Below are 143,418 nucleotides of genomic sequence, written 5' to 3' on the forward strand. Positions count from 1 at the left end.
ACAAGTGACATCAACTACCTACTGAATTTGCAAATGCCTTTGGCTGCTCTGTAAGCTCTACCTTCCATACCACCACTAATGACTGATAGGCAGATTTTTATTTGAATACACTGTGACTCCTTAATTTCCTGAGCTCTGCTCTATTCAGGGCTGCGGGCATCACTTTGAGCCTTCATTTTCATAAGCCTGCATTGGAGGGGCTGGACTCATGACACACAGAAACTTGGCATGGAAAAGGCTTCAAAAACATCAGATCAAGCTGATTTAATTGGAAGGGAAAGGGGGCACCACTAAGTTGAGAAAATTTAGGCGCAGAAGCTCAGTGGTTGGCAACACAATAAGGATAAAGCAAACAGAATGATATAACTGATGTTTGACAGGAATCAAGGAAAGTGCCATTATCTTGTAAGTCATGCCCTGGGATAGCCCTTTCACAGCCCTGTTTTATGCATATCTGTGGGATTTAGCATGTATATTTGACTGTTTTAAGAAGAGATTTGGGATCTCCTCGGAAGGTTTCATGCAACCAAAAGTCATTAAAAGTACTACACATCACAGGATTGCACAGCAAAATGCCCATTTTAACTACAGGTAAGGAAAGAAATCTCAGTATATTTTTTCATCACCATGGGTGCATGAATACCACGTAACTTTACATGCAGACTTGGACACTGTCTATTCCAGTTATACTATCTGAGTTTAAGAGAACTATCATGTTGTCCATTTGACAAGTCTGTACTTTGCTTGTAACCCAAGGTGTGTTTGTGATGTGCCTATGATTGAAAAGCAAAAACATAAACCCCCTCCACTGATCAACTCAGCTGAGATGAAAATTGAACGAAGCCAAAATACAAGCACTCCACAGAGCACCACAAGGCTAAGGACAGTATTTACCTGCATACAAAGAATTAATACTGAAACAAATAAAGAAGTCTATTTTAGCTATGTAATGTTGAAATATTAATACTGTTGGCAGAGAGTACAGGAACCTATTATTTTGCAAAGTGTGGCTAAATATATTGAAGGCAAACATTGAATAAGTAGCTAGAAAATCCAGTTCTTTAACTGGATTTTCTGATGCCTGTAGCCAGACACACAGATAGTTTATTCTGTTTTGCTTCTATAGCTGGAACAGATTTTCCATAAACAACCTGTTAGGCAGTTTTTAAGTGTGGGGAAAATGTATTTTAAAAACCTAGATAATTTCATTTCTAAATATGAAGGCATATCTACTGAGCTGAGAACTAGGGGACATGGTTGATTTCATCAGTGGAAGAGGTTTGACTCTAGGATCTATGGAGAGTACAATATGGCATAATTGTTCTGAATTAACTTCTTAAAACAGTAATGTCAAGACAGTTTGAATAGAGACTCCCAATCTAAACCAGTATAAAACAGAGTAGCTCCACATAACTACCGCCACTGGTACCATTTTCTGTGTCTATCTTCCTGCCTGTATTGACTGCACATAAAATCTTGCATGAGGGATCTCTGCGGAGTAGCCAAGAAATAAGACATATTTGTCATTCCCTTCCCATGTTTATTGTTAATCTAAATTCCTTTCAGGGAGAGTAAATACCAGTTGCAGAAAAAGGAAAAGTAGAAAGTCAAATCTCATTATGCAATGAGTGAAAAATGCCTTGATGAATGCAACAGAGCCTTAACAATTGCATAGAGTTAAATACGTCTCTGACACCTCAGCAAGTGCAAATACTGAATTCATTGGGTGTGCCCTTGAATTTAAAAAGAATTCATGAAATATGAGAACTAACACAAGAGTGGACACAGCCTATCAGGTTATCAGTGATTCAAACCATATGCTTTAGGTAGCCATTAAAGACTGCATACATCAGACAATAAGATAACAACATTGTTTTCTTTCATGTCCTAGCCTGCAGACAAAGGACTGGGATTCAATTCCCTCTTCTACCAATGATATTTGAATTCACATTTCTCAAGAACACTCAAACCACCAAGCGAGTCACAAATTCCCCAGGGTTCTTGCTTGTGGGCTGCTTGGAATATGCAGGACTGCCCTACACAGGGTGGAGACATGTTCTTTCCCTTGATGAACATTTAAGTATTGTACGTGAGGTACAACTACTGAAGCAGAAGTTCTTGCTTTCATTCACACACACAAAAGCCCTGGGGCAATCTCATTGGTAGGGAAGTCTTCTGTCAAACAATTAAAGCAGGTTTGAAGCAGTTTCATATACTTTTTTTTTTTTTTTAATTGCTGCTGACCACAGACAATACCCTGCGTGGACGGACCTGCAGACTCTCTCCGTATAGCCATTTTGATGTTCTTACATCAGCAGCAAACATGATGGGTTGGGAAGTACCAGGAAATTGGTATTCACTTTAGCTGGAGGATGGAGTTCATCCTGCAACACAGCTGTAGGGTCATTTCTGCTGCTCACCCTTAATCAGGCTAGAAGTACACAAAGCAGTGTGGGCTAGTTTTAAGTCTCAGTAAGCAACATAAAATGGCGACACGCAATTTTGAGAGCTACAAAAAGGATCTGTGGCTGCTGCTGTTTGAATGCAAGCCACCTACATCCCTCATTTTCACTGTGACAGAGGTAAATGGAGTTCCTCCCTCCCTCAGATGGGGAAATATAAGGCAGAAGATTACAGTTATTACAAACACCTCTTGTTTGAAACAAAAGTTCAAAGGCTTGTCGTCTTTAATCAATCTTCCAGCGGACTAACAGGGCTGTAAATTTCACTTTCATGAAACCAAAGCACTAGGGCTAAATCAGAGTTTTTCCCTCTGTTCCCTTTCTCAAAGCAAAGCACAAGTGAAGGAGCTCAGATGAGAAAGTTAACTGAACTGACGATATAAGCCACACCACTTTCTCTGAGGAAAGCAAAGCGCAAGAGGTAATAAAACATCTTGGCTCCAATACCATATGCTGGCAAAGCACTTTCGGCAGTCAGATATAATGAATATTCAGCAATCTCTGGGTATTGTGGCATAGCAAAGTGCCTCTGTCAGGGGACCCATTTCTGTGGCTGAGGTGAGGAAATAATAGATGTCCACTTGGCAGAGGTAGCCACAGACATGTTAACTCAGAGCACATAGATCTCCCTGGGTAGTGTCCGGCTAGAGATTATTAATGAGTCCATTAATGAGTCTGTTTCCACTGCAACAGAGTGAGGAAGGAGCCTTTAGCATATGTGTTGCAAGTAACCCTTGGAATTAAAACGTTCAAGAAAAAAAAAAAAAAAGATGAAAAAAGAAAAGGAATATTCACAAACAAGAGCAGACTCACCTAAATATATTGTGCTATTGAATAGCACCCAAAACCATGCAGAGAAATGCTTTTTTTCCCCCCACAGAGCCTTTCACAGGCAGTAAAGTGCTCACAAATGCACAAACAGATAGTTTCAGAAGCATTGCGAGTATTAAGCCATCCGAAATGTCCATTTTCTTTCACTATCTTCATAATTGTCCAGACACAATTTTGTCTGGATTTCTTCCAGTCCAGATTTACTAATGATACCATGGACTTTAAATGGCCCCTCAAACAACAAGAATAATGGATAGCACAAGACCTGGTCAAAGGGAACAGTTTGCAAACAGTTTGGGGATCTGTGTCAAATTTAAGGATATATTGTAACAATTTTGTACATACACTAAAGCTTTTTTTTTAAAAAAAAGTGCTTATCTCAACAAATTGTAAGAACTAAATTTATTCTTTAGGTTGTCATGATTTAACCTTACACACCTGTTTTATCCCTACTTTTATTATGTACAAGTGTCCCCCTCCCACAAAAAGCACTTATCTAGCTGTTGAATTCCAAGAAATACAAGATAATGGTTCATATGTGAATGGAGACTGAAGAGAATCTGTGTTCCTTAGTCTCTGATGGGCTGCAGTAGGAACTTGAGTAGAAAATAACAACTGTCACACAATATCTGGCAGAAGTTTCTAACTCGGGGTCCTGTCTCTGGCAGCCAAAACAGACAAGACATACATGATTCTACAGAAAACCAAAACATTCAGAACTCAAACACCTTCTCCCCCTCTACAGTGTCACCTTATCGCTATAAATTTCCTGCCATCCCCCTCTATCCCTTACAACTCCTTCGCATGGTGGCTGCATGGCAGCCTTGCCTGTACTATTGCAAGACTCCAGGTGTTGGTTCACCCTCTCTCATTTCTGGCGTGCTGTCTTGAGCTGCAAAACCTGTGCTTTCCAGAGGGTGAACAAGCTCCTTGATGACTGTAACATGTCCTCTCTGGATGCTTGGCCCAGCAGGTGCAAGAGCAAAAATTACAGTTGCCTGATAGACATTCTGCTCTACAGAAGTTCAGCACCCAATTTCTTCTGTCCTCTGCCCCAGTAGTTTGTGCAACCATCTCATAACGTGAGGACTTTAGCCTTGTTTGTATTGCACTGGTGCTTTTTTTCTTCCTCTTCTTTTCTTTTTCTATAAATCAGCTCTTAACCCCATTTTCCCTGAAGGAAACATAAGAAAGCACAGAGTCATGCTCTGCTTTCCTAGAGAAGAAAGACATTTTTTGCATTACTCTCCTGTCAATTTTCAATCGCTGCACAGGAACTGGACCAACATAAACCATTCTTCCATCAGCTCAGGCACATCCCCAGAGGTTGGGATATTTGTAGAGTTAGAGATAGCTATTATCAATAACAAACTGATCTCCCTTCCCCCTCACTGTACTCTCAGAGCACCTCTGGAAACAGCTCAGTGCTGCAGAGAGACATGACTTTGGAAAGCAAAATTGATTAGGAGTTTTGTGTTAAATCAAGGATGGAGAGGAGGGACAGGGGGAGGCTGGAGGCAACTGCAAGATGCTCCTAGGACCACACAGGGGGACATCTGAGCTCGTGCTGCACCCAGCCCCTGCAGCGGTGCCTCTGCAAAGTGCCAGGTGAGTTCCACAATGCAGCAATCCACCCTGCCAAGCCTCCTGCCCGGCAGCTCCCTGCGGCACAGACACATCTCCAAACAGAAAGAGGATTCTACCACCATGCAGACTAGATCTCACCAAGTCCTCTTACCGTTAAATGGCTGAGAGGCAGAGACAGAAAGCTTTTCCTTGCTTATACATTCACTGAGCTGCAAGACACCCTGAGAAAGAAGACGACTGAACTGCAAGCTCAAGGTGCTGGACTAACACTAGAGTTAACCAATGCACTGAGGAAGGGTTCCCATCTCTCAAGCCTGGAAGTACCAGGGATGTGCAAGGTGAGAGACTTTCTCCACTCCATCACCACCTGGTTAGCACAGCGACTGTTCCACAGATGTGTCCTGCAGCGTGACATACTTCATCACTGGCAACTGCCAGGCTGTAGGTACAACATTTTCTGTCCTACACACCAGAGGGTTAAACCCATATGAGGACTGTGAGAGGACAGTTTCAAGCATGTGCAGGGGAATTCTGAAAGGACCCTGGTATACCTTCACACTGCTTGAGAGGTCTTCATTGCTACCGTTACCTGTGCTAGCTATGTAGACCCACAAGAACTCAGGTGACATCTGCACAGTTTTGTCACACAGTCCTACCTACCACGAGGCTTGTGCTCTGGCAGCCAGAGAACCTGTGCTACAGTCCCATCATCTGCCATAGGGCAGAGGCACTTAGAAAGGCACCAAAACCCCCAAGCTGGCACACAGCAGCCCTGTTAATGCAGCAGCAAGGAGACTAGCGCCAAACTTCTGCAAAATGTCTGACAGTTACTTCTGCAAAATGTCTGACAGCTACAAAGATCCAAGCAAGTTAATTTAAAGCTGTCTATGCTGCAGCACGGACATATCCAGAGAAACAGCACCATGGGGAAATGTATGCAGCATTGACACCATCCAGGAGGACAGTGAAGGGTGAAGTAGCTGTCTCATTTCTGTGCAGGACTGAGCCTCAAACACAGAATTCACACACTCAGTAAATAACTAAAAGGAGGGCAACAAAGTATGAGACTGCATGTTGCTGATTGATCTGCTGTCTGCACTTTAACAGCACCTTCTCCGGAGCCATTTTGGCCTACCAAACGGTTCTGGCTCAAACGTAACCTCTCCTTTCCTCCCAATGGAGGAGGAAGAAGGAGCAAGAGGAAGCATCTGTGGCCAAGGCAGGTTTTTACATGTGCAACTAGAACAGGGAAATAAGGCAAATAAGAGCAACCAGTGCTGGCAGAGTGTCAGAGGCAACATCAAATCTTTGGTGGAGACTCTTTTGTAGTGGACAAAAAGGGAACATGCCAGTGAGAAACTGTCAGGTCAACACCCTACAACCCTGTTTTAGAGTTATGAGGAATATTATGCACCCTCAAGCCATACCAAAAACAGGTGTGCAACAGGGTAACAGACCTGAACAAGAGTCCTCTCAATTCACTCGCTAAGACTCTGTTGCTTGTGAAATCCAACACTGTAGAACTAGGATGATGAAGGACTAAACAGAGCAGACAGTGACACAAATCCTCTATAAAGGTATCCGAGTACTCAGATGCCACGAATGTGCTTCTTCATCATGGTGGAAAAAGCATGCCTTCCAACAAGCAAGGTTACTATAGGAAATTCCACTCTTCCATATGCACACCCCTACTGCTACCTGAAACAGCTCAGAGACATAAGATCAGAAGACTGCAATGAGATATACAAGAAATGTTTCTGTAAACCATTTGCTTCTTACCAGTGCTGCTAAGAGGCCACATCTACAGCAGTTTTCAGTTTACACTTGAGGTTCAAATGACAGAGCAACCTCCTCCAAATTCAATTCCATGGAGACAGGCCGATGTCTGCAAGTGCAATAGGTGATAGAAGCAGCACTGAGCTGTATGTGCTGCTTCATACAGTCAGGTTCAGTGGATGTGAGACGAAGAAGCCAACTTCATTAGAAAGAGCAACAAGGTTTATGAACTCTTTATTTCCCTGTTACCCATATTGCCTGGTTAAAGGAGATTTTTTGTCAATCACTTCGAAGCTGTGCCACTCTCTTTAGCAGAATTTTGTTCAAATACTAGCATTTATCTGCTGAGAAAATCTAGTATTTCAGTAGTGCTGAGGGAGCCCAGCTGCATACCAACATCTCTGCTGAAGCTGACACCTGCCACCATGACGTTTCTTTACCTCTGAAGAACATCTCCATCACATGGAGCAGTCAAAGGCATTCTTTCAATTACCAGGTTGGGCTTTGGGAGGCTTGATGCTCTTGAAGTGAGGTAGAAGACAGTACATCTTTTATGCCACTAGCATATTCCCTATCCCTAGAAAAATACTGTGTGAAAGAGACAGTTTCTGCCAAACTCTACTGCACCTCTGGTAGTACCAGCCACTCTCTTACCCACAGGCTCCAGGCCCCTGTGGGGCTCCTCCAAATGCTGTGAGTAAAGTAGGGGCTGTGTCAGATGCTGCTGTGAGATGCTGTGGAAGACACTCAGCTATGACAGCAATGGGAGCTGTACAAGTGGAAGACACAGAGCTAATTGAGTAGCCTTACGGATATTTATGTTATCCATAAAGGCCCACAAGCCTTAGTGATGGTGTCAAATCAGGTCATAGTGCCAGGGAGAGCAGCATGAGGGCTTTGTTCCTTTCCAGTCATCTAACATGAGTGAGTGATTGAATGAATGCATATATGTGTCTGGCACTTCATGGGAAACCGAGCTTTAATGGGTTGGGAGAGAACTCTGTTCATCTTGCTGAACAGAGAAATTCCCTTCCCTCCCCTCCATGCAGATCAGTGTGACACCTGGACAGAAGTTATCCCTATTCCTTCTGACTACTCCATCAGGGCTGGTTACTGCCACACAAGCTCTCTGCAGCTCAGCCAGCAGCTGCCTCCTGGTGAGGGTGCCCAAGAAGAGAAGGAAACACAAGAAAATAAAACTCCCATCCAGCCTGTACAGCACTGTATATGCTGGCTCCAGCCAAACCTTGTTTTCCAACCCACTTTCTGCAATCTTACTAAGTCCCTGGAGCCTTTGCACAAGAAATATATAAACAGCCTAGCACTAAAGAGCAGAAAAGAGACAGCTGAGCAGGAGCATTAAATTTATAATATTGAACAATGTAAAGAGGGAAATTGTTCACCATCTCTCCCAGCATACAAAGTGGCATCAAAAGGGCTAACAAGGGACAGGTTCAAAGCAGACCAAAGGAGCAGCTTCGCATAGCACTTCATTAAGCTATGAAACTGCTTGCCACAGGCAGCTCAGGATGCCAAATGCTCACCAGGATTCAGAAAGTAACTGGACAAGTTTGGGGGAACAGAGTCCTATCAAGACAAAGATATTTTGTCTGGTTTAAGCAGCTGCTGAGTTGCAAACTGCTGGAAACCCTTTCCCTGTTCTTCCAACTCTCCCACAAGCATCCATTTCTGATACTGTTGGAGACCAGCATTTCATAGCTGGACCTTTCTCCAGCTCAGAACAACTACTGTAGGATCAGCCAAGGAACAGAAAGCACCAGAGCTCTGCAGGGGATTTCAAACCAGTCTCAGGACAGCTACTGATGTTCAATAAGGCCAGGGACAGCTTGCAGAGCTTTCAAACTGCCGTACCCATGGCTGGTCATTGGGTGGAGGCTCTGTGGAGAAGTAAACATGCTAGAAGTAAGCATGTAAGTGATGGTTAGAAATTTCCACAGAAGGACAGTGTGAGCTAGATTTGCAAGATGAAGAGTACAATGCATACTGATGGAAGGCATAGGAGAAGAGGAATGATACCAGCTTAAGTTTTTATTACCTTATGTGCTTTAAATACATTTTAAAGACACTACTAAACTCAAGAAGACTTAAACTAAACTAAGCTGATTATATCATGATCAATATCTTACATTAAAAAAACCTGCCACTTTTAAAGCCAGCTGTGAGTCTCCACAGAGAAGCTTACAGTTCTTCGAGGAAAGCAGTTTAAATTTGCACTATGGTTTCAAAGTCGGGGACACATCCTGGCACAGATAAACCTTAAATGTCTCTGATATTTCCTCTCTACTCGGAGTTTCATATTACCCAGCCCCTACAAACACGCTCTGCTCAGACTCCAGGCAGGCCACCTGCAGCTCAAACACACAACTCCTGCCACTTGAAAGAAACACACCAAAAAGCTTCTTTCAAAGAAAACCCTCCGGGTGGTTGTGTTTGAAGAGGCAGAGACAAAAGCTTTTGCAACTACTGCAGTCTTCAGAGACACTCCTGGTCACACGACTAAATGGCAGTTTTCTCTGTGGAACCCATTTTTCCCTCCCTTCTGCATCAGTTTCTGCAAAGGACAGCTTTGTTGGCAGCTCCACCAGGACTCCTCAACTGGGGCAGATGAAGCCCATACACATGTTTCCTGCTCCAGGAGGTTCTGCTCCTCTCCTTGCTGCTCCATACCAGGCTGTTAGCGCAGGGCACTAAGCACTCAACTGAAGTCCAACAGAGAAGGGCCTCCCTGGAAAGCGATGTGATATCCAACAGTAGCTGCAGCTGAGGCTTGGGATCCAAAGAGGGTGTCCAGCTCTGACCTCTACCAGCCTGTCAATGGTTCTCAGAGCTAGTGTTGCTGCTTAGGGCCATATGACTCAACGAACATGTATGTGCACCTCACCGGTGTGGGTCCAGATGCAATCCAAGTGTCAGTGTACAAAAGTGTCCAGGCATCCTACCTGCCATCTGTCATGCTCAAATCCCTTGAAACCTCCTCCCCTCCAATGTTTCTGATCTATAGACAGCCTGCAAGCAAAGCCCAGACTCTCTAGGTGAGGTAATAGCATTGTGATCTTATTCACTCTTCGGTGCAAATGTCACTTCTCAACTTGAGTAATTAGGCTTTGAATAGACCACTTCTTCTCTCTCAGCCCCTGCTTGTACCACACTCCATCCTGGTTTGGCCCTAATTACAGAGAATAATAAATCCAGCTAGACAGTGCTTTTCTGAAGAGCAATTTGGTTTGACTTTTCCCAGCACTAATGAGTTCGCTAATAGAGGGATTTTCCCTCTCCCGCCCTGCTTCTAATCTGTGTTTCCTTAAATAGCATCACACACATCAGTAGCTTTCCCATGCCACAGCAGGTGATGCCTCTCTCTGACCCATCTCCTCCACTCCTCCGAGGGAAAGAGAAGCACAGTACTGCACCTCCCAACCTTTTCCTTCTGTCAGAGGAGATGGAAAGCAAGCATGATTAATAACTGTTTGTTAACTAGCACCAGGAGGATCACTCATCAGTTCACAAGCGTGGCAGACAGAAATGCTGGGCTACTATGAGTCTGCCTGGTCAGAACCAGCACTGGGGCTGGAGAAAGCATTTGAGTGCTGGGGAACCAGTTTAGCTGCTGGCCCAAACAGGAAAAAGACAGCACACAAATCTTACCAAAACTTAGCTTTTTTGTTCACCAAAACAAAATTTTAAAGCATGTCATTTATATGTCAAATGAAATCTTTCAAGTGGTCTACAGGAAAAATGTTCTACCTCAGTCTCTCCTGAGAGAAGCAAAGGACTTGAAGAGGTAAATGTTCTGCCTGTCCCTTGTTCAGTGAAAGCCCTACCAGAAAAGGGGAAATGCAGATTCATCCTTTTTCCCCTCTATTTGGAGAAATAAGAACTGTATCTTCACACCTAAGCAAAATTTCCTAACAACAAGGACTTTGTCAGTGACTCTGAAAATTTCACCCCCGATTTTTGTCCCCAACAAATTTAATCAGCATTTATTTGCAGGGACAGATGTTAAACTTGACAAGTCACTACTAACATGAATCTAAGAAGAATCCCACTTCAAGGTACCGGAGGGAAATCACTACATGGATAACTTTGCCTGCAGTGTCTCTACAAAGTGGAGACCAGACTCTGGAATTCCAGATCCCATTTTCCATATGAAAAATTAAGTATTTTGTATTTTTCAACTCATAGCTGGAAGTTTTGTCAGACACAATTCCATAAATTCAACCCAAATTCATAGATGGTTTTAGTTCCCCTCAAAATATTCTCATGCCTGTTCTGTATCTGGAGAAACGTCCACTGACCTGAAGAGTGTACAGAGAATCTCTAGGTATTTCTCTACTTGAATCATTTACAGTATAAATCTAACCTAAAGTAACAAGTCTGAGACAAAGGAGAAAAGGTCCTTGTGGTGATGGGTGGGGTACAGAAAGATAACAATAATTCTGAAGATTTCAGTTCTGACTTCACACTCTGCATTTTTTCCCCTAAGCCTCTTATTTGACAAAACTATTTTCTCATATCTCTCTGCAGCTCATTTATTATCCTCTCTATTAATAAACCCTCCTTCCCTGATGAATCACTGCAATTTATCATTAAATTAGAAGATTAAATGAGTCTATTTTTTAAAACAAGGAGATTAACTACTATCAACAGGATATTTCTCCATTATAAAACTCCATCTTCCTCACCAAATGCAGGAGTAACATTGTTGAAAGCAGCCCTAAGGTGATCCAAGGTGGGAGGGACAACCAGAGAGGTGACATCCTGCTATATAAATATATGGATCAATCTGAAAATTACTGTGAAAGAAAACACATGGCACTATGACCACAATTCACTCTGGAGTTTTCTAATAGCACAACTAAAAAAAAAAAAAAGTAGTTTAACTTGCACATAGATGAGGCTGCCAGGAATTGATATGACGAAGCACAGAGCACAGTGTAGATAACAAAAACCATCTCTCCATGTATACACCAGTGATTAATCACACAACAAAAGGTCAGTCAGGAAAAGCATTCAACTAAATATGAAACAGCTTTCTGCTGGAAACCCATACCAGCCTCTCATATCCTTTTTGTATCATACAGGTCTCATATCAGACCACTGAAATTTAACATTGACACAAGCACAGGATGTATCCTCCGCTCCACTGTGGCCCCCATATGCAGGTTTGATCCTCACAAGCTCCTCTGCATCATTTCATCCCCTGGATGCAATCTCGCTGTGAAATTAGAACTGCATTTACCACTATGACTTGAATCTGATCTGCAGTATGAGGGCAGTGGCAAAGTCTCAATGTTTCCTGGGGTCTTTATATGCCCCAGAAATGGTGCCAACTAGAGGTAAATCAAAGCTTGAGAGGGACAAAGCCCCTCTACGCCCCATGCTCCTCTCCCAGGACACCAGTTCACTGCAAGGGCTACACTTGGCTGCTTGCCTTTCCTCCCACATCCAACCACCTTTACTGCAAAAGTCAGCCTTGGTAAGGGGTAACATAAGTCAGTCAGCACTAGGCACCACAGAAAACAAAAATCTCCAGCATCATTCCCTACCAATCCCCAGATCCAAACTCTTCACACACCTAGTTATTTGATTTCTATCTCCAGAATTTAGGAAGTTATTTTATTTCATTCTTGGATGCTAAGAAGATAGTCTATCTTCTGCCCACACAGGTCTGCAGTACAGAGAGGAAAGAAAGAGTTAGGATTTTTTGCCACTGTCACTGTCTGTAACGAACTTTCTTCTAGGAAACACAAACAAACCAGGGCAAAACAACCCTACTAAGCACCCTTCCTACACGTCAGTGTACTCCGCTGCTCCAGATGTGATCTCTTTTGTAAAAACACACTCTGGCTGGGCTATTCACAGGCCTATGTCAGATTCCTGCAATGAAGGAATCTATTAATTCCAAGTAGGTGCTCATTCTCTAAAGAGCTGCTGATAAAATGGAACTGATAAAATGGAGGTAATTTAAAGGTCAGATGAAATCCAGCTCACGTTCATCCTGCTTATAATGGAACATCACCAAGATGCTTCATCGGCAAAGGGGCATTTATATGTATTTTTATTTTTTTAAGAAAAATTGCTTATCTGTAACAGAGACTCTAAATGTCTGATAGAAAACCTTCCCACATTAATCTACCCAACAACTGGCGTCCTGCTGCCTGTCTGGGTGTCCCTTCCTGGAAATTAAATCTCCTATCATCTTTTTATCGCACTTTGGAGAAAAGAAATGGGAACAAAATGCAGTGTTCACATGAGCAGCAGAAGAAAGAGCTGAAACTGATAGGGCTGCATTAATTCAAACATGCAAGAGATGAGCATGAGACAAGTTACTGCTACAGACACATTCTTCTCACTTTGCTCTGTGCCAGCCCAATTCAGCTGCCCACACCATACCTTTGCTTGACATTGGGTCCACAAGCCACACAAATTGGCCTTTGACCCACATATTAGTCCTCTTTTACACCTGTGTTGTATTAAGTTACTAAATGAAAAAAAAAATTTCTTCTCCCTTTTCACAGTGGGATAAGCTGTATTAAAGAAGAGCATGTTTGCACTGCAGCAGAAACAAGCTTTTTATGGTAGGCGTGAGCTGATGCTACCAAGGGATCCAAACTCAAAGGAGAAACTCCAGGATATTGAATATGTTGGACCAGAGTGTTTTCTCCCCTCAGTAAACCATTTTCAGATCACAACTGAAAGACACAACTGTTGGGAAAAAACCACTTCCAGGGTGTTTAGCTAAGATTGTAAAATAGCCCATTGAAACCCTGAGGTAGGAACGTGCTGAAGAAGGCTGTTTCCACACAGAAGAACATGGCAGCGTAGCCACATCTAGGTAGCCTAAACTCCACATGCACTGTTAAACATAGTTTTGTTCCCACCTTTTACACTTTTTTGAGCATCTAGAGACAGTCAGTGCGTAACGTCCAAGTTGATCATCTGGACAAGCCAGTTGATTCACTTGCTTCATTCTACCTTTTCTTTTTTCATCTAGAGGTCAGTGAGATTCTGTGTGCTCATCTTGCCCCAGGGCATCCTAATCGAATGTCACTTGTTGACCATAACCTGAGAAAATCCTCAACTGTTGTGCAAAGTCTTGAATGGCTGACAGTAATTAAATCCACCTTGATGTGTTTGTGTGGGAATTGGGCCTAAATGCAATTAGGGTTTTTAGAAGCATTCAAACACACAGAGCACTCAGACTAAGAATAAACATGAAGACAAAGAGAAGCAGTAGTAGCTGCAAATTGATGCCTCAGTTCAGAGTGTCCTGATGCCAATGAAAAGCAGCAGCAAGCAGTGGGAAGCAGCACAACAAAAGGGGCCAAGGGACAACAGGGAGTATCCTTTTGAGCACTGGGATCATTGATATTTCTGCCTTACACCTTTTGATTTGTCACACATGTTTCACCAGAAATCTTGCAGGAGATTTCAGGCAGTACCTTGAATTCCTTGCAGTCGCCATACTCCCCTGCCTTGGCATCCAATATTCTCACCAGTTTGAGACAGAAGTCTAGGCTAAAATGGATTTACCACAGTGCTTCCAATGTACTAAGGTTGTATGTGTTGAGATACTCTAGAGCCCAAGTAAACAGGGACTTCCATACCATGAAATCCAATCCACATACTTTTTCTCATCTTTACACACCCTATTATTTGCTGACTGAACTCAGCAATCTCCGACAACCCCATAAGGAATACACAGAGAAGCTGGGTCTGTCTGCAACACATGAAGCTTCTCTGCTACCAGAATTCAGCTGGTGTGAGGTCCAGATCAACTCCCCTCCCTGATCAAAGAGACAGGCTGCTCTATTTCCTACTGCAACAAAAGACTGTTGGAATCGCATCTCTCTTTCCCTCCAATCCATTCTCTGCCTCCACCCTTCACATGCTCCTCCCCAAATCCCTATAATTAGTAGTAAACGTTACAGTTTTGTCCTGTTAACACAAATTGCCCTTTCCAGAGGCAAATTAAAGAGTTACCACTGGGGATTTCTTCTCTCCTTTACAATTTTGCTTCTGTGATCAGTGCTGTCTGTGCATCTCACTAGCTCCTAGGGGAAAGGAGTGGGAGGGAAAGAGAAGACAAACACTTATTAGCAACTCCTTTGAAGAGCCGGAGGTGGCGAATTAAACTGGTTCTTAACTCCCATTTTACCAACAAGGCAGGTTACCCTTTTCTCCCTCCTTCTGCTCCTCCTATGGGAATGATAATTGTGAATCACACAAATCACATGCATAAAGTTTCACCTAAGTACTTTCCTGGGCAGCATAAATCAACAGACTTTCTCTCCATCTCTTTGGTGTGATTTTGTTGTTCAGTGACAAACACATGCACATAAAATACCAGAGCATATAGACATGTAAGTGTGGGGGTGCACCTGCATTCCCATTTGCATGACCCTTCCAGTTTAGTTCTTGGAACAGGAAAGAAACACACGTTGGACCTGAGGCAGCTCTAGTTCCCTTCCCAGATAGACTCTGTGATATTTTAGCCCTGAATTCTTAAGGGACATTTAGGGACAGACCTGATTCATCAGACACATCACCTGCCTTCAGCATCACAAGGGCTGGCATAAAGTACCCATACTACCATCACCAGCACACATACCACCACGCAAAAACCCATGAACCACCACAGGCAAACTTCTCCAAGTCCCCAGTCTGACACCTCGTTAAGAGTAGTGTCCAGATGTACAAGTTCAAAAGAGCAAGTAGTGCTGGTCCCTATGTAAAACCCCCATTCACCGCCAAAATCTTTGGCCACCTACAAATTTGGTAATCTGACAAATATACTCCACCCTCCATCACTTGCACTTTCCCAGAGACAGCTGGGAGACAGCTGAGAGTCTCCTTCCTGAAAGCACCAGCCCCAGGGGAGAATCTGACCAGCTGATGTCATTGAGGGCCTTGGATAAAAAGTAAAATAATTTTGAGCCTGTCAAGCCAAGTGAAAAGGAGCATGTACATCGTCTTGTTTATTAAAACACTCCGTAAGTAAATGACTATTTCTGGGGCTGTGATGGTAAATGGATAATTGAATTTAGACACTCACAACATCACCAAGAAAATCTGGCCCATAACAATTCTCTATGACAGCTTATCATACTAATTAAAAAACAATATTATCATAGAATTTAAAATCTGTGAAATAAGATGCATGCTTACAGTGAATAAGTTATTTATAAACAAGATGCACTTATTTAGTGTACAGCAAGCCTCTTATAAAATCTGAATTAAATGCAGAACTACCTGTAGACACATGGCATTTATTTAAAATGTTTCGGGATGCAGCAGCTTTTTCAGCAAAGAGAACTTAATCAGTCCCTTGAGCTTTCCCTTCTTCTGCTAGGACAAGGAAAGTGCAGCTGTATTGATTTCTAACATACAGCACTGCCACGTGAGCCATTTTATTGGGCCAACAAACTGTTTAACAGACAAGGTCCCAGAGGTCTCAGGTTTTATACAGGAGCATAGACACACCCTCTATAGATAGCTGATGTAATGTTAACTGGAATTTACAAGACAATACATCATATTACCCAGTGCCAGGAGCAGAGCCTATACTTCAGACTGCCTAAAGTCCATTGTAACACCCCGTTTCATTTGTTTATTACTTTGTCCACCTTCTGTTGTTATGGCAATTTCTATACTGGATTTCTCCTTAGCTTTCCACCAGAAGAGTGCAGACTTCTGAGGGAAATATGTTGTTTTACCAATGCTAAAAGAGCATTCCTCTGTATAAATTATATATACATTAACCTCTTCCCAGTAATTCTGAGGGAAGATTTAGATTCAGTAGGGCTGGGAGATGTGCCTCTTACACTTCCCAGGGAGACCTGTCCAACTTCAGCCAAGTTATGAGTCCTTGGAAAGCATCAGTTTCCATAAACTCATAGAAGCTCTCACAAATTTCTACTCAATTGGAATTAGGCAGCTGCTTGGGCACATCCCTAGGACAGCAAAGCTACACCCAGATGTAGTCATTCCTGCACAGTCTTCAGGTTCTCAGATTCAAGACTTTTGGAGCTTTCTGGAATGCTGAAATCTTCAAGAGACTTCTAGGATTCCCTGGATATGCCAGGAATGTCGGTTAAATGAGAAGCAGCCCACGTCCAGGATCTGAAGACTATTTGCAAGTGGGATAAAGATAAAGTACAGAGACACCTCTGGAAGCCATGAAGTGGTTCAAATCTGAATGTCAGTTCTTTACTCCAGTAGTTGCCCAGAGGATTTCAACAAGCCAGACAGTTGCAATCAGGCAGCTTCAGACTTTAGAAAAGAAGTATTTTCTGGTTTAAAAGTCCAGAAGTGATAAGGTCTTCTGAAGAGGTGGATGGCACTTTTATGTGGGAGAAAGAGGTTTTGGATGTTCTTGAATATTTCTGAGAATGAATATGCATATCCTTGAGGTAGGACACACAACACAGCCCAGATTTGCAAGCACTTTCCCTGTGAGAGACTCCAACAGACAGCTTGGAGGTACACCTTTCTGGAAAGAAAGAAGTGTCCGTCCATTTTTGGTGGAGGATTAGAAAGGGGAAACTTCTACCAAACCTGCAGAAATGTTTCTACATACAGAACTACTCTCTGAGTTCCATAGCACACTACCTGTAGTGTGATGATATACATAGATTACATACCGTGCTACCAAGGATTTGGGAGCTATGATGTTATGCTGGGTTTCCACAACACATGACAGTAAAACAAAAGATGTTATGGTTTCAACTTATATTTTCTATCCAGAAAGCCCATGCAGGTGTTATTGGTTATTTTATATATATACACACACAAAAAAACATAATAATGTAATATATTTGAGTGTGTATATATATATAAATATATGTTATAATATTTTAGTTATTCCTTCACAGATAATTCAGTCAGCTCTCAAATACCAAGAAAAGTGCATTAGAGTAGCTAGTGTCTATACAATAAAGCTCTCAAAAATTTAATTCAGTAACTAAGCTGCGGCTCTTTGACAGAGTTCTTCCAATTCAGATAATGTGAATACAAAGAATGCAATATCAGATATGTCTCCAATGTTTTTGGTCCACATGTAAGTCAGGCGATAGTCACCACAGTTCTGTTTCTCCCTAATACTGAATTAGACTGCTTCAAACCAGCACTACAGACAGAAAAAAAAAAAAATAAAGGTTACTGTCAAATAAAATTCTCCACCAGTTGAAGGGGTTCTCCCATGGATAAGTTATCTGGGAGAGGAGAAACAGATAGCCTTTCATGATGATGAGTGTCTCCTAGACCATGACTCATTACATAAAGAGTTAAAAAGTTGAGATATATTTACACTGCCATGTACAAGCAGAACTGTGCATGGACAGGTTTTAGCATCTGCCACTTTCGGACAATGAGCCAAAGGAGAATACGACAGCACAAGCTTCTTCAGTTCCCATTGAAAGATGCCCATTGATTTGATTTACTGCCTTTTGTTTCCAGACAACAGCTTCATAGATTCTGTAATCAAGCAGCAAATGCAAAGTGAGGCCACGTCTGGTCATAGGCATGGAGATTTAATGAGAGGATTGTGATTCCCCATGTCTCAGCCAAGCTGTTTCTCACCCTCAGTGTTCCATGTCTACCCTGAAATCTAACAAAGCCTTTTCTCTCTGCACAGCCTACATAAATCACTTTTGTCCGATTCAATTGCCTTGGGTAGAGAACTATTTTCATGGGGAGGGAAAGCTATATAAAAGAAAAATGCTGGCATGGTGCAACATCATGAATGGGCTGCAATTTCTTTTCTCTGACTTGACCAAAGGAAATGCATAACAACACTCCAATTTTTTACCATAAAGAATTGTATTGGTGCGTGGAAGAAAAATCAGAGCTAGCATATTTTTACCAAAAAAATCTATTCTGTTTACATCCTGGGTTTTACGCTTCCATTCCTTTCAATAAATACAGGACACTGATGCTTAGCAGGAATTTGCACAGGCTTTGCAACTTTCGTCTTTGTCAAGCATGCAGCAGATAAAGGTGGCAACAGAACAATACTGCAAAACTTGTAACCAGCAGCATTTTAGTGCCTTTGCATGAGCTGAACTGTAGACACAGAAGCTATCTGCCTTAAGACTCATTAGACCCACCATTATTTAAATATTTTGAAGAGGGAAGATAATTTTGATTCTGGAAGAAAAAGCAATCTCGCAGTTAAGGCAAAAAGAGTTGTGGTCAGTGTCCTTCTCCAACATATGCCTTTAGGAATGCTCACTGTGCTAAAGGTCGTTAATCATTAGTATTTTAGGAAAACCAAGGGATTCCATTCATTAATGGTGTCAGTCATTTAGAGAAGGAGCCTCGTCAAGTGCTATGATCAAGTAGAGCATGGACAAGCTTGCTTCAGAGAGGAATGCTCCTTCCATCCAGATTTGACAGAGGACAAGTCAGTGAGGATGACTGCCAAATTCCCTCTCCTGAATCCGTTGAGCAGTCCACACTGTCTAACACCCTTCTCCAACTGGTGAGTCAATAGTATCACACAAAATGTGGAAAATGGAACACACTGAACAAATTTTGCAGCCCCTCTGCAGGGGGAATTTTACCCAAGCCCTAGGCAAACAGTAGGCTGAGAGATGGCATGAAAGAGGGTTTGTACCTGTCATAGGGTTTAACTCAGCAAGCTGCAAAGAAATATATAGCCCAAGGCAATAATAACAAGCTACTTCACAAATGTGTTAAAATCTCTGTTCTCTGTCTTTCACCTGAGGCATGAGATACTGCACCTGAGGCAAGGATTTTAGGTGAGGTAAGCATCTCAACTTGCCCGCAACCCAGCTGAGATTTTCAGATGACACCTTTCACTTCCACTAGGATTTACAGAAACAGTTATTAGTAAACCTAGTGCAGAAGTGCCCTTAGTAACTCAACCCTACATCAGCTCTCTGCCTGAAATACAAGGGTAAGAGCAAGATGTTTTTATGAAGACCAAACAAGTAGCTCAAGTCAGTGATGCTCAGGTAAATTACTGCAAGTCCATAGGGCCACAGTTTTGAACAATGAAATAAAATACAGTTGGGTAATAAGTCTTTTGCCTAATGACTTCTCAGAATCACTGCTTACCCCACTAGGGAATGACTGCTTTGGATGACAATGAAGCAGGCAGAGCTGCTACTCCTCATGAGTAAAATAACCTCAAAGTGCATCCACTAACTTTCACAATTCAAGAGGACTGTGATACTGAAGCAAGAAAGACATTCTGTAAGAGGGAGGTCCCTACTGATACATTACATCTCAGCAGTGCTATCGAACGTGAAGGCATCTCAGATGGCTGAAAAGCCCTTTCTTCTGCTAATGCAATTTGAAAATCTACTCTATTATCAGCACTTTCTGGTGCATTGGAAACTGAGATCGTTAACAAGAGCAGTTCCATACCTCCCTTCAGAGTCAAAAAGCTTCATTAAAGTGGATGGACGATCAGACCTTTTTTAATCATTAAAAGAAGAGGGATTCTACCGAGGTTTCTTTTCATCCTTTAGATGTCTAACATGCAAATATTCCCGTTGCCAAAAGCTTTAAAAAAAAAAAAAAAAAAGGAATCTGCAGCTTGTTTCTTTCACTCCAGAAGATAAATTATGCTACTTGGTCCTGTAAGTGAATTGGGGCATGTAAGAGAATGTTTCAGTACCTAAGCACTTGGGCACTGAGGGGCCACTTCAGCATCACTGGGTGTTGTCTCCTGATTTGCTGTTTGTAGTCAAAATTTTCCTCTAAAGGGTTCCACCTCTTGGTGTCTCCCACACGCACTCTATTGAATTCACAAGACAAATAAAGCAATGAAAATATGCAACATATTTATTTCCCTCATTCTCTTCTTATGTTTTTGTTTGGGTTTTTTTAATCCATGACAACAGGAGTGAAGAGGGTGATGTGAATAGCTCTAGGTCTGCCCTGTATGCTTCTACCTCTCCGTAAGCATCTCTCAAAACCTGGTGCCTGCTTACCTCCAAATAGACTGTTTCGTTCATTTACAAGCAAGGTACAGGGTGAAAATTTTCATTTTCTGCAGCACTTGAGGGCTGCTAAAGCAGGAGCAATGGGCTTCACAAAACTAAAAGCTAAGATATTTCCAACAACTGCATGATGTTCAGCAATTGACAAGTTCTGGCAAGACTGACCAAACAACTTTGGCTTATTTTTCTTTCACACAGTAATATAACCAAGAAAGTTTTATTGGTCAAGATCTTTGAAAGAAATACTACTTCTGGGCACTCTGGGATCACCTGGTAATTATTCTGCACAGGTCAAAAAATAATTAACTTATGACCTACAAATCAAGCTTCTAATGGAAGTAGCAGTGTATTTTTCTTTAGGGCTACAAGGTCCACGCTGCTTTCTTACTACCTAACACTACATAAATTATAACATTGACAAGTCTATGATATGCAGCAAAACTACTCACAGCTCAAGTCAAGTGTCATTATATGACATATGAGAAGTGGAAATTTATTAATAAATCAGCACTGCTAGGGGAAAAACGACCATCCGTTCTTCTTTATTTCCTCTTCTTCAGGGATTACTGCCTTAACCTGATTCGTGCACCTGACACAGGAGGCAAACACACATTCAGGTCAGGAAGACCTGAATGCCGCACTCAACAAGCACTTCACTTGGCCTTCTGCAAACATACAGACTGTCATGAAGTCATCCTAACACAGGGCTTCACATCCCTTCCAAAGAGTCTATGACCACAGATTGGCTATCACTAGACTTATGGGGGCTGTGCTTCCAGTGATGAGAAATCAATACAGCCCCTAATCCACTTGTCAAGAAATATATTGCCTAGGAGCATGAAGGTCAAGGACAATCTATACAACTGTTCTTTTTGCAGACAACTATGTAGGGCAGGAAACTTCATGTTTAAGACATTCAGCATACAGTGTATATATGCCCTTACACAAAGGGAAAGCCTATGTGCGCTGATAGAAACAGGACAGTAAACTTAGATGCACCATGTGGCACCTCAGATGAGTATCTGTACAACCTGTAGGGAAGAAGGGGGATATAGAGACCTCAGCCATTCTGTACAAGACACTTCTACTTGACTATTACATGTATGAAAACACAAATATTGTATATAGCAACACCTTGTGTGGGTGGGTGGATGTGGGTGTGCATGGCTGTAAAAACCATCCCTGGCTCAAAGTATCAAGGTAAGTTTTCCTCCAGCTTAAAAAAGAAAAAAAAAAAAGTGTCCCGAGTTCTTGAGTTTCTAAGAAAACCGTGTTTAATTGAACTGCCTTGCACAGAAATAGCTTACTATACGTCGAAATTAACTGAACAGGAATTTATAGAATCCTTTGTAAAATTCCCTGAACTTAACCTTAATTTAAAATTTGTTTTTCATTTGTTCAGTGTCAAAAGGCAAGTAGTGTTGCTGTAGCAATTTGCGTCTGTCTTGGGAAGCACAATCCAAGTTCTTGGGGCACTGTTTCCTCATTAGCCATTCTCCAAAGAACAAACTGACAATAATGGATTTAGTATTCCCAAGATATGCTGAGTGTACTTTACCGCTATGCTAGCCACTTCTTCATTGAAAATCCTGTAATTTATTTGGGGAAGGAAGGCAGTGTGTGTGCATGTTCAACTTGAAGGAATTTACCCCCACATACGAATTACTTATCAGAATTTTCATTTTAAAAAGGCAAGCAAAAGAAACTAAAAATTATTCTACCTGCTATAAAATCCGTAGATGAAAAACAGGTCAAGAATGAAATCAAGTTGGTTGTGAATGAAGCTTTAGGTTAATTCTCAGCATAAGGTGAATGTTCATCTCATCACAGAATGATTTCCAAGGCCTTCTGGGTTCCCCTTGTCTTTAAGTGATTCTATCAACTATCAAAAAGAAAATGATCTCACAGACTACGAGGAACGTTGAAAGATTCATTTTCTTCACAGAGAAGAGAAGAAATTCACTCGCATTATTCAAAGGAAAAGGATCAGGGAGGAACTACATGAAGGAAACTGGAAGAGCAGATATTCCCTAACTTCATAGCTAGGAAAAAAAATGAAATAAGAAAAAGGCATAGTTAGAAAGTAGATTTTTTCAGCCACAAGAGACTTGTACCTACTGACAGACATATCATCTGAGTATAAATAACTCCTCACACACCCCCTTTTCTGCAGGTGTCCCCAAATTCTAGTTGAGTGCCAAAGAGAAAATAAAAACATTATGCTTTTTTTTCTTTCAAGCATTCTGTTTCCTATGGCTCCTGTTGCATTCCCTGAGAAGTCTGATTTGATCCTTTCTATCAAAAGGCCTCATCTGCTCGTACTGCACAAGGAATCAAGAAGACATATTGAAACAGGTGCATTTCAGTAACTGCTATGCTATGAAGAATAAAATTTGGAAAGCCTCAGACACGGTGACTGAGCTTTTGGAAGAGGAGATAGGCCAGGAGATATCTTGAATGGTAGCCTTGTATAATTAACCATGACTTCAACTCATCCCTTTGTTCAGTCTACAGGTCTTTGGCTTTCACAGGATCTTTTGACAGTTCCACATTTCAGTGCTGAGGGTACAATGTCCTCCCAGCAACATATAACAACAGCTCCTTCTTGAACAGTCATAACTTGCAGATACCCTTCAAGGTCATAATCCTCACTGTCTTGGCAAGACTCACTTCTAATTTTGTTAGCACTCAGACCCAGAGAGCCCAAGGCAAAAGTGTTATTTCACAAACTCTTTGTCATATTGCTGTCTTCATCTCCTTCCACAGCTGCATCTCATCCCACCAGCCACTTAATGGCCCATTCTTTATTACAGTTATATCCTGTTCTGGTAATCAGCATTTGTAGAATAGCCAACCACAATATCACTGAGGATTAAGATCTCATATAGAAAATATCAAAAGACAGTGATGCTTAAAAAAAAAAAAATATAAAGAAAAGAAAACCAGTTGTCCATCTATCTAAAACACTAAGGAACAAGTGGAGAGAAACAGAAAAATCACTAGCTGCACTGGTTGGACTGCGTCATTACAGAGTCCTCGGCCATCAGTACTAACTGAAAGGTTTGAATCACCATAAGGAAGGATAAAAGACAAATTCACCTGCAGTGAAGACAGAAATGAGATTATTATGATAAGATCTAGCTCTCTGTCATAGAACAAGTGTCCTCAGCCCAAATCCTGCAGCCCCAGCAACTTCCTTTCCAGCAAGGTAAGCCTAGAACTGCACAGAACTGTCCCATCTGTTGGTTGTTGCAATGGTGATGTTTCACTGTCAGCCACAACTTCTAAAATATTGATTGGCTCCTGAAAGTTTAGATGTAAATACTGACCTCTTAAATTAGAACACATTTTATCCCACACTCCAGCAGTTACCCTGCAATAACCATCTTTGTGGTGTCTTACATTTAACAGAATTCATCACTCACAACCCAGAAAGAAGATGACACAGAAGCTTCCCAGACAACTTCACCTACAGTTTTTACAAGACTCATCTACTTTGAAACAAACTAACAAAAACAACAAGGTGAATACATAGCAGGCAATTCTAATTTTAAGAGCCTCATTTGACATCATGATAAGTTATCTTCAACTCTGTCATTTGTACAAGTGCCACCAGAGAAAGACAAATGCCTTTTAAAAGCATTTGGACTCTGCTTGAAACATAAGAGACCTGGCAAGTAAACTCTCCCCAAAAAAATGACAAAATACTGCAGCAAAAGCAAGTAGAGGGATAAAATCCAATCTAAGAGCAAGCCAGGACAGGTCTGGGAAGAAGATTCTTGTCAATCGGTACCTGATGACAGGGGTTACTTACAGTAACAGTGATAAAATTAACTTCTAACCATTATTAGATCTCCAGACCTGATTTCCAGTTTATCTGCCCTTAGTTTCTTGGAGAGCAAAAGAAAACTAAAAATCAGGCATTGTACAGAACCAATGTAGGTAATTTCACCACAGACATCCCTGTAGATGGGTTTCAGTGAGGATTGACCCTGACCAAGGTCTGACACATGCAAGTAGCACATACCAAGGCAAGCAAGTAACAACTGCCTTAGCATCAGGAGGAGATATAAGATCACACAGTCTAGAGGCGAATATCTCCAGCCAAAAAAAAAAAAAAAAAAATAAATAAACAAGGAAAGTTGTATCCAGAACACACTCCTTTTCCAATGATGGCAAAACACATAATGCAGAAGATACAGGTACCTTTGGGGTCCTCCTGATAAGACATGCAAAACTCACATCCCTTAAATTCACATTTCTTTTGATTTTACTCCCTGGTCTAAATCATCTTGATGCCTAGACCTGCTCCAAACATCTGTTGCAACCTGGCTTTGCCTCTGTTTCCCCAAATGCCAAAGCAAATAATGCACCTATTTCTGTCCATGAGAAGAAATGTTTGAATACCAACAAAAGAGTCTCTGGGCCCACACAAATCACTCAGTCACCATCACCAGGATAGATGACAGCAAAACAGATAAGTCCTTTCCCTGGGAAAAGCAGTTTTCAGACCCTTCAACAGGAATAGCTGTGAAGCTTCTCTGTGTTATATACACACAGATTCATCTGCTTTCTTGATCTTACACACAGCCACCCTGCTCCTCTAACCCAAGGTAGTGCAAGGAGAGCAAGTGGGGACAGACAAAAGGAAACAAGTCTGGATTCCTTTGGTATAAAGATTAAACTTACAGCCAAGGGACAAATCACATAAGACAGTCATATCTCTTGCAAAGCCCATTTGTAAGGGAACCAGAAGGCTGGCTAGCCTCTAGATTTAACCCACAGATGCCAAGAGAGGATTCTGCCTCCTGCTCTTTGTCCTGCTTCCCAGTAAAAATGCAGGGAAACACCATTTCTCTCCTGCTGTGCAGGTCCTGTTAACACCTCCAATTTGGAGCTCCTCCTCCGGTCTGTCAGCACACTGGAGCTGGAAAAACACAGTGACAGCGGCTCATCCATGTGGGGATAAATACCAGGAGAGAAAGTACAGAAAGGAGCCAGCAAGCAGCAGGCAGGAAACGCTGCATGGAATTGCATCCCCAGGAATCTCCATGAATTGAAATCAGAGCCAGTTATTAATCTAGCTAGACACTGAGACCCAGTAGCTGGGGTAAATCAAATTAAACTCCTGTAACAATGGCTAGAAGCCAAGCAGGTTTTTCTTCTCTTTGGAATGATAACCCAAGGGATATTTCTGTCTGCTTAACTAAGTAAACATAGTGCTTTAAAACAAATAAAAAGAGGAGATCAAAAACATAGGTGAATTTTAGTATGGCAGTAAGGTCCTTTGAGATACAACTCCAAGTGAGAAGAAAAACTTGGTTATTTCCTAGCATGGGGGGTTACAGTAGTGGTGGAGCAAGCAGTCCATTTCACCTCCACCCTCCCAGCCTGGGATGGGACAAGTCTTTGAACAGATTAAAAACAGCTAAAAAGGAGTTAAAAGAGACTCTTTCCTTGCCATGAGGAGTTTACAAAGCACAGGACAAGTGAAGAAAACAGAACTTATAGAAGAAAAATTCCATTACACCGGGACAAGAGAGAAGAAAGAAATCCTATGTTATTTAGGAGAGCTAAGTTTTCATTTCAATTCTCAGAAGTTGAGAAGTCGAGCAGAGTGACACACTGACAAAGTGACTAAGGAGCCCATTCCTCCCCTCCCCGACCACCACACTCAGCAGCCTGCGAGCACAGCTGGAGCTGCGATAAGAAACTGCTAAATGCTCCTTACCTGCCCTGGCCTTGATGGCTCTGGCGTTTGCCAAACCTCTTTGCAAAACCAAATACAAAAGGGGGGGGGAAAAAAAAAAAAAAAAAAAAATCAAACAAAGAGGGAGGAAAAAAAAAACACAACAAAAAATCCAACTCAACACAGAGATGTTCCTTAAAAACCAACAGCAACACATAGCAATTGCCAGCCAAGCAGATCTTCCACGAGATGGAGACTTAAGGCACTTACGCTTGCCCTGTCAAGGGAGACGATTTCAGAGACTTCTTAAAAAGACAGCAATTCGGGTTAAAAAAATTGAAATAACCCAAAACGTATCAGCGCTTTAAAGGTTAACAGCCTCTGCTGAAAAACATGCGTTTATCCAACCACGTCCTAGTGTAGTTTTTTCAGCCCCGAGACCAATGAGCACAGCTAAGAGGAGGGCCTTGGGATGGTGAAGAGGCTGAGTTACCCCCTCCCCTCTGCCTTCCTTCTTCTCCACCTCCCCCTCCTGATTTCCTTTTTTTTTTCTTTTTTTTTTTTTTTTTAGTTTAGTAAATTAATGCAGCAAGAAACTCCCAAGATCTGGCGAGTCCTAGCAGGGGAGAGAGGGCAGAGGGGAAATGAGATGCATTAGGAGGACACTGAGCCACTTTCTTTCTGAGCACAATGGGAGTGCTTCCCAAGAAACTTCCCCTTCGCTCCCCTCCGCTCTAGCCCTGAGCAATGGGACACCTTCCCTACAGCACCAATAACTTATTCGGGAGGAAAATAGCCCAGGAAGCAGGGATCAACAGCAGCCAAACGGCGGGCAGGAAAGCGACACAACCGGGACTGCAGCACGGCTCCACACTGACAAATTCCTGTGGATGTAATTAGGAAGACACCCCGGCTAGCAGCGGAGATTAAAGCCCTGGGTTGTTGAGGGTCGCGTCCCCCCCCCCCCCCCCCCCCCTCCCCTCTTACCCCCACCACCCTGATGGCAAACCTACACCCCCTGCGTCTCCCCCTCTCGCCAGCCTGATGTCCGGAGCGAGATCCCGCTGAAGGGAGATTTCGGTGCGGGAAGCCTGGTCCCCCGGCCCCGAGCACCACCACTGCAGTGGCGGTGGCGGGGGCACAGGCGGAGCGGAGGGACGAGCCAAGGCAGCGCCGGAGCGGAGCCGCCGGCCGCTCCGCAGGGGCCCGCGGAGCGCCGCGCACCGCCGCTGTCCAGGGTGCTGAGCGGAGCCGCGCGCCTGGCGCTGTCCAGGGTGCTGAGCGGAGACACCCTCCCTGCCACTGTCCAGGGTGCTGAACCGAGCCCTCCCGGCCTTACCCTGCCCAGCCTGCCTCGGGAGGGGTGGCTCGCTTCCCCTACCAATTCTCCCCAAGTGCCGGGTTACTTTATTGGCCAACCCCACCGGCCCACCCCTCACGGAGTACAAAAAAAAAAAAAAAAAAGAGGAAAAACCACCACCAAAAACAGCGACAACTGGAAAAATGTGCAACGTCAACGCGCTCGGAGTCTACGTGTGGGAGACGATCGTTTTCTTCAGGTAAGGCTCGGCTTTACGGGAGGAGTGTGTGCGCACCGGGCGCTGCCGGGGCCCCAGGCTCAGGGCACAGCCCCTAGGCACAGCCTCAGCCTTAGGACAGCAGCGTTCCGCCTTTCTCGGGCTGCCTTTTCGCCTCCTCTCGGTTCCCCGAGACTGGCTATCGCACAGCCCCGGGCTCGGGACTTTCCGCGGCTTTGGGAGTTACTCCGTTTAATTAGCACCGCAATCTCGCTAACCGCAGTGCTGAAAACACCGACCCCGGCTGGTTGCAAAGTGACAACTAGTGGCGGCTGGGAATGCTGCACTTGAATTTGCCCGGGTAAATATTCCCACCTCGCCCCCTCCTCATCCTCAGATTGCAGGTTAAGGTGAGTTCCGTAGGATGCTTTCACTGCTTAGCTGTGTAGGGCTCCTTTTCAAGGAGGGCTCAACTTATGTCCTCAGCTTGTCACTGAAAGCAAAGAAATAATCTCCTTCCTTCCCAACTTTTTTATTTCATGTTGTTTTCAACATCCTTCCCTTGCAGAATCTAAGAGAAAGCCAATGGGGACGTGGGGAGTTTTTTGTAACTATATCCCTTAGTGTCCAGCTGTATTTTGACTGTTTTAGATGTGCTCAGTTTGTCATTAAGGCTAAGGTAGGAGAAGGAACAGTTTTAGTCTTAGAGAATTGTTTCTGGTCCATCTCACCTTGCAGTGCTTTTATTAAATGGACCAAAAAAAATGGAAGGTAGAAGCTCTTCTTTATTTGCATGAATAATGGAGCCTGCTGTAGCAAGTGATAGATGCCAGATACATGCAACTAAAAAAAGAAAAACCACCCAGGAAAAAAAAAAAAAAAAAAAAAAAAAACGAACTGCTTTCGTGACCTGAACTTGCTCATCAGTCAGGCTTCATTTCAGTTGCATGGCTCTTACTTCTGCATTTCTGTATTTTACTAAAGTCTCACAGTTTAATGGGAAAGAACAGACATTTTTTACATATACATCGTTGGTGTAATACATATTATTTTATGAATCACAGTAGCAGACCTGCTGATACTGGCCAGACTTTGCTAGCTAGCAGCCTCTTTCCTTTTGAACACTAAAGTCTTTCCAGGCATACAAATTGGGATATCCCCACTTCTTTTGTATTTCCACAGAAAATCAACGACAGCAAGATTGTAATGAGAACTCAAAGCATTTAACGTTTATATGTTAGGTAAGCCAAGAGAGGAGTTCTAGAAATACCTAAAATCATCAATATCTGAAAAGCAATGCACAATATCCAATACTTCAGAGCCATCCTTTCTCATCTTATTTAGTCACAAGTGTATAGCAGCACTGCACAATACAGTGGGGTGGACTAGCAGGAGGCATATGTCTGTGCAATGAACTCTTTAGTTAAACAGTGTTGAAGCACAGAGATAAAAAAAACAAGATTAAACAATATATAAGTGCTCTGGAATGCTGTCCATAAATAAGCTAGAAGGCAAAAAAGAAAATTTTAAAAAAGAACATTTCCAGGCTTGAGTTTCCTATGGCCCTGGCACTAATGCATCCGTCTGACTTTCCTCTCAACTGCCTGAACAAGTGAAATTGATACATACTTGTCTTGCTGAACCTGTTCAATGATGCACACTTATGCACCACACAACACATGCGAGTACTTACAGATTCTCAGCACGTCAGTTAAAGTCCTGAGCATTCAAAACCTTGGTAAACCAGTCCCTTCAAGTTCTAATGTAAATGTTTATACTGTTATAAATTATATGCATACACACACGTGCTACATATGATTATGTCATATTGCATACAAAATGTATTTCTGGAAGTCTAGTTTCCCTGAAATTAACATTTAAGAAAATTTTAAAGTGTTTTAATTACAGGGAGTTGTTGAAACCAAATATATTTTTATATATATATACACACATACACACACACTGCAATCATTTTCCAAACAAGAAAAAAAAAAAAAAAAATCAGGAATTCCTGCTCAGAACTGACTCTGCAATGTTTTTCTTTTTTCTCCCGCTTTGTGTTATGTGTTCAATTTATTACAGGCCAAAAATCTACCAGCCTTTCTGGTCCAGGAATAGCTTTGCTATTTCAGTTTCAGTAAGTGAAGTTTATTCATTAACAGTCATTCATGAATTTAGTGTGCCAATTACTCCTACACTCAGTCATACATAATGTTTAAAAAACCCACAAGCTGATAATCCAATAATCCATAATAGAAGTATGCATTGCTTTAAATTACAGGGTGCACCACAATTTATTGCCAGCCTGTCAAAAATATTCTGGAAAGAGTCTATTATATGTTAGCACATACATCACAAAAATAAAGAAAAATCCAAAGTCCCAAAGGAAAATTAGATACAGCCAATAAAAGAAATAACACTAGATCTGTTGCTTAACAAAAATGTCCTTCACCAGCTTTTTAAAAAAACAAGACCCTGTGGGAAAGTAACAGCTGCTGTGTGAATGCAAACATTATGATATTGCCAATATGATATTTGTTTCTGTTACAGTTGGGGTGTTTTTGAAGGAATTTGTGGTAAGCGGCTTATTCTGACATGTATTTCTTTTTGGAAGAGCATTTTCCATTTTGCTACCTGCCTTCTCAGACTGCAGACACTTAGCTGTGACTAAGACATTTACTGAGAACCTGGACAGAGACAGGGATGGAAACTGCATTGGGGTGGGAGATTAAGAGTCTTCTGGCAGACTGCTTGACCAACCCTTCCTTACACATATCTATGTAAGGCAAAATGCTATTTCTTTAAAATAAAAATAGATTGGGCAATATTTACACAGCAACTTCCAGATGTCCTGCTTATATCTGTGGAGACATATGCAAATGTTCTCCCAAAGTCTAACTACACAGACTGCATATTTGTGCCCTGGTTCAGTTATGAATTCCTTCATGCAGAACAAAAAGCTACCCTTACCCTGTGATGATCTTGCCTGGACTTTCTGTTGTACTGTTGCATTTTAATAGCTGTAGTGGTCCAGAAACACCACTGCATAAACCTGGGGTAGGAATGCACCTTGTACAAGGTAGGAGATAAAAGATAGGCTAGAACTGGCACTTCACCCAACTGGACACTGTCCTGTGAAGCTCTGAAATTGTTTGGGCCCGATTCTTGTCTTAATTGCACTTCTGTATATCAGGAATCAGCAACATGACCTTCACTGAATCAGGGTCAGAGTGGGCCCCTTCTGAACAGCAATCTGTCAGCTAGCAGGAGTGATTCAAGGCTACTGCTACAAGTGATTCACAGGCTAAAGGTTGCTGCCAGCCTCAGACCCTACTGGATTGTTCTAACCAGCATTTTTATATTCCCTTCTGTCAGTAACAGAGCTCTTCGATTCCAGTTTTTAGAACAGTAAGAAGATGCCATTGTGAATATGATGCATCTTAACTTTGTGGAAAGACAGACACTTTTTCCTAAAACAGACTTGAGAGATAAAGTAGGTGATTGGAGAGCTGCTGATTTCAGCCCCTTGGAAATACCACAAAAGGAAAGGCAGGGGAAGGAAAAGGAGAGCAATGGACATGTTATCTCCAAACCTTCTGCTATAGCTCTGCAGTGCTAGATAGCATTAGAGAGGTACCTCTGAGTGAAGTACTAACCAGAGAATTCCAGAGTCACAAGATAAACAACATAGCAGATAAAGAGTATTTTCCTCATGCTTACTAAGATCTACTAGAAGTTGCGCCTCTACTGAATCTGTCAGCTCCTCCACAAAATAAAAATGATTTAGCAAAGACTTGGACTAGACAGCTCTAAGGACACTCTAGTTTCTTTGGTCTGCAACCTATAATAGCTCCATTAGAGACCCTACTAAAAGGGTTACGTATTCAATATTTGAAAATGTGATGAGTAGACAGTTCTACCTAGAAACCCTTATAAATCATTCCACAAAGGAAGATTAATTTGGTATCATCCCAGTAGAAGCACAAAAATGTTTGAGACCCTGCCTTTTGCAGGGACTTTGATACACACTTCCATCCATCTGTAACAATTCACTTGCATTGTAGGCAATTAAGACAAATCAACATAAAGCATGCAAAACATTTTCTAACACAGTCTAATCTTAACCTTCCTCTCTAAACAGCTGCCTTAAACTACTCCAGATCTGCTCTTTGGATAGATCAGAACAAAAGAAATGCTTCACAAATGTCTGGGCAAAACCCATTTCCCCCCTCACCCCCCGTTATGTTGGCTGCAAGGAGCAGGAAAACCATAGATAATCACTGTGGTTAACAAAAACATTACAGAAAACGTTGCTGTTTCTCACATGCACTAATAAAATATCCTTTGTCTCTGAGGCACTGGTGCTGCACAGGTTTTAGCTAATATAGACTAGCTGTCCACCTTGACTCCCACTGAACGTTACCCTATATTGCAGCAAGCCCCATTGGCAGGACATGTATTTACTGTTCAAATACCTGAAGGAAGCTGCTTCTGGAAAGAGATCAATATGTGGAGGGAATCATAGGATCCTGTCCTTACATGTAAGAGCATTAGATCATATGATTTATCTACAGAGATTTCAAGAACAAGAATTTAGGCATGGGAATTTGGTCCCCACTTATTCCTCTTCTCCTGTGAAGGAGGTGTTGGAGACCCTTATGTATGAAACAAGTCAGCAAAGGGCCCTCTGACTCAAGTGTCTCAGATATAATAGCACAGACTGAAATCCAAGAAGCTCATTCTCCTACTGACCAAGTGATTCAAGTCAAAAAGGAAAGCAGTTGTAAGCAACAGCCCACTGCAGTTCCTCTGGTCTTGAGCAAACACTTTCCTTGTCAGCTTATGAAATTCATCTCACCAAATCCTCATGAGCTGACCTGGATAGAAAAGGATTCCAACATCTGAATTAAGATGTTAATCAATGTCCAAAATTAAATTACTTTATTATCCCAGTGATCATTCATCTGTGATAGAAAACCAGCAGAGAAGCCTGTTCTCATTTCATCCTAGCACGCAGGTTAAAAGAGCTCTCCAAATTTCAGTATTGAGAACAAGATGCCAGCCCACCTAATGAATGTAATTGCTATTTAGGTACTGATGAGAGACAAGTGTTTTAAAAAAAATAAATCATGTTTTAAAATCACAATATCCAAATCAAACCCACAACATTTAAATATGTCAAATCATCGAAATCTATTCAGTGAGTTTTGCTTGCTCATTTTCTATAACCCGGAGCTTTTCTGAGAATCCCAAAGTGACTAGTATTCAGACAACAGATAGGCTGATAATGCATTTTGGCTTCTTTCACTTTTATTTGCCTGTATCAGCTCTCACTGTTGTGGCACATTAAGTCAGGGTTTCACTATTTCCAGTAAATTAGCCTCTTGCTATCGTTACCTTATATACTTTCTACTGACCCTTATCTATCAGCAAGAACACAATGATTTCGATGCTTACAAAGAATGATTACACTTGTGTACCTCACACTTTTCAAGAAAAATGGCTCATCACATTCTTTCACACACTAAAAATATCATTCCAGCATACTCTCCCCACCATGGTATGATTCAATTTTTTTGACTGACAAAAAAAACCCCACCATTCCAAGTGGTTTTGGTAATTTCCATTTGGAAACAAAGCAAAAAGCTTGGGATAAAAGAAGCAAAAAGGAAGGAGAGAAACAGGAATTCCTCCTGCTGCTCCAGTGGAAGGTTCGTTAGCAGCCATGACCAGACAACTCAACACCAGGCTGTCTGGCTCCTGACTTCTAGACCTACTTGCACAGCCCAGATTCATTGCACTCAGCATAATAAAGTATTGCTAATTCAGCAGGTCAGTTCACCTTAAAGAGGAAAAAAATAATAATTCACCTCTTCTTAATTTCTCTCACCCTTCCCCCAATGTATCTAAACAATTTACATTTGTGGTTTTGAAGCCAGACAACAGAAACCATTTCCCTCGAGGGAAGGTGGTTTGCATTGGTATTTCTTAGTCAAACTGACCAGTTGGTGAAAAATGATGTAGTCCCCTTAACCTCTTGGGAAACTGCTGATCTGCTCTAGCCAATCTGGTCCTGGAGGTCTGCACACTTTGATCCCACTGGTGCTATAAGTCAGGTACACACCTCAAGCTGCTCCCAAATCTCTCCTGATACCTCAAGAGACTGATGCACAGAAACTGGAAAATAAAAAAACAAACCAGAAATATATCTTTTGTCCCCTCGGTAAGGCTAAAGCACAGAAAGGGCCTGCAGAGAACAGAAATAGAGACAGATGCACCCGTCATTTACACGCGCTGAGCACTCCCCATTATGCAGACAATTATTTCATCCATATAATGCACCATGGTAAGCTGCTGATTTGGGGACTGCACCACATCTGGCTGGTACACAGACACAGTTGGCATCCTGTAAATACAACTCTGCTGGATCTAAGTGCCAGTGGAGAAAAGCAGGAGAAATCTTAATTTACCAAACCCCACGAAATTTCAATTTTGAGAGGGAGGTTGAAACAAAAGAACACACTTTTGAACCTGCTTTCCTTTTGATTTCTCCTTCATCTTTCCACTGTGGCTCACAACCCGCTAGGCAGAAAGACAGACAGAAAAAGACAAAAAAACCCAAATGCCTTAGCAGACAGCCAGGCAACTCTCTTGTTTTTATCAGTGCCTCATTGCAAGGTGGGCAAAGAGGGGAAAAAACTACCAAGAGGTTGCCAAGACAAGGAGTGTCGCATGCATGGAACAGCAGGGCTTGCAGTGCAATCAATCATCGCACACGCTGCCTTCAGACGAGAGCTGCCGAGAGCAGCTCTCCTCACGCGCCTGCCCTGCGAGCGATGCCTGCCCCTGCCACCACTCGCCCAGAATGCAGATCCTGTCCCCCAGCCCCAGTGGGGCTGGAGCAAACACACAAATCAATAAAGAGCAACAGAGGTGGGATCAATGGTGGATCAGACCACAGTCGCACGCGTCTGGTTCAGCAGCAAAATGCAGCTGAGACAGGAATCATGCAGAAAAATCCAACAAAATTTGTGACTTCTCACCTGTACCCAATTTCCTTTGATTTTTTTTTTTTTGCTTTCTTTTATTTCAGATGATGCAAATAAAAAGATGCTTTGTGCAAAGCCCCAAGCACAGGCCCCTCCTCCCCCTTCGTGAAGGAGGTATAAAACCTACCAGCATACAAGGGTCAGCTGTTATCAGCACCCTTTAAAAAATCCTTAGCTCCAAATGTCCTTGTTGGTGCCAAGAGCCCCTGTTCAAGATGGGTCCCGTTCCCCATTACAGCAGGATCTATGCACTGCATGTATTACCACAGTTGGGAGCAGGGAAGCAAGATGCTCTAAATTCCTGGGTGAGGCAACCTTTTCTTATCTTCTATGAACTGCAAAGACAGGCTGGGGACAAAAAAAAGTGACTTTTTGTGGGTTATGTTTACAATCTTGTCTCTTTGTTCACTCCCAGTGCTTTCACCCCCTGGAAGCACTGCCAAGCAGGGCAATAGTTTCTGGCCTATCCACACACACAAAGAATTTTTTTCCTGCACCAGAGCTCCCAAGATCTGATTTACAAACCAAAACGTGTGTGTCGCACCTCTCCTGCCACCCCACATGCCTGAGAATCACAAGCATCCTCCAGCTTCCAGCCCCATCCATCACACCCTGACACAGAGCTATGGGCTCAGAAACCATCTCCCAGCAGCATGGCTGACAAAGCACAAGCCTCATCAAACACAACCTGCTCTCCTGCACCAACGCAGGCCCTGCAGCACTGCCAGGGTTGAATAGATGGGGGGTTTTGTCAGGCAGCTGAAGAAACCAAAGTCAGAGGACAGCCCGGGTGGGGAGGAGAAGAGCCCTCCTGGGCAGGAGACCCAGAGCTTAGCCATTCATTCCAGAAGTTACATTTCATCATAGTTCATGAATAAACTGATAAATTACACCAGGAATCACAGGCAGCACAGAGGTAACATTCATCTCCAGCAGGGTAATGGTGTTGCAATGGCAACAACTAATTCCATCAGAAAATATCAAAATGAGCTCTCTTATCGTGCAACTCATTTTACACAGTACAAAATACACACATCAGAGCGCCCCAGTTTTACTGTGAGACCCACAATTTTGTAGGTAGGTTACGCTCAGGAGGCCTTTTTAAAAGATCTGTAGCCAAAAGTTTCAGAAGATAAAACTCACCACCACTCTGCACTGCATGTTATATCTCTTTTAAAAGAATTCTATTCATACTACCTCTGATTTATCAAAAAAAAAAAAATCAGTTATAATATTCTTATTCAATCTTAACGAGCAGCATAAATCCTTAAACTAAAACTAATTTTTAAAAAGCTGCTGTAGCAAGCCATTTGAACTGATGAAAACGCCACAGATAGTGCGACTGCAGAGCTATAGATAGAAGAGCATCCACAATTTCTCGTAATTCTCTGACACTTGTCTGGTCTGTGATCTAAAACCTTCTGACGTCAATTGAGGTTCCCACCACAGCTCTCCATCCAAACACTATATCAAGCACATCAGTGGAGAGAATATTGTTACCTAGAATGTGAAGCCTTGTCTTGTAAAGACATTTTCCCCCTTTATTTACTGCATTCAGGAAGGCTGTTTATGCATAACTAAGATATCTGACTAGCCCCCCTGACTTTAAAGAGAATATTCAGTGTGTGTGAAGCTAGACACATGCTTTTGTCTCTGAAGGGATATTTTTTCCCCTTTTTTTCAATGAAAAATCCTATTATAACTTCTTTTTTTAAACCCTTCAGTATACGCACATGTAAAAGTCAATGCTGGTGTTTTCTGGATTTATTTCACAAGTGATTAGAACCTGAGCATTGACTTGTGCTTCTCTGTTGTTTATGTTTTCAAGCCTGTCTCGGTGTCTTAGGATCATACATCTCCAGAAAGTCACTGCTTGTGCTCCAAGAGCTGTAGATGCTTCTGGAAGAGGCGTTACTTGAAAATGTCACTAGAGAAAATGCATGTGGCTCAAAACTGAATTTAACACACACATTTGATTTTTTTTTAATATGCGATAAGCAAGAGTGACCATGCAACATATGAGAGTTCCAGAAACAGTCCTTTTAAGAGCAGGGATCCTGCATGCAACCGAGCGCTATTCCCATGCAATTTTTTGGTCTCCCTGTGTACTTCCCATCTCAGCTATATACAACATGCAGATTTTTCCCTTAGCCCTCCAGTCAATTGTCTAGTCATTTATTATTTCTCCATCCAGGCAGCATCAGCAATTGTTGCAAGTGCTGGTGTCTTTCCATAGAGTTAATCAGTGTAATTGGGATGTTTTATAGTTCTGGACAGGGTGTTTTGCCATATGGCATAGGAGCCACGAGCTGCAGGAATGTGGTGGTGGAGCACAGAGACATCAGAATGCTGCAGTCTGAAGAAAAGATTTTTCTTACTCTAGTAAAGTTGTTGCAGCTTTCCCTGGATGGGAATGATCACAGAGGGTTAATTTCCCAAGACTCATGGAAAAGTACCTCCCAGCTCCTCTCCTCCTGTACAGCCACAGGGTCCCATGGTAACTGTTGTGCAGGACCTTTGAGAGTGTTTTGGGATTCTTTGGGTTAAAACTTTAACTGATTATTTCCTGCGACTACTGCAATGCAGCTACTTCTGGTGCAAAAGCTAGAATTGGTTTAAACAGCTCACAGCAACAGAGCACAACCATCCAAGACAGAGATGGCAACATTTAGCAAGCCTACTTTTCTTTCCCATCCCCCTCCTCCTGCCATGAATAGGAATAAGTAATGGCTTATTGCCCATTTCTTTCTCAGAGTAAAATTCCTTCTTGCATGTTCTTGAATTCCATATTTCACCAGTTTTGCTGTACATGACTATTTTCCTATCCTGTCCCAACATCCAGGTCTGCTCCATGCCTCTGTCACATAACCTCTCAGTTGAATTAAGAAAAAAAAACAAGTCTATATTTCTTCCCCGATTCTTAGAATTTGTAAATTCACCCCTGTAGCACACCCCGTGTCCATACTGCAGGGACTGTAATTACTAGCAGTTGAGCATGACCACATGGATTACAATCAGCACATCTGTAGCACTCAAAGCTCCTTCTACTCTGCACCATGCTGGGACAAAAACAAAGCATTGGGGCTCTCTTCTGCCCACACACCTCCACTCTTCTTTTATCCTGTGAACCTCTACTACTGTAGGCCAGGAATTCAGACAACGTGACAGAGAAAAACATGCAGACAATGAGTTTCATCCTTTTTAATTGAATTGCATATCAATATTGATTGTGCTATTCATTTTGATAGTAAATCTAATCATTAAAAAAAAGCCTGCTTGCAGCCTCTGCCAAGCCTTCGCAGGCCAGCGTCTGGCAGCATTTTCTTCCAGATAACATGTTGATGTGCAGTCAGAAATAACAGTCTGGGTACAGCGTTTAGGGCTGTCCCTTTTCCTTTTCTCCAGGAAAATCTCTTGTCTGTCCTTCCTCCCTCTCTCTGGCTGCTGAGGACAAGATGGAGACAGGCAGCCCCAGCATCAGCAGAGGCTGAATACAGGCTGGGCTCTGCTGAGCTCCAGTCTCTGCTCAGGGGACTCTGTGCCTGAGAGGCACCGTCTCAAGGACCAGGGAGATGGTTTGGGAAGAGCAGGGGAAGAGCTACCACGGATGACACGGTGCCTTTCTGTGCCCAACCGTCTGGTGTCCTCTTTGTGACTACACATCTCAGAGCCTGCTGCAGCCAGTAAAAGTAAGCTGGTGAATTCTCCTGTGTCCCCAAGACCCCACACCGCTCTAGCCTGGCTTTGAAGGTAACAGTGGAATCAGTTACACTGGTCACCTCAGCCTGCCTCAAAGATCTGGTGGATGTTCCTCTCCCCTGGGATACCTGCTTACAGAAAACATCACATTTGAAGGACAAATGTGAGCGCCAGCTCACCTGAACGCTACTCCCAACACATCCCTGCCAAGCTTTCTGGCTTGCATTGTGTTTCAAAAATAAACAAACAAACAAACCACCCACTTCAGAAACCTTTGCTGAGCAGCACTGAACTAGGAAAAGTGATCAGGTATCTTCTATTTCCCCAGCCCACAGAGTGCCCAACCAGAGGAATGAACCCAGTGCTGTTCTCTTGAGCCATTGGTGTTGCACCAGTTTGCCTTCACAGGGACCTGAACCTTCCACACTTTGCAGAGATATATTTCCTCTGCAAACACTGGTTTTGCAACAGTTTATGTTTCTGCTGCCAGACATTATGTTTTACCGTCAGAATTAATGACTAACGATTAAATTATTTGACAGGGGAATAGAAGCCCCATGCTAATTAAATTCCTTCATCATTCCTCTTTGGAAAAAAAAAAAAAAAATCGGTAATTCTCAGTATCAGCATTCAACCAGAATAGGGCAGTTTGTGATGTTGGACTTAATTACATGGACAACTATGGGCACAGCCGAAAAAAAAAAAAAAAGCATGAAAATATTACAAAAGGGCCATACAAAGGGGGGGAGAAGGAGAAAACAGCCAACTGGGGAGCCAGGAACCAAGCAAACTGACACATCCAGACTGCAGAAGAGCCACTTTCTAAACCAAATAACTCTTTATAAGAATATATCATCTGTTTAGCTGAATCAAAATAATGCCGACAGAGCAAACAGTGCCTGTATAGGCTGGGAGAAAACAGTAATAGGTATCCTGCAAAGCCTGACTGCTCTGTTTTAAGGAACGCAACCCTGAGCAGTTGGGTGGTTCATCTCCACCAGCTTTCACTTTCACATGCCTGCTAGCGGGCTGGACCTGCCAGGGGCTTGGTGATGTCTGCTCACATGCCAGCATTAATATCACAAAAGATTATGCTGGTTCATCGACCCTTTGAAGGGATCCCTTCCATTGTTGTTGCTGTGATGATTGCCCGATGTCACTTCCTCAGCCAGATGCACTAGGGATTACACCGGCGTAAATAAGATAAGCTGCTGTCTGGCTGCTATTAAAATGCACCAAGACGCTCTCAGCTCAGACAACACTCTTGCACCAATGTCAACTACATCCTCAGTGGTTCTGTTACGTGTTTTGCCTCCTTTTGTTTATTCATAGAATAATTTTTTTTTCCTCTGAACCACACAACAACCCACCTAAATATCCATTTCTCTTCTACTGTCAATAATTTTCAAATCACTTGGCAGTTTCCCTCTCCTTGTCTCTGCTGGACCAGGAGATGAACAGTACCTATGGGACTTTCAAGGTTGCTTCTGTAAGAACTAAGGAATGAAGAAAATCCCAGAAAGCTCTCAAGGCAGCACACACAGCACTGGTCAAAACACACCTGGAAGACAATAGAAAAAGCTGATAGCTTTTTTGAGCGCTGAGATAAACTGCCATATCAAAGCTCAATTGTCACAACCAGAATGAACACCCCAGAGTTATGTTAGATGCAACCCATCCCTCCAAAGCATGGTGGGGTGGGACGGCCCCTCTGTAGCTCCCAGTGGTGTTTTCTACTATAGCTTCTGAGCTAGAGAGCAGACACATCTGCCTGATGCCCATAGAGCCTGTTGTCAGAAAAGCTTTGCTATTCCATCATCCCCTGCTTTCTTGCCTTTTCTTGTTAAATCTAGGGGCAGAAGTTTTAACAAAACATTTAGTAACCAAACAGAAACTGGAAGAAACTCAGAACTCATCATTCCTAGGTCATTCGGGTAACAACGCAGCAGTCAAACAGAGCTCCTAAAACACACACCAGGAGGCACGAGATGATGTTTGACAGTTTTAGCACATCCAAAAGGTGCTCAGAGAAACCGCTCACAGGGATGGACATGAAGCTGCAGAAAGCAGCAGGGCTGTGAGAGGGTGGCCCTCTCCCAGATGCTTGTGGGATTCATTCATCTAAATACGTACTTCCATGTAGGAACTAAGCCCATGAAATTAATTTACTTGCAACTTTGATGCAGAAAGAATCAGAAAATGGCACCCAAGGAATACCAGCAGACTCACTCATTGGAAGTGGAGCAAACATGTTCAGAACAGATTTTCACACTGAGTTTACAGGAAAGGCGAACACTGATTTCTGTGCTTTTTCACCTCATTTTTTAAAATAAATGCCAGGGGAATTGCAGTTTCTAATTATCTTTTTGCACTTAAAGCTTATTAGATTTGTATTGTCTCTTCCCTCCTGCCCCCCACTTTTCCACTTCCATATACTTCAAGTCTACAGTTAATGAGAAGAAATCACTCTATTGCACTATCTGGCATCTTGCTGCTGAAGTGGCAGGAGTCTTTGGTTACCAAGTCATTTGTTTCTTAATTGAAATCTTCTCTCGACTCATTGCCATGCAGACACTCTATTGGAATGCAATAGTTGAGCCCAGTATTGATTGTCCTCCCACTCCAAGCTTTCTTCTTCTGCGTTTGCAAATCAATTGCACCCTGTTGTTTTCCTTCTAAAAAAAAAAATAAAGAACATCACCCATTCCACAACACCATTTACCCCTGAAACACACTGGTTTGGCTTTGCCTAGTTCCTTAGAGCAGAGACGGGGACAAGACAAGAAATGTCACATGGTTAAAGTAAAACCTAAATTCACACCTTGTCAGATCACATCCAAGCATGAGTCTGCATCAGCCAGTTCAGATAAGGTCTGCTGTGGGAGTGGACTGTGAATATATGAAGGGTGAATGAAATCCTAGCTTTAGACTCACTGGAAGTGAACTGGTTATCTCCCCTCTTTACTGCAGAAATGAAACAATATTTAACAGTTAAAAATCTAGTAGAGAACCCTAATACAGTTGCAGCTTGCAAAAGAAGCCAGACTGCAGCTGTGAGTTTGCAGGATTGAAAACCAGGGCTTGGCAAGACATCACTTCTAGCCCTGGAAAAGAGAGTCAACGCAATACAGGTTACTATAGACTGATTTTGAAATTATGGCACCCAAGCCCTTTTTTGAATCGCATCCATTTCTAAAGTCCTGGAGAACTTGGTGGTTCAAAATGCTCTTGTCAAGGCCTCATCTGGATAATATTTATGTCTGAGGTCTCAGCTCAAACTTGCATTGTCTGAGCAGGTCTTTGCAGGCAGGGTCACATTAACACCATGCGTAATAACCATCTCTAAATTCTTCCTGATAGATCTTGTCAGTACTTAGCACTCCTCTTCTGAAAGACAGCAGTTTTGACTACTGCAGAGTCTCTTGAGACAAGAGATGAAGAACTTCCCAAAGTGAGGTCCTCATGCTGCAAGAGGACTCCATGGTGCCATTTGTGAGGACATACATAGCTAAATATCTTGTGCCTGCTGTAAACATGCTTTGACCTCTCAGGTGCTCTGACACAGTGGCTTCCCACTGTTCCCACAGAGCCTTTGTACTTTGAATTCAGGAGTTTTGCAAAAGGTGAAGCAATAAGCCTTACTTCCTCCTGAGCAGCTTTCTTTGACTTATTATATATTTGCATTTCAATACTGCCTGTAGGCTTTAACCAGCATCAAGCATCTGAACCTCCAGGCAGAGACAGCTCTTGCCCTAAGCACATTGCATGTCACCTATGTGGTTTGGGGTTTTCGGGGGCGGGGGGGGACACAACACTGGTTTTTTCCCCTCTAATCTAGGCAATTTTACACCTCACTTTCAGCCTGGGAACAGATCTGTGTTCAAGCAGAAGCCATATAACCATAGGGAAGGAACTGAATAATGTCTATTCCTGTCTTAAAAAATCAAACCTTCCTGCAAAGTTGAGAATGAGCACCTCATACCAGGGGCCACTTGTTTCTGTGTAGATGGCAACAACAGAGACTTCTTAAGCCCAAATCATCACCTTGCAGATCTTGCGCACTCCCACAGAGTCAAAAGGCACATTGCCAACCTTAGATTTTCATCTTCTACAGATAAATTAGTAATTTCACTCTTTCTGCCCCAGAAACCATACAGGTCCCAAAAAGATTTCATTTCCTTTCATCCTCAACCCAACATGAGTATCATTTCAGGATCACACTCCAGACACCTCCCAGTCCAGAGACTGTGTTTCTGTATCGAACTCAGACCCCTGCATTGCAGGTACCAATAACCAATGCTGGACTGACCAGCAAGCAGGAAGTAAAAATGCATCTACCTCCTGCGGTCGCAAAGGCTCTGCAGGAGTTATACAATCACATGACACTCATTTAAGCCTCAAATTCCAGATTGCTCTGATCTACCTGCCTTTTGGAAAATTAAACTGTCAGAGTACCAGATACGCTCTTTATTATTTGCCATGTAATTAAGCAGTAATTGCTGCCCAAGGCTAATCTCAGAGTATATTTTACCTGTAGAGCTCAGTGCCAGAGTTCACATTTGTAATTTAGTGGCGTGCCAAGGAGCTGTACCTAAACTCACAAAAGGATTTTCTCCACTCATCATCTCACTTCTACTTCGGTGGCAGCTGGGATGCTGTATTCAGAGATGTTTGGGCTGGGTAAACAAATTAGGAGAGACCAGCCTTATTAGAAATTCACATGGGTACCCATCCTGCCTTGCAACAGGAATGAGATGCTGATCGCTCCATGTCTGGACCCCAAACCCTCCCCAGTGTGGGATGTACACTAAAACCTCCTCTTTCCTTCTACTCACACAGCCTGGCAGCCTCCAAAGAAGCTGAAGCAGCAGCACGATCTGCCCCCAAACCCATGTCTCCTTCCGATTTCTTGGATAAGTTGATGGGGCGAACTTCGGGGTATGATGCCAGGATCAGGCCAAATTTTAAAGGTATGCAAAAACTCTACTTTGTGGTTTTGCTTCATTTTGGGACTGAAAACTGCATGCAATCCTCATGAATGCCTCCCTAACCATATATGAAATATGAACAATCTTTATGTCCATATGAAATATCTATAATGATGAGAGGTTTGACACATGGATCCCTTGCAGATGTCTGGAAAGGTATCCGACTTCCACTCAGAATGGGAACAACCTTGTAACAACTACATACAGGAAAAGCTTCAATATAAGGATCAGTGATCCTGCCAAACCAAGCAGTGACTGGCAGAAGCTGAACATCTTCCAGATCAGGAGAAACCACTTCAACTTTCCCCTTAAGTCACTGCCCACAGCACCTTCTAATAGTGGGCAATGCTCCCCCCAGCACCCGCTGAAGCCGAGAGGAGTCTCTCCCATCAGCTCCAGAGGAATTCAGCAAGATGCCAGGGGCAGCTCTGCCCCATCACTGTTCCCCATAGTAAAGGGGCTCTTAAGCTAGTGCCCAGCACAGCTCCATCACAGCTGCATTTCATACCCGATTTCCCCAGTTCATCCTATACTCACTGGCAGCCAAGCAGCATTGGACCAGGCCTTGGGAGAGGCAACAGAACCCTTATGCTTCTCGAAACACCTCTTCTAACAAGGGTGGGGGTTGGGGTTTTTTGTTTGCTTTTCCTTTTAACTGAGCTCACTTTCCCAGAGCTATTTGCCCTTGAATCACACCCAGAGATAAAGCAGTACCTGCCCCTCTCAGCCACTGTCCAGCCCTCTTTAATGCTCATTTCATTCACTTCTTTTGTTTCCTACTACCAATTCCTCCTCCCCCAAGTCACTGGCAATGCTAACAGAGGACTCCCAGGACCCATTAATCACAGTGACAGCACCTGCCATCCAGCTTCAAACAATAAGCTCTATTTGGGCTTTTAAACCCAAATACAGGTGGAAAGCTTATGTCCTAGAAATCAGCTAGGCAACAGAGCACACTGCTGTTTTTATCCAAACCAAAGAGTTAAAAAAACACCCTGTAAACCTGCCTACCACTAAATTATGCACACACACAAAAGAAATTAAACTTTAATATTTAATGAAATGTATACATTATCTTCCTGCTGAAGGCAGCTGTATTGCATTTTTATTTGAGATAATTTAATTTCAGTTTTATTTCAATGAACTACACCTTCCCCACAGGGCAGTTTTGCTGGCTTAGCCTCCCACATAAATCAGGCCTCAATTTATATGGGAGGCATAGGAGGTGTTTTACAGAGCTTGGGGTTGTAGCTCTCAAAGCATGTCATTTAAATTAACTGCAGTAACTCATAAGGGCATTTTAATGGGTTAGATCTAAATTAAAATAATACCAAAGATCCGTATCAGATTGATTTTTGGGGAGGGGAAGATTAACAAAAATAAGATTGCAGCTTTTCCATAAATGCTGTAAAGTCTGGACTTAGCTGTGGATTCAAATTCTGAGAACAAGGAATAAGCATTTGGGCTTTGGTTTAAGTTGGAGGATGAAGTCAGTAACTCGTGCAGGGACAGAACTGAACCCAACAGGTGTGGGACAAGGGACCTCTCACCCAGGCTGTACCCTTAACCCTACTGCTGGAAAACTACATTCCTTCACAGCTGCATCCCACTGCAGGGGTGGCATGTTTCAGCACTAGGCAGGGAAGTTTCTAGAGCCTCACACAAGCTAAAATACCCAAAATCCTGCAGAGTGCTCACAGATGCTCTTGGATACAGTGGGAAGAGCAGTGCATCAACGAGAGCTGGACTGCCCCAAGAAGAGAGTCTTCTTCACATGTACTGGGCCAAGCTCATCCCACACTCAGCTTCACATCAGCAAAGGATCAGGAAAAGGAGGGCCAGAATCCTCCATGCGTGTCAGAGTCATGAGCTCATGCAGTCATCCAGGAGGTCAATTCAGTATATGTGGGCAAGCCACTGGTTTGCCAGCCACAAGGTATGGCTCTGGTTCCAAAATGTTCTTCAGCTTTGTGCTGAACTGCAGCTCCTGGCATCTCCCTCAGTGCAAATGCAACATTTCCACCTCAGATTTGCCAGGCAATGTTGCAATTCACTTCCAGTCATACTGATACCTTAGGGCACCAGTACCACATGAAGAGACCGACCCCTGTGCCCTCTAACCACAATCTTTTAAGCCCTTAATCCTCACTACTCTCCTCTGATGACCCCTTAACTTCTCTAATATGAGCAGGCTAAGCAAAGCTTCATTCTGAAAACAAATAAAGCCCAGGAGAGCCACGGCCCAAAGTCTGGGAGCACCATCTCCCGAAACAGAACAGCCGGAGAATTTCTGCTGGCAGACCCCTAAAGTCTCCTATCTGGCTGTGAGCCTCAGCAGACATCACCATTATCACATGGGTACTTGCTCCTTTACCCACCCTGATCCCTACAGCACACTCTGCTGCACTCCATAGGGAACATGGTCCTAGTTCAGAAACATCTAGATGCTTTAAATGAGTATTTTAAAAGTATAGAGCTTTAAACAAGAGGGCCTGGCAATAGTCTCTTAGCTCTTTTCTGGGATACATTCCTATCATGTTCAAGGTGAGCTTGCCACCCATACAGCAGTGCTGAGATATCTAGAAAGCTGTCCTGCCTGGCTGTAATCCATTCCTTTTCATCAAAACAGCTCACAGAAGAGATATATAAACACTCCCTCAAACAGGGGAACAGAGGCAAAACAAGAGCTTTGTCTGATGTTAAACAGGCATCAGAACCAAGACTAAACTAAGCCAGGTCATCCAGACCTTTTTCCCCCCATACTCACCCCTCAGTCACCCTGTTCCCACAATAGGTTTTAACACTACAGAGTGGAAATACTTTGTCTTATAACCACACAGTGAACTGCTGTTCCAATCTGTATTTGTCATGCAGGCCCACCAGTGAATGTCAGCTGCAACATTTTCATCAACAGCTTTGGTTCGATTGCAGAAACAACTATGGTAAGTAAAAATCACAGCACAGCTGCTCAGCTACTGGCTCAGCCTCATTGCGCTCCCAGCAATGCATCACCCTCGTCTTTAGTATGACCAGAGGAAAATACTGTCTCCATGTTCCCAAGTTTACATAACATTTCAGTAAATTAATGGTCAACACCCAAGACTCACACCGCATGCAGTGTGATCACACAGTCTCTATCTGTATCTCTATGAAAGCACTATACAGGCAAAGTGTAAGGGTCAGAAAAGGAAACAAAGTCTTTTCTGAAGACTTGCCTAAGGCTCCAAGCTCAGAGACAATTGCAAATACTTTGTGTTTAAGTGCATATAAATCCAGAAGTTTGAATCAACACTAAGTGAAGGGAAATCAGCTGAACTCAAATTCAGTCTGCACCAGATTTCAGATTCCCAAAGATAAGAGAATCACCAGGTGATTATTTTCTTGGAGACATATTTCTGTTGAACAATGATTTTTAATAAAATGTTCTAAAGCTCCCTTCAGACAAACTTAGTGAACCTGGCTAAAGGCTGTATCTAATTGGCAAGACACTAGGAACAGCGGATCACTAGAACAGGAGATAATTGCTCCATCTGAAAACTATTAAAGATTGGTTGTGACATAATCAGTGAACAGCAAAGGAAAACTCTGGAGGTACAGTGCCTTACCTCTGTGCTAATTAAAGATAATCCAGAAAGATGGTGTTTAATTACTCTTTGGTAATTCTTTTTCTAGAAAGATTTTGAATTAAGAATGCAAAACTCCAGCTTCAGGCGTTTTGTGCGTTCAGGCAGGATGTTATAGGCTTTACATATAGATCACACTCCTTGACTTGTTCAAGTTACTTGTCAGGCACACCGCTGTCAGAGGAGACAAACAGCTGTATACCTGGGATTATAAATCTCTTCTGACATTATACCATTCTTCTGGAAATGTTTGGGGTTGGAGGCAGTTCAGTTCCAGTAGTAGAAAAAAAAAAAAAAAGCTGTTACTCTGTCCAAGCACAAAGAAAAACATTTCATAGTAAGACTGCAGAATTTGTCAGAGTTCATAGGCGAGAAGTGTATTCATAGATTCATCTGTATATAAAGCAAAAGAGAAAGAACTAGAACCAAAATACACATCTGTTCCTAATGTGTTATTTTATTGGATACCTCCTTTGGTGTTACAGGCAATAAATACTCTGTTCCTACACAATCTAGCAGAGACAATCCAGAGTTCAAGGGAGAGGGGCAGGCCCACAAGGGATCCCTGTGCAATGTACAGAGCACATTACAACGACATGTTTTTCAATATATCTGTCCTACATTGTGAGATGCATTGGAGCAGTTGTACAAAGACACCACAGGATCCTGTAAGCAGGATGCTCCATAAAATTAGCATAGACTAGTATGAGAGAGAGAGATGCAGTTCACCTCCAAGATATGCTGCAGGGACTTGCTATCCTCTCCAGATGCCACTCATTTCATACTCGATCTTCCATAGAAAGAATTCCCATGGGAACCCAAGAACATCCTCTGGGCACATTCCTTTGTCTAGAAATACCCAAGTCAGCTCTGACAAGCTAGTCCAGATGTCAGGCTGACACAGCATTGCACACAACCTAATATAATGCACCTCTTTGGGGACAGCAATTCTGCTTGTAAACACTGACAAGAACACAAGCAACACAGGTACCGAAACAGCTGAAAATGAGAGCTCAGCAAGTTAGAGCAGCCTCTGAGATTTTCTAACCTGGGATTTACTCTGCAGAGAAGCCAGTCTCTCCCCACTGTTTGATGATGCAGCAGGTCAAATAGGCAGTTTCTAGGAAGGGCAGAAGGTCCTATCATGAAAGAATTTTGAAACTGGCCTGACTACTTTGAATTCAGACAAGTGATCAAATAGTTGGGGTGGGGGGAAAGCTTTCAGGGGGGAGAGAGGTAATTCAACGTTTTGCCATAAGGAAAGCAGTAGTCTATCATTGACCCCTGGAACTGATGATGGTAACACTCCCCCAGCTGCTTCACTGGCCAATAAAGAACGAACAATATTATGGTTTAAACCTCAATCATTAGGCAACCTAGGCCAGGTTCAGGTTTTGAGTACTACATCATCTTACATTTAGTTACTATTGTACTACTACCTGAAGTAAAAGTCACAGCTCTTTATGGATACCACACATGCAATTAAAGGCGGCTTTGGAATATCTCCATAGTGGGGCTGTTAGCTCCTACAAAAAATGCCACCACTACCATATACATTCACAGTGCCTGAATCTCACAAATTAGCATAAACCTTGAGGTCACCATGCAGAGGATTAGAGAAATTGAAGGTGAATGCTCACTTACAGCTTGAGCCATCATGGAAGGTAGAGGAAGAGGAGAAAATACAGGAAAATAGAACAAACAGTCATTTAATGCAGCCACTTGGGTCTACAAACCTCAGAAGGGAGGATAATGAGTTGGGGCCAATAGAAGGCACAGACTTCCCAGAGCAGGAAGAAAGCCAATATCTGCCCCACAAAGATTCAAAATGAACAAGGCAAGAACCGGAGTCCTAAAACTGCTGCAAGGATAGAAGGAATTTAAAAAGAAAAAAAAAAAAAAAAAAAACAAAACACCAAACAACAAAGTCATCCACCAAACTGAATTCCCCAAAGCAGAACTGACTTAGAGTAAAGGAAGTAAGCTTTAAGCATCCTGCAGAACTGGAGACCCAACATAAAAGCCTCTAGTGCTGCACATAATTGATTGGACATTGCAGCTCATAGCTTATATCCATCAGCCTCACTTGCAATCAGCTCTAAGGACAAGGGAACCAGCGACTGGGAACACATCCCTGTGAACCCAACAAGTGCTTCAAGGGGAAAGATATTACCAAGTACAACAGCCAGAGAAGCATAGGCAGCCTCCTTCTGTCCCAAAGCATTACTGCAATAGTGCATCCAACAGCAAGGGACTGTGAGGACAAATGCAAGATCCATCCACTCTATCCACTTATTTTTATTAAAAACAACCAAACCACCCCAGCCCCCAACCACAAACTGTTAAATCCCTGTTTGATCTTCAAAAGCATAAACACCTTCCTCCCAGCCATACCAGAGTAAGAAACCTATAGCAAAGCTACAAATTCTTCATTCAAAACAAAACAGAAGTCAAGCACTTAAGGAACAGGGTCTTGTTTTTAAGTGAATGAACTGCACCAGCTTCAGCTTTTCTTTGTAGCACAAGACAATTGGCAGGATTATCTGAGCATTTCATCTAGCAGATTTCCTGCTATAACAGCAAACTTGGAATTAAATTATGCCCTTGATCTCTCTTCCAATGGAAGCTGCAGTTTTACAGCTCTTTCACTGGCTTAGGCAGTTGGGAGCATTTTGTATACAGTGAAGGCACATGAAGAAGGAGGAATATTTTTTTATATCATCACCTAGAGTTGCTAGGAGCTGGAGTCAATGCTCAAGATAACCCCCCTCACAGTCTCATGTTTTAAAAAGGACCCACACACAACAAATAAGAGAGTATAAAAGAAAGAAAACCCACAAAACAGCCAGCACAGGGTCCCCTAGAGAGGGTGTATATATGCAAATTTGTTTTTGTTGCTTTCATGACATAGCTATCCCATCTGAAAAGAGCAAACCAGATGTGACCTTCCAGCCAGCTGCAACACAGCCACAATTGGTCTCCCAGCATGTTCTCAAGACAGGGGAAGCTGGAGGCTCTAACTGTCCAAATGTTAAATACTTGTTCAGAGACATCTATATATGAGATTTCCAATGAGACAACAAACCATCCTGCAAAACAGACTAAGCGATTCACTCCAGCCTCACAAGCCACAGTGCAGTAGATAGCAAATATGACTGATTAAGTATATGGATCTCACATTTAACATTGGGTTCACTCACCCCAAGATCAGTGAAAGATATAAGTATCAGTACACAAAGCCTGTAGCAAAGGCTAGGCTTTGAGCTCAGTTTTCTCCAGTCAGTCATTCTTAAAGCCAACCATCAGTCCCACAGAGATGATAAGCATGTAACAAGTCACACAACACAAAATGAAAAGGTTTTCACACCATCTCACAGTCTGCTGCAGTTTCAATGTTAGACCCACAGTGTTTTAGCTATCTATGTGGGTGGAATTTGTCTTTGCACTGAATGGAGAAGGGAAGGAATAAAAAAAAACCATGAAATGGGACTATGCAGCTCAAACACAAGGACACAAAAATAAGAACCAAAACTCAAGCTGAACAACAAGACCTTGCTACTAAGCTCTTAAGTTTAAAATTCAGGATACTGGGTACAGTCCACCCCTTAGCAGCTCCATCCTTGGCCTAGAGAGATATATTTTCCCCTCCTTTTGTGGGGAGACCAGAAAAACTTTGCCTTAGGTTCCAGCACAAAACCCCCACAGCTATTAAACACTAGGGTACCACTCCCATCCCTCACCACATGCCTACCTTCCTCAAGCAACAGACCTCCTCCTCCTCAGCAGCACCTCCCACTCAGCTACTATTCACAGCACCTCCTCCCCTTGGCCCAGCTGTGGCTTTCACACTAGTCTTCAAATTGGCCAATTGGCTACAGCTGTGGCAAGGTAATGAGGTCCCTTATTAACCCTTCCAAGGTCAACTCCAGATGCTTTTTTTTTTTTTTTTTTTTGCAATTTGTCAGTTGTAGTGCTCCTTTGTAGGGCAAGTAGCCTTAAAAGTGTTTGTCCATTCCCTTTCTAGAGAATTAACCCAATGCTATTAAAGCCCCTTGTTCTCTGCTGTCCAGGCATGCTAACAGAATCCCCTTCTGAGGGAGTTCTACTCTCTTTGTTCCATCAGCAAAATGTAAACGTATCAAAGTGAAATCTCTCACTAAAACTGTTCAGTGTAGAGGCTAGTCTGACAGAACCCCTGAATCAGGGGCTGAAACCTACTGACTTTCTTGACAGACTCCATCCCTTATTCACAGCACTACCTCCAGCCCGTCACTGCTTTCATCAGCTCGCTCATCATCAGATGCCAAGACTGGTATCTTGGGAAGGAAAGGTCTCAAATGATCTTCCATTTCCTTGGCTCCTTGCGAGGTCACTAAGCAGAATTTCATTTCAGCATTATCAAATTGAACTACTTTGATCACTTCAGTTATTTTCTTCCTGCCCTGTGTCATTTCACCCTTGGGAGTAAAATGCCTTTGTGCCAAATTACGAAGCCCCCGAATGCCTTCATGACATGGAGTTGCTGCTCTCCTTTCCCAAGCCAGCCAGGGGAGGAAGCTGCACAAGATAATCAATGCCTGGATGTGATTGGCACACAAATGAGGAACTCAAGTGATAAGAAGGATATGGAAAAAGAGATTTGTTTTGCTGCCCCAGTAAAACATTTTTTTTTTGCTTGAAAGTTCATATCAGAAATTGGTCTGTTCTGTCCATCACTTAGGAATAACTGTAGACTTCTTCGTGATGCTAATTAAGATCTCATACAACAGCATCCAGGAGAAACACTGTATATCTCCAGGTAGCCAGCGAAGGAATGTTGTTTGGTTCATCACCCCTCAGCTTGATTGCAATGCCTAAGCACAAAGCTTTCAACACACAGGATCCTGTAACCCTTATCTTAGCCTATGTGACGGCCACAGACATACCCCATTTGCTCTCCAAGCATTCTGCTGGCTCCTCAGGCAGTGCCATCTCCAGTTTGCAGTCACAGTGCTTGTTTTTACATTTATGTTCAAATAAGCCTGGCCACAAGAAATCTAAAAGGCTGCTTAGCACCTTCAATACTGCAGTGCAAAACAGCTGTCTGTCATAAGGGAAAAGGCATCTGGGAGGAAAGAACCATTCTCAGTGGCCAGGCCAGGACTGTGGAATAAAACCCTTGAGAAGGAAGATCTTCATAAACACACACGCAGATAGGTGAAATACTAATGCCGTAAAATGGCAAAGCCAGAGAATTGCATTCAGTGCATGTATTATATTTCTTTGTCCTTGCCTTTTTTATATCACAACATAAATGCTCAGTTGTCTACATTCCAAAACAAAAAATATCCACTGCAAACACTTGTCTCCAAAGGAGGAGCACAAAGAGTAACACACACCAGGGTTACTCACTACACTGATGAACATCCCCGGGATGGAGGTAGTGCAGCCTCTCACACCACATGTCCACGCCATGCCCCTGGAGTGTCCCCACGTAGGACAGGAGTACAGGACACTTGGTCTCTGGAGATGACTTAGGAGGGGCTTTCTCACAGCCATGTGCTGTGAGAAGTTAATTTCATCTGGCCCACAAACATCTGATTAAGATCCATCATCATGGTGACTATGGTAATCATTCTGTCTAGGGCCTCTTATGCCTCCGTGGTGGCAATGTAAACCACACTACACTTCTCTTCTCACCCTTTCCTTTCAGCAAATTTTGAAGCTGAAGCAGTGAATTTACTCCAGCAACAGAGCTTATCCACAGCAACACAGGCTGTTATAGGGAGATTGACTCCATTCACCCCCCACTTCCAACACTCCGTCAAGCTGAGAACACTTCTGGGCAGCTACCACTGAAGTTTCTTCCAAACATGAGTTTAATTTGTGTTATACATGACATAAGCCCCCAACTGGAGCTGACCTGCTAACATCCAGCTTATTTGTAGCTGAATAAGCAAAACAACCTTTTGCTTTCTACCTATTAGGTCAGTGACATTGATTTCCCCTGACTGCCACGGCTGCAGATCTTTATACACAGAAAAGGGAGAACTGAAAGTGTACAAGTTGTTCGGGGAGCTGCTGCGTGCCATGGGAAGTGGCGATACAGGGTTGCTTTCCTCTTTAGGTTTGCATGATTGTCTAGTCCTGCGCTAAGACCCTGGTTCCTAGCTGTCCACAGCTATTCACATTTTCTCAAGACACATTATGCAGGGTGGACAGAGATGAATAATTAAGTCAGCAGGACCGACTAGGACTTGTGAAGGTGACATTCGGAATATCAGCAGAAGGAGGGAGTGCTGCAACTCTTTTTCATGTTCAGAAGTCTGCTCCTTTTAGCATCAAGTCCTTGGTCCATTTGCTGTTGTCACAATCATTAATGTCATTAGCAGCTTCTGTGCTCTGAGGATGTGGATGGCATTAAGTGGCTTGAAACAGATTCTAGACCATGGGCTTAGCTATGAACTGCCCCCCCCCCAGAAAACACAAAGCACCCAAGACACAAGCCAAACCCTCCAGTGTGACTAGACTCCACAAAAGTCATGTCCTTCTGGACAAGAGGCTGTAGGTTCATAATCAAGCAAGCACTTGAGGCAGCAACATCAGAAGGACTCTCCTCCACATGCACCCTTCAACTCCAGAGCTTTGTGTTCTCCAAATGGAAAGAACAGACCTGATAACAGTCAGGGAGATCCCCTCAGAGGTGCCAAATAGTCTCACTGAAAGATTCTAGTGCCTGCAGCAGGTATTAGATATCAGCAAGCACATCAGACACCCTCCATTAATTGTCTCTTCATAAAAGTCTTCAAAGTACATTAGTATTAGAAAGGCACCAAAGAAACCCTTAATCATGATAGCAACTATTAGTTTGGGCCACGGCAGTGAAATTGGTTTATTATATTCTGCTCTTCAGACACAGTCTGCCTCTATACTTAGAAAATGTCAATTAATTTATGGACATGGAGCTTTTATCCCTCTCCTGATAGCTGGCATGTCCTCTCTCCATTTCAATTTGTTGGCTCACTTTCTTACGTGAAAGTCAGCAGAAAAGGGGCATACAGATCACCCTGGGAAGCTATTGGTCAGACAGGGGGAACAGAAACTGCCTTTAATTGTCTAGGAGAGTGTCTGAGCTTGACCTCAGGAGCCAGCCTTGGCCTGGGGAACTCAGAGGAGCTCTAAGACACACGGTTATGAGGCAGATAGCATTTTGCATAGTGCTTGGGAACTAGCTTCCATTAAAGATGACTATCCTATAAAATCTGTAGCATTTATGGCATTTTGACATTAGAGAGGGGAACCCAGAACACTCACTTAGGATTAGGAGAGTAGACTTCATGCACATCCCTCTCATGTTCACATACTCTCACCAAGTGCAGCTGCTCCCATCAGTTCATCTGAGTTACCCTTATATTAGTGGACACACAGGGAATATCCCTTCCATGGGCTGCTTGTATCACTGTGCCTTTTCTTTTGAAAAGTCTGGAGGAATCATAGTCACAATACGGGATGATTCAACACTGAAAGGAAGTTACATTTGGTCTCCTTTCCCCCTTAATCCTCTGCAACAGTCGTCTTGCTGACACCAGCCCTTACAGCCTCCACAACTGAACATCACTTCTCCAGCCCCAGGGTTCAGACTTGAGGTCTTGACACTTCACACACAGCTGACAACTGCTATGACGGAGAGATGCAAGGATAGGCAGCTGCTCATGCTATGAGATAGCTGCAAGCTACAAAGCTAAAAATTAACAACAGCTCCTTGAGAAATAAAGCAAAAAAAGGCTTGTCATGGCTTGGGAATAGGCCTAGACATGGTTTGGTTTTGAGAATTATTTTAGTACATGCTCCCTGGTTTTCAGCACTTTGAGCCTGCTTTGAGCACCAACTGTGTTTCTCTTCTCCCTGCTTACACTGTTCAGGATTACAGGGTGAACATCTTCCTGCGACAGCAATGGAATGACCCACGGCTGGCGTACAATGAATACCCTGATGACTCCCTGGACCTGGACCCCTCTATGCTGGACTCCATCTGGAAGCCTGACTTGTTCTTCGCAAATGAGAAAGGGGCCCATTTCCATGAGATTACCACAGACAACAAGCTTCTGAGGATCTCCAGAAATGGCAACGTCCTCTACAGCATCAGGTGAGGTGACTCAATGGGAAGAGCTCCACCAAGGTAGGGGAGGGCAAAGCCAAATTCCCACTGTTCAAGCCTAAAATGAGAAAGTGAAGACTTGAGAATGCTGTTAGATGACAGAAATTGAGGGGTTTTTAAAGTAGGAGATCATACAATTAGCAGTGTCATGGCAATGTGGTGGGAAGGGACCTCTGGAGGTCTCCCATGCAACCTCATCCTGACGATTGACAACCGATCAGATCAGCTGTGGCTTTGTCTGGCCAAATTGAAATACCCCACAGATGGAGATCCCATGACTTCTGTGGGCAGCCTGTGCCAGTGTTTCATCCTCCTTCTGGGGCAGAGTCCTTCGCACAAAAATCACTGAAAAGTGAAACACACCCTTATTTCCCTAGCCAATATTGTTTCAATGTTTTCTGAGTTAAATACAGCTACACAAGCTAAAAGAAAGAAACAGGTCAGTAACCAGTTCCCTCATCTAGACCTTTATACCCAGCATTAACCTTTGCTTAAGAGCAGTGAGGTATACAGTTCCCTGTTTGCACATGTGAACACATCCTTGTGGGAGCAGAGTAATGTGCTGTAAGTGAAGAGGTCTTTCTCCAGCCACCTCAAGAAGAAGAGGTTGGCAAAACTGTGGAATCTTTCTGAAAAAGTGCCACCAGCTACCTGAGCTTCAAGTCCTAATTTCGCATTAGTAGCTTCCCTTTAAAAGAAAGCATGAGAAACACCATTATTTTTCTTCATGGTTAAGTAAGAAGATGCCCATCCAAAAGGACGAGGCAGCCTGACAGTACTCCATCACACACCAGTGAAGAGCTTGAGATAGAGACAATTTTTCCTGTGCCTCATCCATCCTGCCAGAAGTCAGGATCTTGGAGAAGGATGGCACTCTTGAAAGGCGTGGAGATTGCATACCATGAGCTGGACTGCCTCTGGGGCACCAGAGACCACTGCATAGCTGCCATACTCTCTCTTAGGCAGCTTTGTCTTCAAGACCTGCTAAGACAAAGCTATGCCTAAGATATTTACTTTCAGAAACAGTTTAATTTGGAGAAGGGAGAGAAAAAACTGGAGTGAAAAGGAGACTGGGAAATGCCTCCTTACATCAGTAGTTGAATCCATGTTGGAGCAGAAGGATGTCAGTACTTCAGCCAGATGGTCGCCACTTGCTGCTGCTTACAACAGGTAGAAAAGTAACAACCAGGAATGTGTTAGCCAAGGCATATCGAGACAGAGAGTTGGTCTGGGAAGGAATCTAGCTCATCTCTACCTTTCTCAGTCTGAGACTTCTGCTTCTCACTAATAGATTCCTTAACATCCCTAGTGTAAAATTACTTGAGATATACTAGCACAAGCCTAAAACCAGCCCATGAAAACTATGTTTTGAAAGCTGCAGCATTTCCTGACAAAAAATTAGGGAAACTGCTAAGTATTGGTCCATGGCTTTTCTCACCATAACTCTTCCCATTTATCCCTTTATCACTAGATCCAAGAATCCATCAGTGAAGCTGAACTAATTGTATGAATTTCCCACAGGAAATCAATCCAATTCCCCACCTTCACTTTCCTTCCAACCCCATCCACTCTTTATTTTAAACCAATGAAATTAAGACCAAACTTCATGAGCTTAAAGCAGGAAAGTTTAACTCTATCTTGAAGACTTTTTCACCTCATGTATAATGTAAATTTGCCTAATGTATGCACACCTCATCTCACACTGCCGCTCCCAATGGCAGCTAAGGGAGAAGAAAAAAGCAGCGTGGAGCTGTAAAATGGAAAGTAAACAGCTTAATGCTGCAAGGTAGACAGCCTCCATCAAACATCAAGGTGGTTCCAGCCCAAAGACCAGCTCCCTGATGGCCAAAACAGTAAGAGAATTGCCAGGCATGTGGCTGAATGAAGAAACCTCACATTCTCAATTTCTAAAAACAGACACGTAGTAAAACTGCCACCAGCAACTTGGCAGTGAGCATGGCACATAGTCCTGTTCCAGGTGGGTTTGCAGGAGCTCAGAGGGGGAATACTGGGTCACCCCAGCCCTGGGGTTGCTCTGCAAAACAGAGCAACAACTCAGCAGAGGAAATGGAGCGATGTGGCTGACCTGATCACCATTTTCAAGGCAAAAACTTGAAAACACTTCAGTTCTTGTTTTACAAAAAAGAAATTTCCTATCTTGCTCATCTCCAAATGAAAATATAGATTTCTTTTTAAGTACATTTTCCTGTGAAAATTAAAAAGAGACATTCATGATGGAAGAACACAATGTAAATGCAAAGAGTTTCCAAAAGGAAAAATAGTCTTTTCCTTTTAAAAGCAGTTTCCGTCTGAAGTGCTCTGCCATTTCCTCACTGGCTCTTTGCTATTACTATTTGCAATAGAAAAATTCTAGTCAAGGCACTTACAAGAAGGTGGGCTTGTCCCATGGACCCAAGAGTCAGCATGCTCAGCACTGGGTTCACCCAAAATCACCCTTGAGGCTTTCACTCTGACCCCTTCTCAGCACACAGTTGTCCAGCATGTGCTCAGCATCTCATGACCTAGTCATAGCCACAGTCACCCTTGTTTTAAATCTGGCAGATATTTACAGTAAATTCTTCTCAAGGGGCTTGTCTGAAGATGTAATTGAAGGCTTATCTCTCTGATTGATCAGAAATGGAGTTCCCTGCCAGCGATGCGATGAGAAAAACAAAGTGGGCAAAGGCCAGTGATGACTCTCTTCTAGTGAGGTGTTTGTTTAAATACAGAAAATGTAGTTGCTTTCATAAAGAGGAAACTCGAATTGGATTGATTCTTTTTACTGTCACATCTTCTGTCCCAGCATGCCTCTAAACTCAAGCAGACTATTTCTTCCAACATAAGGATTTAAGTTAAAGTATTGTTCCTTCCTGTTAAGTTTCTTGTAGGTCTGCTGATAGAAAAATTCAATTCCTGTCCCCCAGGAAATGCCACTATTTCTACATCAAGGCAAAAAGCTGAAAAATCTGAACACTTTAGGGAACAGCATTTTCAACATTATCAAACCAAATTACACAAGTCTAGCTATCTGAATCATATCATTTAATATCAGCTTGTTGAACCAAACAAACATTTTGAGTATAGATCATGGTATAAGGCAGCACAGCAATGTAACAGAGAAAATTCAGCCTGCACCTAGTGGAAAATGGAGCTTGTGAGACAAAAGTAGAGATCTCAAGAGGCACAGCAGGAATTCAGGAAGATACAGAGGTCCATACTGATTTACCGCAGGGCATTTTCCCTGCAGAAAATCCCACCAAAGTCTCTCTTTTCCCCCACAGCAAAGTGTAATCTTGATCAAACTTCATTTGTTTTTTTCTGACACAGAAATTTTCTGTTTAAAGATTTACAAACAGTCCCAGTCTCTAGAAATGCATCTGCGGGGGTCCAGAGAATGGCTTGCTGCTAATCCAAACTGTTGTGAGCTTGAGGCAAGAAATGAAGACTGAAGCAGCAAAACTGTTTGGTGTGGGAACCCTTTGTTCTGCCCAGTTCAAAACAACATTGTAATGAAAAGCCATCTGCAACAGACAACTCTGCCAGGAATTATATCACAGACCCAAATGCTTGGCATTTCTGATGCTTTCCAACACCGCATGTAAAAAAACAGGCAGGGAAGAGGTGAATGATCAGTCATTCCCCCAGCACACCCCTGTGTCTCAGGCAAGGTACCAGCCTGTTTGCAGACAGAACCTGAGAGGGTTCACCCCCTCATCAGTGCCACAAACTGTTTGACATTCCCTTGTGCTGTCTTCTCTCCTCAGGATCACGCTGACTCTGGCCTGCCCCATGGACCTGAAGAACTTCCCCATGGACGTACAGACATGCATCATGCAGTTAGAAAGCTGTGAGTCCTGTGCACATCTCCTTTTTGGAGAGGAGACAATGTGTTTTCCCTCTCCCTTGCCATCTCCCTCCCCAGCTGCAACCCATTCCCAGTTCAGCCTTCACTGGAGACTTGCTCAAGAACCCCTTGCTCAGGATTTTCCATTCATTCAGCACATGTGACATTTTGTAGAAAAGCCAAACCCTAAAAGATCCCATGAGAGGAGCCCTGGCTTAGTTGTATTTACATTGGCCTTTCACTTTGGAGGAGAAAGGTGAAAGTGCTTTCAGCTGCATTGCTTATCCCAAAGGAGGGAAAGACAATGAGCAACTTCTTTCAGAGAAGGAGGTCAAGTCTGAAAAACCAGCAAACAGCTCAACAAGCCAAATCCAAGAAAAAATATGATTTATTGCAGACAATTCATTGCACACCATCACAGTTCCAGTGCAGGTCATTACCCTAGCTTTTATCACATGCACAAGTCGTTTTGTCTCAACCCAAATCCCATTCATTACAGCATTTCTAAGGAAGGCCAGGATAAACCCCTGTCTCCAAGCATAGCTCTCTTCTAAAAGTCTGTCCCTTTGCAGATCAGTATTTAATACGTTTCACATGGTATTTGTTCCCTCCTCTCAACAGTTGGCTACACAATGAATGATCTCATATTTGAGTGGCAAGAAAAAGGAGCCGTGCAAGTTGCTGATGGGTTGACGTTGCCTCAGTTTATCCTCAAAGAAGAAAAAGACTTGAGATACTGCACAAAGCACTACAACACAGGTCAGTGCTGTTTACGCTCAGCTGCTGGGTTCATTAGAGGGGAATTCAGGACTGTCCATTTGCCAGAGTCTCTTGCTATGTCTGATGGCACAGGTGATATAAGCCTTGTTCTACACATCCGGGGACAACATACATATAAATACACATAAGTATGTTGTCAGTAAATATACACATATATAGCTGATAAAAAGCTAATGACACAAATGTGTGGAACCCTCTTGCCCCCAGTAACATCTACATCAGTTCAAGGGTGTTTGGTCTGGACCTTCTCTCCCAGCGTCTTCTTTTGTCTTTGATGCAAGGGAGCAGATGAAATTTAAGTGACAAAGGACATACTGTCAAGAGCTTTTTTGCTATGTTGATATTGTAACTCATATTTCAGAACTGGACAATAGCTGTTAATTTCCTCTTCTAACAAGACTTTGGTTCTAGGCAAGGCAAGGAAAGTCCCCAGAAAATAGCTGAAACCAGGAGGCTCACTGTGCCTTATCAGTAATCTTCCATGTATCTCCCATCCTTCTCAGGCAAGTTCACCTGTATAGAAGCTCGTTTCCACCTGGAGCGGCAGATGGGCTATTACTTGATCCAGATGTACATCCCCAGCCTCCTTATTGTCATCCTGTCCTGGATCTCCTTCTGGATCAATATGGATGCTGCACCTGCTCGTGTTGGCCTGGGGATCACCACAGTGCTCACTATGACCACGCAGAGCTCTGGTTCCCGAGCATCACTGCCCAAGGTAGGGAACACACTTATCTTGAGAGGGGCAAAATGTGCACTTTCTGGGGACAGCACATAAGTAAGTCACCGGATAGATCCTTCTGCTCAACACAGGAGGCATTATGCTGCCATTGCACTATTCCAGTTTAAGAGCAAGCAGAACAAATTCCAGTCCGTTCCTGCAAAAGTTTTAGCAGAGTTGCTATGTCTAGCAGTAAAGCTTCCCCTAAGATTCAGCACTCACCCCAAGATCTACCACAGCTCCCAGTAGCCAGGAGCTCTGTACCTTACAAACCACTGCAACAACCACACATGGATAATGCACTCTACATTCCAGCTTTTTACTCACTTGACCATCATACTTTTATAATAGTACTGAATTTCCCCGTTATGAAGAGCTTCTGGTATGATCAGATTGGATTACTATTTTCCTTGCATATAAACCATCACAATCAAGACCTAGATAAATTAAAAACTGTGGAACTATTGCTATTTAAGAGCCCAGGATCAGTTTCAGTTGCCTGATAATACATTCATATTAAATGAGCTAGATTTTGGTATACAAGAGCAGATGTCAACTATATCATGGCTTGATCAACTCCTTCCAAAAACCTTGAGAGTAACATGTAAAATAGCAAGGAAAAAGGCATTTGGCTGAAGAAGCCACCCCATCTCAGCCTTTCTCTCTGACTCCTAGGTGTCCTATGTGAAGGCCATAGACATCTGGATGGCCGTGTGCTTGCTGTTTGTGTTCTCCGCACTTCTAGAGTATGCTGCCGTCAACTTTGTGTCTCGGCAGCACAAAGAGCTGCTCAGGTTCAGAAGGAAGAGGAGGCATCATAAGGTAATACATAAAGTATGAAGGACACAGCTGAAACCTGTCCCAGCAGAACATCACTACATAGTCAATTGAACCAAGCCACTAGTTCCCAGTGAAGTCCTCAGTATATGGTCAGATGTTAAAGAGGGTCACACATCAAAAAGCAGGGCTACCTCAACGAATTGTGTCTCTTCTAACAGTCTGCTGACTCCAGGAGTCTAGCAAGCTGGTTTTTGTTAGCTAGCCAAGTGGTCTAAGCCAAAAGGGTTGTTGTCAGCAGAACAATTTTCACACAGCAATGTTCTGGTCTGAGTTCTCTTCAGAAGACAAAGCAAGAGCTGGGGGGAGGCAGGCAGGGAGGTTTGAGGGATGTCTATCAGAGAACAGAATCCCCCAACAAGACAGTCTACATTAGCCTGGAGGTAAGTGACACCTCTTTTGTCTCTGTCATCTCTGTGTTCAAAAGCATCTGCTTCTCAGACTGCAAATTCCTCTCAAAAGGAAAGAGCATTATTCTCAGCCTTAGCCTCGCTCCATGCTTACTCACCATGACTGATGCCAATATGAGCATGCATGCATCACATAGACACTCATCTCCTGCAGCCTGGACTCTACTAGCTTTTAGGCTGAGGTACCACAGCAAAGATTTCACCTCAGAGGATGCACTAGAAAGAAACATAAAGGTGACTGTGATCACAAGACCAAAGGCACTTTAAAATTGTCCTTAATTAACTAGTAGAATCAGGTAGGTAGTATCAAATTTTCAGCGCCAGGCCTGAGAGGCTGCCCTCAAGCTAGCATTAAGAAAACAGTACATTTGCTAAGAAAAAAAAAACACAGGTTTTTTTTCTGATGGAAATCTCAAGAGAGCCCCTAAGAGACCACCAAGGTCTGCCTAAAATATTCCTCATAGGTATTTGTCTATCCTCTATTTTAAAGAACTCTCTGTGATCCATCCCATCCAGAGACCCCCCCACTCCACTGCTTCACTGTCCCAGCCATTAAAAGTCTTTCCCAGGGTCTAACCTGTCCTACAGCAGTTCACAATGTGTGCCTGGAGAACTGCCACCGTTCTGGGAGGTAGTGGGGGCTAAGGAGTAGGAATCCCTGTCTCCTTGTAGATTTGCCTCTCTCTGCTTCAGTTGACCTATCTGCAAAACAGGAGAAAGTTGTCCATTTGTCCCCAACCCATTCAGGATCAGGGATGAAAAGTGTTGGACAAATGCAAGGGAAAAGAAGTAACAGATGAGACCATCAGCATTCATTGATTTTGTCTGGCCAGAGCAAGACCCTGACATCTCCAAATCAACTGAGGCAGTTTTGGTTCAGAAGATGCAGCCTGCTTAATAGAGCCAAAGCTAAAACCACCCAACGTGGGTGTCTTGTAGTGCTTTTATCTCTTCATCTAGATTCAGGCATACCGTCTCTGAATCTATGCTGTTGTATGCAGATCAGTCTGTTGATAAAACAATAAGGAGAAAAAAGCCACTAATATACAGATGAGTTTAAAAGATATTTGCCAGAGATGTTCCATTGAACACAAGGCTGCTATTACAATCCTTGCCCAATCTCACAGCAATTTAATTGGAACAAAGCATAAACAAAAACACTTGCAAAAGCAAAATGAACAAGGTTTGCAGGCTCATCAGAAAACGAGGAGCTGACTGCAAATATGCAAATGGATTAGTGCAGCTGCCAAAGAACCTAATTGCTCTGTCCTGATGTTCTGACTTGTCTGGGTAGCTCTGCCTGGTTTAGGCATGACGTGCCAGGCTAAAAACAAGTGAGATGTTGCAGTGTCCATGCTGGTGGAGGCAGCTGGGGAGAGGACCAGCCCATGCCCACACTTATTAGCTCTGCCCAAATCAAAACCTACTAGCCATTCTTCACAGATCAGTGCACCAGACAGTGTGCTGTGGTCTGGCACTAATACAAGTGAATCCAGACAAATCTGTTTCTTGCTTTCCTCAGAGTTAGATGCAAGGTGCTAGCTTATTCTCATTCATTAAGAGTCTTCCTTGCTCTCTAAAAAATAAAAATCAAATTAACAAATACCTGTGGCCCTTTCCATTTCTGAGCCACCTCTTGCCTTCTTCCCTCTGGAAGGAGGGAAAGGATTAGACTAGAAGGATCGACTAGACAGCTCTCTCTGAATTCATTACGCTGTCTGTATTTACTGGGGCAGACGGGTCCTAGCCTGGGGAGATGTAGGGAGTGTGATGGCTAGGGAGAGTTACTGTCCCTTTGAGGTATGGACCAGTCTGGTTAATATGACACCATCATCAGACCCACTTTCAGACCCAGCCCAAGAAGGCCAGCCCAGTGTGGCTGGTCATGTCTTTGCCTTTCTCCTTTGATATGACACTTTGGAAAAGACACCATTAGCTGCTCTATCCTAGGCATGGCACTCACACAAAACAGATCAGCCACAGAAAACAGCCAGTGGCCCCTCAGCTATGAGAAGAGAAAGAAATTCAGTAAATTAGGGAATTAAGTGATCTAGGCTACAGCCAGACATGTGTCAGTGCAGGTGTGTTTGTGCAACCAGAGAAGAGCAGAGGCAGCTTTACCTGAACCCCCACAACACAAACACATGATGAGAAGGTCTCTAAGCTCTGAGCAGCTCAGAAAGCCAGGTCTTTGCAGCCCATGCACATGTTATTAGCTGCACAAAGGAGTCCAGTTAAGGAAAGGGGGACAAGTTAGGAGTGAGAGAGACCTTTGCAAAACCCCTGTTGCCCCAGAGCCGAGGGATGTCTGTCCCCAGTGCCGCCCAGGCGCAGCCCCTGGCACAGCCTGGGGCTCCTGCCTTGCCCTGTGCCACTTGCTGGCAGGTGCTGACAGGAGCCGGCAGCACGACCGAAGGCATCTGCCGATCACCAGGCAGCGGGAGGGTCAGAAGTGGCCCCTGCAGCCTGTACCCCTCCAGGTCCCCACCCACCCTCACTGTCAGTGCCTCAGCCACAGTGCAGGTTCTAGCCGCCTGAAAAGCAGAATTTCTGCATCACCTATCATTGGAAAATCAGCCTTTTAACTGAAAAAACTCTCCAAGGGAGCGAAGAGAAGAGTTTCTGTGAACCTTGACTCTCAGCTCACAAAGTATCTCTTACCAGATGTTCAGCACCTGGACTCACCCAGCACGGAGAGCGGCTGGGTCTTAATTGTTGGTGCCTCAGTTTCCCCAATCAGCGTACTGCCCCCTTGCAGAGGCATTGTTAGGAGGCAAAGACATTTAAGGACTGTCAGGTGTTAGGTGTCAGGGACCAGAAATACACCAAGAGGACACAACCAAAGCAGGGAAGAATTATCCTAAGGCCTGCAAAATTGTCTCAGCCAGGACTCTGGAACAAATAATCCTGCTGGTAGGTCACACAACTCACCAGCTTGCCACCCTCCCCCAAAAAAAAACAAAACAAAGAAGGTTTGATTTTATTTGGGATGTTTTGCTTTGCTCAGATATGCCACCATGCTCTGCCTTCTGCTTCTCTGCCCCAGACCCCAGCACAGCGCCTCCATCCCACGCAGCTATCTGCTTGATACAGGGGCCATCCAGAAAAGACACTCTGCAAAGCAGAGAGGAAGGGGCAGCAGGGCACATCGGGCTGGTGGGTTATGAGGGAGGGGCCAGCAAGTCAGTGTTGGGGGACACAACATGGATCAGCCTCTGTGACATTTAATTAGTGTCATTAGTCTAACAATTAGGCTTGGTGACCTGTAGTTAAGAGACTTGGATTTCTGACCCTGCCTCTGCAACTCACTGGTTGCATTATTTTGGCCAGACTTGGTTTTCCCCATGATTACATCCCCGTGTTCGATAAAACAGGGCTAAATCATTCTGAGAAGTCTGCAAGGCCATCACCAAAAAACAGTAATAGCATTGGCTTTTAGACTGGAAACTAAATTATTTTTCTTGCTCAATAATTGGAATTAACACAAGCAGCCATGACTTAATGTTGACCCACAGAAGGGCCCTTCTGTTCCTCACCTAGAAGATGGCCTGTGGGGCTCAGGGGGGTCCCACGGGCAGGCAAGCAGAGGGCTGGGTGCACGCTGCCTGCAGAGGTCTTTTCCTGGACAGGTCTCAGCGCCTGCGCATCCATGTAACTCTGTAGAAAGTCTCACACTGCAGCTTCGACTACGTGAGTTACATGGAGCCCACTCCTTCTGGGCAAGCTGCTCCAGCACAGGCAAAGCAAAGAAGGTGCTGATAGGAGTGAGGGGGAGGGAGAGGCAGAAGCAAAACAGGGGATGCAATTGGAAAAACGAAAGCAGTACCATAAACCCTTCAAGTATGTCAAAGACCCAAATGGGGTGGAAGTCAGTCCTGTTCTCCGTGGGGTGCCTGGATCCCCTGATTTGCATCTGTGCATCACACAGCTGGCACCCCTCTATAAGGCTGATCTCCCAAGAGCAGAGGGTTTGTCCGAGGGCACTGAGGCCGGGGCATGATGGAGGCATCTTGCCCTTGCAGAGCAGGAAGCTGTCGGTGGAGAGCCTTATAGTGAGGGTGCACTGTCTATATCTTATTTTAAGTAGAGTCCCATGCTGAATCTGTTTCAGGAGGATGAAACTGGTGAAGGCAGGTTCAACTTCACTGCCTACGGGATGGGACCAGCTTGCCTACAAGCCAAGGATGGCATCTCTGTCAAGGGCGCCAACAACAACAACACAGCCAACCCGGTTCCCCCGCCGTCCCGCTCCCCCGAGGAGATGCGAAAGCTCTTCATCCAGCGAGCCAAGAAGATCGACAAAATCTCACGCATCGGCTTCCCCATGGCATTCCTTATCTTCAACATTTTCTACTGGATCATCTACAAGATCGTCCGCAGAGAGGATGTGCACAACCAGTGAGGGAAGGGGAGCAGCTGGGAGGGAGCGAGCAATCCTTTATATATGTGCAATAGCAATGCAGCAATGCATGAATTTAAGAATGTGGCAATATCTACTAAAAAAAATGGGGAGGGGGGGCTGGGAGGGACTTCAGATCATGTGAACAGAGGATAACCGGCACAGGGAGGAGAAAAAAACCTCTTGATCTCGGGAGTGCAGGGTGGGGGTTAGTTTTACAGCATAGGAAGGTTTGGATTGCTCCAGCTGCAATCCAAGCAGTGTAATATATTAATATATATTCATGCTTAATTATAATGCAAAAGAAAACAATCAAAAAAAAGATTAAAAAATCCTTTTTTTAGCCTATTAACAGCTTAGATTCTCAAGTCACTGGAATGATTCATAATTCCATGTGCAGAAATGACTGCAATTACGCTTTATCTGACTTTTGCTATAGAAAGGCCATACCAGTCAAGCACGTAGGGAAAAAAAGCCCTAACAAAAGGAAAAAAAAAAAAAAAAACACAAGAAAATCATTCTATGCTTCTCCAGGTTTTGCACTTTGAAAACTGGATAGACGGGGAAACTTAAGAAAGAGGCTGTGGGTTGTTGTTTATTTTATATATTTACTTTTTTTAGTCACGGGTTTGCCGATCAAACACTTTGTGACTTTTGGATAGAGGAAAGCAAATACATTATCTCTCTCATCCCCATCAGAGAGCATCCAATGGGAAACCCGAGAAGGACATCAGGGCCTTCATCAGAAATTGCAGGTACCTTCTGTCCTTTTAAATGACCTAGCAGGATTCAAGTCCCAGGAGGCAGAAACATTATTCAGAGCACTAGAAATGATGAAGGATTTTTAAAACAGCTCCTTTATTTTTTTCTCAAACCCCTTTCTGCCATGTTTGTTTACAATGGGGGGATGGAAGCGTTGAATGAGTTAAAGCAGAAATTATATTTTAAATTATATTTTAAATTATATTTTAAATTATATTTTAAATTATATTTTAAATATAGAGAAAACAGGCATATTCATGCCTTGTTGCGACAAGACGGGGCAAACGGCAATACTGTCAGTAACGGGTGGGAGGGGGGAAGGTGTGTACAGAGAGAGCAGCTCTTATTTTCAGACATTTCATAGCAGTAATATTAATAGTGAAGCTGGGCCGATGGACCCAAAACTCTATTTTTGTATCTATTTTGGTGCTGCATTTAGCTTTAATGTGGACGGGAAGATGGAGCAGGGTGCTTTGCCCCTCTCTGCTGCCCAGCAGAGTCCCAGGGGAGGCTGGCACAGTTTGGTGGGGTCAGGGAAAGGGGGGAGGGAGGTGGGAATACATGAGCAAAGGGGTTTCCCTTTGGCCAAGTGGTAGCACAGGTTGGCGTTGGTGTTTTGGGAGGTGGGGGGAACACACCAAACGCCTCCAGTGTGTTATTTGAAAGCCTGGCTCAGGGCTGGCATGGGCAAGTCAAGGTCTTGATGCCCCACTTGCCTCTCTGGGACCCTGGGCATGAGCCAGGCAACAGCACCCACATGGTGATTTAGTCGTGTTCATTTGCACTTTAGAGAGGCGGGTAAAAGAGCATGAAGGAAGAGACAATCAGTCTACACTGAAGCACTTGGGGTCAGGTCTGGATTAGGCACCAAATGAAGGCAGAGAGACAAGTGGCACCCAAGGGGGGACTTTCCCTCTCCTTCCTCTCCCCCCTCTCCTGCTTAGGGCCAGACCACAGCTGAACTGGGCTGCAGATCTGATGCTTGCTCTGGGAACAGACAGGCTCCTGCTTGCAGAAGCTGCATCCTCCATGGCAGCTGGAACAGCTCACAGCAAAGTACCCTCCAGCACTGTCCAGTCCAGTCTGGCCCAGGTCAGCAGCACCCAAGCCTGGGACGAGAGGTGGAAGTCTATACTCAGCCACAGGTGTCCCAACCAGCGCAGCAAGAGGCAGCTATGGGAGAGGGTGGGAGAGAATGGGGACCTGCAAACTCTCCTAGCACAGGGGTGGTACCAAGAGGAGAAAGCCCAGGACTCTCCCTGGCTGGGTAGAGGGACACCCATCTCCAAGGCTGCCAATTCAGCACCTTTCACCAGCACTAAATACACTTTATTTAAAAAAAAAAAAAAAAAGAAAAAAAGAAAGAAAGAAAGAAAAAGAAACCAAGGATAACAACAAGGAGAAAAAGGGAGAAAGAAAAAAACATTGTGGTCACTGTGTGGACTAGGGCAAATGGTAATATTTCCTAATGTTTTGGCAAAGGCCACCTAGCTTTCCCCGTCCCTTTGCACTGCTGAGACAGGGAAAGAGCATACAATACCAGTGTGAACCTTCCAACAGCCCCTTCCCTCCATCAGAGCAGCAGAAAACCTGTGGGCTGAGGATTTCTTCTTCCCCTGGCAGACAGTACTTTCCCAAGCAGGGAGATCTCAAGCTGTCGAGCAGAGGCGTTATTTGATGCTAGGACAACTTTCCGAGTCTTGGCTGGAGCCCAAGTCTGCTGCTGGCTCTGGTTTTGCTTGCTGAATTATTGAACTCTCCCTGCATGCGCGACGGGCGGTCGTGCCAACTGCGGGTTGTGCGATTGCTTTAAACGGCGCGTCCTTGTCTGAGATGAAAGAGCAAATCCAGGGAATTCCCCTCCCTGCCCGGTGGCAGGGCAGTTTGGCAGCCCACGCACCGCAGCTCCTTGCTCATGCAGGGGAACGACCGCAAATCGTTGTCATTTTGGCAAAAAAAAAAAAAAAAAATGTCCTGCCTCGATGCCCAGACCTTGCACTTAGGAATTGGGCAATTTTGTCGTGGTTCATACAACTTCTCAGTCTCCCCAGTCTGGCTCACGAGGGCACAGCCAGCTGCAGGGCTGTGGGTTTCCTTCCTCACTAGAGCTGCTCTAAGGAGTGGCCTGTAGGTTGTTAACTAATCCCAGGCACCATCCTCCCACCCAAGTGAGTTTTGATCCTACATCTGAAGGGCAAGACCAGAGTGAGGAGAAGGAATACATTCCCACCTCACTTCATTCTGCTCCAGCTTAGAGAAGGGCCTCAAGACCAAAGAGGAATCCCCTGTTCATCCTAGGCTTAACTGCTTGGAGATGCAGATAAGCTCGCAGCTACTGCTTCACTAGAGCTCCAGTGTCACTTCCTGGCATTGAGTAAGGCCAGAGGAAGGCAAATTAGGGACTAGAAATCATTAGGAAGATGCTTGTGTTTCCTGCTCATACAGAAGCATTTCAGCTGCTAGTGGAGCCCACGGGAGTTTAGGGACTGAAATAAGAATTACGTGCTTACCAGCTCACCTTTGTGTCCATTCAACTCTGCTAACTACTGGACATGTTTGGTGCTCACCAGTAGTGTTATTTTCTCTTCATTAAGAATAGACAGTTTCCATTTGGGCCATTTTCCAGCCCCAGAGCTGCCTGCACAGTGAGAGCGAGCAGCACTCAAATCCCAAGGTGAAACATGCTGGGGTCTTGGCAAAGGTCTGATGGTGCTGAGATAGCCATCCCACAGACGTCCTGCCAGACAGTTTCACCACATAGACAAGACCTTAGATTGTCCTAGGAGCCCCTGGCAAGTCTGTGCAGTTTTCAAAATCAAACTTTTCTCTCCATCTGTACTAGGCTGCTTTTAGTCTCTGTATTGCAACAGAGCTTGCTTTGATAACCTATCTCATCTTCAAAGCAGGCTGCTTTAATAGTGCCAGCAATTACATTTATTAGTAAGAATGTACAGGATTTGATATCACAGGGTAGCTTCCAGACATATTGATTGAATTTAACTCAGTAATTGTTAGCTCTTGTTAAGAACGAGGCTCAGAAGCAAAACCTCTGAATAAAATAGACAGCAGTCGGTCTGGTAGTAAAGAGAGAAAATAGAGTCCCAATTCACTTGGACTCTTTGGAAAAAGAGAGCTTTATCCCAAACAATATTATTTCCAGATGTTGCTGGAAAAGTATCACTTCAGTAGCAGGAATTATTTTTCCTTATACATAAACATAACTGTAGAAAGAAAAAAAAGTAGAATAAACTTACTATTTTTTTTGTCAGGGAGATGAGTTTTTCCCACTTTAATTCCTGATTAAAGCAGCTTTCCATCTGGGATCCCAGTGCCATGGAAATCTGAGAGAGGTGCTGAAGAGGGGCCAGGACAGATCAGTAAGCACGTGGTCTGCTACAGACTGCAAGGCTTAGCCTTGACCCTGGCAAAGCACCAGCTTGCCTTTAAACACACAGGCAGGGTCATTCGCTTCATGGGTCCAATAGTGCCCTCATTCCTCCTGTCCTAGAAGCCATTGCTGGTCAGGGCTGAGTGACTTCATTCCCAAAAGCATAAAAAAAAATTTAAAATACTGAATATTTTCATATCCTGTGAACAAATATCTTTTTGTTTTGCCCAGACTTTTCTGGAAGGCTTTTTTTCTTCAGCCTCTTCTGAAGATCTTTAATTTTAAGGCAAATCCAAGACAATTCAAATTACACTATTGGTTGTCCTCTATCTTGACTGTAATTTGAAGACCTTGCTTGGTTTCCTAATGCTGGTAGAGAAAAGATTAGAGGTATTTACAATATATTTTTAAAAAAAGAAAGGAACATATGAGAGAAGACTATTTTAAATGGTGCCATATTTTTCACAGATTTTATACAATCATATTTTTGTACTGTACTACCATTCTTTAATAAAACATAGTTCTTATCCCTGTGCCAAAGACAGACAATCTCTTTCAATGCCCCATTCCTTACTCCAAAACCTTGCTACCAGCAGCAGTGGATAACACAATATGGACGCCTTCCCCCTCAAAACCCAACCCCACCAGTGTGGCTGCAGCTCTGGGGTCACCACCTGCCAGCTGGACATTGTGCATCTCCTGCCAGGGTAACTGCGAGCAGCAGGTCCTGCCCTGCTGGAGCTTCCCACAGAGCTCAGTTCTGTCAAAGAAGTGTCTGATCCCTGCCCTGCTAAGAAGCAGCCGACACTCTCCTGTCTTCTTCTCAAAAGGACATGTAAGGGGTATCTTGGGGTGCTCCTGCTTCAATAGATTTCCATCATTTGTATGGAGACAGTGTACTATTTAAGTAGAAAATTGAGATACTTGATTGTTCTTCAGGGTGCTAGGATGAGCACCAAAGCAGAAGCTAATATTCATTAATTTTAGCATCTTCAAAATTACTTTAGGTCCTTTAAATCTTCCCATCCCTTCATCTCCTTCTCCTTAACAATTATTTCTTAAGGGCAGTTGCACATCTCTTGCTCAAATCAATCTACACAAATCTCCTACTTCATTAAAATAGATTGCATTTTTCTGTGTCCATCTCCCTTCTTTCACCACCTCAACTTTCATTTCTGTGGGGCTAAGTCCCTCAGCTCCGCAACCTTTCAAGGGCCTGGCACAGATGGGTGTCTTGGGAAATACAGGGCAAAATATGTGAATAAAACCGTTCCTCCTAAGCAGGCAGGGTAACAGTTACCAGGGAAGCCCTCTCATAGCAAAGTGTGCATGAAGAGGACACCTGGGGAATGCAAGGGTGGCCAACAAGGTCTTTTTTGACTGTGCTCTGTGTGAAAACAAAGCAGTATCAGTAAGAGAGAAGGCAGATCCTGGTTCATCGCTACCCTCACTCACCCTATCATGTTGTCCCAGCATCATGCTGCCAGCAAAGGACCAAAGCTCCTGGTGCTGTAACATGGTAAGGGACACAAACCGTGTGGTAGCCTATAAAGAGAGGGATGATTTCAGCACCTAACAGAGGGAATTACTTGTCAAAAGAGGATCCTGGAAAAGAAGGGGAAGGAAAAGGAAAAGCAATAGGAGAGGTTTGTTTGCCTGCCACATCACTGTCTTCTCCTGGCTTTCAAGGCAGGCAGTGCCAACAGGTATGATGCAAGAGTCAAAGCTAGCAGCAGGAATTACAAGATTGTGTTAAGTAATCATGACCATCAAGTCTAGCAAACCTAAGTTGCAGTCCTCATGCACTTTACTACCAGGCTTTTGCATAGAAATTTTAAGGGAGTCTTATGTTTGTGATATTCCTGGGTCTATTAGAGACTGAGTGCTGAAGCCCATCCTGGGATAGGGTTGGCTCCCAGCAGTGCTGGAGAGGAGCTGGCCAGGATTTGCCCCAGGTCATGCACAGGGACAGTACATGCACTGGGAACAGATTCAGCAGAAGGGGAAGTTGTCACTTTGGGGGAAGCCAGGGATGGCTTCATGTTGGTTTAACAATCCCATCAGCACTCAAAGCATCCCTGCTGGGGCTTGCAGGCTGTGCTCAATGCTGCCATTACTCCTACCTACAGTAAGAAGCCAGCCACAAAAAGCAAAAGGGAGAAGGAGCCCAGCAACTTCCCAACAGCAGCATTCAGCAAGGAGAGAGGATACAAAACCCTACTGTCCCCAGCCTGAGGTTCAAGTATAAAATCATCCAACTTTTCCTGGGCATAGGATGATACCACCATAAATAAGCCATCAGCCTGGCTTGAAATTAGCTTTTATTTATAGATTTGCCACTTGAATTGCATAAGTAGCTTAAGTCAAACAAGGACACCCTTTTCACCTACCCAGGGAAATTGGCTGAGGCACAAGGTACCATCATTAACTATGTGCTCTGGCTTAGAGCTGCAAGTGTGTCATTGCTATGGCAGGTGAGTCAAGCTTGGCACAAGCAGGGACAGGTAGAGCTGGCCTGGAGCTGCCAGGTCTGAGGGGCACAGAGCTCACAAGTAGCTTTTGCTGCTAAGGCTTTTGGGAAGCTGGTGCCAGGATTGTTAGCGCTGTAGCAAGCTAAAAATCACCTTCCCTGGTGGGTCTGTGGGAGGACACATCTGCCTTATTTAGGCACTTGGCGATACTGGTGCACTGTTGGGTTACTTGTCTGACAAACATGAATCAAGCTTTAGGCTGCAGACCAGCTGAGCCAGCGGGCCTGGGTTGAGCACACCACAGAATTTGGGCACTAAATTACAGCTCTAGGTTCAAGCCTGAATCAACCTTGCAGTGATGACATGCTCAGTCACAATTATAGTGGAGGCCTGATAGTAGTGTTGCTTAAATCAGCATTACCCTGTCATAGCCCTGCAGAGATCAACAGGCCAGGACTTCCAATGCTAGCACAACTGGGGCTTGGGCGTCACTGTTCCTCGCTTGACACCTAATCCCCAAACACTGACCTTTATTGAACTAAAACTATGCAATATTGAACAGATTTTGCCAAGAGTGGTGCCTTAGCCACCTCTCCTGGATATGCACTTACACATTTTTAAAAGTATCCTCCCAGTTGCTTGTGATAGACTAAAGAACCATCACATGAGCTCCTGACGAGCAGAGCCAGCTCTGGAGCTTGTGATGTGCCACAGATGGCCACAACTGTATTGTGACCACAGCTTCTAGGACAGCTCTGCTCCTCTGAGGCTACAGTGTTCAAAGTAGAGGAGTCCTAAAAGTTCAGCTCCCTACCCAAGAGTAGAGTGAGGGCAGGGATCAGAGATGAGAAAGGAAGAGGAGATTAAGACTTGTGTAAGGTACAGGAGCTTGTAGTACTTGCTCCTCACTGTAGTAAGTGCAGTCACAATTGCAACTTCAGTCCCTGTGGTCTTCGTGGGAGTTGAGGCTTTAAATACTGCTGCTTGTTCTTTGAGGGGTTGGAAAGACAATTCATGAGGCTTGACTTGTCCCATGGAAGAAGAGGTATGGTACAGTATGGGCAGTGTCACCTCTAAAAACAAAGCTTGAGAAACCAGCAGATAAAGAAAGTGGAGAAGGGGCAGCCTCTGTAACATAGGAACAGTGCTGGAAATGCACCTCCCTGAACAACTGCGCACTGGGTGAGGGACACCAGTACAGCCTTCACAGGCAGGAGTACAGCAAACAATCCTGGCAAGTTCTTGATCAGATGCATGCCTCCACTTGCCATCAATCCCACTTTTTATCAGGAAAACCAAAACAAAACAAACACTCCCCACCAAAAATTTCACAACCAAAAACCCACCACCAATGAGTTAGGCTATTGTTATATCCTCTTCTTACCCTTTTAAGTAATTGTGGCCAGTGCTATTGGTCACAGCAGTAGAGCTCAGCTCGACAAGAAATGCTCAGCTACAGGCTGACCCAACAAAGTCTTAGCAGAAGGGAGCACAAGTTCCTTTACCTTATACTTGCCTAGGCTGGGGAACAACTGATCGAGGGCTTTGAAACACTCTACAAAAGTTCAGTGTAGGCAAAGGCAGAGAACAGTTTCCTTTCAGTCCCCCTCTTCCCAAATCTGCTTGTGTTTGTCCAAAACACTTGCATTCTTTCAATTCCGGGGTGAGATTAGAAACAGGGAAAACAAGCTCAGAAGCAGCACGGACCAAGCTGACAAATCCTTAAGTTAACCTGCTTGGAGAACTGTAAAAACAACACCTCCACCCCAAGGTTGATGCCCCCTTCACAGTCCTCCAGCACTGAGCAGAGTTACTAAACTTGACAGGGCAGTTGAAAGACACATGCATTTCAAATCCATGATTGATACATCCCTCCTTAGATCAGGTCAAGACAGCAGCTTGATTTGGGGATCTGTCAGCTTTGGGAGTGTCCAAATTGGAATTTTGGGGAAATAAACATTAAGGTCTGAACAGTGATGTTATATGAGAGCTGGAGACAGGTATGTAACCCACCTTCTCCTTGCTGGGAAGAGTGATCTGTTGTGCCTGAACTCTGCCTTTGAGATCCGTTTTACTGCTCACTGCAACGCCAGAGCATCTCGCTGTACAATCAGCGCTGCACTCCCTGTGACTGGTGCGGTAGGTCAGGAGACAGAGGCCAACTCCAGAGCCGTACGAGGTGACAGACACAGACATTAAGGCACAAAGGCCAAGTGACTTGACTCACCACATGCATGTGGAATTAATTATCCTGAAAAATGCACCGCCTGGAGCATCTCAAGCCTACTGTGAAATGGAATTCATAGGCAAAAAGATAAGTTTGTGGTTCCTGAGTCTGGTCACGACATACTGACAGCACTAATCATAGCCAGAGCTCACCTCTTCTTTCATGGATTTACCGAGCTGCAGAAAAGAGACGACTGTTTGTTTCAAAAGAACTGAAATAGAAGGCAACCGTGCTAAAAGCTATTCACACACGCGTTTGAGATACAGTAAAACTTCAGTGAATTAAGAGATCTATAGCGAGACGTAGAGATGAAGCAACACACTAAGGACTTCACCCAAAAATGGCCTGACGTGCAAAGGTCACAGCGCATTTCATCCCAGTTTACCATCCCTGCAGCATTGGTGAACACCATTCTGGAAGCAGCCTTTGAATTCTGAAGATGCACAAGCCTGTCCCAAGCAGCTGTTTGTAACCACCCAGCCGAGATCAAACGACAGCCGTAAGCAGGCTAACGTCATTGTGGACAGTGATAGTTTATGGACTGTGTTGTCTACTCACATTCCACCACAGTGTACAGCATATCATGCTTATTATATTAAAACTGAAATGAGGAGTAATGAAAAACTTACACTTAAGTGATATAAAAAAGGAGGGGAAGACCTAGGAATTCCTCCCTTTCAACTATAAACGCACACCCATTTACATTGTTTTGTAAATGAATTTAGAAGAAAAATAAAAACACAACATATTTCTCTTCTGGACAAGCACTGCACATTTGGTTTTACTTTGGAGGGGAGATACAAACACACACACACACACACAGAGCAGGAATACTTTCTAATTGAAAACATACAAAACAAATAGAAGTGGGAACAGTTCAGCACGTAGACAGTGCTTTCCTTGTGCCCTTGATAAACATTGTCTCAGTTTCCCAGAAGTATCCATCTCACTGGTCAAACACCCAAAAAATCTGGTATCTAGGAAGAATGCCTCCCAAAAACTTTTGAAAAAAGCCTATTAAGTAGTGGCATTGTTTTGTTCTATTTTTCTGTATCTCTCCCATCTGTAAGCCATTTGTATGAAGAAAATATTTGTTTCCAAAGCTTGACTTACTAAAGCTCATTTGTTCCAAAATACAACAAGAGCCTTGATGCTGTTTATACCAGGGACAGCCAAGGGCTCTGACAAAGGAGCTGGGCTGGGTTTAGCAGCCGCAGTGTAAAATGTTATGGCTGCCCCATCCCTCTGCCAGCAGTCACTGTCCCCCCCAGAGAGGGCAATACCAGTCACCCTCCACTCTCGAGTGGAGCTCAGAGTAAAAACATGGAGTTTGCCAACACAGATCAAGATCTCAGCTGTGGTACAGACCCTCCCGCAAAGGGGCAGGACAGACCACTGAGGATTACACTCTTGACACACCCATCCATCAGAGCCCATTTATCAACGCTCTTTTGTAAATACTAAATCCAGATTTGAACTACTTTTGCAATTTTGTGTGTGTGCTTGTTAGAAGTCAGGATACATATTTTCCAAGCTTGGTCATAATCAGGAAAGGACTGGCAACAAGGTCAGATCGTTTTCTTTTCATTCTTCAGTCTTATTGAGACCTCAGAAGGAAGCAGCAGGATTAAAACCTGCCCCAGTTTAACCAACTTTTAAACATAAGAAAAGAGAGGCAGCTGCTGTTAAGAGGACAAAACTCATCTAACTTCAAATAAGTCTCTCTAAAACAAGCATTGAAATAGTTCCTATTCAGCAGTTTTAGTTTTCTTCCTTGGAAGGTGGGTGCTAAAATACCAACATCTCACAGGAGATAATCAAAAAAGTATTCACAGAGTAAAAATTAATCACTAGAGTTAAGGTAAGGAGTGTTCTCTGAGTACCTCTACTGGTTCATTAACTACACAAGTCTGAAAGAAAATAATGGGAAGACTCAATGCTTATTAATTTTCACACTAATCTCCCCCTCAAGAACAGAGGAAGGACTAGAGAAATACAGAATATAAAGTGTACCTATGCTTAAAACTTAGGATCTAAAATTCTTCAAAAAGAATAAACTAGCTTAATCATGAAGTACTTATGTCTTCTCCCTACCCACCTTAAAAAGGGACCCCCCCGTTTTTTCTACATGAATTTATTATAGATACGTATATATAAATATATACAAAAAATTGGTATGGCCTTACACTCCATTTAAAGATATTTTGCTACATTGGTCAGAGTGCAAAGCAACTGCTTCCTTAAAAGCAGCATTTTTACATCATTATGAAAATAAACCTGTAAGTTATACAATTTGCATGACCACACAGAAACAGTGGCAGATTATTTTTCTGGCTTGTAAAAAAATTTTAAAAAACAGAAGTTCTATTTCAGCAGTTTGAAGATGGAATGTAAAGTTTCTGCTGTTATATGTATATAAAATATATTTATTGAATCATACATTCATGCTGATTCCAATAAAAAAAATAAAAGATTTTTCTGAAATTCTCTCCATGGATTTTTAGTGCGAGAGGTTCCATGCTGCAGCCTACACTGCTGGTGCATTTGTGCTAACACATTTCATGAAAATAAGGCAAAAAAGCAGTTTTACTGTTAAACCTTTTATTCTGAAGAATAACCTCTCCCATCTGTGACCTCCTGAGCTCCACCCCACAAAGGAATTCCCACAACCACAGCAATATCAGCCATAGCATTCAGACTCCTGAGCTGCTCCTTACTGTTTCAGACTCTTGCAAGGCTAACACAGTCAGCTAACAAGTTAGCCTTCCCCCCTTCCCAGGATTCAAGACCAACTCCAGGCAGCACAAGCAAGTTTTCCACAAGAGGGACATCTGGTCTTTCACACAGTAAGGACAGGTACCCAAATGGAAAGTTCTGTTTGTGTCATCTTTACAGTATCCTGAATTTGAAAGTCAGACACAAATAAACAGTGGTACTTTCAATTGAGCCAAACCATGCCTTAAATTCTCATGCAACCTGAAACAGGTTCTGGCAAGCTTAGCTGTTTAGCCCTAGGGTCCATATAAAGGAAAAAAAAGGTATTTCATGGACCATTTTGCAAGCTAGGGCATGGCATTATTTATACATAGTCTAAAATTCTTCAGTAGATCAACTGACCCTGGGGCAGACACCTAAAAATTACATTTCAGAACATTAAAGGACTGCCTCTCATGCTGAATCTCAAAGATGGACATGATAAAGTATTTGTCCTTCCACAGTCAGGTGCTTTGTCAAGTTTGAAGTATCAGCAGCAGAACAGCAGATCCCACTTGGCTTGGCATGCGGCATTTTGTAACAGAAACAGAAGGGCAACATCCTGCCCTTCAAATCTATTCTGAGAACACAGTGTTACTCTAAAATCTGCTGTCTTTAAGGAATGATGGAGTTCAAAAGCATTTTACTCAGTTGTTTCACATCTCATAACCGGATAAGCTATTAACAAACCTCCTCATCCCATCCTCCACACAACACACAAACGAGATTATCAGGATCTTAGGAGAGCAGTTTCTCAAGTTACTAGCCAGGGTAAGAATGGAACTGCTGGGAAATGAAATAATCACCAAGATAATTATTTCCTGCTAAAACATGCACAACTTGAGGAAACTGCTAGTGTGCCATGTGCTCTTAGCCCCAGGCAGCAGCCATGTAAAGAGAAACAGTTAAAAAAACCCCACATTTTGTTCAAAAATATGTCCCTTTGAAATGTGCAGAATCAGCAGCTGCAGAGATCAACTCCAAACCTTCATACTTGCACCCAGAACCATCCTTTTCACCAAGGAAAGTGGACTCCCAGGTCTAAGGGACACCCCTTCCATGTGGCACTGCTGATGAATTTCTCATTCAGATTCAAGTCAGAGCTCGCTGTTACCCACAGCGTGTAGGCACACAGGATGTTTCCCACTCCAGAAGTAAATCCTTTCTGCAAAGCCCTACTTCCAGTAGCGTGCTCAGCACCTCCACACTTGCCTCTATGTGGCTAGTGTACATCCAGGAACACCAGAGCTTCAGCTCTGAGCAAATTTAAAAAAAAGAAAAGAACCTGTAAACAGGGCCCTGCAGAGCCAGTGTTCCCTGCCTGCATCCTCAACCACAGAACAAACACCTGCAGTCCTGAACACAAAAATTTCTGTTCAACTCTGTACAACAGCCCCATGCAAGTCTGCTGGTACTTGAATACTCCAGGAGTTTCTCCCTGCACAAAAGGGGATAACTAAGCCTGGTTAAATGTGCAATGCCTTTAACCAAACATACAGCAAAGGCAGCACAGCTTCCAGTTCTGGTTCAGGTGGTGTGAAATACTACTGTAAATGAAAGTCTTAATTTTACAGTATTAAGATTAGCCAGAAGAGGCCAGATCACACCAGTCATACATGAAACCCCTGTGCTCTCACAGAAGGGCAGATCATTAAGTTATAAAGATCATTAAGGTTGTTCCTGACACTGTCCGTGTGGCTTGTGTGGGTGCAAAAGCAGCCTGTGACAGGTCTGACCAACTTCTCTGCACTTCCTGCTCCCCGCAGAGCACTGGGACATCAAGAGCACTTCAGCAAACACCTCACTGTCTCGATTAAAGTGGAGGAGCTAGCAGGGAGACACACAGCGTCTTACCCATTTGAGACAGCCCTGTAGCATTTTCCTTCCTGGAAGAGTTAGGCTCCCTTGGTTATTAGAGGTTAGCCACCTTGTAGCTATTTGAGTTCAAGGCAGCCCGCTGAGGCAAACTGAATCGTGACTTCTTCATAGTCATCTTCACCATTAACGCACGCAAAGCACTGAAGACCTTACACGTTGAGGTTTTAACAGCACAGCAGTGCAGAAACCAGAAGGGCTTGAGGCTTACTAGAAAGTTTAAACAAAAAAGCCAATGTGACAACATTCTACAGCAGGTCTTTTCCATATACTTTGTTATTAGCTGGTCACAGAACCACCAAAATGCAAATATCGAGTCACTCTACATTTTGTCAAGATGCTGTCAACATAAATTGCTTTTGACAAGTATTTCTTTACAAGACATTCCAAGAAAATTTAATGTAAATATTTTATTTTGCCTGTCATCTTGGACAAGAACATCACTTTCTGGGTCAACGTATTGAGAGTACGATTCATATGAGAACAAGCATACACTTCACCTTATAGCCTTTTAAATTCTTCACTGACATTCCTCAGCTCTTTCTCAAACCAGTCAGAACTGTGCAACTCCCACTACAAAAATGGTGTTTCAGGTTTACAGATGCTTTTGCAGATTTGGTTAAGAGCTATAAGAGCTTCTATTAATAAATAGCACTTTGATAGGTCTGAAGTGCAACCTGTTACTGCAGCCTTGGATTTAACATCAAGAACAACAGGAACCCAACAAATGAGATGGAAAAAATATCATTAACAAGGACAGTTCAGTGAAAGACTTCCATTGCATACCTTTACCTCACAGTCATTCCTGATATGAAAAATGCAGAAAGTTTTTTTTTTTAAAAAATACCAGTTACCACCACAAGAGGAAGCAGTATATATTTCCAGTATGCTGGCTGTGAGAGCATACCACAGCTATTGCTGTCACAATTTGCTCTCCTCCAATTCACTAAGATATTTAAGTCTTCAGGAACTGACTATAAGCAAGTCAATCAGAAACGTTCGTAAGGAGGGAAGAGACAAACAGCATAACAACTCTGAAGATGCAGATAAAATAGAACAGAAACCAAAACTCTACTGACATTTAGTACAACCAGGCTCAACCACTAAGTTTAGCAATTAAAAGACAAAAAATTACTGTTCTGGAACAGGTAATACTTATCTGCCCTTTGGGCAAGGGCAGTTTTGTTCTAGCTTTAAAGCAAGAAAAGGTCAAGAGAGATATATTGCATATGCACAGCAATTATATTAATAAATCAAGAAAACATGGAAACAATGAACCCTAACACAGATAAGCAAACTGCCTAAGCACCTCTTTTGTATTACCAAGAGCTCTGAAGGTCTGGTGTAGACTCAAAACTGCTGTTTTCATCCAGATGTTTAACACCACACATTACAGAAATAATACTGCTTTGTGCAGTACAATCTTACAAGATCTCTGATTGAAATTACCCAGTTTTGTTTTTTGTTTCATCTTCTTTCAGAAGCAGCAGAGAGCATTCAACATCCTTCTTAACACCAGGGCAGACAGGCACCTTTTGCACTTGTGACAAAGATGGCATCCATCCACTTCAGGACTGGCAGAAGCAGGGATGAAATTAATGCCTAAACTGCAAAAATAACTCTATAACATACAGCAGTCTGAACTGTAAAGGATGTGACAGAGGTATTTCTGCTTTGGTTGTACTTTTGCAACAATTGTAATGGGGCCTGCCCAGCCTCAAATCAATCTTATTAAATTCTGCATCCAAAAAGTACTTGTTTTCAATTTCTAAATGCAAACTGATGAACAGAAGGTATTAAAAACTTCAGCTATAACCACCTCTACCTAGTAAACTTAATGACTGAAAAACCTCTTCCCCTTGGAAAAACTCCAACATACTCTTAACTTGATAAAGCAAATCTAGACCTTTTTTATTTTTATTTTTTTTTAAACAATTTGCCAAGACTGGAATGAGAGATAAATAGAAGGCACAACAATTTTGCTTTTTTTTTATACAAATACAAACTAAACATGAAAAAAACTCCCTATTTCAATAAAAAATTTCACAAGTTCAGGAAAAGTGTTTTAAGAGTCAAGTTCTAGACATTTAAAACCTATCCCACAATCCAAAATTTTAAAGTGGTAAAACAGTAGCTCGAATTCCTTTCCGTGATCATGTATCAAAAGAAAAAAGATTTTACAGATACCCATTATTCCACTTTACAGCGCCACAAAGGGAAAGGTGAATGTCAATTTTTCAAGTGGCAATATCTCCGGACCAGAGGCTGTTCGTATGACCCTCAAAGAATAAATCAATAGTTTTGTTTTTCTGCCCTTGAAATACTTGTCAAGTACTATGCTTTCCTACAGGCTCTTGAACGCATGCACGTGAAATATTATTCCACTGACTGAAACGCACCCAAATTCAGTAGAAAGGGGGGGTGGGGTAGAAAAAAGAAAAAGAAAAAAAAAGACATTCCTTTAGGAGAAACCACTGGTACCAAAAAATCCAGTCCATAAGTTTGAGGTGAACAAGAAAATTCAGTTCTTTTCTTTTTAAAATCCACTTTTCCTAAAACGTTGTTCCACAAAGCTGGAATCTGGGACAAGGACTAGAAAAAAAAAAAATCACAAAACCATAACACAAACAAAAAAGGGGCCAAAATAGTATCAAACGTAGCAGTCTATACAGGCTAGGGCCACATTCCAAGATACCCAAGGCTGAAATTCACAAATCTGCAGGAAAAAGGGTTTGCGCCACCATGTCAACATCCATGATGCATTCACTGGCGTTGCCCGATCCCCCTTCCAGCTCCAAATCCTGGCTTCTGGGACATTCCTCCACGCGGAGGCCCTCGAATCCCACCTCCCAGCCCCCCACGAGTGCCTCCAGGTCCACGTGGTCTGTTATCTCTGCGGTCACCCTCCCTGGCAGCTCGTGTTTTCTTCTCCTCCACATTCAGGCGCACCTCTCCCCTGAACATGATGGGCTGCAACAAAAACAGAAAAGGCACTTTAATATCTCACCCCTAACTCTTCAACGTCAAGCAGATTTCTGCAACCTTGTCTCATACCCTCCTCTTCATGAAAGAAATCTGAAGTGTTTTATGTTGGTTACTAGAAAAAGGTGATAGTCAAACTATGCATCCAGTCTGTGGCTTTACTGGAGAAGATATAAAAAAAAAAGATGCGGAAGAGTGACACAGAAAAGCAGTCTTAGGCTTAACACTGAGCGTTCTGACACCTTTTAGAAAAGGAATTGAACTATTAACAGTAACCTCCTTCCATTAATAAGTGGCAATTCAGTGTGCCACCATGCAGAGTCCCAGCTGATTTTTCTTGTGGCATGAAGAATGTCAGATCCCCTCTGCCACCTTTCTATACAGGCCAGTGAAGTTTTTCATTTAGGTCAAGCTCTATTTTTTAGAACTGCAGCAACAAGTGGTCGTTTGACTGGGATGTTGCAGTCCTGCTCCTCTCTGTTCTTGCTTCAGTGAGGTTTCCCACAAACCTCACTGCAGACAAAAAGCTGAAGTCTGCAAGAATTCACAAACTACGGGAACAAGGACTCACTTGTTTCAAATTATTCCTGCAGTTGCATAAACAAGAACATGAAAAAGATGATCCATCCTTGGCCCAGGCACAACGCTTCCTTATCAGATGGAACGACTAGCCACTCACTTCTACTGTGTTGACTATAGAAGCAGAACAGATCTAAGCACACTGTCCTCCTCTAGCCATCAGCTGTGCTGGACAAAGATTGAAGCATCATGTTACAGCCTTATTACCAAATCCAGTGTAAACTCCCACATTTCACATCAGGCAGCAGACATCAGGTTTAGTTTCACTGGCTAAGAGTCTATCAAAGCCTTTAACACTCATTTAGAGCAAAGCTCGTCCTGCAAAAAGTCCTACTGCTTCAGGCATACATTTGCTCAAAGCACTGGGCTCATCTTCAAAACAATTCACACAGTGGATACTACAAACAGAATTTAGTGCTGTTCAAAGCAGGCTAGGAGGTTGTTAAACTGCTTCTATAAGACTTAGGTCTATATAAAAAAAAGGTCTTATTCCAGAAAACCATGCCCATCCATTATATCTTCAACATTTACATGGGCTTGCAGAAAAAATACTCTAAGGGCACCAACTATTATACATTCAAAGTCTAACTTGGAAGGCAGCATTCACTCTCCATTACACGGAGTGGCACAGCTGAACAAGTAAACAAAGGCCACAAATCCCTCAGCTGAGTGTGCCTTTGGTATTCCCTGGACAACTCAGCTCTTAGCTACCTCCCCAAGGGCAAGGAAACTCACAAGTGAACATGTCTAATTTGCTTCAGCAAAAACTCAAACATGCAAGTTTAAGTCACTGCTGAAGGTGTTCACCTATTGCTTGACGCTAAGAAATGGCTTAAGGACCCACTGTCACTGTACTACTTGTTCCCACACCAATTCAGACCAAAAGTCAACCAGATTTACTCAACCTACTTTTAGCACTGGTTTCAAATCACTTTCAACTTTACCCTAGACCTCACTGGAACTGCCACTTATGGAAGTATCGCTATCAGCATTCCAATCTTGAATTGCCAGCTCCCTGCAAGAGTTCCAGGGCTGCTGGGGTTCATATACACTAACTCATCAAGCATTGCCACCAGTGTTGCCAGCATCCCACAACTAAAGGTGTCCAGCCACATGAAATATTCCAAACTCATACTTAAACTCAAGGCTTAAAAATCTACACCAAAGTTACCTTTCACTTTAAGAACAGGAATATACTGGCAATACTGTTGTACAGTAAGGAATAAAGAAGAAAGGATGTCCCTGCCTGGTGAAGAGCTAAGCTGTAAGTAAGCACACTGGCATTATGGTGCATCCAGATCCACTGCCTACCACCACACTGTACAGTCATGGGGTGCACATTTCACATTAGCAACCACTGCTAACAAGCTGAGCAGGGACCTCCTGCCTTTGTTAGCAGAAATTCTTTTCAACATGCACACTAGTATAGCTTCTCCCTTTCAACCTCTTCTTCTCAAGCTCTTTGATAAACAAGATTCTACTTGTCCATAGGGTCAGACTCTTATCTTGCCTTCCTGAAAACTATTTACCTACTTCCTGGGTAGAGCTCAGCAACTTCCCATTGGAAAAAGGCTCTATAATGAATAAATTCATGTTCACCTAAGTTGTTACAAGCTAATGACAAAAGGCCCAATCTGTACAAATGCTGCACAAGCCTTGGTAATAAGAGGGAAAGACATCACACCTACTTTAATATGCTCAAGAAAGGCCAAAAGTAGAATCTTTTCTTGTTAGAGTAATCTGAAAAACACTGCCTGTTATTAAACCACTGACTAGAATTTTATTTACCCTGCTGCTAAGGATCTTCTGAACTGGTTCAGGATCATCAAACACCACAAACCCAAAATTGGGGAGCTTTCCACCACTGTTGATGCGGAGTTCAACAACATTGCCATAGCCTGCAAGAGAAAAGCCAAGTTCTTGGGTCATACATTAGAATGCTCTGTTGACCACGCTTATGGCTGCAACCCCCAAACCCTGAAAGCACAGCAAAGCAACTAACTTACTTTGGAAGAAGTCTTTAAGTTCAGTTTTATCCACATCGTGCGGAAGGTTCCCAACAAACAGCTGATGACTGTCTGGGTATCTCACAATCCGTCTAGTTTCCACATCACCTTGTTCACCCTCACGAACTTGAACAGAAAATTAAAACTTGTTTAAAGAAAAGCCAGTCCCCCAACAAACAAAAAGAACGAAGCCATGGTCAGAATTAGCACCTTATAAAATAATCAGAATTTACACTCTATTTATCCAGTCATATATAAAAAAAAAGGTAAGCATTCTACACTAGCAAGTTCATAACTGTTGGCTATTTATCACCTGACGGAAGCCAAACACTTGAGTAGAAACCTAAATAGTTCAACAGAATGCTAGTGAAATTCAGCTCTGAAGCTTGCCAGACATTCGGACCAAGATCATCTAAAACAACCATATCCATGAAAGTAGAAATAATTCGCTTACTGACAAAATTAATAAGACTTTAAAATCTTTAATCATCATATTGCTTCCCCAAAACCAAATAGCAGAAAACAGTTTACTCTCTGTAGCTTCTCTTACTTGGTCTAGGACCCCTCTGTGGTGGGATGCTTGTTCGCTGCTCCCTCACTCGCTGATCCCTCTGAGGTCTCTGAGGTGGGGTCTGAGATTCAGGTTTTGCCTCAGGGCGGGGCTGTATAAATTCAAAAAGGGAGTTAACAAGAAAGAATCAGACATAATGGTAGGGTTCAGCTTTTAAGAGCTCACTATCAAGCTGTTGATAAAATAGATTGAAAATACAGGAAAAAAGTTGTAATTCTTTCCACCTGGCACTAAGATGCATGTTAGTTCACATTGGCTTATATGTTAAAAGCAAACACGTCACTTAACCAAGTTAGAATTTCAAAGTAACCCCATTCACTGTTCTATAAAATAAAGTGTGTCTGCCCAAAGCGCAGTGGCAGTTACACAGACTGTATTACACAAACTCATTCATGACAAAACCTCATTCACGAATAGGCAGTGGAAAATGAAAAGTTGCCTCTTGTTAAGAAGGTACAATCATTTTAGATGACAGATACATCCAGCACTCATATGAACACTCCCTGGTTTTCCTCCATGAGAAACAATTCTTTCTCAACCAAAAAGTCAAGAAAAAACATTTTTATGAAGTCTATCAGGAAATATTGAATTTTAAAGTCTTTGGAGTCTGAGAATTCAGATCATGAGCAAGCAGATTTCACTATATTTTCCCCCACCTCAGTTTACTGTCAGCCAGTTTAGCACTTAAACTTCTCTAGGTGCTGGATTCATACCTGCGAGACTGGTACTTTCACAACATGAGGTGGTATTCCTGATACTGGAACAGCTCCACTGGGAGGGAGGTTCTTACTGGTTACTGATGCCCAGGAAAATGTCTTAAAAAAAAAAAGAGAGAGGATATTGTGACTCAACTCCAGATGCTTTTAATCTTCTGAAATATATTCCTGATAGTACATATAACAGACACAGGATACCATTAACAAAATTTAACCTGTCCTTGAAATTCAGGGTCCAGCCACTAGCAGTTTCCCCATAACTTCCCTCAAACATTTAAATTCAAAAGACTTAAGTGTAACGAGAAGGGAGTCACACTTCCACCCTATTTCTAAATTCTACATAGAGTTGAAATAGGACACAATAGTGGCCTAAGACCAAGCATCACATCAAGGTTAACCAAAGTACTGGTTTCCTGAGTACCCATTTGTCCACTTTTGCCTCCCTTATTGCTGAAAAGTGACAAAAACCCCCAGTATATAGTCACATAAATAAAGTCACATTTCACCCATTTTCCTGATTCAGTACATTGGTTGCAGTCTGTTCAGAATTTCAGCAACTGTTTACAAACAATTCGAGCCTCTCACTGCTGCCATAGTTCCCATACCTACCAAATATACAAAGCCTTGCTTCAGCTCTGGGTATTTTAACCAACTAGTTACTAGCTAGAATTTCAACTACCTGTTATTGTATAGGAACTAATGGGAAGGAGGGAACTGGTCATGAAACGAGTTATTTGAGGAGGGGGGGATTACACAGTATGTAAACACTTCTAATTCCAGGTATTTTTCCTCTTGCCAGAGAGGATCACACTCTATAAAATAACAGGAAAGTCAAACATACTGATGAAACCACCACATCATAGAAAACAGCCATCCATTGTCATTACCCTGGAGTCCTCTTGCACTGCAGGAGTTGGATCAGCAGGAGCTGGAGAAGGACTCTTTTCCACAGTCTCTTCTGGAGCCGACTCCTCTAATACTGGCTCAGATTTTTCTTCCTGCACCTCTGGTTCAGGTTCCTGTTCAGGTTCTGGCTCTGGCTCAGGCTCTGCCTCTGCAGCCGTCTCTTCTAGGTGTTCCTCAATGTCATTGCTATTATACAGCACCACAAAAATCAAGAAAAAAGAGGTGGTATTGTATTTGATTCTATTACTTGGTAGTAAGGAATGCCGTTTGTCCAATACAGAAGTCAGACACGTTGCATTCAGGAGGAAGAACAAGGCTAATCTATCTAAATTAAGGCCACATTGCACAGGGATGAAAGTTTCACACTGTTATACTATAGAGCAGCCAAAGCATTACATCTACTGAAAATGCAGAGTCTAACAGCACTTTGGTTTCAGCTGCCCAATAAACAAAAATCTTTTGACTGTCAAAGAGGAGAATCATGAGTAGCAATAAATTAATTTGATTTGTTCTACAAGCAGTCTGTATTACACAACACCTGACTTCATCTACTAAGATATTATTATTACCTGACAGCCTGCTCATAATAAGCACCAGTATCATCAGGAACAGCCTCAGGTGTCTGCTGTCTTTCCTCAGGTTCCTCCCCTTCCTCCTCTGATTCTAAATGAAGTTAGGAAAGGAAAAACACACCACACACATCTTTAGTACTTGTTTCAAACGCAAGGCATCACCTTCCACAGCATGTAGGTGAAGTCTCTGCCAACGAGCACATGGGAAGCACTATCAAGATGTGACATGGAACATTTCCTTATACTTCTGCTATCACTTTGGTTACTCTGATTTGACCAAGGTCAAACAACATGTTCCAAATCCTTCAGAGAAGCAGATTTATAGCCTACAAATCTGACCACAACTGATAAAATAAGTCTCACTGTTCTTTTAATATAATATGCCAGAAAAATAACAATCACCTGCACGTCACAGTTCATTGCTGGAGTGCAATGAAACTACAGGCAAGGAAAAAACCTAGAAGAACATGAAGTTTAATGCTTATCTGCCTTCTCCAGCAAGATTTCCTCTGGTCTGGGAATGGAGTGTTGGTGTAGACCCAGAAACAAATACCAGTAGAACCATCCAAAAATTCATACTACTCACCCTCTGGAGGCTCAGTGTCAGAGTCACCAAAAACCTCATCTTGGTAGCGGAAGATATCATTGTGGACATAAAACTTGTTTGCAACAGAACCCTGGAAACAAATCAAAGGGAGGAACCAGGTCAATTACATCAACTGCAGTAGTGTAAAAACTGAAATAATGAGAAAACAAGAACAGCTGGAGCAAATCATCCTTCCCACATAAGATACATCCAAACTAGCCTCCTTCAACAAAATGTGTGTTATTGGAGGCAGGGAAAGGCGTGGGGCAGGGGGAAGATGGATCATACTAGCAAGGCAAGTATGCCTGGAACAATGGACAAAGAAATCATAGTAGTGCTTTTATTGCCAATAGTTCACAACACTGAGAAAGCAGGAGTGAGAACTTCCTGGGGTGTAAAGTACCAATTCTTAGCTCCAAGTCAAACTGAAAAATAAAGTGATGTTGCAATACACTTCTTTTCACTATCATTTTCAATTATGTGAACTGATTTTGTACAAAGAAGGTGTCTATTTAAAAAGCCACCTCAAATGCTCAAATACAACAAGAAAGTCTGGAACCTGTGTCTTCAATGACAGGAGGCATTTTCCTCTTTCTACTAGTTCTTTCCAGTAAAAGGACCAGTTGCTATGAGGGCAAATCAAAGACAAAATAACTTTTAAATGCTTAAGCAAATATATGCATTGCAGATACCTAGTAGCCAGAAATTAGTATATTTACAACTGTAAATATCCTGAAAAAAGCCCTGTAACTGATTTCCAGGGTTGGCGTACGACCATACAGAAGTGGTGTAATTTCCTAAGGAATTTGCAGACCATTACGGCTAAATTTTGTGGCAAACTACCTTCCGAGTCTAACCATTCAGACTCCAACACTAAACCAGACAGGCCTCATTAATCCTGACATGAAACTAGAAGCACTATCACAACACTAGCGCTCAGTGCAGCATACCTCAGGTGCAAGTACAAATGTTTGCATGAATCTGCGCACAGGCTGCATGTTATTGGAGAGTTCTCCCATCACCTGGACTACAACACCATCATTGAGAGTAGCATGAGCATCCACATGACGAATCTTTGTGTGGCAATCCTTGAAGTTTAATGACAGCACCTTCTTGTGGATATCCTGTGAAAGAATGGTATACAGGTTACACTGCAGAAGTCATTTCTGCTAAGGTAGCAGCTTTCGAAGAAAGCAAAAACATAAACCACTATTTCATAATATATTCTGTAACTCTAGGAAAGCACTTGAACAAAGGGGGATGAATCACAGCTGGATATATGTCTCTTCTCAACCACAAAGGTGAGACAAAAGAAGGCAAGAACAGTAAGTTTAAGTACTTACAGACTGCCCGTAGACTGCATCAGCTGGTTTTCCATTAGAATCCAAGCCACCATGGACATAGGAAGAGTTCTTTCCATAAAACCTGTTGGAAAGAAGTATTTTAACACTAAGCTTTGTTTATGTAAGAACATTGAGCACCTACATTAGAGTGCACTATGAATAATATACTCTCAAGCAAGTTTTCTGTCTAAATTATTTGGAATACGGCCATACAATTCCATAATCCTGTTAGCAATTTGCAGGCAGGGGGGTTTTGATCAAAAGGGAAAACACAAAGCTCTCCTGTGTAAACTGTAGTGTTCAGATATGTTAGATACCCAAGCACTAACAGCCAAAACCAAAGTCTCACAGGAGGATGGGATTAGATCATCTAGCTCCCCTTTTCTCTGCAGGTCCCTAAAGCAACATAGTACCCTGAACACCCACGATGCTGAAGGCTTCCCCTCAAGTTCTAGTTTAAAGCCTGAGCAAGGAGCAACGGTATTTTTTTGTTCATCTACACTAAAGAAAGTACTGCAGGTAAATCTTCCATTTTATGACTCGGAGATTACAAGCTAAAATGTCATAAACATCACGGGACTGTGTTCTGCCAGCAGATAAAAGGCTAGAACTGAATTCCATGGCACAGTGTAAACCTGCCTCTGACCCAAACGGACGAGGTCAGCTGTCCACCTCGGTGGAGGAATACTCTGAATAAGTGTTCCTGAGATTGGAAGAAGGAAGGTTTCGGAAATTGTTTGTCTAGCTACTCAAAGCACAGCAAAACAAAGCGTATCTTCAAAAACAAGGTTAGTTCTAGTAATGTAGGATACCTGCCAAATCAAACAGGACCAATTTGTTCAGATAACAGATTGTAGTTTGCTGCTCATTCATAATTTCTCTGATTTCCCTTTAAGAAAGAGCTGCTGGTATGACTATCAAGACATACTAATATACAAGCATACATAATTTTCAACGTTCTTCCCCTAGTCAGGAACTGTATCAAGACAAAACTACAAAAATTCTTAACTAAATAACATTTATCCAACTTCCATTTATATTGATTACAACCAGAAGTGGCAACACATTTTTTGACTTATATTTTTCTTTTTTGCTTAGAATACATGTCCAACAGCATTTCAGTAACAACCAGAACACACATATTTCAAAAATTCCTGTAATCTTTGTTATCCATGTTTTAACCCAGCTGATCAAAACTGAAAGCAAACTTCACCCAGAGTCTGCCTTGAGTAAATCAGATTTGAGTGTCCAAATTCAGCAAGCCAAGACATGGCAATAAGCTTATTCACCAATATTAACATGCAAATTAAAAAATTTACACCAAAAGACAGATCAAAGTGAAGCAGAGCTTTACCTGTGCAAATAGTCGGGTGCTTGGTTCAGCAGAGTATAGTACTGCCTCACGAATTCCCGCCCGACCAGCAGGGGACTTGGCTTCTCCATCACCATTTCTTTGGTCAACTGAAAACTATGGAAAAATCAAAAGCTTTGTAAAACATGAGCACTTCACATTGCTGTTCACATACTGATAGCATAAGCCACATAATCACAGTAGAAAGCATGCACCAAAACCCACTAGCTGTTTTACCACAGTAAGCAGTTTAACCAATGTGTTTTCAGAGTCATCAGTCTTTGGTGCTGAGGGCCGCTGGATATCAAACCAGTGGTAAGAGAGGGAGATTACCTCATAACATACCAGCATTTAACCATCCTCCATACCCTCAGTAAAAAGCAGGTAGCAAGCAAGTATGGTTCAAGAGGATTTACTAAGTGGCTAAGTCATTTACAGTCGATCCAAGTTCTACTTACCTCACTTGACTTCACAATCAGTATTAAAAGTCAGATGTTCCACAGCAAAGCCTGTGCTAGTGTATTAGGGGCATTTTTAAAAGGTCAGAAAAAGTCCAATCTATTTTTATCAGCAGCACAGCACTCCTCGCTTGTGAGCGACAAGCACTGTAGAGGAATATTGGATTATATCAAAATTACTATGCTACAGACAAATGCATGCTGCTCTTCCCTTGCTTCCACCAAACTCAGCAAGTCACCTCTCACTTAAATCCAGATCAGACAAATGAACAGCACCACCCACACCCAGGAACAAATGGATCCAGGTACCTTCTGCCTAAATTCCATGGATCTCTAAGTTACAAAAATAAAGTCTTTGCAGGTAGATTACACAGTATATCTATCTTCAGTCCATGTCAGTCAAAACCAAAGGACATTCCTGGGTTTTCTTGCTTTCAAATACTCATACACACTGTTTAAACTCATACAAGATAGGTTCAAACCGGTAGGGAAAAAACACCAATACCAGAGCATATTGTTGCTACCTAATACAGAAACAAAAGTAGATTTTCTGCTTCATACTCAGTTATACCAATAGGTAGCAGAATGGGCGCTTAGAAGACAGTTTTGCTGTCGTTATATCACAGACTATATATGATAGCTAATCTTCCTTCAACTATTCAGGCCCTGTAGTGCTGACAGTAAAGAGCTAGTGAAAGTGCTATCCGCAGTGAGTCAAGCAGATGTCAACCAAGAGGGCATTAAAAGACCACATGCAGCAGCTGAAAGAACCTTCTCCCCATTATCCCTTCCCCTACACAACTCTTTCCCAAACCCATGGTATTGCAAATTCAGTATGTACGTATTTCAGGTGTGTTGTGAGAATCAAAACTGATGCCCACTAACCTGAGGCCTCTGAAAAGCAATTCAGGAGTCATCATTTAGTTATCTGCTTTTATTTAAGACTGCACAACTATAAATAGCTTCAAGAAGTGACAACATCATCTAAAAAAAATGGAAGTCAAACTAAGTGGTCTGGTCCTCTAGCACAGACTAATCCAGATGGAGTCCACAAAGTTCATGCCTAGGCAGTTATGTTAATAGCATCCTGTGTCCTGGGTAAACAGTTGCCCACAACTATCATCTGAACAAAGCAAGAGGGAAAGGAAAACAGATTGCCTCTCTAATGTACTGAGCCTTGATCCAGTTCATTCAGGGATCTTGTTTGACACTTCCATTATATTTCCTGAATATCAGAGTAGGCAGCCTTTAAGTGCTAAGAACGGACAACGGACTATGGCTTCAAAAGACAGACGTGACCTACCCAGTTAGTGTTATTACAGTGACAGTTTCAAATGCACACCGTAAACAGGCCTGCAAAGGAAGTTACAACCCCACTGCTAGATGTACCAGGAAGGCAAAACAGAAGCTTCAAACCCCAAAGAGAAGAACATACAAAAAAAAGACAACATGGCAGCCAGTATTTTGGATAAAACTAAGTCCAAACCAACCTGGCAAATTCCCTATCTCAAACATACTGTAATCAAAAGACACAAGGCAATGTTTAACCATACTGGCAGAACATACGGTTAATATATTTGAGGATGTGATCACACCCAACCCCCCAGCAATGGTCAGCACGCACTGCATCCAGCTTTGCTGGAGAACAGTACACAAATTCGTACCCTGGGAGGTACACAGTTTAAGGTTCAAAACAGAAGATATAACTAGAACTCTATTAATATGACAACAGGAGTTGCTGTAGTTTTGCATACATTGATGTGTTTTGCTCTACTTTTAACACAACCATACACACATTTTTTTTCACTTTTTAAGTTTAAAATAAATGCAAAGTCTACCCATTCTGGTTTTTAAATGCACCTTTTTAAAGTTTAAACACTAGGGAGAAAGATCTGTCAGGGTCCAGAGGACATGTACACACAAGCTCCTGCTCCTTCAGTAGGAAGTGAGCGTATCACCACCATACAAGGAAATATTACATGATCATGTCCAGAAAGGATAACACCAAACATGACCTAGAGCTGAAAAAGGCTTTTCAATACATTCAGAAGCTTTCGGTCATTTGAAGATGTTTTCAATAGCTAACCATGCAGAAAGTGATATTCCACGGTTGGGTCTGGCCCGCAGAAGTGCTCAGATTCTGCAGACTGATTTTGTTTTAGGAAGTTCCCAGTATCTGTGGTTTTGAAGAAGCCTTTGAGTTGTAAGCGTAATATATTACAGATACAGATGTTCAAGACCAAGAACAGTCTGAAGTGACAAAAAAACCTCAAAGATATGAGCTTGTTAGCCTTCTAGGGCATGTTAAATTAGATCCCCACAAAATATTATCAGACGATAAGAAAAAAAGCCACATGTAAAGAAAGGCTAAATTGTGGTACTACTGCTGATTTCTTCATTTGTTTCCTGTCAAGCAGTTGTGAAGCTCTATCATTACAAGGGGCAGGATGACTCTAAAGCAGTGGTAGTAGAAATGACAGACAAGACCCACACTTTTAGATCCAGTTGGCTTAACTGACAATGCAAGAGACTTAACTGCTCCACAACAGTTAAACTTGCCTCTGTGCTGCGACTTTACAGTTAGAAAGCCAGTCCTGCCATATCCCCCAAGATCACCATTTGGAGTATGACAAAAGCTCTATATAAAAGAGCACAGACATGTTGCTTGTTTACTCTTCCTTTTTTTTTGGGGGGGGGCGGGGGGGGGGCAGGTTTAGGGAAGGCACAGGGGGTGCATTTAATTTCTTTGTAAAGACTACTTTCCCCTGGAATTCAAGCTTATTCCTATGGATGCCAATAAGCACATTTTCTACTCAATTCTGTTAAGTGCTGAATCAGGCTCTTCTGAGAATTATTTTCAATTGCTTCTAGAATATGAACGTACAAAGCTTGACATCCTCGCATAATGGTAAACTGTTACCTGTAGCACTTAAATCTCAACAGCTCCTTCGCCAAAAGCTCTTTCAGATTTTTCTTCAGTGAGAGAGTCCTCACCTGTGTTAACCCACTAGCACATCATCTTCAATGCTGTTCTGAGCTGTCCCAATGCTGTACTGAAGACATATTGAAAGTGAAGTGGCTTGTGCTGATTATGTCATATTTACATGCTAAAAAAAATTTTAAAAATAATCAAAGGACTTCCCTACTGCTAAGGGTGAAAAAAAAAAATCAATCAGAACTAACTCTTAACATGGGAAGAGGAATAGCAGAGTGCCCAATTCTCATTAAGCGGATCTGCAAAGAAATGGGAAAAACCTTTATGTGACCTAATCAGAGGACAACAATCTGTTTTTACTCCTGCTGCACCTGCTGCTACACTGCCAGTTGCCATCTGTTCTTGTTCTCCAGCCAGCACAACCTGAATGATAGAAGCCAAGCATCTCCAGAGAGAATATTTTTTCCCTACCACTCATAAGCAATTTTTTACTCCACTATTCCTTGACCTAAAAATAACTGCAAATATTTTATACTGCATTTTTACTGCACAGAGCACAATACTTCCAAATGCTTGAATTGTCACTACATTACTCCTGAGAGAAGCTTATCCACACATTCTTGTGTCAATTGAGATAATGATGAAACGGTGAAAATTGACAGGAAAAGCTGAAAAATCAGTGATTTAAGATTCATTCATAAAGATGCATTCATATCACTCCATATATGTAAAGCAAATTGGATAATTGAAATTATAACAAATACACTAGAACAATTCTGCAACATAACGGAGCCTTTTCCTTAAGCCAAGAGACTTACGGAAAGACAAATTCCTCCTTTACAGTGGTTATCACCTGGCTGGTGGAAAATTCCACCATCTGTTACAATGCTCCTACTTGGCAGAAAATCAGTGCCAGGCACTGAATTTCTAAAGTACAGTTATGTAAATTAGAGCCATTTATGTAAAATCTGTATTAGGAAATTCAGATTTAGGTCCATAAAACCTATTAGCTTATTAGTATTCAGAAAAATAATAGACTCAAAGGACACCCAACAGCCAGCACTGGTTAGTATTTCCTCAAATTGCTACACAGTGAAAGTGAACTAACCATTGCTGTTTCTTTTTTTTTATTATTTTATTTTTAAATCAGACAAGGAATTTAGTCTGAATCTTGTTCCTATTAAGACTTCCTACACAAAAAAAGTCTCTAATGTACATCACAGTGTTCAGGCTGGTGTAACAAGCCAGAGGACCAGACTGCACTGAAATAAAACACAGAAGTCTGAAAATCCCAAACTTTACTTCCTAACATCTGTGGCAATTTTAAACATCTTTTGTCAAGAACAATGTCAGTACTAACAGAAAGACACAGAAAATTTACATTGAAGTATATTCTAAGCAGGCTACAGTTTGTTTTTAACATTATCCTTATGCCTTTGTTCTCTGCCATCCTCATTTCCATATTTTTGACTTGCATTTCAATATAAGAAACGGTATCAGAAGATCCAGAGTTACTACAACGCATTATAGTTCTGTGTGATTGGAATATTACACAGCAGATACAGAGAACTACTCTGTGGCAGTTCACACTTTCTCTTTGGGCTATTCACGTGCTATGAGGTGACCCATTTGATACTACATTCCTGCCTATCTCTACAAATCAGTAGTTTACAGAGTACCAAAACAGTCATGTTGCATCCCCCCCTTTAAATTACAGGTTTAACTAAGATATTCTCATAGAGCTGTTACAGCATTTCCAGCAACTTAATCAGCTTCTATGAAATACAATTCAGATCTTTCATTTCTACAACTTTACCTCTAACTATAGAAAAGCAACTCTGATGGTACGATTGATGTGTTACCCAGATGAAGATATTTTTCCCCTTTAAACCAGAATGCCAAACTTTTCAAGCAACTCTACTCCCTCATTATAATATCAATTAATTCTTTAATATAAAAAGGCTTTTTCAAAACTTAAGAAAAACCCAGAGAAGCTCACATGGAAAAGAGGCGTCTGTATCTAAGCACATCACACCACAAAACTGGCAAACAGCAATTTTGCTAGACATTAAAGGTCTGGTCAATAGTTAATAGGATTGCATAATTAAGTGTCATTTGGGATTTCTCCAAGTTGCCTAGCAACAGGTGAGAGTGTTCAAAGACACAAACCATTTATCTATATGGAGTAACCACCACTAGAAGCAGTTACTACTGCTGCTTTGGACAAAAAAAAAATAGTACAAATCAAATCATAACAAAAACTCCTAATATGTCTCCAACAAGCATGATACAGATTAAAAGTTAAAACAAAAGCAAAACAATTTGAGTTAATTCCAACTCTCCATACATTTTACACAACCAGCATCTGCTAGTGCTACTGACTAAGCAAAAAAAGAGAAGCTGGTACCTGTGTGAACTATGATACAAAACATTACAGAGTGAACAATGAAACACAAACAAGCTAAACTCGCATCACTAGGCAAATTCCAGTGTCCATCTCAACTGGGAGTTTATATTGTTACACCAGCTTGCTCTCAAGTAGCAAGAGTAATTTAAACCTTTTCAAGGAAACATGTATTTAAAACACTACAAGGTACCAGATACACCAAGATGTGAGATACCCTTCTTACTTTAGTAGACCCTTAACTATCTGAGGGGGAAAAAAAACCCCAAAAAACCAAAAAACCCAGAACTACCCCATTGTTGATCCCAAGCCTAAATTATTAAGTGCTGAAAAAAACATCTCAAATCAAGTGGGCAACCAAAGTCTGAAAACACTAGTCTCCTTTAAAAAAAAAAAGGGTCTCTTTACTTGCCTCCCACTGGATGCAGAAGTAGACAATGTCACAGGGAACAGTGTCACAGCAATACAGCCTGTATTTTATAAGAAGCCATTACAGAGAATTGCCTGCATGCAACCAGTTCAACTTTTTTGTATTCTGACAGATTCAGAGGGAACATATTTTGTCTGAAAAGTTATCTTAAAGGTACCGCTATTTCACAGGCAGCAAGGCACTTGGAAGTCAGAGCCTGAAAGCTAAGCAATGGGATAACTTATCCAATGAATAATGAAATATTTGAAGATCAAACTGGAACAAGTTGTGAGGTTACCAGCATTCAACTCTTACCAGTATCTCCTGGAAACATTGAGAAAGTCCATAAGATATACATATTCACTAGGACCTTCCAGAAGCAGACACTCCCCAATGGAGATCAGAGCAGTGTGAAGTGCTAGACACATCACGCAGACAGAGAAGCCTTTATTAATAATCTTCAAAACCAACACCTAAAACATGGATCTGGATCCTCAAACTTAACACAGTCGTTTTTCCATTCACCACAGCAACTAGTGCCTACTGTATGACAACCACACAACCTACAAAGACAGGCAGTGCCTAAGTTTATAGGGTGCTTGGTGTTACAAGGAGCTGGATCCTAAAAAAAAATAATCATGGAGCAACCAGAATGCTGCATCCTTGGGCAAACGGCTTTCTGTGCTTAATTATCCCGACACTGCAGAAAGGCAGAGCAATACCTGAACCCCTTTCTGAAGCTCTCTGGGATACACTGACCAGGGCACTATAGAAAAGCTAGACATTACATCAAAAAATGGGTAAGAAAAATCAAGTTAGAAGCTTAACTATTTTCTAATCAAAGTATCCAAGCAATCAATCCAAATTTAAGCACAAGAAAAACATTTTCATTACAAGATTAAAAAATAATTCAGGATTACATTCAACACTGCCCATGCTAGTACTAAAAAACCCCTCTGCTTGCCAGTGGCAGATGGGAAGCCTTACTCAGCAACAACGCACAGCCCTTTAAACACTATAAGAATACAAATAAACAAATCATGAATTGCAGCAGAAGAGCTGTCATTCTAGAAGTCAGCCTGTGTTTTTGCTAACAAACCTAAGTGTGATCCACAAGTTGATGGATATGATGGAGTCTGCCAGTTTGCAGACAAAATTCAGCACTTCTTGTATTGTTCAACTCTGCCAAGAGACAAACTGAAGATGTCTACTGCTATTATTCAGAATTTGAAGGAACAGTGACCGTTTCAGAGAAATATAATTTCTAGAGCATCAACCTCAAAAGCAGAGACAAGAAATGCAAAGTCTACCTAAAGCATAAGTTAAGGTAGTTGAGACCAGCATCTCTACCTATACAGTAAGGAATGTTCATCTGGGGAAGGAAAAAGATACTAGATACTATTGCTGTAGTTAGGAGCATAAAGGTCCAAAAACAAACAGCAAATTAGGTCCTGTTTGAAAGGGGATGAAAAAAGAATCTGATATAGAATAATATTAAAAATTTGGTATTAAAGGTAAGTTATATCACAGAAGTTTCTCACCAAGATGTTTTTCTTGTATTCTCCCCTCAAAACACTTTGCCCTCCCTGAGTGCAGGGCCTATTTTGGTGTGGATTTGGGATTTTTTTTTTTTCTCTCTTCCTTTTTAAAGCAGTCTCAACTGGCTTCCAATTTTCTACTTTGTATCACACAATCATCACTTCCATTCAGCAACAAAAGAAAACAGCAATACAAAGAGGAGGAGGATAGCATTTCTGCAGAGCAGCACAAGCATTTGAGTTCTTACTTAGAATTAGCAGCAAGAAACAGGTTTTATTCCAAGTTAATGTTTGTAACAGCTGCCCTATGCCTACAACCTAGCAAGGGTCACTTTTTAGGAGCCAAATTCGTGGAGTTCCCCTTTAGACTGCAGTTCAGGTATTTAGCATTACTTTTTGGAAAGTTCTGCTGCACAGAAGAAAAATACTCAGAAGATACATATCTAAGTTCTTTCTTATGTTAGAAACATCAGCAAACCAAGTTTCACACGCAGTTTATTACTTACTTTTGCTTCAATAATACACTATAGATTTTTGATGGGGAAGTGAAATTTTTGTCTTCTATTCTCAGATGTCTCACTATGGCTTTGCATCCCTCAAGTCACCAGAAGTCACCAGAAGTTTCCTACTCATTACACGAAACCGATACAGAGTAAGCAAGGTGGAAGCTCTAGAACTAAACACACAAATTTAAGTTCCTTTACTTAAGCTTTATTGCCTAAAAACAAACCAAAAAAAACCGCCAAAGCATCAAATTAAACATCTTAATCCCTGGTACTTCTAGATGCCCAAGAGGCAAGAAGAGAGCTCTGGATTGATAGCTACCTTGCTAAATTCCTCCTGTGGCAGGACTTTGCCATTAAACACAGACTTGCAGAGTCTCAGAAGTACAACCTGAAGCTCAATCACTATTTGGGGATTTTTCATGAGACAACTTCACCTGCAATAGGTCTCGCCACACAGGTCAGTCAATATTTTTTATTTTTAAAGCACACATAGACAATTTGATCATCCTCAGATAACAGCTTCCCCCCAGACAGTCACAATAGTCTGTACATGCACCAATTCCTTTAAATTCCTTTGTGCATTTCCAGAAATAGAGTTCTCAATCACTGAAAGTATGTGTATTAGGTGAACAGCTCCAAAATGAATGGAACATGCCTCATCCCCTCTCCTTTTTATATTAGAACAGTTCTGGGAGCTGCTCATATCCTGCTTCAGTTTGAGAGAGAAAAACTGAAAATAATCTCACCACTAAAAAAGAGTAAGAAGGCTGCTGTAGAGAGACCTGCTGCAACATTAGGGTAAGATGATCTGACCTGCACCTAACTAGCAGCACTTCATATAGTCACAAAAAGATAGCTATGTTGCATTTATCATTACAGAAGAAAATGGCCCTTGTGATTTGACAGAAGTCCAAAATTAACTCCTCTTGAAAATCTGAGTTCGTTCAAAATACAAAGCCTTGAGAATTCACAGAAATATTCCTACACTTTGTTTTTTAATAATCCTAAAATCAGATTCTCCTGAACTGGCTTTCTCCTACACCTGGCTGAAGGACTTTTCCACTTCTAACTGGACATATTCCAACCTCATTTACCATACAATTAGAAGCTATGTTATTCTCTGAAATTACATTTTAGCCATGCAAATTTCATTCTAAAGGGTGGTAGGATAGTGCTAGTCCGAATGGCTCATTTACTATTTTTTTTTAAAATGAAAAATAACAGTCAGTTTTATGCTCTCCAGACCGCTTCATGATAATGTAGCTACTTAGACACTATGATTTTGCCATTAGAACAGGTTTTGTTTTGACATCCAAGAGCTGCTCCAACAACTCGATGAAGTTGGCAGCAGGTCCAGTCGTCTTCTCTTAGGTCTGCAATTTTTCCATCTGGCTCCACTGCAGCTTCTTAAAGTAAAAAGCAAAAGTTACTCAGAAGAGGCAGATTAGAACACCTAGCCACACAGACATTACAGTGAAATTCAAGATCACTCCCACTTGGATTAAAAGTCACCAGGATTAAGATTTAACAAAATATTTTCTGCATGCCAAGCAACAGATACGTGTAAAGAGTCAACTCCTTCACCTCTACCCATTTTAGCCACAGAAAACTCTTAATCTTCATACACCAACTGGATCCTAGCACTTAGGACTGATCTATCGTGGCATTGTTATATTGTTAGACACTTAAAAACAAAAGAGAAAGCCTAATAGCAGAAAAAAACAGTACAGGGCAATGCAGAAGAAAATGGAAGACTGCCACCAGCATTTTAGAATGCAGTATTTCACATTTGCCTCAGCAAGGAATCGGGTTCAGAACAGATTATTTGTATATAACTGACAGCTCACAATCTTCTAGCTCTGAAAGCAGTACTCCACCAGCTATGTCATTCTGGAAGAGATCCAGACTTAATATAGCAAAACGGGGACCTCAGACCAGTGTAACATTCACCGCCTGCAAAGTTTTAGGGATTCTTTTAGAGTAGCTGAAAATCAGACTTTTTAATTATTTTTTTTTTAATTAGTCGATGAAGTAGCTGAAGATTACCAAGTCTATTAGCAGTTTCAGCAAGAAGTTCATAATTACTTCACCTCTGGAGCTTTTATACAGGCACCTGTAAAAAAGCATCCAGTCTTCTAGACACAACTATCACTTTCACCTTTGGTTTGTTTCAAGTACAGCAGACTACAGCCAGCATGAACAGCTAGCACCACCCTGCCAAGGCCCTGCTCTACTGCGATTCATTTGTCACGTTACTTAGACGAAAAGGCCCAGGTTCTACTATTAAAAACTAGAATAATCAAATGTTTTCTAACGCAAACAGGCCATCTATCCTAATCTTATGAGTGCTCAACAGGCACTACTGTTATGAACAGAAACACCAATATGTACTTACAGTAACATCTTTACTTTATTTTACTTTCGTTAAAAAGTATTCCCACCGTATGTGTTCCCCTCACAATTTCCAAGTCAAAAAAAGAAAACACTAGCTTTCTGAACCAACAAAGAGCCTGCTGTTTTATCAGGTGCATAAAGATTTTATGTTTAAAATTGAGATGTTCAAACTTAAGAGTATCATCAGTTGCGTTGAACTCTATTGATGCTGTTGTGCCAGTAGCAAAACGAACAGCAGAGCAGCGGTCTTATAGTCACAGAACAAACAAGTCCTCTTGTATGTTTTTGTTGTTTCTTTTGACTGCAAATGCAAAGAAACCCTACAGAAGAACCTGATATTTACACTTGACCCAGACAAAGGAAATCTTGCCCACCAGGTCTTCTACCTTAACTTTAATCATGTTTTCTAGTCTTCACCTTAAGCAGTTCGCACTTATAAAAAATACAGCCTAGCAAAAAAAAGGTAGTTGCCTAATTCACACAAGAACTGGAGACCACTATTTAGCATCTGATGTACACATGATACTTTTAAATATAAATCTTCTTTTAAAAAGAAAGATGCACATTTGCAAAGGTTCCAATGTTGACTCGATTCTTTTTCTAACAGATTTTGTATAATTACACTTTTTAGCATGTTTTAACATTACCTTTAAGGCAAACTAGTCCCTGGAACATGTGATGCCACCAAAAAAGTTGAGAGATCTTCATCATAAAGATGCTCTGTGACTATTAGGATATAAAACCTTAAACATATAAATATTTAGAGCTAGCTTTCAATTTTGCTACATATTCCATCGACTAAGCTTATGTTTTTTTGTAAAGCTAGACTCACAACATTAAGTACACTGACTGAAACACCCCAGGAAAAGGCGAGTTCAGTTCACAGGATGTAAACATGCCACCACCAGTATCACTTAAGTATCACAGAACTGTTTATTTAAGAAAATCATTAGGTTTATTCTGTACAGAGAGGGAATAAGGAAAATGAAAACTTGGTCAAAGGGATGATTTTAGAAAAGATCTGAAAAGCAGTTTTTGTCTGTCAACTTCTGCACTCCCTACTCTTTAGGACACCAACCTAAAAAGTCCTGTTAGCTAAAAACAATCCAACACACACCCCACATTTGATTTATGGCACCTGGAAGCATTAGCTTTCAGAGCTTGATAGCAGTGTCCACATTTCCTAAAGCTGTCACTCCTGGCTGTGAGAGCACAGGCTAGACAAAAATAGCATACACTAGAAACATGGCGGCTTGCTGCAAATGCTGCTTTCTACCAATTGTGAAAAAAAAAAAAAAATCATTTTCTTTAGAAAGAATACTTATTGTATGTGTGCAACCCTTAACATAAAAGGTCACCAGGTAAGCCGTTGAGAATCAGTAACACATTAGATCACCTAGATCAAGTCTAAAATGTACCTGTAAGATGTATGGAAGCCTCTTCTCTGGTGTTGCTCCAGCAAGTATATCTAGGGCCTTACAAGAGGCTGGAAAGTCTTCATACAAGCACTACTTCGCATTTAAATCTTGGCTTAATCTCGGATCCAGCCAAGGTCATGCGGTAAGTCAGGGTAAGATACATGCTCTCCTTCTGACCGAATTATGACTCCCTGCATCTATAAAGTTAGAGCAGGGAGACAGACGCCTCCGATCTGATACACCAGCACGGACGACCTCACTATGTGAGCGCCCAGTATTACTCCCTCAATTTACAGCTACAACGAGCTATTCAAAGAGGTTATCTCAGCTACATGCCAGGCTTTGGGTCGTCTCATACCTAACCCCCACCCCCCTCAAAAAAAAACCCCAACAAACCAGCGGATGAAAAAACACCGGTCTGTAAAGCCGAGAACAAAGCTCGCAGCTCCACATCTCGACTCGCACAATGAAGGCCCGTGAACAGCCAATCCCCCCCCCCCCCCCCCCGCCCCCGCCGCAAATAACGCTCTCTAAGTAACCGCTGGCCGAGCAGCGCACCACCGTACCCCGCTCCCGCCTCCAAGTCTCGGAGAGCGCCGCGGGACCAGGAGGTTCCTCCCGCCCGAGGGCCCCGCTCCAGAGCCCCACAGGGGGCTGCGAAAGCCCGGCCGCGGGGTCGGACGGGAGGGCGCTCGCCGCAAAGCGCCGCCTAGACCGGGCGGGCCTCGCTCGCGGGACCGGGACAGCGGGAGGCGCCTCATCGCCGGGAACGCTGGGGTGCACCGAGAGCCCCCCCTCCCCCAACAGACCGCGGCCTACCGCGGGGTGGGGGGGGGCGCCTCAGGCCAGGCCTGGTGCGTGCGGCCCACAGCCATCCCCGGGAGGACGTGACCCCGCCGGTGGCTCCCGCCCGCTCCCCCTGCGGCCGCGGGCCCTCCCCCTCACCTGCGGGCGGAGCGGGACGAGAGCGGGAGGCGTCGCTTCACCACAGGCCTGCCCGGCGGACGAGAAACACCTCACGCAACGGCGTGCTCTGCCGCCGGCTAGATATATCCGGCGCGCAGCCTACCCCAACGGGAGGCAGAGCAGCCAATCAGAGAACGGCGGTCGCCTTCGCTCGGATACTAATTGGCTCACAACGGGAAAAGAGGCGGGAGGACAGCTGAGAGGCAGCTCAGTCTACCAACCATTCAGCCTGGCTCCGCGGAGCGGCAAGAGTGACCGACACCTAGCAGAATCAATAGGCGGTGGCGCTCCTGCTGTCGGGGTGGGACGAGACCTGATGGATTTCCCCTTTAGCCAATAGGACGACGCTACCCGCGCTGCCAGGCGCGAAAGGCGGGGCAAGCCTGACGCCGTAGTATGGTTGAGCCGCAGAGCAGCGCCCTTGAGAAGGTGCTGGTAAACCCCGTTATAGATCAGGGCGGTCCCTTCTGTGCGGCACAGAGCGCGGCAGCTAATAGCAGAGCGCGGCGGGCCCTGACGGACAGGCCACCTCCGGCGTTCTTAAAGGGACAGGCAGCCCGCCACGAGGGGCGGTGTTCCGCGCCCGGTACCACCCCCTGCTGGAGGAAGGGGACGGCGCCCAACATGGCGGCGGGGCGCGGTGGCGGGCCGTGGTGGGGTGTGCCATGACCCTGCTGTTGCTTCCCCCAGCACGGGGGCACCCAATCCCCGGCCCCCACAGGGAAGGGCCACAGACCCAGAACAGTGAATGGGCCACGGCCTCCCCCTTGGATGGCTGCGCCTCCTCCGGCTGCTGCAGCCTGCTCTGCACCACAGGTGCTCACCCAGCCTGAGGCCAGGGCATCCATGGCCCGGCACAACTGACCCGTTCACCTGAGAGAAACCACCAGTGAGGGTGGATAAAAGGAGCTTTTCATGCTAAAGGGCTCCCGTGCAGCACAGCTGCCGAGGCCACCTCCACCAGAAACAGGCAGAAGGCTGTGGTCAACATCTCCAGGCTGCCCTTCCTTCACAACTTCTGAGCAAAGCAGACAGATGGATCGTCTGCCCCGGACGAAAGATAAGCCAAGCAAGGACCTTTTCTAACCCACCTCGCAAGGCCCAAATAGTCTTGCAGAGGAGGAGAAAGGCCTCGAAGCTCACAGATTCCTCACCAGCAGCTGCAGTGAGGAGAGCAGGAGGGTAAGGGAGCAGACAGTCAGCCTGAGCCAGCCAGCTCCCAGAAGGCCATAGCTTTCCACTTGTTTGTGTCACATCCCATCCCAAATGTACCTATGACATGAAGCAGTCAGAGATATATTTCACCGTGTAAAAGTGACTTCTTCCCCACCACCATGTCCCTAAAAGCTGCCTAAAACCCTCCCTGCTATGCCTTGTAGCTAGAGATACAGTCAGTGGACTGGCATGGGACCATGCTCAGCATTAATATCCTTCCCCCCCACACACCCTGGCTATTTATAGACTAAGCCACATTGCAATCTGCCAGTTCATAAATCAGTAGCGCGGACTTCACCAAGTTTAACATGAGACCAGTGACCCAGCACAACAGCCGTCCAAAATAAACTCTGCCCGGGGGGATCCTAGACACCCCCAGAGCAGTAGGGGACAGATATTTCCTCTTTTATAAAAAGGTCAGTACAACAACAGGGACCTATGCACATTAAAACGAATGCCCTCACGCCCTCCATGCAATAGAAACTTGCTAGAAAAGGCATTCACATCATCTTTGGCTCAGTCTTCAGGGGCTCAGCCTGTTCAGCATCAACTCAGTGCGAGGGGAAGGGTTAGCCAAGGCCAGCCGACATCCCAGGATGCAGCTCCCGTTGGTGTGGTAGCAAATAACCAGAAACACCCCAGTTATTCTTTCTGCCACAGTTTCTTAACAGGAAGACGCTGAAGCCCAGCACGTGGTCAGGAAGTGTTGCCCCCCACGCAGCTCTGCCAGCTCTTCTCAGCCCTGACGTGCATCACTGACTCCTTTTCTGGTTACCCACAGCCTGCCAAAGCACCGGAGCTTCTCCCAGCCCCCACCACAGCCGCCTCCACCTTGACTCAAGTTTTTAAGAAAGAGATCCATTCTCCTTCAGAGACAAATAGCCAGGGGAAAAAAACCCCAACAAACGACCCCAAAGCAGACACGCAAACATTCTCAGGGACCCGCATCCTTTCTCTCAACCTACTCTGAAGCAGAAACCCCCCCAAACCTCTCTCGTTCAATAATCCAGTCTACCAGAGCTCTCCTAAGCGAGTAAATCTCATAACCTCAAAAGACAGAGAGGAACAAGCTTTCTGAAGCAGCCCTGCCAACCCTCGTGCCTCTTGCCCCATCTTTATGACTCTTCCCACCTTCCTCCCGCAGCCGCTTTGTCGCTGTGCCAATCCTTAGCCTGTAAAGCAGGTGGGCAGAGCACCAGGCAGGGTGCTGGCAGTTGTTAGGGATCCACTCCAAGTACAAACTTTCTCCACCACTTTCTCCTTAACCCTTTCTGCCATCTCGTGCTTTCCGATGGCCTCACTCCCACCTCGGGCTTCATCCTAACCTGGACAGCATCATCGGTCCAGCCACAGCCCCGGCGCATCTCCTCGCAAGGGGTGGCAGTACCAGAAAAACGGTTAGAGAAACAACCGTGAGAAGTGGGGCTGCATTTCAGCAATGAATACTCCTAAGAATTAAATCGCTGTCCCCAAAAGCCTACTAAAAACAATTTGGTCAGTGTTAAGAACGGGCCAAAGAGTGTCCGGACTCCTGCATCCCACAGCCTGAGCCAGTTCACGTCAGGGCAAACAGAAGCCCCCAGCCCCAAACTCCTGCTGTGCTGAAACCGTCTCTGTGCAGCTGCCTCCGACCTCGCTGCCCTCCCTGGGCTTCTCTGCAGCGGATCCCCGTTCCTGGCCCACCGGCGACTTTGCAAAACCTTCTGAAACCCCGACGTCGGTGGAGCTACGGGGTCAGAGATGAAGGCGGCCAGAACGGTTCTGCCCGTCCGAGGTTACCGAGAGGGGCCGGCGTCCTCCCTGCCCGGGGAGGCCGGGCGGCGGCTGCCCCGCCGCTGCCCCGCTGTGCGGGAGGGGTCGAGAGCGGCTCCCCGGGGGGCTGGGGCCGGGTGGGGCCGCCGGACTCGCCGCCGCCCCGGGGACGCTGTGCGGGGCCGGCGCTCAGGGCCCGGCGCTCCAGGCCCAGCCTCGGCCCTCAGGGGCCCGACGCGGCCCGCCCCTTCCTCCGCGCCGCGCTGAGAGCCGGGAGCCGCCGCCGCGCTCCGCCATGCCGGTGGGTGCCGGGCCCGGGGCGGGGGGGCGGGGGGCGGCGGCTCATCGCGGCCCTCGGCCGGCCCCGCACAGCGCCTGGGCCCGGGCCCGGGCCCGGACTGGGTCGGGCACCGGGGCCGAGCCGGGGGCCTGTGTGGGGCCGAGGGGGCCTTGGTGGGGCCGGGGGACATGGCGGGGATGGGCCCGTTGCCAGCGGAGGCGGCGGGGCAAGGAGGGCGCTGCCCGGCACCGGGAGGAGCCGGCGCCCCACGCCCCCCCCCGCAATCACCGGGGCTTGGGGGCATAGGCCGGCCCCCGGGAGGGCGGGGGGGACCCTGCGGCGGGAGCCCTCCAGTCCCAATGCCTCCTTCCCGCACACCGGCCCCCAGAGCACGCAGGGCATTTGTAAAATAAAAATCAAGAAAATGCTAATTACACTGGAAAATCCTAATGGGAACCGCCATTCCTGAACTGCTTTCCCGGGTGAATTGTGCCCGTGAGGGCTTTAGCCTCTCAGTGGTGGGGGGCAAAGGGTGGCTTTGAATAGAAAAAAGTATGGATTGCGGGTAACAGATAAAAAACAGCTTTACTTTTATTTTTTAAGGAAAATAAAAAGCATGTGCAAGAAAAGGAAGTTAGGATCCGTCTGGTGCCAAAGACTGAACACAATGATTAGTGTTACAGGCAAGCACGTTTATGTTGACCCAGTATCTCTCACAGCTCGTGAAGGTAGCACTGGGGCCTGGGTGAAGCAATGAAAAACCAGCACTAATGTTCCTTAAATTTCAGTTTTGTTGATATTTTTATGAGTTTATTATGTTGGGGACCCACGGCCTTGTAGACGCAAGAAGAATAGGATGGGCAGGCACCAAAAACCTTGCAGTCTAAGTCAGGACAGCGAGTAGCTGGAGGGAGGACACTTGCTTCTCCTGGGCTTTCCAGGGCAAGTGGAGTGAGTCCAGCAGAGGCCCACAGAGATGGCAACCTGTGCTGACCCTGAAGGTGGCCCTGCTCCGAGCAGGGGCCAGACAGTCTCCAGGGGCCCCTAGGGTTATGCTGTGAGGGACACAACAAGGAAGGAGTACCGAGAGCTCTCGGTTTTGCTGAGGATCCCTTAGTGGCATGTGTGGACCTTTTGGTTGGGAAGGATTTGAACCCACCTACCCAAGGAAAAAGGCAAGTGTGGAGGACGAGTGCTTATGGTGTGTTGCCCGCTGCACCCTCCCTGATCCCTCGTCTGCCTCTTTTCAGAAACACGAGTTCTTTGTGGACATGACCTGTGAAGGTTGCTCCAATGCGGTCACCCGTGTCCTGCACAGGCTGGGAGGTGAGTCAGTGCTGGGTGTGTGACAGCCAGCTCACCGGAGCAACGCCAGCTCCGGGGCAGGATGTCAGTGCCCTGGGATCCTCCATTTTGCAAGGGTAGCGCTGTGGGTAAAAGCTGAAAGTGACTGGTTGGAAACCCCTGATCCCTGCTCTGCTCTGAGCCTGCTGCTTAGTAATGAGTTGCTGGTTGTTCATGACATGGAGAAATGTCAAGGGAGGGAGGAGCTGCCATGGCTGCAGGTGGCGGTGAATCACCAGGGCCGCATCCTGAACCCTCTGGGAGCCACACTGGTAGATCCCTGCTCGGGCTGCCAGAAGGAAGGGGTGTCCTGCCAGGTGCTGTTCCCAAGGAAACCCAGGGTATCTGTGGTGCTTCCCTGATGTGTCATCAGTGCCCACGTGTAGAGCTGTCACAGCGAAGAGCTGCTGAGCAGAGCGTTTGGTGGTTGCCTGTACAGCCTATTTTTAATACCACCTGGAAAATTATAACCCATGTCTCCTTTGAGCTGGGATTACCAAGGGAGAAGGAACTGACCCACACTCACCAGTTGTGAGGACCTGTCATCCTGCTCCCCTGTCCTCACCGAGTGAGAACAGCTTTCAGTCACCGAGGAGAAGGCCTTGCAACTTCTTCCAGACCCCGTTACCTGGCTGTGGTGATCCACTTTCTCCGTGTGGTTGTCAGCACCTCCACCACTCTTCAGCATGCTTGCCAGTATCAGCCTCATGTGATGACGTGGCAGAGCTCTCAAAGCTGAGACATACCTGCAAGTTTTGTGGAAATAGGTGGCTGGATAGAGACTTCATGTCCAGTTCCTTTCACTGGGCTAAGAGTGGCTCACCCTTACTAGCCACTCGGAAATCCACATGGGAAAGTGTCTTTTCCCTCCCTCCTCCTGTAAGCTGGTACCGCCACTGAGGAAACCTGTCCTGACCCTGTCCTAACCCCTACGCTAACTGCCTCGTTAGTGACTGTCTATGCTAAACCATGGCACAGGCTGAGCTGGTTGGAGATTATAGTGATTGGTTTCAACTCAGCTCATTCTGGTTGTTGCATGAGTGATTGTGTTGATCCAGGGTGGGGTGAGCAGATTTCAAGTAGTTGAGAATCAGTGCTGCCCGATGCAGATCGATAGGAGACCTGGCTTCCTTCATACCACTGCTGGCAAGATACCAGTTTAGTTTTGCTGGCTGGTGGTGGGATCAGGGGCTGCTGGCAGGAGGCACCCATACATTTGACTGATGGCCTTGGGAGCACGAATGTGTGAATCACAGAATCATTCAGATTGGAAAAGACCCTTGGGATCACTGAGTCCAACCATCAGCCCTACTCTACAAAGTTCTCCCCTACCCCACATCCCCCAACATCTCATCCAAATGACCCTTAAACACACCCAGGGATGGTGACTCCACCACCTCCCTGGGCAGCCTATTCCACTGTCTGACCACTCTTTCTGTGAAAAATTTTTTCCTAATATCCGGTTTAAACCTCCCCCGTTGCAGTTCAAAGCCATTCCCTCTTGTTCTATCGCTAATTAACTGTGAGAAGAGACCAGCACCAACCTGTCTGCAATGTCCTTTCAGGTAGTTGTAGAGAGTGATGAGGTCTCCCCTCAGCCTTCTCCTCAAACTAAACAGTCCCAGCTCCTTCAATCACTCCTCACAGGATTTATTCTCCAGGCCCTACATGGGGATTATCATCTCCCTACTTCTGCTGGTCACACTATTTCTAATACAAGGTGAGTTTTCCCCATGCTCACACCCTTTAGCTGCTTCTAGCTATGCAAGTTTTTTTTTTTCTTTCCTTGTAGGTGTCCAGTTTGATATTGACCTGCCCAACAAGAAGGTGTGCATCGACTCTGAGCACAGTGTTGACACCCTATTGGAAACCCTAAAGAAGACTGGGAAGAACGCTTCCTACCTTGGGGAGAAGTCTGCACAGTAGCCTTGCCCGGTGTGAAGAGGCTAGGTATATACCAGGAGTATGAAATGCTGAAGAGAGAGTTCTGAGCTTTTTCCAGCTCTCCCAATAAAACAGGCTGTTTCCAGGGATGCACAAAGTAGGAAAGACCTGCAGGTCCAGCTTCAGCAAACCCCTCATACCGGAGAAGCAGCAGGACCACATACAGCCAGCACCATTTCTGTGGGGGACCCCTTAGCTACTCTGGAAAGCCCATGTGAACCCAACCATGGTTGTAGAGGAGAGGTAGAACACAGCCTCTGTGCCTTTCCTAGGTGAACCTAGAGCTTGCCAGAGCATATCATGCATGAAAACAAATCCCAAAGACATTCACCAGCTGACCAGAGAGAATGGTGGCCCCCAACAATACCTGGGAGGGCGGTGGGACACAAAGACCCCTGTGGGTACGTGATGGAGGGGGTTGGTTGTTAGCACAAGGACCTCCAACATGAGATTCTGTTGATATCACTGTTAATCCTCCACTAAATTCGAGGATGAAAAAAGCAGCACCCTGCTGCCCTCATGGGTGCAAAATGTTGGGTTTCAGAATAGCTCCCAGTACGCACAGCCCCTGGCTAACTGGACATCTGTCCCAAGGCAACCTGATCGTTGCAGCCTGTTGATTTTCCTAGAGTCCCAACACTATGAGGACATGTACAAAACTCTTTCCTGACTGTGAAATGTTTTTGCAGACAGAGTTCAATTTCAGTGGAAAAGAATGAAGTGGGAGGAGAGGGCTGCGCGCTCACTGCGTGTACTGTTCTTTGTCCAAGGTTATTATATTGCATCTCTTTAAGATCTTGTTTCTGTCAGTGGAGCTTTCTAATCCAATGACACACTTTTAAAATGGTCTGGTTTGATCATCACAAATACCCAGCACAGATGCACTGAAACCAGTTCATGCTGATTTAATTCCCAGTCAGTAAATTAAATCAGGGATTTACACCAGCAGGAATTAAACTGATACAAGAAAGAATCGAGCTGATACTGATGTGTGTGTGCAATAGATCTGCACTGTTTAATACTGACTTAACAGATTTAAAATCTGCAATTTGTATCATTTGAGTAAGCTCTCAATACTTCTTAGAAATTGTTTAAAATCATAGCTATGATCAAAAAATATTGCTATTTAAAACAGACAGAAACATGCTCTGAACTGATTAGTGCCTGAAATAGTTTTCAGCTCATAGTACTGACTGCAAGAGCTGTTTTCAACTTGCAGGGACTTGTGGACTATGTCTCAAATGCCTGCACAAATTAACCATTACAGCAAAGCCAGTCTCAAATAATGTGGACATGCCCCTTTTTTCCCTAGCCCTGTGTTCTCACCACCTTCCTTACATTACGTCAGGGCAGCTAGAGAGTCAGTTCAGCTGGCTGACCTGGCAGAACATTTCTTACAATGTTTTTGTTTTTCTGTTGGATTTTAACTGAAGCTATTTCACTTATCCAAGGATCATAAGATCCAAAACAAAAGAGAGAGGTGGCTTGACTGCCCTTGCTAGTAATTTGCTGCTAGATCACTTCAGCTGTCATGGGAAAAAACACTAAATTTAAGTTTTAGAGCACATTTCCCTTCATACGGAGTATTTTTAGGGGTTCATCTATAAAAGGAGGGAGGGAAGTCACAAATCATTGGCATAGAGCTCAGGCGGATGGCTTTCCTTTGGCTTGTGACCGGCAGAGGGCATCTTTGTATAACATGATCTTCTCTGTGCTTTGGTATTTTTTCCATTTATTTATTTTTTTGTTTGTTTATTTATTTATTTTGCAGGAACTCAAACATGACTTCAGCAAAAAAGGTGGCTTAACTGTTTGCATACCTCTTAACTTGCTCTGACATTTGACCTTTACTACCCTGCCAGATGTCGGAAAGCAGAGGGCTGGCAGGAAGAGACAGCTTCATCTTGGGCTTTAAAAAGTGGAGAAATCTAGAGAAGGAGGTTATATGCTGTTTCTAGTCCCACAGTAAATCAAGGCGCTGCTTCTATCTTTCAGTGCATGTCTGTGTGTCTTGTGTGTCTTTGTACTGCTTTAAGTGGTTTTCTGTAAAAGAGATGGGAAACTGTCTCTTACATGCAAGACAACTCTCTCAGGAAATTGCACCTGTCTTCAGAAGTTGACTGCAATCTGTGCCTGAGGGACATGTCTCAGGAGAACTGAGCTTGAATGTCACTTAGATTCGGGCAATCTGTCTTTCCATCACAGAACAGACAAATTTTCCATTTGGGATGTGAGTGCTGGGAAGAAGGGACTCTTGCAAGTGAACAAGTGTCCTTTTGAGTTAAATGGGACCACGAGGTAGAAGTCACTGGACCCCAGCAAGATGATTGAGCCCACAGGCCACCAAATTGCAAGTAGAAACAGGGAACACAGACTCAGCCTAGGTTTAGTACAGTGCTTGTTAGGGCACTGCATGACCATATAGATGTGAGGAATCATTCTGGATCGTGGGCCCAGCTCAAGACACCTGGATCAGTCCCTTCCCCTAGCAAGTGTTCCTCTTGCCCCCTTCCCTGCCCGCCTACAAAATTTCAGCCAAACAGGTAATAGCGTCGTGGGGCCCTGATGCTGGGCAGGATCCACGGGTGCTCCATGCACCCACAGACACAGGAGAACGCCTGTGCTGATGAGAAATGCAGAAGGGATGGAGGAAGGAAAGGGCTGTGGGGATCTCCAAGGCCTCTTATTTCTCAGCCCAGTAACCAGTTGTACTGTTGCTTTGCCCAGCTCCTATCCATTTAATTCAGGTTTTCAGCCCAGTGGAAGGATTGCATGTGTCTGTCCCAGTCTGCTGTCTCTCGTTTCACCTGGGGGATGTCTCCCATACCTACCAGTCACAACTGACTCCTACAGAAAGGAAAACCAACTAAAGTTTGAAGGAAAAGGTTACTCTGTATTAAGAGATTTTTCACACGTACATTGAGATTAGTTTTGACATAATTGCAATTTATTCTTTCCTGGAGTGGTTTAGAACTCCAAAGTCCATCCTTACCGTTGATGTAAAGTAAAATTAAGTGCTGGAGATGCACTTGCAGGGGCTGGAGACATTTCAAGGAATGTGTTGCAGATGCTTTTTATTACTTTTTAATTTAAGGGAAGCTAAAGGATAAAAGTGTAACATTACTGCATTATTTTCTTGCATTAAAATCTCCCAGTGGCAGGAAGTTTCCAGAGCTAAGGCCCAGAACCACAACCTATTTCTGCTTTGTGCCCATGCACTCAGATGCCTGACATAACACTTCCGTGGACCTGGGTGAATCCCTTTCCCTAGCCCCACTCCCTTGCTGGTCTGAGCTGGTGTTTGCCAATGTTAATTATTATTTACTGCTTTCAGCTTCCTCCCAGGCATGGCCGGTGCAGCCACCAGCAGCTGGTTGCCCGGTGGCTCAGCTCTGGTGGCAGTGGGCTGGGGGAGGACGTGTGCGGGCGGTTTGGTGTGCAGCTGGATGGCACGCGGTGGCACGGCTGGCCTTGGAGCCAGCAGTCCCTGTGGCACTTGCTGTGTGCCAGACTGGCGGGCGGGACCACCAGTGGTGTGTGTGGCCGTGGAGGAGAACTCACAGTCTGTCTTGCTGTAAACCAGGCTGCTTGTCCTTGATGTCTTGACTGCAGCTTATGCTATCCACACTGCCCCGGCTGCTCCACTCCCCACTCCCGGTTCTGCTAACTGTCTGTTTTGGTTAAATCCTGCTTATCTCTGAGCCAGCCAAGGAAAGGTTTCTACCCACAGCCAGGCAGGAGGTTCATGCAGATACATGAAGTTTCAGCACCCATCTGCAGGGCTACAGTCTCCCACCATTCAGTGTGGGTGAAGGGGCCGGACACTGCTTTAAGCTCATCTGCTGTAAAAATGACATTGCAGCTTTGGGTGGAAATCGGCTGCAGTGACGAGCTGTGGTCACCCCCAGCTGGTTGCAGAGTGTGGTGGGAATACACGCTGCCCGCAGGGGAGAGGAGTGACCCTCCACAAAGCCTGCCTGGAGCTGGTCTCCATCCACCGGAGCAGTGATGTCCAGGCTGGGGACTCTTCCCCTCCTGGTCCCTGTCCTGGGCTTTAAGAAATGCCTCTAAGTGTCCCTCGCAGCAAGCAATCCTTACGCTTGGCTGCTGTGCTCTGCCCGGTCATTAGTGTCATTTACAGCCCCTACAATTTCTCCGTGTGTGCAGCATGGCAGGGGCTGCCCCCAGCCGCTTCCCTGCGGTGTCCCTGCCGCTTGCTTTCCAATGGAGACTGTGCATGTGCAGTGTTTGTGGGCCTTCATGCCTGATGGCTCGTGGCATTTGATGGCCTGCTCCTCACTCACTGTTCCAGAGCAGAGGGGACAGAGCAGTGACAAGTCTGTGTAGGCCACCCCTCTCTGGTGCCATACCCTGGGGATGCTGATGGGAGTGAGCAGTTGGGAAAGCACCAAGGGCTCCCCTGAGTCCTGCTTCAGCCTTTCTTCCATGGCCCCAGTGCTCAGACCCTTCCACTGCATCCCTCTCCCTTTCCCCTGGCCCTGTGGAGAGGGAGCTCTGGGGTTTCTTCTCCAGCCAAGAGGAGGGAAGTGCTGTGATGGTCACTAACCCCAGCACTGCAGGCACATTTAGTGAAAATACCAATGAGCTGGGACAACTCCTATTAGAGCAGGGCTGGAGGATGACACCCAAGCTGCTGCTTGTTTTCTCCACCAAAAAGGACAGCATCGCATGTGCTCCCCCATCAACCTTGTAGGCTTATCAGGGGAACAGGGCGTTTCAACCAGACCAGGCAATCTGCGGAACACTCTCTTTCTGCCTGTTTTCCTTCCCTCTGGATAAGATAAGATGTTTGGGGAGATGACCTGCTGGTCCTACCTCCAGGACAGTGAGCGCAGGAGGCTCTGCACCAGCGTTCCTGGAGCAGTGGCTCTGCAGGAGCACAGGGTTCCTCCCGAAAGGCCACCTCTCCCACGAACACACAGTCAGAGCTGAGTAATGACACCCTGTGAGAGTCCCTGCTTTGGCGTGTGGGCTGCGTTTGGGCTGATTACAGCTGGGCTAGGAAAGTTAAGGAAGGATGGTCGAGTCTGAACAGAGCAGCAGACCTGCAGAGTGGCTTATGGAAAAGCTCTGGGAGAAAAGACAGGTCCTTCATAGAGTCTAAAAGAATAAGATAGTCAGTACCTAAGCAGAGTCTCTTTGCTCTGCCACTGTCCAAGATCTTCAAAATTGTCACTCATCAGGTTGGTCCGAAATTGGCCCCCAGGTTGCATGTCATGGAGAGGGACCCCAGCAAGCCTGCACAGATTACGTGGTCACAATGATTTCCACAGGAAACAATATGCCAGACACTGAGGCTGTGAGGCCGTTTTCAGACGAGGAAATGCTCAGTTTGCAATGCAAACAGGAAAGGGTGGCACTTGGAAAAGGAGCTTTCCTGTACCACAGACACCTTGGCTCTTCAGGACATCCCAGTGACCTGCTGGAAGAGGGATGTGTCAGCCCTGCCAGCTGCAGGGCGAGCAGCCGCTGAGGTACAATTCAGTGCATTGCCATCAGTGAAGATGTCCTCCCAGCAGCAGGAGTTCACTTCTGGTTTCTCCACGGGGTTCTCAGCCCAGCTCCGGCTGAACTGTGAGAGTCCATGAACTGCCTCTACTGTGGCACCACTAAGATCTGGACAAACCCAGAGAGACCCTCTTTAAAAGTTCTTTTGTTTCCCCTGCCTCAAAATTATCTTTGCCTTCCCCCCCCCGTGGTGTTTCCAACAGAAGGCATTTGCTTTTCTCACCCACTTCATTGTGTTTGCAGAGTTGCTCATCTTGTAGTGCTGCTGTACTTCTGGGTGTCATTTTTCACTCAGTGTTACCTTTCCCTGCTTTTAAAACCAAAATCTGATTTCAGTGGAAAAGTCTGCAGCCTCCAAAACCCAGTCCTTTATCCACAAAAGAAAAGGCTGCCTTGGTTATCCCAGAGCCACCTTAAGCACCACTAGCTTTTTGGCCCTTTCTAATTACCAGATGACAGGCAGGGGATGATTTTAACCAAAGGAGCAGTTGTACTCAGTTGAACCACCCAGTAAATGAGAGAATTTCCAAAATAGCACCGCAGGCTGCAGAAAGCAGACAAGGGATGGGAGATCCCCTTCAGTGCCTGCAAATGGTGATCCCTGTTGGCTTGGAGAGGTAAATTGCTGTGAAATTTCAGGGTGGGAAAGAAGGGTTCAGTTTGCAACAATCTCAGGAATTCCACAGGCGTGTCATGTCTGGGTGTTAAGACTGCTACACAGGGGATTCATTACCAAAAGATGGGGATTTTCTAGTCTTAACTCTGCTTTTAAATGTTTGCTGTAAGAAACAACCTGCCTTAGGCTTCCACCTTTGCTCGCCTGCCTGCTCCCAGCCCAGGCATGGCAGTAGCAGAGCTGGGAGCTGGATGAGCACCATGACTGATGTTTGACTTGCAGGCAGGATCATACCCCCATGCTTTTGAGGTCAAGATCTGCAACGTTGCTCTGACCAACTGCTCTTTGAGCTACAGCCATGAAGATGGACCTGGACGTCTGTGTGGCACTGGGCTGGGTGTCCGTACTCACGGGCATCGCCCTAAGTGGTCATCTCTGCTGATGGAGGCCAAGTGTGATGAAACAGCCAGATAATGTGGTCCCTTGGAGGGAGTCAAGCTCCAAAACTGACTGGAAAAAGCTTGACAGTCTCTCTGAGCTAGATGTGCTGGTCTTGCATCTTTCCAATAAGGTCTACAAGACTCCATCTTCCTTGTCACACTGTAATGGGTGATGCGCGGAGCTGTCCTGATGCTTGCTGCACTGATGTACAGAGCAACACCAGAGGCCCTTGCTGGTTCCCCCACTCCCTTGTCAATACTTGCAGGTTCCCTGTATGACCATCACAGGCATCTTTCCACGTTGCAGCTTCCAAAACAGCAAAACATACGGGGATCTGACAGACTCCCCCTCCAAGGCTGTGGCAGTGTAAATAAAAAAAATAAAAAAACCCAAGCCAAACAAAAAACAGGCTTAATTAAGGACTTCAAGAGCAGGAAATGTGCACATATAGGCTAGCCAGAGCACAAATATTTTCTTTTGGAGCTGTTTTCTCCAAGGGTTCAGCAAGGTGATCAAGGCTGGGTTATAGAGCGAGGGTAGCAAACAGTTCCCAGCCCCTCCGGAAGGCAGTGGCCACAGGGCACTTGTTCCGCATCCTTCCCCGGTGCTCCAGCCTTTGGCTTTAGCCTCCTGCACTATATACTGAAGCTATTCAACCATTTGGCTAAAAGCAGATGGGGAGGGAGAGAAAACAAAGTCAAACGAGAAGGAGAAAGGCAGCTTTTGTGCTGCCTCTGTTTGCAAAAGACCAAGCCCCTTTCGGACGAAAGTTTAATTTACTGGACTCTGGAGAGCTGAGGCTCACAGCCCCACAGCTGCTGCAGGAGGTGGCATTTTGGGGCAGCGATAGGGAGCAGGTAGGGAGGCAGCTCTCATGAGTGAGGAGCTCTCTCAGAGGGGCTGTGGGATACACAGGAGATGATGCAAAGTCCTTGGCTGCTCTGGGGAGAGCAGATCTGCTCTGTGACTGTTCTCCTACATGGACCTTGCCCAGGTCACCTAGAAGGGATGAGGAAAACTGGTCTGCATAGGCAGGAGCCTTCAGCCTGGCCCTTCCTACTATTGTCTCTCTGCTCATCATGCCTGCTCCTGAGCACCTCCGGAAAGACTTCTGGGTGCTACATAGCTGGGTTTGGGTTTCCTCTTCACCAGACCAGGCCAGTGGGTTGCTGTGCTGTCACTGGGGCAGGGCACAGCCAGAAGAGAGATGCTGCAGCATTTCAGACTTCCTCATGGTTCCCAGTTCCCAACAGGTGTGGAACTCCCAGAGCAGAGCTGTCTCTGTCAGCCCACCTAAGACCTGCTCACCCTTTTTCAACAGATGGATGAGAAAATGTTAAAGTAACAAATGTAGCTCATTCCCTTTGAATGAAAGACGCTTGAATGGAACAGGAATCCACTGTGCCCAAGGACCCTCCTGCCCCATTTCAGATGAACTAAATTCCCCCCCTCCAAAGCTCCTGCTCAGCTGTGGGCAGAGCTTGGCCCACAGAAGCCAGCGTCAGCATGGTGCACAATGCCCAGCAATCACAACAGTGGCCGCTGGCTTAATCCGTTGTGCACAGCTTTAAAAAAATCCAACCCACAAAGCTATTGTCAGAGTGATCCCACTGATTGCATCAGAAGTCTGCATGGGACATGGGGCTGTCTCGAGGGCGGGCAGGGCTCAGTGGGGGGATGCCTGGGGTGCTGCCTGCTCGGGATGGCATTGTAGGGAGCAGCCCTACAAAGAGACCCTACGGTCCTTTGGCTTCTGCCTTGCCTCTGTGTCTCAGCTGAGCTGGTGGGGGTTAGTTCTTCATATCATCCCCACAAAGGCATGGGGCAAAGAGTTAGGGTCTCCCTTTGGTGGAGAAAACCCCGATAGGAGTATTTGCATCTGTATTTCCCTTTATTTTTTCCTTCCCCACTTCCCCTGCCTCTGACCAGTGCTAAACGCTTGTGTTCTCCCAGGAGCAGCCAGCAAAGCAGGCGGCTCGGTGGGAACGATCCAATTTCCAGGGCAACCAGGACAGGACTGAGTCCAGAACGTCCTCGACTCACAGTGCTGCTCTTATTTCTCCCCGGTTTCCTCTCCATGTGCTTTCTTAAATCAGCCTGTCTATTGCCAGGGGAGAAGCCAAAAAAGCAGAGATGTGGCACATCCAGAGTCCTCCCTGTTGGCTTTACAGCTGCGGGGGGATTTTTAGCTTTCCAGTTTCAGGAGCACCCTCCAAGCTTGCCCTGCCCTGAGGTCAAATTATGTCAAAGTATGGTCAAAGCAAGAGCATAGGAAGCCAAGAGACCAGCTCTGACTCTTTAAAAGCTCTGTGCTGAGCTGTTGGCTTCTCATCAAGGGTTCATGTGCTGAAGACAGGGACATGTATCCCCAGGTAATGATCACCATTCTTTGCCACTAGCACTGGCCACCCAGAGCCACCTCCACCATGAACCTGCTGGGGACAGCTGGAACTACAATTCCTGGTGTGTCCAGAGGAAAACCAGAAAAGTGAGGCCCCTGTGCCTCACCAATTATCTCAGCTGAGTGTCTCCAAACCCCTCCTGCCATCCACTTGCTTTCCTTCTCCCTGGCAGAGCCAGTCTGTCCACAACTCCTCTAAATAGGGTCTCAGCGCACCAGTGGAGCTGTGGGTGCCCAGCTGCATGCCAGGCAGCTCAGCAGAGAGGCTGCATTAGCGAGACGCCAGCAAACCTTCCCTGTGAGCCGCCCAGAGCTCCACCGGACAGCAGGAGCTGCACTTGGGATAGATGCTGGAAGAGCCACTTTGAGGTAAAGGGAGCTGGGCATGAACAAGCACCTCTTTCTGCCATGGAAAACAATAGACCTAACCCAATGCAACCCAATGCAGGGGGGTTTTAAAACTCATCCCGAAAGCAGAAAAATGCAGAAAACCTCCAGCTGTTATTTCCAGATTTACAAACCCAACAGAGGACCTGCCAATTCATGCCAGAGAAGAAAACTTGTTTGTGTGTGTGTGCATAAAAATGAAAGCCAGGCATTGCTCCCCACGCCTGGAATTGTCTCTCTGGCCCCCGGCTGGGCAGCAGCTCAGCCTCGCAGCATGTGGAGGAGTGGGGAGGGAAAGTGTCCTTGTCCCACACTGAAATGGGCCCTCCCAGGTTTGCAGAGCAGAGCTTGCTCCCAGGCTGGGGGCGAGTGGCTGGAGCCCACTCCCTGCCACATCAGCCTGGGACCACTCCAGATGCGGCCATCGGTAGGTGCAAGAAAAGGGGCCAGGAGAGGATATCTCACTCCTTACTAGTCCCCTTCTTCCACAGAGCTCCAGAAAAGTCAGAGGGAAGGATGTACTTTCTGATTCCACTGGAAAAGTTGAACACAGAAGGATGTGGGGAGAGGACAGAGATGTCCCTTCTCATCCAGCCTTTTCACCTGCACTTTCCATCCAGAAGCAGCACACATTCCCTCAGTAGCACTCACTATTTCTAATTCTTTGGAGGAAGGACAGCATGAATGGCCAAACCTTGAGCGAGATGACACCAGTGTCAGTCCAGGCACACCTCAGGCAGCAAGGACTGCCACTTTTCAGCGTTAACCAGGGGGAGAGGAGCCAGAAAGGAGTCCTTGGGCACAGTGGGAGCCAAGCTCCCTCACCTGCTGCAGGGATACCTGTGCTGTCTGCAGCTGCATCAGTCTCTGTGTGCATTAGAGAAGGAAATAGCTGAACATCCCCACACAGGTATGGTGCAATCTGCATGGACCCAGCGGGGTGACCATCCATAACCCCAAAGCACAGTGTGGTCTCCCTCCTGTTTTGCAGCTGGGTATCTCCAGAGAGGCCCAGACAATTCCCTGCACCATCCCACTCACTGAGAAAACTGGTGTTTCCTTAATATCCCAGTTCCCACCTTTTCCCCCCAAGTGAACAACAAATATTTTTGGAGATCCATGCCAATAACAATCCATTAATCCTGGTAACAAATCCTGGGCAAGTTCTCTCCCTGGGGTGGCGTGGGCAGGCAGGTTAGCGCAGGAGAGACGATGCAGTGGGCACCTTTGGGCAAGTCTGAATTAAGGGGCTGGGGGGAGTGACATCACCAACGCTCATGTCTTGCCTCGATAATTTTCTGGTTACTCTTTCCACATACCTGATACAATTAATGTTCATTAGCAGTCTCAGCATCACAGAGGAAAGAGTCCAGGGGCCTCTCTAAAGCTCCCATCTCAGGGAAGAATTTTTTCCATGAGTTTTTCCCATAAAAAGAGAAGCTCAAAAGGGAGTTCTCCAAATCTGATGTTTTTCTAAGCTGTGGTTCTAGTCCCTCCATCTCCTTAAACAGCTGCTGATAACATATGCAAGGCATACGGCGCAGGGAAACGCTGCTAATTTTAGTAGGAGGTCCCAAGGGAGGACTCAGCTCTGGGCCAGGCACAGGATGGAAAGTCACAGCGCTCGCTCAGGGCCCCACACGACCTCGCTATTTTGGGGCTGACCACGTCCCACCTTGCCCCAAGCCCACAGACACGGTGCAGCATCAGCCCCGAGCCTTCCCGCAGCCCAGCTATTCCTGCCCACAGTGCTGCTCCTGCCCACAACACCAGCTCCTGCCAAACCCCGGCCAAACTGGATGGTGGTTTTTGAAGGGAAGTAAACAAGTTTCAGGCTAAATTGAGATCCCCAGAACTCATCGCACTGAAGCAATGATGGATGAGGTATTATCTGCATATGCCCTCATACGACAGCTGTATTTTCATCCAGCTAAGGGGATTCTGTTACCCTCTGATCAGTGAAATCCCATCAAACTCCAGGCAGATGAAATGAATGACTCCACTGACTGGCCCTTGCAAGGAGCAGGATATTTATGTGTGGCCATAAAGATCTGGACTGCTCAAAGTAGGAAGATTTTAAGGGACCTGAACTCCCCAGGGTAAAAGCCAGGCTGGCAGGGGAGTTTATAGGGGCTCAGAAGTGCACTTGGAGATGATCTGGAGGAAGCCTGCAAGCAGACATGGCAGGGAGGTCAGCGCTTTTGCCGGTGGTGTTGGCCTGGAGCATCTGTGTTTGTAAATCACAGCATCATGAGATGCTAAAATCCTCGAGCGGTTGTCAGCACTGCCCCTACCAGCCCGACCTACCCTGTCCCAACAGCCCTTCATGCAGCTGCTTCATGGCAGGGACGGCTCCATTCCCAAGGCATCCTGCTCCAAAGCCTTGCTGTCAAAAAGCATTTCATACTGTCTCCCCTTTTGCCAGCTTCTAAGCCTACCTGTGACTGGCTTTTTCCTCTGTATTGGATTCTCCCAAATGCATGTTGCCAAAATCAATCCCATTTTTTCTCCTTTAAGAGACACCCTGTTTATGGACCTTCCTGCATCCAGCAGCCTGTCTCGTTCATCTGGTACATCTCAAGCCAGGGCTTGTTCTGAAGCGAGTTCAGCTCCAGCAGAAAGTGTCAGAGCAGTAGACCGAAAAATGCATTTCTCAGGGTGGATACATGCAGACTCAGCCAGGGGTGGCCTGAGCACTCCAGGCACCCCCATGCTGCGCCCTGCCTGCTGTGCTGCGATGCAGCCACAGCTCCAGCGCGGTCTGATTCCCACCCAGGGATGGTGTAATAGCTCATCCGTGAGCAGTGCTAGAGGGGACGTGGCCTCTTGGGATCCCTCTGCATGGCACGGGGCTGCGTTTCCTGGCTTATGCAACAGCAGGACGGCCGGGGCTGTACAACTGGCAGGGGATGGGGACGGTGCTGGGAGCACTGAGCCATACACAGACTGAATTACTGTGGGGCAGGGCTGGCTGGGAGGGGGGATATTTTGATAGGGTTTTGCCACCAATCATGGTTAATAGGAGGACAATAAAGTCCTGTTCTTCAGCCTCCACAGGGAACTACTAAACTTTCCAGACTTTAATTTAACAAGCAGCCCAGCCTCCTCATCACCAGCGTGCCTTGCCCTCCCCAAGACTCTCTCTCTGTGCTCCTCTTCACCTCCAGCAGTGCACAAGCCTGGAGCAATCATTTAAAGCCCATCTCAGCTACCATGCTCCTGCAGCCATCAAATTATTCTGAGGACAACATCAAGCCCTGCTGCCTGCTTTGCCTCAGCCGTGATCCTGACCCATGGCAGCTCTGCTCCTTCCCCACTCAGCCCCACTGGACCCTCACCAGTCTGCCCACTGCATCGCATCCCTGGCAGGGGAGCCGTCTAAATGGGCTTCCAGCAAACCACCAAGGAGCTCCCAACAAAGACATGGCCCAGGAAAACCACTGCTTTCACTCCCAAATTCTAAGGTTGTGGAGCTGATTGAGCTAAATTAAAAGGGATCTGGTTATCAGTGATTGTGGATTAGGTAGCCAACTCATCTGAGAATCAAGATTTTCTTAGAGGACTTCACAATCATGACCCAAAAAACCAAAGGGGCAGCTGGCCCCACAGAGCCTTGTGAAACCTGGCATTTGCCTTTCGTTGCCCATGGTTATTACCACTGCTTTCCAGATGGCGTTTGGATGTCCTGGAGCTGGCACAGCTTCACCTGGGTACTCCTATCATGGCTGGGCCTTTTAGGAGAGACTTTTAGGCTGTGTTTATCCATGCAAAAGAGCTGCCACTGCAGCCCAGGAGCTTCCCTCTCCCCGCATGTCCCAGGGGCTTGAAGGTGGATTCCTGTTTATTTCCTTAAGCAGCTCTATTCATAGCCTTCAAAAGCTGCCAAGCCGCATCTGTCAGGCCCAAGAAGACTCAAAAATGCATTTTAGGTAAACACCAGGAGCAAGGTGGGACTGCCCAGAGTTAGCGGTGTTTGCTGCGCTTCTCCTTTGGAAGCTTTATTGAATCTTCTGCAAGTCATAGCCACATCTCCAATGCAAGGTCTCGAGCAAAAGTGAAGTTGGCCTGAGACACCAGACTGTAATTCAGGCACACAACATCCTCGTGTTCAGGTTTAATAGAGAACAGCCCCCTGCAGCAAGAGAGAAGTGCTTTCAGGGAAGGCAATGAGTTCCTTTGGATATTGGAGGCATTGGACTGGGACCAAGATCAGCCAGGCTGGATCTGCCCAGACCGCACATGAGCGCTTCAAAGCAGCTGAAGACCTGTCCCGTCTGCTGGTGCCTGGTGTGACGGCTCCAGGCAGCCCTGTGGGGACTCTGCCACTGGGACATGGTGCAGGGCTACAGCCAGAGGGGTTCTATCTACCACCCGCTCGGGGTGTAGCTGGGGGCAGGCACAGCTGCCATGTGCAGAACTGATGCCCACAAGAGGCATCCAGGGCAGGGTAGGGGTAGCTGCAGCACCCAGAGCTCCCTGCTTGCACCACGGTTGAGGAAGGTGATGGATCATTTTTCCCCTGTTTCTTTGGGTTCAGTTTGGTTTCAGGGAGGACAGATAAGCTTCTCCCAAGCCTGCAGCCCCACACATTTCCAGGTGAGTGAGATGATCATTGCAGGGGTAGTTTGAAAGAGGTGGTGGAGAGATCCCTCCCACGGGGCATGGGAAGTGCCTTCCACCAGAGATCAGAGGGGACAGCTGTGAGCCCACGCACACCATGGAAAGAGCAAACCATTCCCCAGCAAGCATGTCCTGCCTCCTGGCTCCACAGCCTGCTCCCAGATCATGACTCACCACAGAGCCATGCACAGCTGGATTTCCACCCCCTGCCCCACAGGCCTCTGGTTTACAGCTGAAAATCCACAATGACATCCCCTGCTCCTTCTCCGTCCTTCTGACAGAGCCAGCACCCCATTTGCTTGCATCACCCCATTGAGCCAGCTCACTCCCAGTCCATCTGCAGATCACTGAGGCTCAGGCTCTCCTGGTCCAGGCATTGAAAGAGACCTCGGCTGGGTGTCAGCCTGCTCAATTTGAACCAGGCATCAGTCCTACTGCTGAGCTTGGGGGGAGAGTCCCACCCCACTGGGAAGAAATCCTTGCCCAGTGCAGGACAAAGACAGCCACTCTCGGGCAAGTTCCCAGGGCAGTTTGGGTTCATTCTGTCCTGTGCAGATGGTGCTTCCAGTGGCCATGCATCTGCTTAGTGCGAGTCTAGAGAACACAGCCTTTCTGCCTCTGATCTGCTTCTGAAATGGAAAAAAACAGAAACACTCCTGCAGGACTTGCTGACACACTCCCAGATCACAGGAGAGCTGGGACATTCCTGGGATAAGCAGATTCCTGTCTGCTCTGCACTTACTCGTCTCATTTGCCTTTTCCTGAGCTGGGTGCTGCATTCCCACCCCAGAAGCCGTTGCCCTTCCCCACACTGCCCTGTGTCTGCGAGGAGCTCAGCCACCAGCCACACACCCAGCGATGAAGACTTAGTAAATGACATTTCCGCAGTGGTTCCAGAGCATCCTGTTTATTTACATGCACTTTGGGTTCATTGTTTTGCAGCAGCATCCACCAGCAATTAATGCAGAAACATCCTCTCCAGAAACACTCATTAAAGAATCCATCCCAGAGCAGAGAAACGGAAAGGCTCCTTAGACTGACAGATTTGTGAGTAGGAGACAGCAAGATTATTAATCCACACCTTTATCGTTTCCACCAAGCTACTCACTTGCATCTCTCTCCTCCTCTTGCAACAGAATTGTTCCCCTCTTGGAGAGCACCAGGGTTTTTTTAACTGTACCAGCCCAGATCTGCCTGTCCTGGCTTAAAATGGGACGAAGAAAGAAATTTGGATTTTGAACTGGGGTTAGCTGGAGTTCAGACCTCAGCCCTGCAAACCTCTTGGCTTTGCTATAAACTGAGCTCAAGCCTCGAGGGGTCTTGTCCTGTTTGCTGTTTCCGTTGGAGTTTGTGCAATCAGTTGAGCTGGGAGTGAGTGCTGGGAGCCCTGGGGTGCATCAGCTGTGACCAGACCACCCTGCTGGCACGTGGTCAGAGAGCCCGAGCTGGACCTGTGAGGCCAGCAGCACTGCGAGGGCTCCCAGGGCATCCCCAGAGGGCATAAGATGACCTTCTAGCATGTGTGAGGTCCATTTTTCTTCCTGGCAGCCTGACACCTCTTTGACGGTCCCACTAAGCCTTATAACTGTGGAGAGAACTTTTCAGGACTCTCTTTGCAAGCTCACAGTCATTTCTGGGGCTTCTTAAAGCTGCTGAGATTAAAGAGTCAGTCAGCCAGTTGCTCCAGGCTCGTTTCCCTCTCTGTGCGATCCCGGTCCATCCCACAGCTGACAACGCACACCCGGGCCTGGCAGCATGGCCCTCATGAGATGCAGGACCTGGCTGTCCCCACCATGTGCGTGGAGGACAGTGGGGACCCCTCACTCCCACCCACCCGGGGCTCACCACCATGAGCTCAGGGGCTGTTGCCAGATGTGACTGCATCACTGCGGCAGGCTGCTTTTTGCTTTCGCTCAAAACCAGGCTTTAAGCCGCCACGTATATAAAGAAATCCCTGTTATAATTATCTTCCTGGCACTGTCATTTGTCTAAGCCCTTAGAAGAGGGCTTAGCTTCAGGCTACAGTGAAGTGCACTAAGCAATTGCCACGTTGTCAGTTAGAAAAGATGTGGTTTCTTTTCTCTTCATTTTTTTTTCCTCCCTAAAATTTTTTCCAGATGTCTTTTTTTTTTTTTTTTCCTTAGGAGAAGCACCAGCAGCTGTACGATTTCAATGCGAGCCGTGACTAATCCAGTGCAGAGAGCATTCAACAAGGCTATTCAACTCCTCGGAGTGCAAATCAAGCAAATGAAACTTGGGCTTAGGGGATGTGTGACCTCTGGAGCCAAACTGGACCTATGAGTGGCACTGAGCTGCATGTGGGAGCTGTGGACACTTGTGGTGGGAGGAGAAGATGCTCCAGATGTCACAGGCGGTTGGCTGTGTTAGAAGGACCCATGGGGGCTTAGACACCACCACAAAGCTGGCCTCCACATGGACCTGAGAGGGTCATGTGGGGTACTTATGGATGTCTCTGTGAGTGATATCAATATCCATATATCAGCATCTAGGGACGGCTTTTGAGTAGTGTGTAGACAAGTAAAGAACTGGGTGAAGAAGACTTTCTTATCTTGTTCTTTCCCACTAACCTCCCGAGCTGCCTGATCACAGACATCAACCATCTCACTGGGAAGTGATGATGGTTTCTCACAGCCCCCTCCCCTATCTCTCCCCTCCCCTTTCCCTTTCCATTTTGTTTATTTTTTGTTTCTTGTTGGCCATGTGGATGTTTAGCCTTACGTCTGTTTCTTTCACATGCAGCAGAAGCGCCGCGAGGCCAGACGAGGAGTGAGCTGATAAAGAATCACAAATCACAAAGTAACAGGCATCCTACAGAGCAAGGAGCCAGCACAGCTCGGCAGGTCATGACAGGCCTGTTTCTATGTTGATATCTAAATCCCCAGCAACATCAGTGAGAAGAGTTAAACATCCAGACTGGTGTCTCAGCCCCTCTCAAAGACAACATGTAATCATGAGGAATGAACCCAAACCCCAGGCAGCCAAGACAAAACACGATGTTGCATTTTATTATGGGCTTGGGATGTCCTTCACCCAGCATCCACAATCAGACTGCTGGTGCCCAGATGACTCGTCCTCAGTCCTACTGGCTACACCAGCCACCATATTTCCAGCAGATCCTGCATCACCCCAGATGGGGCGAGGGTTGGTGCTGTGGGTGGATCACAAGCTGCAAAGACCTTCACTATCTGCAGGGCTCAGGACAGCCCTGTATGTCATGGAGACATTCTTCAGGGACACCCAAAATCCAGCAATTTGACAGTCTCTCTTTTTGGCTGCTGGTTTTATTTTGCAATGCAGCGCCATGGCCATGCTGGCACATAAAGGCATTCTGCCTGGTTCTGTCAGGGGAGCGGATGAACCTTGAATCCTCTCAGTCACAGTAAGATGCAAGGAGAGAGGAGATGGGTTTTCACCCTGAGCATAGAAAGGAACAGATGGGAAAAGTCAACTCCAAACAGCTTTGCTGTCTGGCTGGGCAGCTGCTCCAGCTGAGTTATGATCTGTAAGGTCAAAATACTTTGTGAGGTCTGAAGGGACCATCGGATTCAACTGACCAGCAATTTCGACTGTGGGTTTTGCTCAATCAGTCCAGATCTGCTGGATGATAACCACAGCAGAAAGACCAATCTGCTGAGGGTCACATCTACCAGCACAGAATTTTTCTGCCTACTTGGAGCATATTTCAGACATGTCATAACTCTCCACATTTGCTGGATCATTCTTTCCTCTCCCTTCCCACAGCAGCAGTGTTAGGAGAGAGGATGGAGGAATGATGACTCTCCTGCCTTCCTCTGCATCCCTCTGAGGATGAGAAACACCAGCTCTGGGACTGAATTTCAGGGACTGAACTAATGCTGAAATGACAGCATTTAACATTTTAATTGCAGTAGGTCAAGGTGGTAGGAGGTGCACAAACCAAGCAGAGACGGTATTCCTCCCTGCTCCCCCCATGCTGTTAGTCCGAGGGAGCCAAAGAACCGACCAACTCATTGCAGCAGTGCAGGCAGCTGCTGTGACAATGACTCTGCTGGGAAGGTTGCACTGGGGGCTCATCTGTCCCTGCGAGAGACCCCCTTGATCTCCAGTCCTGCTTGATTTCTCTGGTCTATCCTTTGGACCCAGGCTGTGCCTCAGCCCGTCTTTCGGAGTGGGTGGGACTGCCCACTGAGGAGAGAGGGAGAGGAAGAGACCGATTTGGAAAGATAGCGAGGAGGAGGAGGAGGAGGAGAGGCAGCGGGAAACCCAGCCCACCCTTTGGTTTCCTCCTGCCTCCTTCTAAAACCTGCAGATTCCTCCAGCCCGTCCAAGCGCCTGAAGTTTCCTCAGCCCTGCTGCCGGGACTGCGAGGTATGGCCCGAGACCTTCGTGTTTGCCTTTGCTGTGCTGTTTCTCCCGGCATGGGGGTCCCCATACCCTACTCGCGGGGGTCCCTGGCCCGGGAGCTGCTCTCCCAGCCCGTGGGGCACCTACGGTGCTCAGTGGTGCATCACTTGGGGGGAAGAGGTGGGTGCTCCCCACCCAAGCGATGCATTTACAGACCCCTCCTGACTTCTCTTTCTCCTCTTTGCAGCATCTCCGCTCCTAAACTGTTACTCTATTTCACTGCCAGGTTACTAACTTTAACACTTTGGTGGCATCTGACTGTAAAGGTTTAACCTGCCCTAATTTTTTTCTCTCTCTCCCCCCTTTCTCCCCTCTGGGTTTTCAGTTGTGGGGTATCTCCTTAGCGAGATGCATGAGACCAAGGTCTGGGCACATCAAACCAACCTGCAGAGCAAATCAGATCTAGTTACAAACTAGTCCCAGTTACTCCCAGCCTGAGGTGCATTGGCAGGTGATGTTTTACTCACCAGGATATCTAGTGGAAGAACAAAAGAGCTGTCGACTTCATCTCAGCATTTTTATTTTTTCAGTACAGCCGCTCTTATTTCTCCTAAAAAAAAAAAAAAAACAAAAACAAACAAAAAAAAACAAACCCAAAAACACTCGGCTTTTTGTTCCAAGCAGACTTTGAAACAATTTCAAGTCCCGCTGCCCTAGTTTGCTTCACTCCAGCTGATCAACTGTTAGAGAGATAGAGGTTGCAGGAGAGGAGGAACAAAGCTCTTTTGTGGGGTTTTTTTGTTTGTTTTTTGGGGTTTTTTTAAGTTTTAAGAACTTGGGCTCACTCGGGCACAGTTTTAGGTCCACGCAGAAGAGCCGAGGGCTTGTTTCCTTTAAAGGCAGCCGCTGTCCTTCCCGTCCCGGTGACGTGCGTGGCAGTCTAACTCTGCTCTTTGTGTTCCTCCTCTAAGAAAGCTCCACTCTGGTGCATCCAGCCAAGAAAAGGAAACTTAACAGGATGGGGGCTGAATTCCCACCCAAACCGAAAGGCAACGCTTTCAAGTTGGAGTGAAATCGGGGGCACTGGGAAAGTCACCAGTACTCCAAGCCCTCAGTTACCACTAACTTGAAACAGCCCAAAAACTCAGCAACCCTCCAAAAGGACAAAAGTAAATCGCAGCCGTTTGTTAGGGTCGATCAGGCGAGGTTTAAGTGGAAACAAAAGGCTGTTGCGTTTTGCGCAGCAGTTAAAGCCAAGCTATTGTCTGCCACATAGGCAGGAGCAGGGATGCGGGCGGTGTTGGGAGGGGGAAGAGGAGAAATAAACTTTTCAAACTTTTTTTCAAGCCCCTCCTTCCACAACCCTCTGCTCTTCCATGACTCAGCCCCAGAGGAATGTCGGCTCCCATGGAAACCCTTTCTGGGTCCTCTGGTCGGAGGGATGTTGGGGCTGTTATCGCTGGAGCGGCTGTGGCAGGGCGAGTCCAGGGAATGCTTTGAAGATGGTTTGCATTTTTGCAGAATATTTAGCGGACAGTTTCTTCTCTCCCTGCTTTGTGGAGCTGTGCGAGATCAGCTTGCAGTATTCCCCAGGAGCCAGAGGGACCGCTTGCACCTGGCACAGAAGTATCCAGGCTACTTTTGGCACTGTCCCGCGCCCAGTCCAAACAAAAGAAAAAGCTCAGGCAGGACAATAAAATACTGTATCGCCTGTCCTTCTGACTGAGGTGTGCCAAGGGCTCTTTGTGAACTGCTGCTTGCAGCCCAGGTCTCATCTATGCACTTTTCTTGGTACTAATTTAATTGTTTCTCATTATGGATGCAATTTGCAACCTAGACAAACTATGACAGCATCAAGCCAGCACACACCTATAGTGGCATATGGGCTCTTATATCAATAAACCCTGTAAGATCGTTTATAAGTGCAATCAGAGCTGCTCAACTCCCTGCAAGGAAATGGGTTAACCACTACGTTGTGGTGTAGATGTGTCTTTAGTGACTCTGCACGGACAGATGTGTAGATAGATTCTTTTTCCTGTGTTTTACTTGGCGTGTGTAAGTGTGTGCATGAGCTAAAGGGAATTTCACTTCCATCTAAACCTAGCTTGGCTTTCTGAGCCCTGCTTGCTGCCTGCAAGGGGACTGTGCAGGTGCAACGAGCCAGGCTGGCTTCTGCCCAGTCCTCTGCTCCTGCCCTGCTCCCCTGCGCCCCAGTAGCTGCAGCACATCTGGGCAAGCTGGCACCCCCCAGCAGCACAGCCCGGACACGCAGGGACCTGTTCAGCAGGGAGCTTTATGGGGACTCACGCAAACAACTCTGACTTCATATCGAATTTTAGCCTGGGAGTGGCTGGCTGAGTAAAGCTCAGAGGGTCTTGCTCGCACAGGGAGGTCAGGGCCAGGTCACAGCCCTCGCATTGTGTCTCTGTGGTGGCCACACTTGGCCACCCATCGGCACTTTGAAAACTACGGCCCATGGTGGGGTTTGTAGGCTGAAGCTTTTTCTGGGCCGGACCTGCCTTTACATTCAGTCTGAGGTGCTGGGGCATGTCAGAGCCTGCGGAGCCTTGGAAGAGCAATGAGCAAATGGAGGGTGGGTGCAGCAGACCCTGCTGCTCGCACTGGCTGCCCCCACGGGGCTGGGCCGGGGTGCTAGTGGGGAGCTGAGACATGGGAGGGTTTTTGCCCGATGATTACCCACTCCTGCTCCCCGCTGCTGTGGATGGGAGGTGGCAGCAGGGCCCCTGGCCCGGGTTAGCAGTGGAGGCAGCTGGGCTTATCCCCATGGCCTCAGGGAGGAGCTGTCAAAGTGGCCAGGCAGAGACTCCTCCCCACGCTAACGTGGCATCCCGGAGGGCTTATGCAACCCTGGCCAGGGCCAGCGCCACATGGGCCACGCTCCACCGTCCATGGAGCCTCCTCCCGAGGCTGCACCCGCCTGGTCCTTGCCCTTCCCCAGCCCACAAAGGCCCCCAGGCTGGGCAGGGGGGGACAAGAGGGACCAACAGAACCCAGTGGCACAGACTGCTCTGTACATCACTGTGGGGTGTTTTCCCCAGCAGAAGAAACTTATGTTACGGTATTGGGTGTTAAAGAGTTCGCCAGAGTATCCTGCTTTGAATTTATGGAGGTGCTGAGGGTCAGTCTCAGACCTCTCTATACCCCATGGCTCTCATTAGGGATATGTCTGCAAAATGCAACAAGCAGCCTGCTCTGAGGGATAGCCTGGGCCATGCTAGAAAGGTTTATGGGGGCCACAAGACTCTGTTTACACAGTGACGGGGAGCTGAAGTCCCCACTTAGGATGCAAGTGGGGTCAAGCATTAGAAAAGCAGTGCAGGCCGTGGGTCCTCCAGCCCATGGGTGCCAGTGTGGCTTCTCCATCATCAACAGTCAGGAGGGCCAGCCTGAGGAGGGGGTGGTGACTGTGGAGGCTTCTCTTATTTTATAGTCTGCATCCCTCTCTGTGCCCACGATGTGCTGGTTTCCAGCGTCTTGCGAAGTGCTGGCTTCCGTTGCTTCCTTTAGGATACAGAAGGGTGTAAGTCCCTGCTTGCTAAAATCTCTGTCCCAGTCCTGTTTTCCTCTGCCCAGAATGACCTCCTGCTGCACCCCATTGCTCTGCCCCTCACACTGCCCTCTGCCCTCCGTGGGGCTCTTGCAGAGCAGTGACAGCCATTCCCAGTGCAGGGTCCCTCGCAGGGATCCCCCCAAGCCCCTCTGGCTGGGGGATGGATACTGAGCTCATGGTATGGCCCAACTGCCAACTCCAAAGAGCATCCTCCTGGATAGCAGGACCATGGTAGGTCCACAAGGAGAGACACTTGCACCATGGGCCAGACTCCTCTGCCAGAGCAGCTCTATGCGCAGAGCTCCTGAGCTGTTATTTCAGAACTTTTGGCCACCAAGCATTCAGGAAAGACCATGCTTTTGCCAAACAGACAGGGGCTCACAGACGCTGCAATGTCCTCTGTGCACAGGCTCTGCCTCCAGGAGGATGTTGTTTTTCAAATAAACTTGTTTTCCCATCTCCGGCGCGAGACAGCTCTGCAAAGCTTGTTTGCTCAGACTCGTGCTCCTTCTTCCTCCAAACACAACACTGGCAGCTCTGACTGTCTGCTGGCTGCTAGCAAGCATGTAATTCCCTGACCCCAGCTTACTGCATGTCCAGACTTTGAAATTCAGGGGTTTTTTGATGCTTGGGGAAATGATCTAAGATGGCCTTGGTCTGTGGTTGGGTTCTTCTCAATGCCATCTTCCACAGGTACATGCACTGCCCTCTCCTCCAGGCTGAGCACTGCTGTGTTTCTGCCCAACAAGCATCACTGAACCTCAGAGCATCTTCCAAAGCAAACAAGCCCCTTGGGAGAAGCCCAGGAGGTGCCTTTACAAGCCAGGGGATAGCAGCAAGGGAGGAGATGCCCAGATTCACCAGTACTTTTCCACCTTCCCCCCCCAACCCACCCCTTCAGAAGTGAAGAACCAGCGATGTCTCCTGGCAAATGCCGGGAGAGCTCTCAGCACCCTCCAGAGCAAATAAAGGCGAGGGCAAGGGACGGCGTGTACCGAGTGGGAGAGGGAGCTGCTCAGCTGCAGCCTTGCCAGAGCAAACGGGCTCATCCCCCCCCCTCCCCACCTGCAGCCCCTCTCCCCACAGGTCCTCCATCCATCACAGCAGCCATCCCCACCACCCCGTGCTCCCAGCCCTCTGACATCCCTGGAAAGCTGCCCTCCATGCCCTGACACCTATTTTGCATGGGCACCCCGCTGGGGCTGAGCGAGGTGCTGAGATTGGAAGGAGGATTTCAGCATCTGCATGGCCAAACCTTGCTAAATTAGGAAGTGCAGCCCAGTCTGGCTGGTGGGCTGGCAGCACAGCGTTGGCGTGGTTTTATACCCAGAGAGCTGTCATACACGGGGAGGAAGGGAAAGGATGCACTGGCAAATTAGGTATCCATCCACGCTTGCTGGAAGAGAAGAAGACACCTTGTCCAACATTTTCTGTCCCAGCAAAGCCATTGGTCCGCCCAGCCCCAGGGAGCTGGTGGGCTGCGATGCCCCAGCCACGCAGGTGGAGCAGAGAAGGGCGAGCGGAAGGGAGGCAGCGGAAGCCTTGGCAGGGGGACAAGTCCCCTCACTGGCAGGAGACAAACCGGGGGGTGTTTCACTCTCCCGGCAGGCGGAAGGGAGCAGGCAGCCCTCACTGTCAGGAGTGGGATGCCACCGGCATATTAAGCGGCCAGCTGAGCTCGTCTCTGCCCTCACACAGAGGGGCTCAATCCTGCCAAACAGGAACCGGGGGCAGAGGGACAAGGACAGCGCGATTTCACCAGCTGCACTCTCCTCCTGGCTCGCATCGCGGCCGCTGTTAGCTGGGCTGCCTGGCTCACTCGTCCTACAGAGTCCCTGCAACCGCCCAAATCAGGAGGGTGCAAAGGGCTCGTCCTCCTGGAGCTCATCTCTCAGCAGGATACAGCCCCAAAGCATCCTGGATCCCTCAAAACCAGTCTGGGGACTCTCAGGTCTGAGCAGAAAAAGGAAAAACTATAGTAGAGACTCCAACATTTGGGGGTGCTGGGCATGGGGGACCAGTCCCTGAAACCCCAATGGGTGCCTGTGTCCATGTGGGAAGGGGCTTTCTAGAGGATTTAAGTCTTAAGTGCCCCGTCTCACCATCTCTCTGTCATCTCTTTCCTTCCTCCACTTACATTTTCCCTCTGACTGACAAATAAAATGGTAGAGAGCTGCCTGTACCTGGGGCTCATATCAGGGGCTTTTAACATTAAAATATGGGGCTTTTGGTCCAAAAACTGTCCTGTGAAGGAAAGGGGAACTGCCATTTTGACTGCAATTTTTCTAAAGGCATTTAGGAAAGCAACAGAAATCTAAACCCCCACTACCCCATTTTGCAAAATCAAAATAATTTGTCTTGGAAACATGATTTGGCTTAAGGTTTTGGCTAGAAAAGTCAGCATGTGGGTCTGTAATATTGAACAGACGAGGCAGGAAACCAAGGGAACACCCTTTTGTGAATGTCTGACTGCTAGCCGTGCGCTCAGCCCGGAGCTGGGAGGCACACAGCGGCCTCCTGCCTCATCCCTCCTTTTCCTCTCCTTTATTCAGGGTTGCTGAAAGATGAGGGCCTGGATGGTTTTCGTTCTCTGCCTGGCAGGCAAAGCCCTGGCAGCTCCGGTAAGTACAGGACAATGGAGCCTCTCTGCTGTGAGGGTTGTCCATCTGATGTTATCTGATGGGGATTTTCTTTTATAACGAATAAAACCCTGAGGGGTGGGGGACAGCAAGGGGAGAGAAAACCCAAGGGTGACCCTACTGCCTGTCCCAGTGGGCCAACCCCCATGGGACTGTCCTCCCCACAGACGCCAGCTCATGCTCCTTTTCCCCCGCAGCAAGAGGCTCTGCCCGATGAGACGGAGGTCATCGAAGATCCCACCACAGAGGTAGGTGACTCTGCTCCTCCTCGTCACCCATCCCTGGCAGCACCCACTGCTCTGGGAAGAGCATCTCCAAAGCATGGGGGATCAGGGGCAATGGGGGGAGGAGGGGGGCTGTTCTGCCCCCTCGGGAGCTGGGGCTGGGCTCTTTGTGCACCCCCACCAGAAACACTGGCCTCTTTTTCAGGAGCCCGTGGGGGCTAACCCTGTCCAGGTGGAGGTGGGAGAGTTCGAGGAACCCACGGAGGATGTAGAGGAGATTGTCGCAGAGAGTAAGTCGCTCTTCCCCTGCCCTCCAGCAGGCAGAGACACTGTCCCTTCCCTGGGTGGGGGAGCTTTAGCCACCCCAAACAGTGAGGGACTTCTCTGGGAAGGGCTGTAGCACAAGGACAATGCCAACCTAGATGCACACTTAAAAGCAAAAGAGGTGCATGGCCTCTTTCCAGCACTGGATTCTCTGTAAGGCCTTTTTTGCAACAGAAAACAACATTGCATTGTGTGGCTACAGAAAGGAGCCCAGGATTAACCCGAGGGCTAATGTGGTCTTCTGGAAACCCTCATATCTTCCCAGTGCAAGAAGAGATGCTCGGGGCTGTCCCTGGTGAAGTCTCTGTCTTCCCTCTGTGCTGAGATGCCCCGGGCAGCTTGTGGGAGGTGAGGATGGGGCAGGCTCTGACTTTGCTCCCTGCCCTCTCCCAGATCCCTGCCAGAACCACCACTGCAAGCATGGCAAGGTGTGCGAGGTGGATGACAACAACTCGCCCATGTGTGTGTGTCAGGACCCCTCCAGCTGCCCAGCCACCGCCGGTGTCTTCGAGAAGGTGAGGGCAGAAGCTGCTTCATGGACCGGAGCAGGGAGGGACCTCACATGGGACACTGCCAGAGGGTGGGGAGACAGTCAGAGTCAGGGTGGCAGGTCCTCATCTGGCCTTGGTCAGTGGTGACCAAGGACCTGTTGTTCACTCCAGGAAACAAGTTAAACTTCTCATTTGGAGGCTTTACCTGCTGACCCCCCAGCAAGGCTGGGCTTCACTGTCCCTCACACAGCATCTCCCCATCCTGTGCAGGTCTGCGGCACCGACAACAAGACCTATGACTCTTCCTGCCATTTCTTTGCCACCAAGTGCACCTTGGAGGGAACCAAGAAGGGACACAAGCTGCACCTGGACTACATTGGGCCTTGCAAATGTAAGCAGAGCCATTCCCTTAGACAAGGGGACCCCTAACCTGAGCACAACCCCTTTGCCCATGGGCTGAGGGAGAGCAAATGTCCAGGCAGATGCAGGGCCAGGGAGGGCGCTGGGACTGTGTGTCTGGAGTCTGGGGCTGAATGTCCAGGTGCTGTGCTGATCACCATGTCTGGCTTCCAGTCATCCCTGCCTGCCTGGACACAGAGCTGACTGAGTTCCCCCTGCGCATGCGGGACTGGCTGAAGAATGTGCTGATCACCCTGTACGAGCGTGATGAGGACAACAACCTGCTGACAGAGAAGCAGAAGCTCAAGGTGAGGGGTTTGGGAGGGAGCCTGGGAGTTCACATCACCAACGGAGCCCAGCACACACGGGGAGCTCATCCAGAATGACCTGTGGACACCCCATGTAGAGCCCCTCCTGAGGTCCTGCCTTGCACCCCGTTCCCCTGCTGACAAGGTCTCCCCGGCCTTTCCTAAAACAGGTGAAGAAGATCCATGAGAACGAGAAGCGCCTGGAGGCTGGTGACCACACCGTGGAGCTGCTGGCCCGCGACTTCGAGAAGAACTACAACATGTACATCTTCCCCGTGCACTGGCAGTTTGGGCAGCTGGACCAGCACCCCATTGATGGGTGAGTGTCGGCAGAGCAGGATGGAGGCCCCCGCCAGGACCCCCTTCTGCCTGAGGACTAGAGTGATTTGGTGGCAGAAGGTGTCAAGGCAGGCTAGAGATGTGACACAAGTGGGCGGTTGGTGGCAGAGGCACAGGCAGAACCCTGCAGAGGGACAACTCCTGTGCACATCTGGCAGGTGCTGCGGCAAACCGGGCTGTGGTAGAGGCAGTTTTGCCTTTTTCAGAAAGAGGGGCCTCCCCCAGTCCCAGCTGCCCCCATCTCCCTTGCGTGTGGAGTTTCTGTCTTCTCGGATTAACTGTTGTCTGATAGTTCCCTAGAATATCTCAGTCCAAAGGCCCGGAATAACTTCAGCAGCTGAAATAGCAGCTGCTGGCTTAGCTGTGAGCTGGAGATGGTGGCAAAAGCAATCACACACACAGACCCATGGGGTGGGGGCAGCTGGCGAGGACCCCCAGCTGCTGCCTATTTTATGACTAGCACAGCCGGTTGCAAAAGGAGTCACTTGACCTTCATGACACTCAGTAGCAGATACTGGGAGGGCACTGGGACAGCAGTCAAACCAGATGGAGAGCTGGGGCCAGCATCTTGCCCTGTGCTGGCCCCCTCACCCGGCAGAGCATCTCCCCTCCCGTGGGAGGGCGGCTGGTGCTGGCGAGCGGTGCGTTGACCATGTGGTCACCTCGGCAGGTACCTGTCCCACACTGAGCTGGCCCCTCTCCGTGCCCCCCTCATCCCCATGGAGCACTGCACCACCCGCTTCTTTGAGGCTTGTGACCTGGACAATGACAAGTACATCGCCCTGGAGGAGTGGGCTAGCTGCTTTGGCATTAAGGAGCGTAAGTACTGAGTAGGGAAGGAATGGGAGTGGAGGGAACACTGAAAAGCACCCCGAAAGCCCCCACTCAGGGTGAAGCAATGCGTTACAGCCAGTCCTGGGGAGGGAAAAGCAGAGGAGAGCAGGGAGGGGGGATTGCAGGAGCAGTGGGACCCTGGCAGCATCCACCTCCTAACCTTGTATCTCTTTTCCTTCCACAGAGGACATAGACAAGGATCTTGTGATCTAAACCCCCAGCTTCCTTCTTTGCTGCCAACTTTGTCTTGTTTTAACCTTCCCACTTCCTTTGGTTTTTAAACCGCTTTTGTTTTGTTTTGTTTTTCCCTGGGAACAAGGTGCTAATATAGATCTAAACATATGTAGTAACGGTGCTAAGAGAAATAACAGTCCTCATTCATAGCCTAATCTATTACCACTAGATTACTCACTCAGCTGTTTCCACATGCTCTTACCAGCTCTTTCTCTCTCTGACATGTCTTTACCATTGACCAACCCTGTTCCTGTCCTAAATATCCGCTCGGTCTTGCTATCCGCTCTCGGATCGACTTCTCTTAACTTCTTACTAACAACACGTTCTTGGACATGTCAGCATAGACGCAAAGATCTCTCAGCTGATTCACCGCCCCCAGTCACAGACCACCAGCAAAGGAAGGCAGAGCCAGAGGATGTAGGAGGATTGGGCTTTTCGAGCAGAGCAGCTGTGGGTGACATTGCAGTCGCCCAGCTCGTGGTAGTGGTGAGAAAGACATAAAGTGGCAAGATTTCGTTTTCCTTTTTTTTTTCTTTCATTCCCAGGGCTTGAATTTAACAATCATTGGGCACAAAAAAAAAAAAAAAAAAAAGAAAAAGGGCTAATCAAATGAACAAATAGGAAAACGCACAAAAATGAAAACAAATAAAACGCATCACATCCTGTAAAATCCCCTTAAAAAATAAAGGTTTGAAAGTGCTACATGCTTTACCATTACTCAATGACCCTACTGCTGTTGTGTTTTCTGTGCTGCAAAGGGAGACCGGGTGCGGCCGCCTGTTCCCCCGGGGGGTGCGTGGCTGACCTTGCTGTTGCAATTCTAGTGTAGCTGAGACAAAGCTCTTGGCTCTCGCCAAATCATGGTGCCCTTGAGCACTTCGCACCTCTGCCTTGGTGGTGCTTAAATTCCAGCCCTGCTCTCCCAGGGAAGCTGTTTCAGGCTTGGAAGGGACATTACTGCTCAGAAAGAGGCATGCTTGCAACACGCTCGAGGGAAAGGCTGTAATAATTTTTTCCTGTTGTGGATTTTAGGGTTTAAGGGATGGGCGGGAGGGAAGGGAGAAGGTATTTGGATTTTGCTTTATAGAGAGGGTCCTGACAGGAGCGAAGGGATGGTTAAGTCTCACAGGCTGAGAACTCTTTTTTTTTTACCTCTGAATGTTCCCTGTGCCTTATATTATTAAATTCCTGCCACAGTGTGAGCAACCCGATGAGTCTCTGTAATAAAAAATACTGATTTGAAACACTGACAATAAATGAGCTTGCAACGTTCCTCTGTTTCATCCCATCCCAATGAGGGGGATCACACACACATCACCAACCTCACGCATGATTTTAAGTTGTAACACACACATCCCAGCCCCAGGGAAGGGTCTGGTCTGAGGTAAGCTGAGGTGCACGGTCACAGCCCGTCACCTCCTTGTAAACGGGCTCGTTGGGGGATATCAGCTGGGCAAGGTGAAGCTGGTGTGATGGAGGCAGACAGGGTCACTGCAGCAGCCAGCACAGACACTCGCACGGCTCTTAAGGCCCTTGCTTTCATGAGTAATAAAATCCCTGGGAAAGGTGAAAAGGCGCAACAGTAGAAAAATAAACACCACCATTTGCATGGGCTAAAAATATCCACGTTGCAAGAGCTCTGGGTAAGCTGTGAGGTCCCCCTGTGAACAGCCCCTTGCGGGATGCGGTACGCTCCCAGCAGAGCTGTAGGGTCACATCCTGCACAGCGTCGCTCCCGGGTGCAGAGCCCAGGGCAGGTCCCATCAAGGACAGTCACTTTGTAAGTGCTTTGTCAAGCTGTTTGAAGCCAATGGGAAAGGTGGTGCCCAGAGGGACTGGGCAAAGGTTTTTCACCCCTGCCTTCAACCCCAGGACTTGTTCCATCAGGTCATGCTGCTTCCTGGAGCTGTTAGCCAGAGCGGGAGGGCTTCTCGATGGAGACACAGCGAATGCCTCTCCCCCTCGGAGGTTGCCACTGCGATTTGGCAGACCTGGCACAGTGAGGGGCACCGCTGCCCACTGCCTCCACCTGCAAGATCTGCTGAACCACCTGCGGGCCGGGAGAGCTGGCAAGAGAGGATTTGGGCAGGGGGAAGGACACAAAGACAGGCGGGAACCAGAGGAGATCAGCTGCCCTGTGCAAACCTGCTTTCCAGTCGCTCCCTCTCAGCCAGAAACTCCCACTTGCGCTCCTCCGCCAAGGCGCAGCCGCACTCCTTCCAGCTCCAGCCCTTCCTGCCAGCACTGCCGGACAGACACGGGCGGCTTTGCTCCCATGCATGGGAAGGCTTTCCAGCCCTCCTCTCCTCTGTCTTCCCCTCTTGTGCAGGAATCAGCTCTCAATCACAGCAAGCTCAGGAAATTCAGCACGCTCCACCAGCAGAGCTGGTTATCACAGCTCAGGAAGGCGACGGGATCCATCTCTAAGGCCATGTCACATCCCAGGGGATGACACTCACGTCCCTGCAGTCTGGCAGAGCCCAAAGGGCCCAACTCAGCGTTATTACAAGTGCAGCTGTCCTGGCTTTAACTGAGCATCAAAGTGAGCTCCGGAGGTTGCAGCTGGGCCTCCCTTAACCCTTCAAAGGTCACAGCCTGAAGTATCAAGTTGCTGGAATTTCACTGCCTTGGGGCAAATGCCATACATGGGGTTAGGTCAGGACTTGAGGAATAAGCTGGCCTTTTTAAGCTTTCAGACCTAGACAGTCAGCAAGGGTGGAACAGAACAGCACTTTCCCTGTTACAGCTGAAATTGAGCCTTCGAGTGCCTCACAGCAGTAAAGAAACTCTCCTGTACTTTCCATGTGGAAATTCTCCCTGTGGTTAGCGCTGACTGAGGACACAGTTTGCAAACTTGAAAAAAACGAAAATAGAAAAATAACGGAGTGATCTGGATCCAAAACCAGCCTGATACAAGCACAATCTGACCTGAGTGCTACAGTGCATCTGCAGGCAGAGGTGGTTCATTTTGCTGTAGTTACTCAGGGCAGCACCACAGAGCAGCTGACTGAGCATTGTCCTGCATTCAACAGAGAAAAGATGGGAAAGACAAAGACTTGTGTAGAGATTAGTGCTTTCCTGTCTGCTTTTCTGACTTTTTACAAAAGAAACTGTGGCAGAAATTCTGCATTTAGGTTTGTGGCTTAAATATTCAAAATGCAGGTGATGCGAAAAGGTGACAAACCAGGATCACTGTGACTACTCCAGTCACATACCTGGAGACAGCCTGGACACCACGGGTCACCGTTTGCAAGGTGTACCTGCACCCTGAGATGCTTCTGCTCTAACTAACGGTGCCACTGGAAACCCCCAGGGTTAAAGCCACCCAGAAGCATGTGTGAAGGCTGGAATTTCATGCTCATGCCTCATTAGCTAAAATCAGTTCTGCAAAGGAAGACCGAGCCATATAACCAAGGGCTTTGACCCACATTCAGCTGCCCCATGGTGGGGGGGTTGATGATGTTACTGCTTACCCAGCAGTTTTTTGGAATTACTCTTCCCAGCGGTTACGTATCTCTCACAGCAGTTCAAGCACACCCAGACTTGCTGCTGATGGGGGATCTCATCATGACCTGCTGGGTCTGGCACAGGATGGGTCCCATGGTGCTTGGCAGGGACAGTGCCAGGACCACCTCCACCCCTCTGCCTGGCTCTGGCTTGTTAAGCAGCTCCTGAACAGCCCATATCCACTGCGGACCTTCTTTTGGCTTAAACCAGCCAAAAAGATATTTCAAAGACGGACAAACTCAGTAAAAACAAGCCCTACCCCCAGTGAAGAGACAACGCCAGGGGAAAACATGTCAGGGGATGCATCTCCCTGCGGCCGGCCTGGGGGGTGAGAAGGAGGAAGGCAGACACCCCTCCGCCCCCCGCCAAGCTGTGAGAGGAGACTCCTCCTCCACCCCCAGCCCATCCATCATCCATCTCCCCGGTCCACTATCTCCACCCCCAGCCCATCCATCATCCATCCCCCCGGTCCACTATCTCCACCCCCCGGCCCATCATCTCCACCCCCCGGTCCATCCCCATCCCCATCGCGGCGGCAGCGGCGCGGCGCGGCCGGCGGGGGGAGCGGCAGGGCAAGGGACGGAGCCCGGCGCCGCGGGGAAGCTGCTCCGGAGCGGAGCGGGGCGGGCTGGCTGCCCCCGGCCGAGGAGGGCGGTTTTGTAGCTCCCCAGCTGGGGCAGGGGCTGCCCGGGCACGGGGCAGGAGGAGGGACCCCCTCCCGCGGGAGCATCAGCCAGCCCAGGGCTTTGCCCTTCGCAGCGGAGCATCTCAGCAGCAGCGAGATGTGGCCTTGCAAAATGCAGCCCTGGTCCCTTTTGGCACTACGTCCCCACCACGCTCGGCCATCCCATGCCATCCCATGTCATCCCATGCCATGCCATCCCATGCCATGCCATGCCATGCCATGCCATGCCATGCCATGCCATCCCATCCCACCCAAGCCCTCCCAGCCTTTCTAGAGCAGAGACCACTTTTTAATCTAAAGGACATGGCTTATATGATCCCAGGCTCTGTGTTTTGCTGATCGGTCTGCTTGTCTCAGTACCATTCCCTCTAATTTTTTAACCTACTGGCTAGTTTTAACTTGATTTGATGGAGCATAAAACCACACAGACATCACATTCCTCCAGGCAGCATTAAGACACAGAGCGAGGACACGCACATACAGACAAGTACTTTGCTGCAGTGATGCTGAAGTCTAACAGGAGCTGGGCTAGA

At 45.5% G+C, this 143,418-nt stretch overlaps 4 protein-coding genes across 6 annotated transcripts; 3 read left to right on the top strand and 1 right to left on the bottom strand.

The window, feature by feature from the left end:
* Nucleotides 1-27,365: 27,365 nt before the first annotated feature.
* Nucleotides 27,366-66,343, top strand: GLRA1 (glycine receptor alpha 1). 2 transcript variants are annotated; one of them, XM_074883464.1, is made up of 9 exons: nt 27,366-27,895; nt 43,441-43,571; nt 46,464-46,531; nt 55,114-55,337; nt 59,114-59,196; nt 59,815-59,952; nt 60,477-60,691; nt 61,370-61,516; nt 66,029-66,343. In XM_074883464.1, the coding sequence occupies exons 1-9, from the start codon at nt 27,840-27,842 to the stop codon at nt 66,341-66,343; spliced, it is 1,377 nt and encodes a 458-aa protein (XP_074739565.1). In that variant the 5' UTR covers nt 27,366-27,839. The 2 variants fall into 2 exon arrangements, with proteins under 2 accessions (XP_074739565.1, XP_074739566.1); XM_074883465.1 differs by lacking the exon at nt 27,366-27,895 and having other exon boundaries at nt 43,493-43,571; nt 66,053-66,343.
* Nucleotides 66,344-81,703: 15,360 nt separating this feature from the next.
* Nucleotides 81,704-104,568, bottom strand: G3BP1 (G3BP stress granule assembly factor 1). 2 transcript variants are annotated; one of them, XM_074883314.1, is made up of 12 exons: nt 104,437-104,568; nt 91,433-91,546; nt 90,079-90,160; nt 89,686-89,859; nt 88,736-88,826; nt 88,147-88,240; nt 87,559-87,763; nt 86,669-86,770; nt 85,935-86,046; nt 85,385-85,510; nt 85,167-85,276; nt 81,704-82,787 (listed from the first exon to the last, which is right to left on the bottom strand). In XM_074883314.1, the coding sequence occupies exons 2-12, from the start codon at nt 91,525-91,527 to the stop codon at nt 82,581-82,583; spliced, it is 1,398 nt and encodes a 465-aa protein (XP_074739415.1). In that variant the 5' UTR covers nt 91,528-91,546; nt 104,437-104,568; the 3' UTR covers nt 81,704-82,580. The 2 variants fall into 2 exon arrangements, with proteins under 2 accessions (XP_074739415.1, XP_074739414.1); XM_074883313.1 differs by having other exon boundaries at nt 85,167-85,297.
* Nucleotides 104,569-104,853: 285 nt separating this feature from the next.
* On the top strand, nt 104,854-112,991 carry ATOX1 (antioxidant 1 copper chaperone). The gene is made up of 5 exons (XM_074883499.1): nt 104,854-104,892; nt 107,447-107,725; nt 108,955-109,030; nt 110,841-110,998; nt 112,764-112,991. The coding sequence occupies exons 1-4, from the start codon at nt 104,854-104,856 to the stop codon at nt 110,972-110,974; spliced, it is 528 nt and encodes a 175-aa protein (XP_074739600.1). The 3' UTR covers nt 110,975-110,998; nt 112,764-112,991.
* Nucleotides 112,992-129,204: 16,213 nt separating this feature from the next.
* SPARC (secreted protein acidic and cysteine rich) lies at nt 129,205-139,410 on the top strand. Its single transcript, XM_074883837.1, has 10 exons — nt 129,205-129,354; nt 135,454-135,522; nt 135,738-135,788; nt 135,970-136,054; nt 136,482-136,603; nt 136,850-136,970; nt 137,153-137,286; nt 137,457-137,605; nt 138,296-138,444; nt 138,644-139,410. Exons 2-10 carry the CDS (start codon nt 135,466-135,468, stop codon nt 138,670-138,672), a joined length of 897 nt encoding a protein of 298 aa, XP_074739938.1. The 5' UTR covers nt 129,205-129,354; nt 135,454-135,465; the 3' UTR covers nt 138,673-139,410.
* Nucleotides 139,411-143,418: the final 4,008 nt, after the last annotated feature.

This window comes from Strix uralensis, chromosome 14 (assembly GCF_047716275.1).
Source record: "Strix uralensis isolate ZFMK-TIS-50842 chromosome 14, bStrUra1, whole genome shotgun sequence".
In the NCBI taxonomy this organism is placed as follows: Eukaryota; Metazoa; Chordata; class Aves; order Strigiformes; family Strigidae; genus Strix; species Strix uralensis.

Bases quoted from the DNA above. Each gene is read 5' to 3' on its own strand.
- GLRA1 (XM_074883464.1), top strand. From the start codon at position 27,840: ATGTGCAACGTCAACGCGCTCGGAGTCTACGTGTGGGAGACGATCGTT. The intron at 43,572-46,463 runs GTATGCAAAAAC...TTTGTCATGCAG, and splicing joins GATCAGGCCAAATTTTAAAG to GCCCACCAGTGAATGTCAGC. The intron at 61,517-66,028 runs GTAATACATAAA...TATTTTAAGTAG, and splicing joins GGAAGAGGAGGCATCATAAG to AGTCCCATGCTGAATCTGTT.
- G3BP1 (XM_074883313.1), bottom strand. From the start codon at position 91,527: ATGGTGATGGAGAAGCCAAGTCCCCTGCTGGTCGGGCGGGAATTCGTG. The intron at 85,511-85,934 runs GTAAGAGAAGCT...TTTCTGTTCAAG, and splicing joins ACAGAGGGGTCCTAGACCAA to TTCGTGAGGGTGAACAAGGT. The intron at 85,298-85,384 runs GTAAGTTAGTTG...GTATGACCCAAG, and splicing joins ACTTAAAGACTTCTTCCAAA to AACTTGGCTTTTCTCTTGCA.
- ATOX1 (XM_074883499.1), top strand. From the start codon at position 104,854: ATGGTTGAGCCGCAGAGCAGCGCCCTTGAGAAGGTGCTG. The intron at 104,893-107,446 runs GTAAACCCCGTT...TGCCCGTCCGAG, and splicing joins GCGCCCTTGAGAAGGTGCTG to GTTACCGAGAGGGGCCGGCG. The intron at 109,031-110,840 runs GTGAGTCAGTGC...CTTTCCTTGTAG, and splicing joins TGTCCTGCACAGGCTGGGAG to GTGTCCAGTTTGATATTGAC.
- SPARC (XM_074883837.1), top strand. From the start codon at position 135,466: ATGAGGGCCTGGATGGTTTTCGTTCTCTGCCTGGCAGGCAAAGCCCTG. The intron at 136,604-136,849 runs GTGAGGGCAGAA...CATCCTGTGCAG, and splicing joins CCGCCGGTGTCTTCGAGAAG to GTCTGCGGCACCGACAACAA. The intron at 137,606-138,295 runs GTGAGTGTCGGC...TCACCTCGGCAG, and splicing joins GACCAGCACCCCATTGATGG to GTACCTGTCCCACACTGAGC.